General features: G+C 37.1%; 3 protein-coding genes and 1 non-coding gene across 7 annotated transcripts; 1 reads left to right on the top strand and 3 right to left on the bottom strand.

Moving 5' to 3' along the window:
• Positions 1-14,807: 14,807 nt before the first annotated feature.
• On the bottom strand, positions 14,808-21,286 carry LOC107765047 (putative ABC transporter C family member 15). 2 transcript variants are annotated; one of them, XM_016583640.2, is made up of 11 exons: positions 21,131-21,286; positions 20,144-20,990; positions 18,521-19,947; positions 18,345-18,431; positions 17,651-18,250; positions 17,371-17,535; positions 16,866-17,160; positions 16,124-16,644; positions 15,848-15,911; positions 15,488-15,727; positions 14,808-15,240 (listed from the first exon to the last, which is right to left on the bottom strand). In XM_016583640.2, the coding sequence occupies exons 2-11, from the start codon at positions 20,949-20,951 to the stop codon at positions 15,137-15,139; spliced, it is 4,311 nt and encodes a 1,436-aa protein (XP_016439126.2). In that variant the 5' UTR covers positions 20,952-20,990; positions 21,131-21,286; the 3' UTR covers positions 14,808-15,136. The 2 variants fall into 2 exon arrangements, with proteins under 2 accessions (XP_016439126.2, XP_075086992.1); XM_075230891.1 differs by lacking the exon at positions 21,131-21,286 and having other exon boundaries at positions 20,144-21,075.
• An 11,896-nt stretch (positions 21,287-33,182) lies between these two features.
• On the top strand, positions 33,183-35,698 carry LOC107764094 (mitotic spindle checkpoint protein MAD2). Of its 3 annotated transcripts, none has more exons than XM_016582619.2 (7): positions 33,183-33,457; positions 33,878-33,976; positions 34,524-34,654; positions 34,740-34,860; positions 35,133-35,236; positions 35,328-35,449; positions 35,530-35,698. In XM_016582619.2, exons 2-7 carry the CDS (start codon positions 33,888-33,890, stop codon positions 35,584-35,586), a joined length of 624 nt encoding a protein of 207 aa, XP_016438105.1. In that variant the 5' UTR covers positions 33,183-33,457; positions 33,878-33,887; the 3' UTR covers positions 35,587-35,698. The 3 variants fall into 3 exon arrangements, with proteins under 3 accessions (XP_016438105.1, XP_016438106.1, XP_075087937.1); XM_016582620.2 differs by lacking the exon at positions 33,183-33,457 and adding an exon at positions 33,730-33,791; XM_075231836.1 differs by lacking the exon at positions 33,183-33,457 and having other exon boundaries at positions 33,811-33,976.
• Positions 35,699-38,410: 2,712 nt separating this feature from the next.
• On the bottom strand, positions 38,411-38,482 carry TRNAW-CCA (transfer RNA tryptophan (anticodon CCA)). The gene has a single exon. It is a non-coding gene; the product is annotated as a tRNA-Trp (tRNA).
• An 876-nt stretch (positions 38,483-39,358) lies between these two features.
• LOC107764092 (trihelix transcription factor GT-4) lies at positions 39,359-48,083 on the bottom strand. The gene is made up of 5 exons (XM_075230892.1): positions 47,454-48,083; positions 46,521-46,559; positions 41,178-41,306; positions 40,540-40,764; positions 39,359-39,809 (listed from the first exon to the last, which is right to left on the bottom strand). The coding sequence occupies exons 1-5, from the start codon at positions 47,998-48,000 to the stop codon at positions 39,607-39,609; spliced, it is 1,143 nt and encodes a 380-aa protein (XP_075086993.1). The 5' UTR covers positions 48,001-48,083; the 3' UTR covers positions 39,359-39,606.
• Positions 48,084-144,179: the final 96,096 nt, after the last annotated feature.

The raw sequence follows: 144,179 nt of genomic DNA on the forward strand, positions 1-144,179 counted from the left end.
TTTTTATCATATTCCTTGCCTTGAAATAGGAAATAAATCTACCTCTCGGTGATGTCGTATTACCTTTCCATTCCAAAAACAGGCTCTCCTCAGAATTGAAATCGAACCATCTTTGATTTACACTCGATGTTAGCATAACAAAAATCCAACCAATCCATACCCATTATAACATTAAGCTCTACCCAACCGAGCGCCACGTACCTTATCCTTGTTTATTATCAAACCTATCACGGGCCATTACGGGCCACATCCATATATATAAGTAACAATATTAGGACTTAACTCACATAACTAATTCAGAAAAAGGTTTATATAGAAACATAGGGGCCGACAAGGCCATAGACATGTCATACCCAAAACTATACACGTGATACTGTTTGCAAAACCTCTAAGAAAACATATCTATAATATATATAAGTTGGGACAGGGATCCCTACATCCTCATAAAACAACCTAACATATTCAGAACCCTGACTTGGTAATACTCCAAGAAGAAGTGGAGCTCACCAAATAAAAGTTGACATCTGGAGGAAGTCTACAGTAGAGGGTCCTCGCCTCGTCCTATATGAGAGCCTCGATCAGACACACTTCGAAGCGGAATCTTCACATCCTTATCATCTACCTTCCTCCTCTTAGCCCGACTACTATCCTCTTCCTCTACATATCCCATAATATACACAGACGAACCTTGATTGACGAACTCCCAAGACTATGGACTATCTGGAACCTCAGAAGAATTGGTGTCTATAAATACCCTGACATAGTTTTGAGCCTGAGGGGAACCCGGTTGTGCCAATCCGTGCACCACTCCCCTTATACCCTGATCAACGGGCCCTGATAATGAAACTAAGGGCCTTGGTGAGGTCGGAACTCCTTTCACCACTATGGGTCTGACTCCATAGTGTAACTTACATCTCCTTCTAACACTTTCGTAGCCTTCTGACCCATGCTAGCGGTTTGCGCCTGTTGTCTAGTAGTAATAGGCATCACTAAAAACATAAATAAGGTAAAGATTAGGAGTGGATACTTACGACTTAGTTCTATCGCACAATATGGATTAGAAAGAAAAGTAACCATCCTAAATATACTGTAGCCTCCTGTTTATAAGTGTGGTGTACAACATACCCATAAACAAGATTCTACGAGACACGGTCTGTAGACAACCCTAGGACAGAACTGCTCTGATACTACTTTTATCACGACCCAAACTGATGGGCCATGACGAGTGCCCGAGTCTTACCTGTCGAACACCCTTAAGCATGCACTAAGATATAAACATGAATAACATCTGCTGAATCATGAGAATAACTTGCGTGATCTACTGAATTACGAGAATAACATGCGTGAGGGAAACCTGTCCAGAAGACATATATGCATATACGTGCGAAATGCGTAGGGCAAGCCGACAAGGTTTCCATAGAAAACTACATATCCAAATATACATACTGTCTACAGACCTCTAACAGAATATACAACTGTACAAGGATAGGACTGGGCCCCGTCATACCCATATATGTATACAAACATATTCTACCAAAATCAAAAGCAGATCCGGATCAAATGGAGTATACCAACTCTCGCTGATCAAGGATCCTAAGAAGGGGGCTGTCAGCTTGTCTACCTGCACATGTGGGCATGAAATGCAGGCCCCGGGAAATAGGGCGTCAGTACAAATAATGTACTGAGTATGTAAGGCATAAAAATCAGTACATAAAAGACATAGATGAAACATGGAATAAAGAATTCCGCCTGTAGTCTAAATAACTTTGTAAATCCTGCAACATTTATAATATCATGCACGTGCGTATAAATGTCGTGTCATGCATAAGTATAGGTGTACATAACATCATCAATCCTCTGAGGGCATCCCATCATATCATCTCGTCCACTATAGGCAAAATCATCAACATATACCAACTGATCAGGTGGTGGTGCGTATATAATGCCATAACCTTTTTTTCATATCCCATATACTTATAATATACGCGTATATAACTCCATCTGATCATGGGTCAATGTACATGTATAAATGCATGAAATGCATAAGAAGTGCGTTAATAAGATTTCTCGGAATGTCATAAAATCAATATGCCTTTCGGATAAACTTTATCAAATACGTATTTTTCTAAGACCCATGAATAGAAGATATAATAATAAGACACATTGGGAATCAAGAATATAGACACCCCTAGTACTTCTATGAATAGAGTCATTTATGAAAGTTGTGTGTTTGCTTGATTCGTTTGTATCGTATGAATCATGCCAAAAAGAAAGAAGGGATAGCCTTAACATACCTGGAGTAGGGAAAAATTCGTATGATATTGTTGAGAAAGATTGCACCGTACTCCCTTAGAATCGCAAAATCTCGTTGCTATTATAATATGGAGTTTCGTATGAATTTTCAAATTCCCTCACCTTCGTTCTTGGATTTGCCTTTATGTATAACTCCCTTACCAAATGAATTTGTTGAAGATGCTAAAATTCTCACATTACTAAGTTAGAGAGGCCTTCTAAGTAAGTTGAAATTGGAAGATCTTCACGTTACTTAGAATGTCTCTTAAGTTTCGATATGTCTTATATATAGATATGGGCCCCACTTTATGCGGTGGCTTAACCACATAATCTATAATGACTTAATCTTGCCACCTAATGTATAATGACTTAAGAGTTTGGGGTGCTGCCACTTTTTTTTTGGGGGGTTGGGGGGTTTAATCTTATCCCATAATTTCTTAGTTAATTAGATAATATTCAATTACCCAATAATTGATCAATTACTCACATAATTAAGAATTATCTCAACTTACTTAAAATACCACTCACTTTTAACATACCTTATACACCTTACTATCATGGTCATGTAGTACCTTGTATGGCCCTAATACATAAATACGGAGAATTATGGCTCGTACCGTATTTTATCCCAAACCAACAACCTTCAACGAAACTCATTTTTTTTGATTCGTTTACCCTTTATCTTTCACGGTACTTACTTATTGCTTGTTATAAATAGCATAAATGCTTATAATCTCAAGAAAATATCATCCCCGAGTCCACGTCAATTAACTGAAGATGAAACTTTAACGTACAAAAACGTGAGATGTAACACTCGCTCGCATGCTTGGAACATCAAAATTATTTATAAAACCATGAATCAAGTACCAAAATGCTTCATGCAAGCTATTAAACTCAAGAACTTCAATATTCACAACCAGACGTCTGATTCCTACCAAACCAACTAGGAATGACATCAAACTTTGCACACAAATTCTAAATGACAAAATGGATCTAATCCAAGTCCCAAAACAACAATCCTAACCCGATAGCCATAAATTCAACCCATGGCCACCTATGAAATATCTAAACCTTCAAATTACCAACTTTCGGCAAAAAGAGCCAAATCATCATAGGAACCTCTGAATTCAATTTCGGTCATACGCCCAAGTCCAAAATCATCATAAGAACCTATTGGAACAATCAAAATACCATTCTAAGTTTGTTTTTACAAAAGCGAAACCTTGGTCAACTCTCATAACTTAAGCTTCCAAACTAGGAACTAGGTGTTCTAGTTCAATCCAAAATCTTCCCGAAATAAAACCAACCATCCCCGCAAGTCAAATAACAACAAATACACATACAAAAAGCTTAAAAAGGTGAAACGGACTCAAATATACGAAATGGTCGGCCAGGTCGTTACAATGACTCCATTACGCCTCTGAGTCCATGCATGAATATGTTAATGGCAAGTACGACTCCCTTAGTCCTCTTATTCCAAGATCAACCATTTTGAACAATTATGACTCCTTCACAAGAAATTTGTATATCATAACTTTATATAGCTTTTGATAATAAACCTTATTTTCATAACATTAATGCAAGCAACTCACGTCTATCTTTATATGCCATATAGATTTTCAAACCACATCCATGTACGCATTCTCGGGGTATACCCCTACTACCCATGGAATTTAACATGTAGTTATACAATGAGAACCTTCATATTCTATAAGATATCCTTAGCTTCATTCCCAACAAAACACCCTAGGATGCATGGGACATCACTACATATGTTTGAACTACTTTAAATCCTTTGTCCTATGGAATATATCATTAGTATTGTCTAACTCTTTAGCCTTAAGTCATTCATGTAATATTAACAACCCATCAAAAGTATTAACTTAGCCTCGTACATCATCAAACACATTCAACCTCTTTATACATTTAATAAATCTACGCTCAACTGCTCTATTGGCACTCTTACTAGATCTCTAGGGCATATTCTCAAAACTCTATCCTTCACGAATATATTAACATTAAAATAAGATATACCTCAAATAGACAATTTTAATAGTGTCCTTCCATGACGGCTAGCCTTTCAAAATAATCCATATTACTCCTTTAACCTCCTAGGTTACGCCTTTTATACACTTTGTACTTTGGCATGTCTTCCATTTATCCATTTAGGCGTCTTTACACTGTTCACATGTATACTTGCACTCACCATTAATATTTTATGTCATACACATTTCCTTGATCATTCAAAAATGCACTTTGATACTCTACACTATCGTCTGCTAAATCATGTGACATGATAATGATTACAACATGTCATATCAAGTATTCATCATATTCTTATTATCATAATATACTTACGATCATGCCTTTACTATCCTAATCATGCATCCTTACTATGAGTCATATTAATTCTTGATATAGGATTTTATGACCATTAAGAATAATTATGACTCCTTCACAAGAAATTCATAGAATAATTCGTTGGAGCGCATCAAGGCTTGCCAGTTTGATGATACTCACTTGTTGGTGTTGAAAGACACGGTGCAACGGGGTAGTGCTAAGAAGATTGTGATTGGGGTTGGTGTTATGTGGCTTGAGGAGGCCCATAGCTCTCGGTATTCTATTCACCCAGGTGTCACAAAGATGCATCATGACTTGAAGCAGCATTATTGGTGGCGAAAGATGAAGAAAGACATTGTTGGACATGTCTTTTGGTGCTTATTGTTAGTAGGTGAAGTATAAATATCAGAAACCGAGTGGTTTGACTCAGAAGTTGGTGATACCAGAGTGCAAGTAGGAGTGCATTAATATGGACTTTGTGGCAGGCATACCACGAAATTTGAGGAAGTATGATGTTATTTGGGTCATTGTGGATCGACTGACCAAGTCTGCACATTTTATTCCGATAATGACTTCCTACACTACAAATCGGTTGGCTTGAATCTACTTCTGGGAGAATTATTCGAATGCACGGTGTGCCCATTTCTATCATTTCAGACTGTGGCACACAGTTCACTTCAAACTTTTAGAGAGTTGTGCAGTGTGAGTTGGGAATGCAGGTTGAGTTTAGTACTACATTTCACCCTCAGACGGACGAGCAGTACGAGTAGATCATTCAAATCTTGGAGGATACATTGAGAGCATGAACTATTAATTTCGGAGGCCTGTTGGACCAATTTTTATCTCTAGTAGAGTTTGCCTACAATAAAAACTACCAATTGAATATCCAAATGGCTCTATATGAGTCCTTATATGGGGGGCGGTGTCGTTCTTCAATTGGTTGGTTTGAGCCTGGTGAGGCTAATTGTTGGGCATAAATTTAGTTTGTGATGCTTTGGAGAAGGTGAAATTGATTTAGAAGTGGCTTCGTACAATATAGTCCAGGCAAAAGAGTTATGTTGATAGGAAGGTTCGTGATGTGGCTTACATGGAGGGTGAGAAGGTTCTTCTCCAAGTTTTGCCTATGAAGAGTGTGATGAGATTTGGGAAGAAGGCAAAGTTGAGCCCCAGGTTTATTGGACCATTCGAGTTGTTGAAAAGAGATGGGGAGGTTGCTTATAGGCTTGCGTTGCCACCCAGCTTAGCAGGGGTACCACTAGAAGGAGATAAGTATCGTGGTTAACCATAATTTGAAGGAATTAGGACATGATTGATCTATTTTCTACGTGATCTATGTGTGGGATGGAGCATATGCAAGGTGACGTGTGCATATGAGTTGTCATAGGTATAAGCATGCGGGGTGTTCTAGCTTACTTCATGCTTTAAATTATACCATGTCTTTTCCTATTATGTACTTTTCTTTATTATATACCTTACTTGATACATGTTTTACTTGACACATATATGTCTTCACTTGTTAACTGTATTTATTTGTTACATACTTCCATTTGCTTTATGCGTTAATTCAATATATGCATATACTTGTTACACATCTTTTCCTGTTATTAGATAGATACTTTTACCTACTTCATGTCCTTATTTGCCTTGTCGTCTTTACCTATTCCTTGTCTTACTCTACTGTGTTATGTTGTATTGTGTGACCTTGGATTGTTCTCATGTTACAACTTGTTTGTGTCATTATTGGCATATATTGTGAGGCTAGTTCTTTGATATTGAATTGTTTGATATTGAATTGTTTGACCTTCTTTGTTCGTGCTTGTACTTTCTTGATGAATTATGCATTTTAGCTCTCTTTAATATTATGTTATGAGACTTATCGTGTTTGGTTGATAGTGTGAATTATTAAATAAACTGATATAATAAGATCGGATTGTGTGCCGCAATGGTACTGTTATTGTTATTGGGATTAGGTTGTGCGCCGCAACGGTAAGGATTATTATTGGTATTGATAATGGGATCGAGTTGCATGCCGCAACGGAAAGGATGTCTTGCAGTGATTCTTGGTTGTTGTGCTCCACTACGGTGTTGTGCTATGAGGTTGTGATGTGATGATATTCTTAGGATCTTTGTTATCTATTATTTTATTCCGTTCATTTTGTTTTACTCGGTTCTCTATATTGTCATTATTTTTCTGCTTATTACCCGTACATGTTTACAATGAGTGTCTTGTCATAGCTTCATCACTACCTCGTCGAGGTTAGGCTCGATACTTACTGAGTGTATGCGATTGGTTGTACTCATACTACGCTTCTGCACTTCTTGTGCAGATCCAGGTACTGGTCCTAGCAACGTTTAGAAGTGATTTGCTCGGACCCTTTTTCCAGAAGACTTGAGGTAGTGTTGCTTGGCATTCACAGATCCTGGTGTCCCCTTCCTATCTCTATTTACTGTTTATTGTACCAGACAATATTATATTTCTTTAAAGATAATGTATTTAGTAAACTTTAGTAGTTCATGTAGTCGTGACTCCATATCTTGGGATGAAAAGTGTTGATCTTTAAACTTATTATGTGTGCTTTTGAGTTATTTTTATTCTATATTATTATTATGTTGTTAATTGTTAGTTTCTTTCCTTTTGTATTTAATGTTATGTGTTGACTTGCCTAACAAATGGTGTTAGGCACCATCACGATCCAGTAAGTTGGATTTTGGGTCGTGACATAATAATATTTTGATATCTCATCTGTTTAGTTGCACATGAATGCCTTGAAATATATTTGATGGATATAGTTACAGTACCTTTATTATTAACTTAACAATGAAATTTATATGAAGATCCTTGAAGGATTTAAAATGTCTGAAGCATATGGTTTAGAGTTTCAAGAAATATACTCGATCAGATTATAAAGATTTTTGTATGGTTTAAAATAATCAGGGTGCATATGGTATAATCGCCTCATTGAATTTTTGGTAAAGGAAGGTTATATAAATGATGTAATTTATACATGTATTTTTATTAAGAAAATAATATTAGAATTTATTATACTTGTTGTTTATGTAGATGACATAAATCTCATAGGAACTCTAGAAAAGCTCCAAAAAGTAATTGAATATCTTAAAAAAGAATTTAAGATGAAAGATCTTGGAAAGATAAAATTTTGTCTTGGTTTGGAAATTAAACATTTCGCATATGAGATTTTTATCATCAATATGCCTATATATGCTTTTACATGAACAAGCATACCCATTGAGTACCCCAATAGTTGTTCGATCACTTGAAGTAAATAAGGATCTATTCCGACCTCCAGAAGAGAATGAGGAACTCCTTGGTCCTGAAGTACCCTATCTAAGTGCAATTGGTGCACTTATGTATCTTGCTAATGCTACAAGGCCTAACATAGCATTCTCTGTTAATTTACTACTAAGATATAGTTCTTCTCCTATACGGAGACGTTGGAACAGAATTAAGAATATATTACAATATGTAAAGGGAACTCTTGATATGAGTTTGTTTTATGTTAACAATGGTGATGCAGGTTATTTATCTAACCCACATAAAGCTTGATCTCAAATAGATTATTTGTTTACATGCAGAGGTATTGCTATATCATGACAATCTATAAAATAGTTCATTGTTGCTATTTTTTCAAATTATGCCGAGATAATAGATATTCATGAAGCAAGTAGAAAATGTGTATAATTGAGATGTGGCATGAAATGTGATACCAAAATACCTACAGTCTTATATGAAGATAATGTTGCATGCATAGCCCAATTAAAGAGAGCATGCATAAAAGGAGATAGCCCCAAAAATATTTTACCAAAGTTATTCTTCATACATGATTTCCAGAAGAATGGTGATATTGATGTGCAGCAAATTCATTCAAGTGACAATCTTGCAGATTTGTTCACCAAATCTTCACCGACTTCAACATTTGAGAAAATGATAACAAGATTGGAATGCGAAGACTTAAATATCTGAAATAAGGTTTTTATCAGGGGGAGTAAAATATACACTGTACTTTTTTCTCTTATAAAGGTTTTTTTCTGTTGAGTTTTTCTAGTAGGATTTTTAATGAGGTAGCTAAAAATGCTTATTAGTAGATGTGTGTACTCTTTTTTCTTTCTTAAAAAAAATTTCCACTGGAGTTTTTGGCCTAGCAAAATTTTAACGAGGCATATTATCTATTAATTTCTAATGGAGGTGCTATGAATATCCTATATGGTGGATATCCACTATTACTCCTATAGCTTCCCGAAAAAGCTTGCAGTCAAACAAGTAGCTTGCAAGTAGCTCATGCAGACAACTTGCAAGTAGTTCATGCAGATAGCTTATAAGAAGCTCGAAAAGCCTTGCAGTAGCTTCCTGAAAAGTCTTGCAGCAGCTTCCTGAAGCAAGCAACTAGTGCAAGTAGCTCATGCAAGCAGCTTACAAGTAGCTTATAAGCAGTTCCAGAAAAGCCTTGCAGTAGCTTCCTGAAAGCCTCACAGCAGCTTCGCTTCTTTTATAAATAGGGAACAAAAATAATTTATTTGTACATTAATTTGAAGTTGAATAATATATTAGTTTCTTTATAAATTTCTCTGCTATTATTTACTTTATAATCTTTATTTATAATAATTATAAGTTTATATTGAAATTTAAATAGGCTGAATTGCACAAATATCCTGAATAATTTTTCCAACTATTTCTTGCTTGGCACTATGGAAGATTATTATTCTGATCTATGACGTTCTAATACTTAAGACTCGACTTTTACAAACCAAACTGGTTGACCTCTGACAATATGTTACCGTAAATTTCAGACATTGATTTCTGGAATTTATCATGCGATGAATGAGCTTTGTTCATATGTATTGTATGTGCTATTGAAGATCTAAGCATCGGACTTTTTCAAGTGGAGAGTAAGGACGGAAGATTTTGGAGGTATATCATCATTTTCTCCTCATTATCTTTCTTGTTATGATGTAAATCTAAGTTTAATCCCTCGAGCTAGACTTGTAGAATAATCTTAATCTTGATCTCGATGTAGAAATCTTACTGTAATTTTCATTTATATGTGATATTACACTTCACTAGCCCACTAACTTTAATTGACAAGTTTCGTCAAAAAGTAATTATATGTGTTAGTTGAAGAAAATTCACTCTACAAAAATAATACAAATTTCAAGTTTTGCTCCCCCACCCCCTCCAACCACTATCCCATAACCATCAAACCACCCATCCACACAAACCCACCTTTTTCCCACTCAAACCAGTATCCCTACCTCGCGACCACTATACTCTTACCCCTCCAAAAGTAGATTTATAAATTTTACTCCCTTGGAATCAGTTTAATTACCCACCACCACAGTGCTCTACCCCCACCAAAAAATATAGATTTTCGGGTTTTTTTAAAAAAAATGAAAGAATTTAAAGAGTGACCTTTTTTTTTTGATGCAACACGAGGACTTCCTGGGGGTCACCATCCTAGTACTACTCTCGTCCAAGCACGTTTAATCGCATCCTAAAGAGTGAATGTAAAAAGGTTATTTATGCAATTCAATCGCTTGCTATTGTTGTTTTCTTTGGACCCAGCTTCATTCCTGACCCATATTTTGAGCTTCTTCTATATATTTTTTTTCTCATTATTTTAGTTCACTTTTATTCAAAAGAAATATAAGATCAACTATATTTTGTCAACTTAGAGGAGACCTCCAAGTATAATTCACATACATGAGAAAACAAATCACTCTATATTAGATGGTATAAACTAATTTCTAATAATCTGCAAAAATTTATGAGAAGGATATTCATAGCTATTACACTATTGTTTTACACAAACATTTTGTAATTTCATTTTGTCTACTTAGTTGAGCATCACATTGCATTTGTACATTCAACTTTTCCAATTTCATTAATGAGTTTGGATTCTAGTTTTACAATTTGTTATCGTTCTAAAAAGAAGTAGAAGAAAAAAACCAGCATTTTAAACTAATCTGATAAATATACTAACCTGATTAATTTACTTGTTTTGAATTTTATGTTGATACTATCTGTAGAGTTGATTTCATTTAAGCATTTTGTATGTCAAGCTTAAAACTTGCACCAATACTTTTCTGATATGAAGCTTTGAGAAAGATCTGGTTCTGCTTCTAACAATACTGTTGAAGATTTATTTCATTTACTGTTAGCAGTTTTTTTAGTATAATAAGTAGCTTAGTTTTAGGATAAATCTACTTTTTAAAATTTAAATTTTCGTTAGATTTTTTTTTTGGTTTATTGAGATATTTTAGCTTTTTTGAATTGTTGTTATGCATATTTTCTGCATATTATACTTTCAAGTTGGCTATTTAAAGCCTCTATGTTTAATAAAAAATTAGAGACATTTTCAATCAATATTTTAAATCTTTTTGCTGCTCCATTATACCAAGAGCCTCACTGATCTTACGGGATCTGTGAGTTCTTCCAAAGAACCATTTTCAAATTATTTTAACCAATATCAATTTTTAAACCTATTTTAAAAATATGACAAGCACCAGTCTCTCTTTGAATGTCCCACAAACTTTTAGTGGTGAAAACTATCAGATTTGGTTATTAAAATTGAAATCATATCGTGAAGCCTATGATCTATGGGAAGTTGTAATGGAAGGTAGACCATTACAACTACTCCGGCAAATTCTACCCTTCTCCAAATTAAAAATCATTCAGAAGAGAAAACCAAAATATACAAATCCAAAACTATAATTCAAAATTCAGTTGTAGATTTCTTCTATTGTTAAATAGAATCAGGTTGCTTGGCGAGGATTTCAAAGATGACGATATAGTTGAAAAAGTTCTTGTGACATTTCCAGAGAGATTCGAGTCCAAAATTTCCTCTCTAGAAGATTCTAAAAATCTCTCTACCATCTCTGTTTCAGAATTAATAAGTGTTCTCCAAGCACAAGAACAAAGAAGAGCATTTAGATAAGAAATAGTTACTGAAGGTGTTTTTTATGCACAAAGCAAAAAAAGAGAAGGTCAATTATCCTCTTTGCAAATACTGCAAAAAGAAAATACACCTAGAAATATTTTGTTGGTGGAGACATGATGCAATATATGGTATTTGCAAACAAACAAGCCATGTTACAAAAGTGTACAAGTTCAATAACGCTTAACATAATCCTCAAGCACAAACAACATAAGCAGTAATTGAGGAGGAGCAATTATTTTAGAGCAACTAAAGCAAAGGAGGAGTGTTGAAGATTTGCTTCAGTTACTGTTGTAATTTTTTAGCATAATAAATTGCTTAGAGCCCGTTTGGATTAGCTGATTTGAAATAGCTAATAAGCATTAGGTGCTGAAAAGTATTTTTAAGTGCTGAAATTGATTTAATAAATAAGCAGTTACGTGTTTGGATACAAGTGCTGAAATTGATAATAAACTGATGTAGTATTTGATAAAAAAGTGTTGATAAGCTCTTTTTCTGTTAAAATGACTTGAATAACCTTAGAACTGTTTACACTTTTAACGGCGTAATTTTTTCATAATTTTAAATTCCAGATCGATTCAAATATAAAATATTCTATTTATCATTTTATTTTAAATACAACTGTAATTAAATAAGATAATTTTTATGATAAATATAATTTATTTTATGATAAGTATATAATCATAAGTTATAATGATTAATAAATTGACAAAAGTTTCTCAGTAAAAAAAAATAAACCTAAATAGGATAATATATTTGAAGAGAAACACTGTCTTCATCACCACAACGCTTTGAAACCAATACACCAAAAATTTGACATGTCCTCGTTTATTACATACAGTTCAAAGATTAATACAAAATCACATAGATACAAATATGCAAAGGAATAGAGAATTTGCTTACCTCAAATAGTCAATGAGAATTGCAGACTTGAAAAGACGTGGGTTTTAGATTGAAAAAATACGTGAGGCAATGAGTATCGATGTAAGAGTTTTGTTTTGAAAAGGAATATTTTACGGATAAAATAGTAAAATATCATTGTCAATATATTTTTCACCAACACTACATGGATGTTTCTTGATGTACATGTATGAAAGGTTGTGATGAGTGTGTGGGTACCTTGTACAAATTATTCAAAATATACTAACAATCAGCCAAAAACAGGACGTACCCGTATCTAGAGGTGAATTTAGCAGGTAACGTAGAGTTCACGCGAACCTAATAGCTAATAGCTTTTGTCAGATTCTTTATAAATATTAAGACTGTATGAGATACTTTGACACGTCTGTATGGGGATAATTCCATATATACAGCTTTTGAAATAGGGCATGAGCTAACTACATTTTTATTTTTTATGGCTTTCCCGTCCAGAATGTGTGTATCCTCTCATGCTAGCACTTGGCAGTGGTGGTTTTTGCCTCTTGATATATTTGTAAGGTATCTCTACAAGTCGGCCGGCCGGAGCCTAAGGCCACTAAGGCAATGGCCTTAGCCCCCAAAATATTTAGTGCCCCAAAATCTATAAATAATATTTATAATATTTAATAATTATGCACTATTGATAGAATTTTTAAATCATTTGGTTAAAATAGTTATAGCTAAAAGTTATACATATCTTAAATTGTAGTTACTTTGTTGTTTCATGTCTTTAATTCGTCCCAACTTAAATTGATCTTCTTACAATGTTAGTTTAGAAATTTTTTCTTAATTCTTTGAGTGCCTTTGTAAATATTTTTCAAGCTACTTTGATAAGCAACTATTAAAATTCATCCTTAACATTGAATGACTCTTGAAACATAGTAGTTACTATAATATTATTTGTTTCAACTTATATTTAGAATTAAAAGTGCTAAGAGAAATTATATAAGTAGAAGAATACTCTAATTGAAAACTCAATGAGGTAAAAAGTGTTAATTCAATTACCGTTAACAATTTCTATATCACTTACCTCGGTTGAAAATATTTTTCAAAACTAAATCAGTAAAGTTTAACATAATAACACAAGAGAGATTAAACAAATTGGTTAGACATTGACAATAATTGAAACTGATTATAGCGTCTTTAGATTTCGATAAATTATAAGAGCAAAAAAAAAAAATTAAGACCTCATTTTTTTATTTTCGCCTTAGGCCCATATTATCTCTGAGTCACCCCTCGTCCCGAGTTAGTGTGATTCTTCTTTAATTTGGTTCATTCCTAGAAACACCAATAGATGATAATCAAAATTGTGAAATACCAGCTGGACAGCTATGACCAATGACTAATGCTCATTCCTAGATGTTTGCCATTGTCTCACATTTTTGACATTTACCTTCTGCTTCTTTTTTTTTTTTTTTTTTTTGTGTGGGGGGGGGGGGAAGAAAAAAATAAAAGATCTGATGGGGTGCTAGATAATTGTGAGAAAGACTTATCACAACATATACTCTGCAAGCTTGCTAGCATGCTAGCAACATGTGTACTAAATGCAGAGGCGAAGCTAGAATTTGAAACTTATAGGTTCTGAACTTGGTATCGAATCCATAATTTATTTAGTTACTGATTTGCAATTAAATATTTATACATATTTAGTAGATTTTCTAAAACAAATACATGGTCTAAGCAAAAGTTACTAGGTTCATTCGAATCCGCACCTAATATTGTAGCTCCGCCTATAGTACTGAGATCATTCTTCAGGAGTATCCAATTTAAACTTGAAAGGTTCAACCTTTAAAGTTCTTAGTACTAATCCATTGTAATTTGAAAATTATTGTGTTGTTCAGAATTTAATATTTGTTGAAATTTTATTGTTTTTTTCTGGTTCAGTTGCACTCATAATATATAAGCTTCTTTGGTCTCTGTTGATCTTACCATCAACAAGTAAGATCTTACAAATGAAAGTTGAAATTTTATTTGTAAATTCATGATTTGATTGCCAAAGTGTAATAAAGTTGTTATTTTTTCAGAATAGCCCTTTTCTTTTCTCCTTCAAGTAGGTCCTTGCCATCTATGTTTCGTGTGTTTCTAACTGATGTTCCAAGTAAACCTATTCAAACTTCTAGAAATAATACTATTTGTATTAGCAATGTGATTGATGCTATGGGAATAGCAGGTTTTGGTTTATATTAATAGAGTGAAAATTAACAAGGAAATTGGCAATCAGAGACAAACAAGATACAAATAAGAATACAAATGCATATATATATAGAGAGGGGGGGGGGGGGACAATAACAAGAAAGAGAGTAGAGAGACAGCAACAAAATGCATGGATTTTCATTTTGGTAGTACAGCAACAAAATGAGGTAAGGATTAAGAATAACCACTGTAAATATCCTACAGATTTCATGTCACCTTTGGTTCAGTTATTAGAAACAGTATGTACTTGTAGAAGTGGCTGCTGTATAGTAATTGAATTAATCCAGTTATAGCTGCTCAACTTGCTCTATTTCTTGATTTCAGTTTGTGATTCTGTACTGTACAACGCCACATCAATATTGGCAGATTAAATCGGTCAGTCATTCCTTTAGAGGTTAGAAACTAGATGTACTATCAGAAGTGCCTTGTGCTATGCTTTTCAGTTACCCCTTGGATGATCTCCGCAAGAATTCTGTCACCAAATTTGAAAATGCAGAAGAACTGTTCCTCAATAACTGGTCAGGAGTATCAAACTCGAGAATTTTTCCTGCATCAAACAACATGGATTTTGTCAGCAATATATAATAGTACAACGTGTCTATTCTCAGCTGTTCTATGTCTTCATCTTTTTGAGTTCTTAGCCCGTTGGAGGTTAATGGTTACACTTATATTCTGCCACTACAATTGTGATGCAGTTAATCATTTCAACTGTTACAGTATTCTTAACGTGTACACCTAATTTAGTTGGTTATGCTGTTTTTCAGTGTTTGTGGTGCTGGGTTCTGTATCTTTACCTTCACCAAGAACTAGAACAAGATCATTATCGATGACTGTGGGTATCCGATGAGCCACTGTTATAACTGTGCATCCATATGTTTCTTCTCTTATAGTTTTCTGAATGACATTGTCTGTCTCTGTATCCACTGAAGCAGTAGCTTCATCAAGTACCAATATTCTCCTTTTTTGTAGCAACACCCTAGCTAGGCACACAATCTGCCTTTGACCCACGCTCAAGTTTTCTCCGTCTTCTGCAACTGCAGGATCAAATTCTTGATCTTAATTTGAGATAATTTGTTTCCATTTACGATTATCTATGTATTCTGAAGTTTTTTTTTTATAGGTTGCAAGATAAACGTGGAAACTAGTATTTGTACCTGGTGCATCAAGAAGCCGTGGATCCTGCTTCACTATCTCAGCTAAATGACATTTGTGCAAGACCTGAAATATGAATACCATTCTAACAGTAAGTTACCAAGTCATACCCTCTCAAATGAAATTAAGAAAAAGAATGTTTATTATTAGTTTGATAGTTTCAACACTTCTATAAAACACGTAACAACTATTCATAAAATTAGCTTCAACACTTCAAAGTGTTTTTCAGCTACTTGTAAAGAGCTAAGCCAAAACAGGTTCCAAGTGCAGAACATTACCTCCCAGATATCATGATCTGAATGTTGTTGTAACGGATCAAGATTAGTCCTAATTGTTCCTTGGAACAAAGTTGGATCTTGTGGTATTATACTCAACCTAGACCTTAGGTCTTCCAAACCAATCCTAGAAATGTCTATTCCATCGATAAGAATGCATCCCTCAGATGGTTCCACAACCCTGAACAGAGCTTGGATCAAAGTAGACTTTCCACTTCCTGTTCTTCCAACTACACCAATTTTTTTTCCCTCCGGAAAGGTGCACGTTATACCTTTCAGTACTCTTGGGAGATCAGGGCTGTATTGCACATGAAGATCCTTCATTTCGATTCTTCCTTTTAGCGGCCAATTGGGTTCCGGCCTGGACTTTTCAATTATCAGTGGGGCTTCACTAGGAACATTGCTAAACTGAAGTATTCTCTCCACTGAGATCATTTTGTTCTCAACATTGCAAAGGTTCCATATAACCCAAGCTTGGAGAACATTAAGATTTAAGCCATAGGTAGCTGCTAGTCCTGCTAAACCTGCAAAATAGATGAAACATGTGAAAGAAAGAAAAAAAAAAAATTCAGAGATTTTCAGGTGTATAATTTTGACTTCCTTGCTTCTCATTAGTTCCTATATCTAAGAGTAGTATTTATGTGTATTCATGCACCACCAGAGAAGCTGACATTTTTGGCCTAGTGGAAGCAGAATGTATTAAGTTGGATTCATGAAATAGAAATGGAGAAGAAAAAAAGCTTACTGGGGTCGATAGCCTTCCGTGGAAGGTTTGCCAGGATGACGAGCAGAAAGAAGAATATCAGATTGAAGAGAAAGTTGATTCGAACACAAAGCCATTCCATTGTAGCAGAGTTGTGAAAGGCAACACGAGAATAATTATCAATGAGCTTCAAGTTCTTATTCAAGAATCGGTCCTCCTGATTAAAACAACGAATTGTTGCTACACCGGTGAGAGATTCAGAGAAATGATGCAGGATTGGAGCTTTCTGAATGCCAATCATCCTTGCCAGTTCTCTAGCAGTGGTAATGTAATATGCCTGTAATAAGAATTGTATCATTAGCACTAAGACCATACTTCTGAGAATTAAATACTCATTGTTTGTATTATAATGTAGCAGTGATACAAAACATTTAGTTAAAAGAAATATGCTTCGTTCTCTTTCAGTCTGCACTCAGTAAAAAAGTGAATTTCTTGCAGTTAAAAGTGAATGGGGACAAAAGTAACTTCAGGTTGAGCTTCTGATTACCTGATACCACATGGAGATGGCAAGTATCAGAAGGAAGAGAAAGAAGATCTGCCAAGCAACATGGGACATAAGGACAACAATGCTCAATAATTGAATAAGTGCAAATGCTAGTCCAGCCAATCTATACGGAATATCTGTGTCCACAATGCTTTGGTCTGTAGAAGACTGACAAACAAGAAAATGATGAAGTTACGAATGGATGCAACCAGAAACTCATGTTTTTAAAACTGAATATAGATATATTTTAAGCCATATAGATCATTTCAGCTGCTACACTCACCCTATTCAGAATTCTGCTGGAAGGAGTGGAGTCGAAGAATGACAAGGGCGCTCGGAAGATTGATGTGATCATCCCAACGTAGAGCTTCTGAGCAGTCTCAATTGCAATAGTTGACAGCATAACTGCTCTTCCTAAGATGAAAAAAGAGCTTCCCCCTGACATCAGCACAAATATTCCAATTAATCGCTCTCTAGTAACCCTGCCTTCTTCTTCAGTTCCCCATGCAATCCAGTAGTTGCTTGCCATCTGCAATCCCTGGAAGAGAACTTGACATAGAAGGACCGGAAGTACAAGGGCCCCTTTGTATGCCGAAGTGACAAAAGTCGAGTAGACCTGCCATTTAACTCGACCAGATACTGCATCTTCCTGCTCAGTTCTTCCTAAGATCTTGTTGTCACAGGTCAGATCTTCAAAACTCTCTTCGACTTCAATTTGGTTATTCTGATGCTTACTCTTGGCCATGCAGCTGCATTTTTGGGAAGGGTTCACCTGATCTAACGATTTGCTGTGAGCCACCATATGTCTTAGGAGCTCACCATCAGGGTCTGTAATCAACTCATTATACTTTCCTGACTGAACAATTCTACCATCTTTCATTACCTAAGCATATCAGATAAGCAGCAAAACTAAGATATACTTGTCTAGTTTAAATCAAGCAACCAAAAACCAATAGCTGAAAACTGTTTCAACTTACCAGGATGAGGTCAGAAGCATCTAAAAATTCCAACTGGTGTGTGGCATAAATGATAGTTTTATTATGTAGATGTTGGATTAGGCATTTCTGCAATATGATGAAGGGTTGTAGCACATCAATAAGAGCAACTCGATTACTGGAAAAAAAAATCGATAAAAGTAGGATGTAGTACTTGCCTTGAACATATGAGCTCCAGTTTGTGCATCAACAGCACTGAAAGGGTCATCTAGTATATAGATGTCTGAATCACTATAAATAGCTCTTGCCAACTGAATTCTCTGTTTTTGTCCACCACTTAGGTTCATGCCTCTTTCTCCTACCGAATTTAGATCTCCATCAACCCACATCTCAATGTCACGTTTCAAAGCACATCGTTCCACGATATCATCATAACGAGCCTTATTCATTTCCTTGCCAAAAAGAACATTGTCTCTAACAGTGCCCGTCTGAATCCAGGCACTTTGTGGTACAAATGCCTTTGAACCATTAGTCTTAATACTAGATCCAGAAATCCTAGGAATCTCTCCCATAATACTACAGAGTAAGCTTGACTTTCCCGATCCCACTGAACCACAGATTGCCACTTTCCACCCTTTCATGATCCTGATTTTCTCGGTTATCTTAATCGTTGATTTCTTCGACTCATCTGTGCCCCAAGCATACTCTCCTGGCTCAAGTTCAATTGCCACTTCAGATGTATTATAAGGAGTAAGATAGCTTGTTAACTTCTTTTGATCTTCCTCTCTCATGAAGTCTTGAATCCTATCAACTGAAACCTTTGTCTGTGCAATCATGGAAATGAGTTCGGGCAAGTTGTAGATTGGTTCTTGTAGTATCCTGAAAGTTGCTAGTGCTGAGAGAACTGCTCCTGATGTTAATGGTGTTTTTAACATGATACAAACACCAAAGGTTGCAACTGAAACTAGTGTTGGTGAAGCCCAAAAGAGGAAAGCCACAGCAGAACATGTATAAAGGTATCTCTTAAGCCAACCTCTCTCATTTTCTCTAAGTTGAAGCAGCTTCTTGAAGAAAGTGGACTCCCATGAGTGCAGTTTCAACACTCTCATGCTTTTCAAGGTCTCTGAAGTGGATTTAATTCGCACGTCCTTCGCTTCCATTATCTTTGAGTGGAGCTGTTCTTGCATATTGGCAAGCGGTGTGTTGCTTACCATCACGAATATGGTCGAAAGAAAAGCAGCAGCAGAGGGAGCAGCACCCAAATTCTTGTACAAGATAACCAGGGCAAGTATAACCTGAACAGGAAGCAGCCAAACTCCGTGAATATACCAGCAGAAATCCCCAATTCTCTCAACATCAACATTGATGAAGTTTATGATCTTTCCATCTCTTGTACCGCCATACTTGATCGACAAAGTTCTTTTATATATCAATGCCATCAGAGCTGCTCTCACTCGAACACCAATCCGGTGAGCTCCAAAGTACCATTGCCTTTGGGACAGTGACTCAATTGTTTTGGCAAAGAAAAAGATGAAGGCTAAAGTCATTCCTTCTTGCCAATTGGAATCATCTTTCTTTTCAGACAAAAATTTTACAAAGCTTGTTATTAGGAAAGGACCAGTATAGGATGCAATTGTGTTGACTCCTGGCAAAACAAAAACAGAAGCATGTAGTTACAAGGCATTTGGGCATAACTTCACACCAAGTTACAAGGCATTTGTTCATAATTTCAACTTCAACTTGAAATAGTGGATTTTGAAGTCGGAGTATTTATTTCAAGTGAAATAATAGTTTTCGCTCACAAAAGAAAATATTGTCTGCTTAATTGGGTAATGAATTACCTGCAAAGAGTGCATTATAGGCAAGTGGTCTCCAAATCATGTGGAGTATGGCATCAGGGAGGGAGAAATCAGTAGTTTTCTTTGTCCGAAGCGCGTCTTCCAACAAAGAAGAAGCTTCAATGGAACTCTCAGAATTAGGAATTGAAGGTATGTGTTCTACTCTCAGCTTTTCCTCATGACCCTTGTTGAATAGTGGATTAAGCCACAAGAATGTGAGTTGGCTCCAAATGCCAGCATTAGAAAATGCATCATCATGCTTAGAAACATGTCTATTTACTTCTTTCTGAAGAAATGGCTGTTCAATTTCATTGTATTTCTTGGCTGAACAATTAGGCAGGGCATTGAAACATAGGAGAATTGACAGTGATAGGGAAGCAAAATCAATTATATTTGTCTTGGGCAGAAAAGGTGGGGCTTTTGTATAAATATTATAATGGTTGAGAAGATGAAGTGAGACTAATAATATATCAAAAATACTTGAAAAGGCCCACCATATAACGAGTAATAATGGCCACCTTTTCTCTCTGTTTAAGGAATAGATTGCAATTGCACTTGACAGACTCCATGTCATGACTGAAAAAACAGACTCTTCAAACACAAAAGTTTTCAACTTCCAGAATTCATGGAAACAGAATCCCAAGTAAGCAAGGGCTATTGACAAATTCAATAAAATTGTAATCTTGCTGAATAATGTTGGCTGCCTTTTTTCTGCACCTCTATTTTTCTTGAAAAGAAAAAGATGTACCAAAAACCATATGAGTAACAGCAAGAAAAATGCCACATTGATTAGCCTCAGAGTGATGTCCATCTTGGTTGAAACCACTGCGCAAGTCTTAGCCCTCAAAACCTATAAATAAATAAATAAATAAATAAGACAAAGTTATGTCAAAAAAGACCAAAGCATTAAAACGCAAACACCAAATATCCAAAGAGAATTGAATTGGTACTTATAAAAACAAAATACAATGCAAGTAGAGAAAAGCAGACCTATCAAAAGTACTATGAAGAGAAAGCACGTGCCCCTTTGAAAAGTTGGTGGAATGATGATGAATAGGGAATCAAACACAATGGTGAATGAAATTATGGATAGATAGAGTTGTGTTTTATTTTATTTATTTATTATTGCTTATACGTATGTAATATAATTAAAGATTACAGTAACAAGTGCAATCAATCCAATAGAAAAATTCTGTATTGAGGATTTGTCTATGAAATCTCTTCTGTGGAGTCTGCCAAATTTTCCGCTCACTTAAATTTTTTAGTATATGTGTAAATTACTATTAGCGTTTTGTCCTTTTTTTAAAAAAAAATATATCTCGTTAGTATATCTTGACATCAGTTTTTTGGAGAATACTACTTAAAATCATGTCATTAGTATCTTGACATCAGTTTCAAAGTTGGAATATATTTGGAATTTGAGCCATTTCACTCCCAGCCTATGCTAGTTTCAAAAGGACGCTTGAAATTAATTCTGCTAAAATTATCATTCCTTAAAATGCATATAAACATTAAATGCAAATTGTTATGATTACAGTGAAATAGAGCATTGGTTCGAGTTTTTTATCGAAAAAATGAGAGGAAATTTAATGAGAATAGTCAAATAATCCTATGGGAAAGGTAAGAAAATAATTGTCCAACCGGAAATACTATTGGTATAAGGTTTGCTACATTGTACTCCCTCATGACTGTAGTACCTATTTTTTTTTATAAAGTGTTTGCATACTGCTTAAGAAAGATATTTGATAACTTTAATAATAATAATAATATTTGTCAAAATTATCCTTTATTTTTTAAAGATCACTTAGTTACTACTCCATTAGTACGTCGGAATTGTAATGGTAAATTTTTTTTTTTTTTTGGGGGGGGGGGGGGGGGATAATACACGAGCGGAAGTAGTAATTGTCATCTCATTGAGCATTTTTCCTTTTCCTTTCATACGTCTCTCAAGAGGAAATTTCTCTTATGCTCAATTAGATTTTGAATAGAAAAACATAACTTTACAAAGTGATTTATTTATCTATCTTGTACGAAAAGAGTAATGTTTTGGTAGACATTTACGGTCGAAATTGATTTCGGCTTTCGTACGACTGATCGAGATGGGAACATAATGGACCGAAGAAAGTCTTCATAATATCGAGATGGGATCCGAAGAAGGCACAAACGAGCTTCGAGTTTTCAGGGACATGTCAAATACCGAGTTCGAAGTCATTCAATACTAGAAATCCGCTAAACACCGACCAAACAAACCGACCAAAGTTGGTCGGTTATGGCCAATTACTGACCAAAACGCGACCATTTATGTGTGGACGGTATTTTGACGGTCGGAAAGGCATACCGACCAAAGTTGGTCGGTTTTTTAATTATGTAATCAAAAGATTCACCATCTGTGAATCGAACCGGGGTCTGTACTGTGGCAGGATACTATTCTACCACTAGACCATTGGTGCATTTTGTTTTAAGACTGTCTTTTATTTGATTTATACTCTTTAATTGTATTTTCGCACGAAAATAACCGACCAAAGTTGGTCGGTTTTATTAAAAAATAAAATTACCGACCAAAGTTGGTCGATTTTTTAATATGACCAGACGAATTAACCGACCAATTTTGGTCGGTTTTTTTAATATTAATTTTTATTTATTTTAATTGAAAAACCGACCAAAGTTGGTCGGTTTCTTGAAAAATAAATTTCGCGGGACTCAAAAATAGTTTTTTGCATTTTTGCGCCAAAGAAAACCGACCAAAATTGGTCGGTTTCGTTAAAACAAATTAATAAATAAAATATTTTGAAAAACCGACCATCTTTGGTCAGTTTTTTGACCGACCAACCTTGGTCGATTTTTACCGAATTTCTAGTAGTGATTATCGAGCTCAGGTCCAAATCGAACTATGATGAGAAGTGGTGGAATCGAGCTTAAGGGCCAAAGGCCAACCAATACCGGCCTAATACTGGGCCCCGCGTCAAAATCGAGCTCAAACCCGCATCGAGCTCTAAAACTGAAAACCGACCAATACCGAGTCCGATCAAGATAGAGCTCGTAGGCAAGAGCCGTTGCAACCGCACTAAGGGAAAGAATCTAGTGGGAATTAAGGAAAAGCTGATTTATCGTGGGTTCCCAACTATGTATTTTTAATTATATCTAAAGTAGGATCCCTCCACTGTAAGAGGGATGGCTATATTTCTGTAAAGGATCAAGTTTTGGCATATATTGTAACTCAGATATCATACACTCCCATATTGAAGAATTATCATTTTTTAGCTTCATAAGAATTCATCGTGTTTAACCCATAAATCATCCTCTTTTCAACTTTGCTTATTTTTCATCCTTACAGTCAATATTCGATATTCTTATTTACTCTTACGATTTGTGTCAAGTTATACCGCATACCCTTAGAACTACGTACAAATTCAACTCTATCCATTTTTCGGATAAACAATTGTTATATTGTATTTACAGATCTTCTATATAAAGTCACATAACAATAAAAATATTTGTAATGGACAGTAAACCAAATCTCCTCAACCCCCATCGTCAAGAAAAGGAAAAGACTATGTATAACATTGCAATGTTTTAATTACAAATTTCTGGTGAAAGGAATCATATAACTAAAATAATATCTGCAATGGACTACAACTTGAGTCTACTCTCCTCATCCTGAACCCCCATCATATACAAGAAAAGGAAAATACTAGGTAGTAGGTACGATATTACAATTTAAGTGAACAAGACATTAAGGAGAGACCCCAATATCATGGAGAGGTAGGCTTGTGTCAAACTTGAGGGACCGAGGCTTTTGGCTCTAATAAAGCAGAAGAAGCACGTGGTGGGTAAATGAGGGCGTGTGGGCTGTAAAAGAAAAACACAGTTGATATATGCTTGTCTCATGCTCTTGCCTTTTTTCCATACACATGCAATGAGTGAATAAAGTTGTACACCACAAACTAAAGTTGCCCTATAGTCATGACTATTACTGACACACCAACCTTATCCTCCTCATGCCCTTTTTTTTCCTTTTGTTTATGCTTACTATAATAATTATTTGGCCAAATACATATATATGGCTCGTTCAATTTTACTCCATTTTTCATTTTAGTACTCTATCTCAATCTTGTTCAATTTTGGTCCTCCAATTCTATTTTTTATTTTTTATTTTAACGTGAAAGTTGACCAGTCACATAGTGTGAATTGGCTCACCTGGTAGGCGCGTGAAGCAGATTTTATTTGGCAAAATTCCTTCAATAGTAATAAAATAATTGTTGCCCCATTTTTAATCCCCAAACTTACTTCCCCTTATTTCATCTCCATTATTACCTTCCTCATTCACTATTGCCCCATCTTCATTCTCAAAGTTCCAAAGCTTTCATCTGTCAATTTCATACCTGGCCATCTAGAAAACTTCAAACTTTTGCAATTTTATTGTTCGTTTATTTATTCTGATTAATTTTTTGGTGTGGTTTTAATTCATATAATCTTGAATTTTGAAGTGAATCTATGTCTCAAAGAAAAGTATTATTTCATAATGGAATGGATTTGTTCTTGCAGATTTCAAGTTGAACTGAAAGTATCATGGACACCAAGAAATTCAGGTCGTCGCTTTTATGGGTGTAAATTTGACAATATACGTGAACAATTTTCAGATTTCATTTTCAATGTTGTCATTTTCTTGTGTAAATAAGAAGCGGACTTAATTTTACCCAAATACAGTGGTGTCGGGTATTTTAGTATTGACCCGTTTGACAAGGATGAAAAAATTAAGTGGCAACATTTAATTGGATATTTATTACACCTCAAATTTGTGTATACACACGCGCTATATTTTTTGTACTAGTTTTAGTTTTTGTGTTAAAGTAAAACATAAGAAATAGAGTTGGAGGGTCAAAATGGAACAAGGTTAAGATAGAGTGTCAAAATAAAAAATAAGACCAAGTTGAATGGGCTGTATGTGTATTTGGCCTAATTATCGTATACGGATGGTGTCTTTGCGACCTTATACGCATTTCAATTATTTTATTGATATATATTACCTTTCATTAATACAATACAGGTATCGAACAATTTTATATTCACCAAGTTAGATAGATGGACAGATCTTCGAGACTTTGATTTTACTTCATTAACCGCTAAATTAATTATATCTTCGAATGTGTTATAAAATAAAGACCGTAAAGTAAAGACAAGTATAAAGAGAAACTGATATATTATTCAATTTCAAACTGATGTACATAATGAACTGAAATCTCCTCTATTTATAGAAGAAAGGAACATGCTACTGTAAGATGCTGTGCAAGCTGCTTGTAAGCTGCTATTGTATCAGATATAGATAATCTTATACCGGGGGTAATATTTACCCATAATGGAGTACCGAAAGAATAAGCTCATTGTACCAGATATAGATAATCTTCTATCAGGGGTAATATTTATCCATAACGGAGTATCGAAAGAATAAGATTCTTCAGGATGTTTATTTTCAATAGAGTACTAAATAGATAAATATATTTACGGCGGAGTCCCATATGGATAAGTTTATTCAAGAAACTTATTTATAACGGAGTACTAAATGAACATCTATAATATAATATATTCATAACACTCCCCCTTGGATGTTCATTAAAAGATAATGTGTCGCATTAAAACCTTACTAGGAAAAATCCCGTGGAGAAAAACTCCTAGTGAAGGAAAAAGAGTACACATATTTAGTAATACACATAACTAGTTGTCTCATTAAAAACCTTATAAGGAAAATCATGTGGAAAAAACCTCAGTAAAGGAAAAAGAGTATAGCGGGTATTTTACTCCCCCTGATAAAAATCTTATTTCAAATATTTGAGTCTCTGCATTCCAATCTTGTATACCATCTTCTCAAAAGTTGAAGTTAGCAAAGATTTAGTGAATAAATCTGTCGGATTGTCACTTGAACAGATTTGTTGCACATCAATGTCACCATTTTTCTGAAAATCATGTGTATAGAATAATTTTGGTGAAATGTGCTTCGTTCTATCTCCTTTTATAAATCCTCTCTTTAATTGGGCTATGCATGCAGCATTATCTTCGTATAAAATTGTGGATCTTTTATCACATTCCAAACCACATTTTCCTTGAATAAAATGAATCAATGATCTCAACCATACGCATTCCCTACTTGCTTCACGAATAGTTATTATCTCGGCATGATTTGAAGAAGTAGCAATAATAGATTGCTTTGTGGAGCGCCATGATATGACAGTACCTCCATATGTAAACACGTACCCGATTTGAGATCGAGTTTTATGTGGATCAGATAAAAAATATGCATCTGCATAACCAAAAAGATCTGCACCACCTTTGTTAGAATAAAATAAACCCATATCAAGAGTTCCCTTTAAATATCGCAAAATATGCTTAATCTCATTCCAATATCTCTGTGTAGGAGAAGAGCTATGTCTTGCTAGTAAATTAACAGAAAATACTATGTCAGGCCTTGTAGCATTAGCAAGATACATAAGTGCACCAATTGCACTAAGATAGGGTGTTTCAGGACCAAGAATTTCCTCATCCTCTTTTGGAGGTCGGAACGGGTCCTTATTCACTTCAAGTGATCGAACAACCATTGTTGTACTCAATGGGGGGCGCTTTGTCCATGTAAAAGCATTTTAAGACCCTTTCTATATAGGCAGATTGATGTATAAAGATCTCGTCTACTAAATGTTCAATTTGCAGACCAAGACAAAGTTTTGTCTTTCCAATTCATCTCAAATTCTTTCTTAAGATATTCAATTGCCTTTTGGAGCTCTTCTGGAGTTCCAACAAGATTTATGTCATCAACATAAATAACAAGTATAACAAATTCTGATACCATTTTCTTTATAAAAATACATGGACAAATAACATCATTTATGTAACCTTCTTTCAACAAATATTCACTAAAGCGATTATACCACATGCGCCCAGATTGCTTTAAACTGTACAAACATCTTTGTAATCTGATTGAATGCATTTCTCGAGTTTTTGAATTTACTTCAGGCATTTTAAATCCTTTAAGGATTTTCATATAAATCTCATTATCAAGTGACCCGTACAGATAAGTTGTAACCACATCCATCAGATGTATTTCAAGCCTTTCATGTAAGACTAAACTGATGAAATATCGAAATGTTATGACATCCATAACGAGTGAATATGTTTCTTCATAATCGACTTCAGGTCGTTGTGAGAATTCTTGTGCGACAAGGCGAGCCTTGTATCTTTCAACTTCATTTTTGTCATTCCTTTTTCGCACAAAAACCATTTATGACCAATTGGGTATTATACCAGCAGGTGTTTGGACTATTGGTCCAAAGACCTCTCTTTTAACAAGTGTGTTCATTTCTGATTGAATTGCCCCTTGCCATTTTGTCCAATCAGATCTTTGTCGACATTCTTCGATAAATCGGGGTTCAAAATCTTCACTATCTTACATAATGTTAAGTGCAACATTATATGTAAAAATATTATCCACCACTATTTTAGATCGATTTAAATTAATCCCATCACCAGTAGAACTTATTAAAAGTTCCTCGCTCACTTAAGTCTCGGATTCATTGATTTCTTTAGGAATATTAGAATTAATCGGATCTTGGGTCTCTTCAAGAGATCCCTTTATAGTATCGTTTTGATCATTTGTCGATTTTCGTTTTCGAGGATTTCGATCCTTAGAACCCAAAGGCCTACCACGCTTCAGGCGTGCTTTAGATTCACTAGCTCTCATGCTAGTAGATGGTCCTACTGGGACATCAATTCGGATATGCATATTCTTTGCAGAGATATGTGACTTAGTTATCCTTTTTAAATCAGTAAATGTGTCTGGCATTTGATTTGCTATATTTTATAAATGGATGATCTTCTGGACCTCCTAATTACATATAGGGGTACGTGGATCAAAATGAGATAATGATGAAACTTTCCATACAATTTCTCTTTTGATTTCATTTTTCTCTCCCTCTAATTGTGGAAAATTTATTTCATCAAACCGACAATCTACAAATCGAGAAGTAAATAAATCTCCTGTCAATGGTTCAAGATAGCGAATAATAGAGGGTGATTCAAACCCAACATATATTCCTAACCTTCTCTGTAGGCTCATCTTACTGTGCTGTGGTAGTGCTACTGGCACATATACAACACATCCGAAAATTCGTAGATGGGCAATATTTGGTTCACGATCAAAAACTAATTGTGACGGAGAATATTTATTATAATGTGTTGTTATGAGACAGATAAGTGATGTTGCATGCAAGATAACACGACCCCAAACAGTAGTGGGCAATTTTGTTTTCATAAGTAGTGGCCTTACTATCAATTGCATGAGTTTAATAAATGACTCTGCAAGGCCATTTTTAGTATGAACATAAGTTACAGGATGTTCTACTTTTATCCGAGCTAATAGACAATAATCATCAAAAGCTTGGGATGAAAATTCTCCAGCATTATCAAGGCGAATAGCCTTTATAGGATAATCTGGGAATTGTGCCCTTAATCGAATTGGCAAACGCCAAGTTATGAGATGATAGTAGGCACACATGAGACCATCTTGAAGATGCATCTATTAGGACCATAAAATATCTAAACAACCCACTTGGTGGGTGAATATGTCCACATATATCCCAATGTATACGTTCTAAAAAGGCAGGGAATTCAATACCAACCTTCATTGGTTATGGTCTAGTGATCATTTTGTCTTGATAACAAGCATCACAAGAAAATTCATCATTTGGAAGAATTTTCAGGTTCTTTAATGGATGTCCACTTGAATTTTCAGTGATTCATCTCATCATTATTGATCCAGGATGGGCCAAACGGCCATGCCAAAGCACAAAAATATTTGAATCAGTAAACTTCTGGTTTAGATAGAGTGTGCTTCAACTGTACTAATCTTTGAATAGTATAAGCCAGAAGATAAAGTTTGTAACTTTTCTACAATGCACTTCTGGCCAGAAATATTCTTTGTAATACAAAGATATTCCACATTCATTTAATCTACCATCTCAACATGATACCTATTTTAGCGGATATCTATAAAACTCAACAAGTTTCTTCGGGACTTGGAGGAGAATAATGCATTGTCTATAATAAGTTTTGTTCCCTTAGACAGAAATATAGTGGCTCTTTCGGAGCCTTCAATTAAACTTATATTACCAGAAATTATTGAAACATTTGCTTTTTCCTTATGCAAATAAGAAAAGTATTTCTGATCTTTGAATATGGCATGAGTTGTTCCACTATCAATTACATAAATATCTTCATGATTGGTCTTTGATCCAAACATAATTTGAGGATTATGCATATTCTTCAAAATGACATAAACAAAATAAATATGATAGTAAACATTATTATCAAAGCATAACTTTTTATTTATGTACAACAATTACATAACCATACTATCTACTACAAACAACAAAAAATAAAATATTTACGTTTCTACAGATTCATCACCGATCACATGACTTGTTTCTCCTTCCGAGAGTGCAAAGTAATCAGCTACATCCAAATGCATGAAGTCTAAATTATCTTCAGAAATAATATTTGTTTCAATATTTTTCTATGTCTTCTTCAGGGAGGTTTGATAAAGCTCAACCAGGTGCTTTGGCGTACGACAAATACGTGACCAGTACCCTTTTTCTCCACATCTATAGCATGCATTTTTTGCCTTTGTTGTTTGCACCGCTTCATACTTTTGTTCCTTCCTTTTCCACTGCTGGTGGCGATGAGGGTTCTTTGATCCATTATTATTACCATGATTAGAGTTTCTTTCCCGACCACGGCTATGACCACGACTGGGGCCACGACCTCATCCACGCTTAGCTTGGTGGAAGTTCATCTCATTCACTTCAGGAAATGGACAAGAACCAGTAGGTCGACTTTCATGGTTTTTCGTTAATAGCCCATTATGTTGCTCGGCTACAAGAAGATGTGAGATAAGTTCAGAATACTTTTTGAATGCCATCTCTCCATATTGCTGCTGCGGGAGCATATTCGAGGCATAAAGAGTGGTGAAAGTTTTCTCTAACGTATCATGATCATTAATATTATCACCACATAATTTCAATTGGAAAATAATTCTAAACATAGTAGAATTATACTCACTGATAGATTTAAAATCTTGTAGCCTTAGATGAGTCCAATCATAGCATTTCTGTGAAAGAACAACTCTCTTCATGTGGTCATATCTATCTTTCAAATTATTCTACAGTATGACTGGATCTTTAACAGTAAGATATTCCATTTTCACGCCCTCATCAAGGTGATGGCGTAGCAATATCATTGCTTTGGCACGGTATTATTTTGATGCCTGATTTTTGTCCTTGATGGTGTTTGTCAGACCCATCGCATCAAGATGAATTTCAGCATTAAGTACACAAGACATGTGGCTTTTGCCCGATATATCCAGGGCTACAAATTCAAGTTTAGAAAGATTTGACATTATTTAGAAAAAGAAAGTTCGTACGTTTGATACTTTCAAAGTATTTGCTCGAGATGGCAGAGTCTCATGCTGATAACGTGTTATAAAATAAAGATTGTAAAGTAAAGACAAGTATAGAGAGAAACCGATATATTATTTAATTTCAAACTGATGTACATAATGAACTGAAATCTCCTCTATTTATAGAAGAAAGGAAGTTGATGTGTAAGCTACAACTGCAAGCTGCTCTATAAGCTGCTACTACAAGCTGCTATCGGAGGTAATATTCATCCCTAACGGAGTACCGAAAGGATAAGCACATTGTACGAGATATAGATAATCTTCTACTGGGGTAATATTTATCCATAACGGATTACCGAAAGGATAAACTTATTCATGAGGCTTATTTCCAATAGAGTACTAAATAGATAAACATATTTACGGCGGAGTCCCATCTGGATAAGTTTCTTGAGGAAGCTTATTTATAACAAAATTTCTTGAGGAAGTTTATTTATAACGAAATACTAAATGAATATCCATAATATAATATATTCATAACAGAATACTGCTTATTCATACTATTATATCTTTTCTCTAGACTTCAAGGAACAATTCAATTTTTTCTTTTCTTTTGAAAGGGGTAGGGGGGTAAGGTGTTTTGTTTTCATGGCCTTTAAGTGAGTGCAAATTTGGGCTAAACAGTATGTTTTCTTCATCTTCTTCTCTATTTACCGACAATGGTGAAACTAGGAATTTTTTCAAAGGTGTTTAAACTTGAAAGAAGTAAAAAAAATCCCTGAAAAAGAGCGTTCAATATATTCCAAGAGAGTTCAATATATATTAGTATAATTTATTGACGAAATACAGTCAATTAACCATCCTTAGAATAATCTCGCTTCGTCCCTGTGTGGAATAAGCTAGGTGATATGACATTGGCTTAATAATTAATATTGTCCCTTAAGGTGATATGAAAAAAGCTGATAATATTCACTTTTTAGTTAAATATCCATGATAGGATATCATAGTACCCTAAAATTAGGCACTTTTCTCTGTTCATGAAAGTTATTCATCACTAAAAGCTTTGGACACAAATTACTAATTTGATCCATCTACTTGACCTCGGCAATAATCCCTCTTAAACCATTTGCATCGATAAATTGTGTAAAGTTGAATAGGATACCATTATCCCTGAATACTGCATTGTTTCCAGTATTATATAACAACCACTGCAGCAACTATAGATAACTATGATGGAGAACCATTTGCTAATAATCAGACAAGAAGGTTATATAATTAAAAACCTGGAGCTTGATTTGGATTTAAACAAGACTTAAGAGTACTCTTTCATTTGAAGGAGACAAAGTTTAATATAAAGTAGCAGTTCTTTACCATGCTTCCCACTTGCAAAAGGTCAGCATCTCCTTTAACTTTTTGTACAAAATGGGGTTATTCTAATGGAGTACTCTCTTAGGGGCATCAAAATCTCTGCCAAGGTTGACTCTTCATTTCTCTTGCTCAAGTATTTGTTTGAAAAACTACTTGGGAATTAAGTATTTGTTTGAATATTGTTTTGTCCAAGGGTTTCACAATTTTTTCCTCATGGAAATGGAACTGTTAATTACCTAACTACATTTTTGTTAAATATATGCACAACTCTCAATTTGTTGATTTATGTGACTTTATCATTTAAAAATTCAAAACATTAACGAGCATTTACTTATAATTACTAAATGATGTCCTCGGGATATATGCACAAATCATATTAAAATTCTTTTTGAAATTGGTAGCGATGAGACTTAAACTTAGCTCTAGTACCATGCTAAAAGTGTAACCAATTAATCTAAAAGTTAAAAAAGACAGTTCGGTGCACTAAACTCCCGCTATGCGCGGGGTTCGGGGAAGAGTCGGACCACAAAAATTTATTATTCTGAGAGAATACACTTATCTTGATAAACATATATCTCAAGAAGAACTTTCGAGAAGATAAATCCTAGCCAACCTCAACTTACCCCATAAAAGATTTCTCACAAGAAAAGGTTTTGCGAGAGGATAACTCCAAGTCACTTAGCTTAGTGAAGGGATCGATTTTGATGGCTATGACTCGTGTTGAGAAAATTGACTAAATTATATTCCTAAACAACGTACCAGCCAACTCATCTACAACTTTTGCTACTATATAGTTTCCACCCAATGCCGCCATTTTGAATCTTCTTGATTTTCTTTCTTTAATTATATTATTATAGGTGGCTTATCAATGGGTAGGTGCTTGGAATTGGGTTCTAGAAAGATCTCAATTCATCACAATTTAGACGACCTAGTCCAAATGGTTTTATAGTTTATATTTTTATAATAGATAGTTATAAGTAACAGTCCATAAAAAATAAGATTAGTAACTTGAACAAAAGGGCAAACTATCTACTAGAACAAATAAATACACTAGCAGTCGATTTGGTTTTGATTTTGGCTTAAGCCAATAACTAAATTAAATTCACCTAGAATGTTAACACTATGAGGAAACAAATGAGCACATTGTGTCGACATTGGTACATATTGACTGACCCAAAAAAAAAACAAAAATGTATGTCTTCCTTGACAATTTCATTTTATGGCAGATTGTATAGGATTTCAATTTATTAGAGGACCACCTAGCTCTGGCCTCTTTCTTCTGCCATTGCCCTTTTTTGGACAACACCAAATTTTACGAGCTCCTTTATAATTGCTACTCTTTTACTCTGGTCTACTTATTGGCCATTGATAAATATATGGTACTCCTCACCTCATGACCCTAAGAGACAAAATATACAGTTTTCATAAATAGACAAATCCATCTCGTGAGCACTTACAATAATACCATTATATTAGGTGAATTTCTACTAATCAATCCCCTTTGTAATCTAGTGGTAAGTAGTCTAATTTTAATTCATAGCTGGTAATCTTGAGAAGAGCCTATATGTATGTAATCTTGCTTACATATTATTATTGTGATATATATATTTATTGACTATTTAATGCCAATATCTATAACTAGGGCTATTTTCTGTCAATTATATATTCCAAGTTACAAGTGGATCTTATTGGGCCAAATTTTGCGATAGCCCAACTAATTGGCCCAAAGATTTCTCCACTCCTTTTTGTAACGGTTAGTGTACAGTGGAAAATTGAAAAAGGAAAAAGAAAAAACATAAAAGAGCACTTGGACCGTCTTTTGCGTCAATTTCCAAGAACTAGCCGTTGGTCCCTTGTACTTTTTTCAATAAAACCCTAAATCCATTACTCTCACAACTCACCTAGAATTCAAATCTTAACCTTTTTTACTTCAGATTTTGAATAATGGCATCAAGAACAGCCACCAAGGACATAATCACGCTTCGCGGATCAGCAGCAATTGTCGGTGAATTTTTTGGCTATGCAGCAAATAGGTAAGATTTAAGAAACCCCATTTCGTCAAATCTTTGTCTATGTCTTTTTTCAGTTAATTAGAGACTTGCACGTTGTTAGTTTAAGTATATAAGTGCGAGAATTTAGATAAATTTTAACTATAGAAAACCCTTAATTTGCCTTGAAAAATTAATTATCAACCTGCATTTGAATGAAAATTGGCTTGAATAGAGTGCATCGGATATAGTATTCATATGGCAGAACCCAATTAGTTGATTGATTGAAAATGCTTCGTGTTCTTCATTTAGGTGTCTTTTTTCTTTTTCCGGAATGCTGATATCTTTGGGGGTTTTGATTTGGGGATGGGGGTTTAATAATCTTTAGTTTTAGAAAACCCTTAGTCTGACTTAAAAGATAAATTATTTAGTTGCTTTGGAAATTTAAAATGGATAGAGACAATTAATATGATGGATCCTAACTCGTTTTTCATTGGGCATTGTTGATTGATTGGTGTTTTTTTATTTATGATTTTGTTGGAATGTTGATTTTGTTTTTTTTTTTCCTTTGGACGGGGGGTTGTTTTTATAGCATTTTGTACAATAGAGGAGTATATCCTGAAGAAAGTTTTGCGAAGGTGAAGAAATATGGTCTGCAGATGTTACTTACTCAAGATGAAGGTGTCAAGACCTTCATTTCCAATTTGACTGCCCAACTCTCTGGTAAGTTATAGAATTTTGTCAAAGTTGTGGATTGGTATTTAGGGGTAGGGAAGTGATTCTTTTCTCTATGATTGTGTTCATGTAGAGTGGTTGGAAGCTGGAAAGCTACAAAGGATGGTTCTTGTAATCATGAGCAAGGCCTCTGGTGAGGTACTAGAGAGGTGGAATTTCAGTGTCGAAACCGACAGCGAGGTTGTTGAGAAAGGGTACGTTGATCTCATTTTCTGATCTCTGGTAAATTTTGTGGACTGGTAAAAGTGTATGTTGGAGGCTTCAATGGCGGTAGAAATATAGAGAGCTTCTAATGTTTTTTTTTTGTTTGAATTTTGTCTTATATAATATTGGACTTATATGAACTTAAATGGAGTGATACGGACAATGAAGATTCATATAGTCGACCCCAACTAGTTTGGAATTAAGACGTAGTTGGAGAAAGTGCATGTTGGATCCTTCATTAATTAACTTTTATTTGGATCAGTGTTTCAAGGGAGAAAAGTGACAAAGAAATAATGAGGGAAATTCAAGCAATTATGAGGCAAATTATTTCAAGCGTCACTTTTTTGCCTTGCCTTGAGGAACCATGTAAGCATCATTTGTGCTTAGAAATACAATGTCAATGTTTCTTTGGAACTTTCTGGATGACACAATCCTTGTTTCATTGTGTTTGCCATAGGTGTGTTTGATGTGTTAGCATACACTGATACAGATGTTGCAGTTCCATTCACTTGGATTGAGAGTGATCCTAAACTGATTGCAAATCCACATATGGTTAAACTGCATTCATTTGACACCAAGGTATAGGAGCAATCTGCTGCTTGATTTTGAAGCCTTGGATATTTTGGAACCCTAATTTGATTTTTGTTTTCTCTATGCAGATTCACAAGGTTGACACTTTGGTTTCATATAAAAATGATGAATGGGATGAGGCTTAAACCGTCCTCCTTTTTCTTTAATGAGTTGATGCTGTGAATCATTGATTCACATTTTATATGTTAGACTGTGTAAATCTTGAAGTTGTATCCAAGATCAATTTCTTTGTGTGAACTTGTTTTGTCTTGAAACATCTTTGATGCTAAAGTTCTGAGATTAACAGGGAAAACCAACACCGAGCTCCTCATCTATAAGGCATAGGGCCGTGCATAATTTGGTAAATACCGAATTACCGTACCGAAACTGAAAATTGAAAATTTTGGTATTCGATATTTTGGTATTCAGTATGGTATTTGGTTTAAGTTTTAAAAAAAATTGGTATTAGGTATGATATTTGGTATTTTAAAATGAAATACTGAAATACCGATTCCGTACCGAAATACATATTATATTACACAATACACATATAATTATATCATAAATATAAAAAAAAACTAAAATTTACTTTTCTTTATTCTCTAAATTCATCAATTAATTCTAAGCAGCACAAGATCAAATTTATTCCTTTATGTTCAGTTTTCTCTCTCTGTTGCTGGTTTTCGATATTTTGGTATTCGGTATGATATTTGGTTTAAGTTTTAAAAAAAATTGGTATTAGGTATGGTATTTTAAAATGAAATATCGAAATACCGATAACGTACTGAAAATATATATTATATTACGATACACATTATTAATTATATCATAAATATAAAAAAACTAAAATTTTACTTTTCTTTATTCTCTAAATTCATCAATTAATTCTAAGCAAGATCAAATTTATTCCTTTATGTTCAGTTTTCTTTCTCTGTTGCTGGTTTTGGACAAAACTTTTGTCAACATACGTTCTTAGTTTTGTACTTTTGAGTACTTTAATTAAGAATATATTACACAATACACATATTATTAATTATATCATAAATATAAAAAAACTAAAATTTTACTTTTCTTTATTCTCTAAGTTCATCAATTAATTCTAAGCAAGTATAAGATCAAATTTATTCCTTTATGTTCGGTTTTCTCTCTCTGTTGCTAGTTTTGGACAAAACTTTTGTCAACATACGTTCTTAGTTTTGTACTTTTGAGTACTTTAATTAAGAATATTACAATCTATGATTCTATGATTCAAATCGAATAAATAGAATTTATCGAACCGAATAAACCGAATCCAAAAGGAGAAAAACCGAACCATATCGAATTTAATTAGGTACGGTATGTATAACATTTTAAGAAACTGAATACCGAAAATACCGCACCGAAATGTCTAAATAACGTACCATACCAATCGACGAACACCTCTAATAAGGCATGTGTTTTTTTCCTCTCTAGTCTCTCGAAAAGAGGAGCGCATTTTAAGGAGTAAATTTCGTGTGTGGTCATTCATTACCCAAAAGTTAATTTTCTTTCTTTTGTTACACAAAAATTATTTTATGCTCTAAAAACTTAATATTAAACACAAAATCTTTGAATATTTTAAAAGTTTTTGATTAAACACAAATCCGTTACCCAAAAGTTAATTTTCTTTCTTTTGTTACACAAAAATTATTTTATGCTCTAAAAACTTAATATTAAACACAAAATCTTTGAATATTTTAAAAGTTTTTGATTAAACACAAATCCGTTTTTATTATTTAAGATAAATATTTTTTGTCACTTTTATATTTTAAAATATGTTCGTGTATGAATAGTGTCATGGGAAAATTAAAGTACGGATATATTATAAAAATATAATAGAATAATATAAAATAAAAATACTTAGGTAAAAATATGTATGTAGCATATACTATAGAAGGTATTTACATAAGTGAGAGGATTTATAATATAAGAGCATATTAGATTTTTCAGGTGAAAGTTTTATAAAATCTCGTCAAAGTGATTTTTGGGTAATGGACACGAAGTTGAATGTTAGATTTATTTTTTTCATAGGATGCTCTGATATTGTGGCTTCCCGTTATCTCTTTAATACACATTTAAAAGTACGTACTTTTTTTCAGTTCTTATTTGTGCCAGTCTGGGGTAGTGTTAAACATACGACTCTCTCTCAATTAATATTTTATTAAGTTGTATTTTTACAAAACAAAAGTATGAATCTGCAACTCTGTAAATTGGATATTGGGAAGTATAAACATCACAAAATAAAGGTGGCATGTCTCGCACTCACTCTTAATTATTTGTCCAGAGTGTGGATAGTAATCTCTATTTCTTGGTGTGAGTTATGATTCTGGTTAATTTGAGTTTATGGGTTAATTATTATTAGAATAATTGCATATTTCCGACAGATGTGCAGCTCAAAATTTGCAATTTGGGGTTGTTTTCTTAATTCAAAATATGCAAGGTTGACACTTCAACTTTTATGAAAATGTCCAATAAGGTTTTCAACCTTCTATTTTTATTATGGAATATCGACTATGGGATCTCGATAAGTACTATTTAAGTTGCATAAAGACGTTCTTGGTTTGGAAATTGAGGCAGTAGTACAATTTTTTATTGATCTCCTGTGAAAAGGATCATATAACTAAAATAACATTAACGACTTACAAAATCTAAACTTTTTGCAATTTTTGTGTTGCGTTATCATTTCTAGTGATAAGAAAAAAATAATTTTCTTTGACCAACTACAATTTTAATAAAAGAAAGGAATATTTAAAATGGACCATAATATTAATCTTTTTCCCTAACTGATGGTTCATTATTAACTTATTTCTAACCAATACTACTATAAGTAATTGAAAAACGCTTATTATCCAGATATTTCTTTCTCTCTTGCATGTCTAAAAGTTTTCTAATGATTAAAAAAAAAAAAAAAAAAGGAAAAAGATGGATAGATCCGAATGATTTCGGGGAATTTGAACCCGACGTGAATCGAACACGCAACCTTCTGATCTGGAGTCAGACGCGCTACCATTGCGCCACGGATCCTCACGTGTATTCTATTACACACTTATATTTATTCTTTTCTATTCACATTTGCTTTATTTTCTTTACTTGAATCATTTTTTCACAAAACTAACTCCCATTAAAAAGAGAAATTTTCTGACATATGATGTGGATGAAATACAGAGGGGGAAAAAGACAGAAAATAAGAGGATGAAGAAGTTTGCCATAATCTGTTGACTGATAATTTTGAATTTTACAAAATATAAAGAGACAGCACCACAATGAAATTTCTGGAGTTTGACATCAAGATTGGATGCTGATCACATTAAGAATCGTCTTTTATCTTTTGTCTGAGACTAGCAAACAAAGAACAAATAGACAATGACACTATTTTATAGTACTATTTAACTCTATACTTTATCAGGAGTGTATATTTAAATCTATAAGCAAAAATCAACCGTTTTATATTCTCTAATTTTCTTTATACAGAGAACGAGTATAAGAAAAAGAATCAAGTGTATTGCATGTATATCTGGAAAGAGTGGCATTGTTAAACTTAAACATTAATACATTAGAAGTATATTTTCGCCATGAATTTGATACTTAACATATAAAATATACTGTCCTTGTCAAGTACGTATAACTGACCGTTGAAGCACAACTATATACCAAACTTGGTATATTTTTGTCGAAAAGCATCTAGGATAGATTGTCTCACACCATTTTGTTTTCATTACACTTATTTTAGCATTTTAGATTTTGCTTTTCTACCCATAATGACTACTAAAACTCAACCCCTCCCCCCAACTATATATATATATATATATGGTTGCGACTATTCTTTCGGATTTCTGTTGTCCCATCAGCACAAATACTAGATAACTCTAGTCTCCGGGCATAGGCCAATGGGAGATGTAATGAAAATGAATTCCAGAACAAGATTTCACCATCCGGAACACTAATATGAACAAGGTTTCATGTTCATTGACTTGTACATTTAAATTGTTCAGTACTATATCACTATATCAGGTTACCACTGCACCATTTACACTTCCAGAACAGCATTATCAACACACTCTGATGGCACCGACATCATGTTACTTACAAAGATGGCAAATGCAGTCACCCCAACGAGCCGTGGATGGACAGGGTATCCCCTATTATCGTCAATTGACACCTCGGTAGACTGCACCAGGGCAAAGCTCATCCAACATATCTACATGCCGATACCCATTGTACTCTCTTAAACATGTCCAGCCTCTGTGGGACAAGAAGTCACGAAAATCATTCGCAGTGTAGAAAGTTTTATCCTCGGTGTGCACTGAGGAGTGATCTGCCTCCTCGTACATGCAAACTTTTATTGTCAGACCTGTAAGCAAGAATAAAATCAGGCTCTCTTTTTTTTCGTTTTTCTTTTGGCGGGAAAAGGGGCCACCTCATTGTGAAGCAATATCTAAATGCACTTGAGATTCGTAAACTGCTTAATCTACATTATGTAAGCGCTAACAGGGCAGATGAAGTAACTCTTACATAAATTTAGTGAGTTTAGACGGTATTATGCTGAATACCAAGGCCAACAGTTATATCTATCATACTTCTAAGCCTTAAGTATTTTGAGGAGACAATGGCCCTCTTTATCCCCTTTATCTTTTCGCGTCCAGTTCAACCTGCTTTTCAGGAGGTTGTAACAGACTTATAGATCAGGGAGCCCCTACCAAAGACAGAGTAGCTGATGAGGACAAGCCATCCACGCCTTGAGTATGTATAAAATATGTGTATGCATATTAAAGCATATATTCAGTCATACACATAATAAATCATAGAAACAGTTCACTATTGTTCTATGAAGCTATTTGGTGGCCAAGTCATTCATTACACATCACAATATTTACTCTACGTACACAACAACAATAGTAATAGGTCCCACCGACAAGGAGTAGAAATGAGGCACGGGCACAGGTATGGGTCCCTTGCCGGCTTGTCCTCTTGCCGTCCCTATCAATAGCATTTGTCTTATGTCTAGTCAACTTCCGAAATTGCCAGGTACAATATTAATGAAGGGCAATGCTAGTAATAAATTTGTAGTAGCATGATGTTACCTTCATCAACATGCAAGCTGTAGCTCCCTAGTGGCATATCCCTGTCAAGTGCTCGAACAATATTCTGTTCATCTTCTAACCAAAATGCACGCTCTGTCCTCAACCTAAAAGCAGATTTAATGGCTTGCTTGATGGCATCTGCAGTCCCATCGATACCAATTCTTTTTGTGTAATCACCCCACTTGACTGAAATGACCCTACCTTCAGCTGAGTTACTTTGCTCACCTGGAAAAGAATAGAATAATCAAAAAAGAGCTTGGGAATACAAAACCAACTTCTGAAAGTATAGGATTATCATCAAACGGTCACGATTGGAACTCTATGTTTCAAAAATATCAATTGAACAGTCATGGTACCACTTAACAAAAGCAAGCGGAAATGGTAGATGGTCAGTAGTCAGTACAAAAGTATTCAACATCAGGTCATGAACAGTAATACTCCGTCTGCTGCAAACCTGTACAATTGAAGAGAATGCAGGAATCCCACAAAAGGACAATTGGAGCATTGGATAATTGCACCTCTAAAATGGCATTTCAGTACCTAGTTTATTTGAAATTCTAAATTCAATCATTTATTTGGGAGGTGGAATGTTTTCTTCATTTTTGAAGCGGAAAAGGGATGTTTCCATGAAGACCAACCATTTCCAGGCGTCTCTCTCCAATTCCAAGGTGATCCACTTGCAGTGACCGCATCTGCAGCTGTTATAGCAAGAGGATGCCCATCATGATCCAGCTGGCGTTCTAAGTTAAGAGTTGGCCTCCCATTCTCTGTACATCAAGAATTTAAAAAGTTAATTCTGCTGCAGAGCTGCCATAATAAAGTGCAAATGAATAAATGAGCACGAAACAACAGGTTTTTTATTTTATTTTTGAAACGTATACAACGATTATGCATATGATATGTATATTATATGTATTATTTATACTTAATATACAAAACATATACCTTTGCCGGCTATAATTTTTTTGGGCGGCTAGAAAATGTAATTACCCCGAAAAAATTAAATGATAATAGACAGCGCACATCCTTCAAAAGAAATGAAATAGAAATATCCAGTAGATTCAGAGAATAAATAACGAAACAGCTCTTGTGATCACTGTCAATCCTAATTCCTACCGGGAAGTTCAAGACCAGGGGTAACCAAACTGGAGATTGACAGTTAAGGATTGGAGCTTATGATTCTGATAGATACACCATATTCATCCCACTCTTCTGATGATGCCATAAGTAAAACCTTTTTCTAGGTAGAGGATAGTTTTCTTTTGAAGACTCACTTTTATCCATGTAAAGGGAATTATTTCAGCTTTCGCACCTGGCTTCAAATTCAAAAGCGAAGAATTTTTTATCATCTTAGAAAAGGAATCAAGCAGGGGGTTATGTTTCATCGATTCATTTATGGGGTACCTATCGGTAGGGATACATGCAGATTTTTGCCAATTTAAGCATATTATGAAGAATCCACATAAAGTACCATACAAAAATAACACTCATTGCCAATAAGTTTCATGTTAACTCACTAAATAATACACTAACCTAAAAGTAATGGATAAAAATCTTAGAAAAAGAAGCTAGTCCACCAAAAGGCAGTGGTGAGTTACGTCAAAGTGATTGATTCAGGATTGGTAGGATAAAAGATTTTCATGATTCCTTTTTCTTTTTGGGGACAAAGAAAAGATTTTCATAATTCTGGTAAGCAGATACAAGGAGAGAATTCCTCATATATTGAAAAGCCCCACGGAATCCACTTCCAAAATCATAGGTTCTGCTAAAAGTTATAAAATCATGTAATCGGAACTTGAATAGAATTTGTCCAGTAAAGAGCATGCGATAAATAACATATCAAAGTAACTACTCCGTTATGACTTGTGTCATCTAAGATGATAATGCATATCAAAAGACAAATTAGTGGCAGCACATGTGCAACCTTTGATGCATTGCCCAATTATCCACTTCCAAAACCGTGGATAACAAATTACCAATCCATAACATTGTTGATGAGGGTGACTAACATTATTGACTGCAAAGAAATACGACGACTTTGATAATAGAGGAAAATGAGGAAGTATTTGAGCACCCAAGGGTGTGGCTTAGCGGTCGATGAATTTGAACGACTTTGATAATGGAGGACAATGAGGAAGTATTTGAGCACCCAAGGGTGTGGCTTAGCGGTCAATGAATTTGGTGAAAACCATGAAAGAAATGGGTTAAAATCTGAGCATAGACAAAAATTCCCATGCCTTGGTGCAACGAGTTACCCGATTCCTATACTGGCGGGAGGCAACGGGCAAGCTGGCCAGGACACTACTATTATTAAAAAAAAGGAGATTTTTTATGCTCATATATATCTGCTTATGGAGTTCACAAGTTGCAGAAAATCAAATGATGCTCCAAGGTGCAGAATGAAGTCACTTCCTATAGCCACTGTGCATCAGCTCCTGAGTTCCAACCCAGCAATCAAACAAGCAAATTTGGAACTATCGAGTGAAAACAAGAAACAATGGTGAATAGAATATCTTCCCAGGTATAGGGAATCCATATCTATATAATGCACTACCAACAAAAGTAGTTAGGAGGGGTAAAAAAGATTCTTATAGACAGCACGAAACTAAAAATAATAATTTTTGCATTAAATGTAAAAAGCATGAGAAAGCTCCAAAACTCAATGTCTTGTACATATCTAGAACTAGAACTATATGGCTTTTTTTATAAGGTAAGATTATCTGGAATTATACGGCTTCAGATCATCTATTCACGAACAACTGAATTAACTCTCATCAGATTAAGCCAATTCAAGCAATAATACAACCTAAGTTGCTCGGACTCTTCACTTTCAGTGCCGCACTCGTGTCGACACGACGTGGGTGTGGGATCCGTGTCGGATCTGGTCAACCGATTTTGGGTACTTTGACCAAAATCAACGGAGAAATTTGGGATAGATACAATGATTTTTGAAAACAAATCAAAAGCTAGGGTGATATGGAAGAAAATGGAATACCTTGTATATATAAATTTCTACGTCAGTCCTTTTCCTTTTATCTCCTTCTAAAATTCTACTCTTGTTCAATATTTTCTCCTTCTCGGAATACCTTGTAAGTTTTTCACATGTCTCATAATTTAGACATATTTTTATAACTCTATTTTTAAATAATTGAATTATGTTTAGCCGAATTCCCGCACCCGTATCCGTACCTGGATCCATACCCCCGAATCTTTAAACTTAGATCATGAAGGATCTGACCTCTAGATCGGTGCCCGTATCGGACACCCGCACCCGAGAACGAGCAACTTAGAATACGATTATTTTAAAGAGACCACCCATTCTGACCAATGAATGACACAATACAATAGTGTAACGTATAAAGCGCCTGGTGCATTTGATCACTAGCACTTTATAGCCAAGCAAACAACACATGTGCATGGAGCATGAACATCCTGTACCTTACCATCAGCAACAGTGGATCTCTCATATAGTAAATTAAATGCATGATATAGAGTATGATGTAGAGTCCAACTTTTTGATATGTACACTTCCCGTGTTCAAGAAATTACCTAACTTGGACATGGATATTTTTCCTTACCTCTTTGACCATTGATTTAATATAACTCAATTCATAAATGTTATCTCCCTAATATCCATTTCAGAATAACAGCTATTGCATAAGAGCTCATTAGATGCTCTAGTCGGGATCAAGATAACATAGTTTTCGTGATATATATCATTTATACTTTTTAAAATAATAGTGGTGTCCAGGCCAGCTTGCGCGCACATCGACTATTTCACCACGTACCTGCTGCTACCTCCCACCGGCATAGGTACCGAGTAACTCTGCCATGGCTTAGACAGATAAGATAATAACCTAGTGTTTTTTTGCCTCCGTTGGGATTTGAACTTGAGACCTCATAGTTCTTCTCCCACTTCATTGACCATTACTACATCTTTGGTTGCATATCATTTATACTATCTATAAGGAGAAATTAGAGTGATTCCAACTTTATCCTACTTTTCCTAAAATAAACAATTCCACGAGAAAAGTAGGATCAGATTTCTCTATTTTATCCTAAATAAGCACCAAGGTGAACTGAGGTAAGGTTTAATACAATCAAACAAAATGTTGATTATGCTTATATAGTAACTACATGTAGGGCGTGTTTGGTATGAAGGAAAATGTTTTCCTGGAAAATGAATGGTTTTATCACTTATTTTCCCTTGTTTGGTGGGTAAGTGAAAAACTTTCTCCGGAAAACATTTCTAGTGTTTGGTTGGAGAATAGAAAATATTTCTTAGAAAAATATATTTATGCTACTCTCCGCACCCCCTCCCCCCCAAAATTCCCATGTTTTCTGTGCTCTTTTCCATCCCTCCCCTCCCCCCCCCCCCCCCCAAAACCCCAAATACCCAATGTTTTCAGGACTCTATTTTCTTCAAGAATTTAATTATTTTTTTAAAAATTCACACAAGGAACTAATGTACTTTACTTTTTCACGCAAAAACAACGTTAAAATTTGTGCTCCTTAACTAAAAAGAAAATACTTTTTTTGGTTGAAAAAGAAAGTATTTTTTCTACAATATGGAAAGAAATTACCCATTCTACATCATGAAAAGAAAATACTCGTTTTGTTGAAATGAAAGAAAATATTTTTTACTACATCATTTTGTTGAAATGAAAGAAAATACTTTTTCTACATCATAAAAAGAAAGTACTTTTTTTGTTGAAATAAAAGAAAAATACTTTTTTTACATCATGAAAAGAAAAAACTCATTTTGTTGAAATGAAATAGAAAGTACTCTATTTACAACATGAAAAGAAAGTACTCTTAATAATATTTCTATTTAGGGTGGGGTGGGGGCTGGGAGTGTGGTGTGGTGGGGGTGGAGGCAGGGGCGGACCTAGAGCATTGACTATGGGTTCCCGGGAACCCAGTAACTTTTGCGTAGACACTGTATTTATATTAAGAAATTCACTAAATATTTGTAAATATCTAACTGTGAACTCAGATATTATTGCATATTAATTTGAAATTACGGTAGGAACCCATAAGTCTCAAATCCTGGATCCGCCTCTGGGTGGAGGGTAGGGATGGATGGGGTATGGGTGGGGTGGGTGGGGATGGGAAATAGGGTAGGGAAGGTTGAAAAAGAGTTTTGAAAAATATTTTCCCTTCTTGATAGGAATTGGAGGAAAATATTTTCCAAAACATTTAAGCCAACCAAACATGGGAAAATTGGAAAATATTTTTTGGAAAATGTTTTCCTTCATGCCAAACACACCCATAGTTTTAACATTTTTATACTTCTAGCTTTTTCTTTGAGCCAAACATCAAAAGTAATGTCCAACACCTTTACTTGAAATCTCCCCAAGGCTATTATTTTAATTATCATAAAAATGTAGCATGTCTATAACAAAACTTGCTCCTAGCTAATAACATTTTAAGTTAGTTAGCAAGAAATAGCAGAGTTTGGGGAATCAGAGCCCCATAACTGCTGGTTTTGAATTTAAAAACTACTTCTTGTAAGTCATAACAAGATTGCATACCCCATATACATCTACTTTCTGAGCTCCTTAATTCTTCTTGAATTAAAATTACCTCTTTTGATGCATAACTCACAGCTCCTATTCTCACATAGTGGCTCCAGTACTATATAGCAAAGTCCATTTTCATTCACACTCCATTTCTTAACAAACCAGAGCATTTAATGTATTAGGTGATGTTTAAGTATAGCCCTTCATGCATATCTCAATTACTCCAGCTATAATATCACATACAAAACATTGCCAACTTATAGAATCGATCTACAGAAGCAGGGGAGTAAGATGAACACTCATCCAAAAGTTCTGGAATCTTGTATCAGAAATCGACAAAGACCAACGATGGATGGACATAAATATCCACTGTCGGGAAGCCAGAGGTCATAAGTCAGCAAAATTGTCTGGTCAATAGTAAAGACGAGGAACATGCTAAAACCATCTTAATTAACATACCTTCGACAGGTCCAAATGTTATACTGGTATCGTCAAGACCTGCATTGACAATATCTAGAAGTCAACAGACCACGAAAAGAAATAGAGACAAATCATTTTAAGAATGTATCAGGGTTATTTACACCCCAAAAGGAAAAAATGCACTAAAAGAACAAAAAGCCATCAGTAGGAAAAGTAGATCCTAATGAAACAAGAACAATAACAGCAGTACATGCTGAAGAAAAAACTGCATGGTATAAGTAGAGCCAGTCAAAGGTACCATGTTCAGAGGATTCAAGAAACTAATTCATTTTCTTCTAACAAGGAGAAAAGCATAGTTCCATATCAATAAGGACAAGGATTAGAGGTTCAACATAGCCCCACCTAGCCGCCAATAGTTTCGCCAAAACAAAATTTTGCACAAAACATATCAAACATTTTCTGCTAAAATTTTGCTACTGACTAAAACAACCTTTTTTTTTGTACCAAAAGCAACTGCACTAGCTCAATTAAATTGAACATTCAGAAACTCAGCATAAAAAACAATAGCCAATGTAACTCATCTGAACAATCAAAGTAACACCAAAACCTTGGAAATCAGCCACCCCGCATATCACTGAAACAAAACAAGACCAGCATATCCAGATTGAAGACATTTGTTTCATATATAGTAGTTCCCTCACCTTCTAAAGCATAGAGATCACCATTTAAAGGACAGAATTAAAAAAGCAATCAAACTCAATCAAATATCAGCACATATAATGGTTTCAAGAATTCAAACTTCTATCTTCTAAAATTCCACAAAGCTTTGATAGATAAAAACAACAACTAAGCCTCAATAAAACATAAGGCGTTGGCTATATGACTCCTCAATTATCCATTCTGCTAAGTTTGGACCATTTCATTCCAACACTAGATAAAAACATTTGAAAATAAAGAACTAATAGGGCATACCCTTCTGAGAAAACTGCATAAAGGTATCGACTTTAAGCGTAGGGTTCTTATAATTTTTGTTTCTGGCCTTGAGAATCTCCTCAATCTCCTTATGATAAGACATCTTAGCAGACCCATTTGGTTCTTGATTGTGTTTAGCCTTTTTGAACTCCTTTAACAAGTTCCTCCATTTATCAGTACACATGGTAGGGGACCTATCAAACCCCTTTTCCCTCATCTTCAAGGAGATCTGGTCCCACAAGTGCTTGTTCGATTTTGAAGTGTTGAAGAGTGAGTCGAGTTCTCTGCGGAGGCTAATGAGCGCTCGTGTCTCTTCTTGAACCCATGTTTCTGCTCGCTTCTTGGGTGCTAATTTTACGTTGTTGTTGTTGTCCTCGCCACCGCTGCTGGTGGTGTCACCACCACTGATTCCGGGAAGGAGAATTTGCTGGGGTTGTTGAAGATGAGCATTAGGGGTGGCCACTTCGATGATCATGTGGTTACTGTGTTGATCCATTGATTCTTGCTCCTCGTACAAGTTGATAGATGTTGGAAGTTTATCAGACATGTAAGATAGAAATAGGTAATACTTGCTTGGACTTTGGCCTTCGGCCTTTGCAGTGACACTGACTCTGAAAGAAAGAGGCAAAAGGACCTCTCGAGTCTCAAATAAAAAGGTTCTTTTCCTATTATTTTTAGATTAGTAGCTTTACTTTTAAAAAATTATAACTTTATTTAAATTTTATATCAATAATTTTGAACTGAAAATTAAAGCGCGGAGGTCTTAAGTTCCACTCTCAACAAGATCATTCTATTTTTAAGTATTTCAATATTTTATTGTTACAGTAGGTTGTATCCTTTATATACACCTGAGTTGTATTCATTGTGCGAACGAATATAGTTGATATATGTTGTATTCGTTGTGCTGAATTGTACTCATTGTGCGAACGAATATAGTTGATATAGGTTGTATTCGTTGTGCGAACGAATGCAGTTGACACAAGTTATATTCGTTACGTATTTGAATACAAATGATACAAACTAGTAACAATTGGACAACAATGGTAATTAGGCAAACTTAATTAGTCTCTAACTTCAGTGCTTTAGAAAATTTATTCAAACAAATGATTAGGGACTGATTACGAGATGTGGGGGCAAATTTGAAATATTAAAAGTTGAGGATTAAAAATTAAATATCAATAAAAACTTCAAACCCCATATGATCTCCTCCTCCTCCTGCTCGAGTTTCTTCTTCTTCTTCAAATTTTGTAGATGATTCCAACTATGTTTAGATCAAATTTTGAGGTTATACCATTGTTTAACCAACTTTGAAGTTTTGAGATGAGTTTGAAATTTTGAACATGATTTTTATCTTGTTTTGAAGTGGTATTGTTTGAGATTGTCGGGAATAATATTTGGATGTTAAATACAAAATTTGAAATCATTTGGAATTGATTTGAATTGGATTTGGATCAAAACATTTACTGAAAATTTTCAAACATCTATATCTTGAGAGATGTTTAAACATCTATCAAGTTGTTTGAAACATCCCCTGAGCAAGGGTGGATTTAAGGGGGCGAGAGGGAGTCCACTCGAACCCCCTTCGTCGAAAAATTACATTATATATATAAAGCAAAATTTATTTTACGTCTCTATGTATTATACTTTGATTTTCTTGACTCAACCTCTATATATTTACCTTTTCTTTTTTGATCCCCATTAGTGGAAATCTTGGCTCCACCACTACCTGTGAGTTGTTTATACATATCTAACAATATCTTAAACATCTCAAGATGTTTCAAACATCTTCTTCGTTGAGCATCTACTTTTTCGTTTATTATCATCATCATCTTCTTCTTCTTCTTCCCTACTTCCTTTTTTTCCTAGTATTTTTGAAGTGTGAGAGAAAGAGAGAAAGAATAGTGATCATTTTGTGATGCCAGGTTCTGCACAAACAATCCAAGAAGACGTTTAAACATCTCTTTGAATGTATCAAACGTCTCAGACGTTTCAAACATCTGTGAAATATCTCTTCTAATGTTAATCTGTTTAGTGAAGTGTATATCAATAGAAATTGTAGAAAACCTTGTTTTGTGTTAGAGAACACCAAGTCACTAGATATTGGAATAAACTGGTTCCAAGTTGAGCAAAATAGATATTAAAAATTCATACAGCCGTTCACGACTAATTTGATTCAGGAATAATAGTAGCAATTATTGTCAACATACCATAATTATCCTCTTCTATCCGAACTTTAGATCAATTATACTTTACAAGTAGGGGTGGAGTTAACAAGTAACATCATACCAATGTTTTGTACAAAAAAAAGAAATGAAAAATCTGCATATTGTATGGATTCTTGAATTCTCACTTTTACGAAATAATCACTTCTTCCCTTATACTACTTTTAGCCAAAGGTAGATTACATATTTATTTTATTACTTGTCGCGACCAATCAGGCCAAAAGAAATGAAATAAGAATTTTATTTCGTTTAGTTAATAGCTTGCAATACCTCATTTTTCTTTTTTCATGTGAGCAAATGAAGCACTTTTACTTACTACGAGAGACCACGCTAACGTTATTTATGGTTTGGGGGTAACGCTTGGAACTTTAAGAAATGACGTAAAATCACTATCATTTTTCGTTCCCTCAAAACTTTAAACTCGGTAACAAATGAAAAGGGAGTAAACAGAGAATCACAAGAAGCTCCTTGTGATTTGAGACATGGCTTGATCATTAGAAAAGTTCTTATTATAGCTACTATGATTGTCAATATCATTTCGTTTCGGTAATCGGGCGGAATTCTAGTTTTATGGCCCTAAAACGCCAAAAAACGAGAAACGGTCATGACGAGACGGTGACTATTGTTCCTTTGGTCGTTTTTGATGATTCGGCAAAATTTTAGGCGGTTCGGGTCCGGTAGCCCGGATGCATGCAGATGGCGTGGACTATAGCACATGAAAATCTGAAAATCGGACGGAATTCTAGTTTTACGGTCCTAAAACGCTAAAAAACGAGGCCATGTCCATGTCCATAAGACTAACATATTGTCACATTCACAGAGCCGGCTCAAAGGCTTGACAAGTAAGGCATATGACTTAGGCCCCCGATTTCAAAGGGCCCCAGTTTTAAAAGGAATATGTTACGCGTTAATTTTTTCTTAAAAATGTTTAAGCTTTTTATATTAAAAATTTATCATTGTGAAGTTGATTTGACTATTGAGGGATAAATAAATCCTCTTGGGTAAAGTAAATATATCTTTATAATTTTCTTAATTTTGATGTAACCTTTATTTTGCATTTTTACATTCCAACCACTAAAACCTATAAGTATTATTTTAAGAAATTGAGATTGCTAAATGGTGAGAATTTGAAGGGAAAAAATATATTGTATTAACCTTTGATGATCCTTAAAGCACAATAGTACCACTAATATTGATGACTTAGACTTATATGTTGAGTTAGAGTTAAGGAAAATAGTACAAATAGAAGATAATACTTTAATCAATACGCTTAATTATATCAAAAGACTTGATTCTTTTTTAAATGCATAACAGTTGCCGCAACGAAAAAAAGTTTTTTAAAATAAAAATATATAAGATCAACAATGTCTCAAGAGTGATTAAATGTCACGACCCAAAAATCCAGCGCTACCGTTAGGCAAGCCAACTATAAATCAACATGCCAATGGTTAATCCAAAATGCATTTCGAAACAATTACAGAAATAAGGAGTAGAAATCTTTCATTTTTATAAAAAAAAAAATAGATGTTATTATTTTAAATGTTCGAATAAGGCCAAAATATAAACTAGGAAATGATAACGGAATACAATTAAGAGCAAAAATCTAAATCTCCAAAACCCGGTGTCACAAGTACATGAGCATCTACTAGAATATACAATACTACTATAACAACTGTCTAGAATAGAAATTAGACAGAATACCATAAATGGATAAGACGGAGACTCCGTGTGCTGCGGATCATAACATAAAGAGCAGCTCACCACAAAGTCTCCGCAGCAACTACGCTTACACGCCCAGATAACCACCAAATGTATTTGTCTCAGTACTTGCACAATTAGTGCAGAAGTATAGTATGAGTATGTAAATCAATGTGTACCCAATAATTATCCAGCCTAACCCCGAAAAAATAGTGACGAGGGGTCGACATCGACACTTAGTAGTGGTCCAATAAATCAAGTACAGTAAAAGTAGGCAAGTATGAAGCATGACAAGTAAAACAATAAAAATAGATATATGTACATAACACGATCCTCAACTAGAGAGTAGACACATGTCCTCAATAATCGGATACTACCTCGAATGGACTCATAGGTACACCGACTCTACCAAGGTGAACGACCCGATCCCATAAGAGTAATAGCACGATATCCTGTCGTGGCTTACAACCAGATCCCATAATACTAGTGTACAATGCCGAGGTTGTACGACCCAATCCATAGATGCATCTCATAATACTGTCGAGGCGAACGACCCGTTCCCATAATGGTACTGCTGAGGCGTTCAGTCTGATCCCATAGGAATAGTGAAACTTGACGGGTCACTGGACCCACTCACGAATATATGTGTGAGTTATGAAATTGAGGAGACTTTCAAAAAAATTCGTACAACACGGGAGAAATCTGTAAAAGGAAGTATAATTTCTACGACAAATCGAGTAGCTCGTCAAGTATCTAAATAGCAAGTCCAATACCTTGCTCAAGTCTAGTCTCCAGCTAAAGTACAAATTAAAGTATTTAAACAAGCAGAAATAACTCAAATAATACAATTTAAAGCATGGCAAAAGTCTAAGTCTACCTAGACATAATTAGGAATTCTAGCATACGCGCGGACACTCGTCACGTCATACGTGCGTAGCTCCAATAACATGTAGCACATATAACACTTACAGGGTAAATTCTCCCTCACAAGATTAGACAAAAGACTTACCTCGCTTTGAAATTTGATAATCGGCTCCAACGCCTCCCTAATACCTCCAACCAATGCCAAATAGCCCAAAATTAGTCAAAAAACGCGTAAACCAATCAAAATTTACTCAAGGACTCGTAGTTTAACAATTAGAAACAAATTCCCAATTCCACATGAAAAGTTAACAAAGTCAACCCCTGGGCCCACATGCCCGAATTTTGAATATTCTAGAAGCTAAATGTTACCCATAGCACCACAAACTCAAATATATAATTTATTCTCAATTCTATGTCCAATTTCGTGGTCAAAACTCAAAAATATCATGTCTAGGTTTTCTTTCAAAATTCCACAATTTATACTGATTTACATGTTAAAATCCATATATAATCCATGTATTTAACTCACAACAAGTGAGAATCACTTACCTCATGATAGATGATGAAAATGCCCTTTCAAAATCGCCTCAAAATTGACTCCAATGGAAGAAATGAGATACAAATGAGCCAAGTCCCAATTTGAAATCTTATACACTGCCGAGTCGTCCTTTTTCACGATTGCGAAAGTTTTCTCACGATAGCGAAGGCCAAATCAGCCTTGCCCAGAACTTTTTATTTGCGAACACGAGGTCCTCTCCAACAACCTGCCAAACCTACGCGAACACGAGCTCAGCTCCGTGAATGCAATAACTAATCTTCCAGCCTCAGCAATTTCCTCTTGCGCGATCGCAACATCCCTTTCGCATTCGCATAGAACAACTCTCCCAAAACCAGGACAACCTCACTAACCCATTGCGTGCCCGACTCCTCCCACGTGAACGTGTAGAACAACCTAACCACCCACTGCGATCACGACACCCTTTACGCGATCGCGAAGAACAAAGTCTTCACCAACTCCAAGAACCCTTCGTGATTGCGATGCCTCCTACGTGATCGCGAAGCACACGCTTGATACCAGAAACTAGCAACAGCCAAACAAAGAGAATTGATCTGAAACCACCCCGAAGCATACCCGAGGCCCTCGGGACCCCGTCTAATCATATCAACAAGTCCCCATGCCTTATACAAACTTATACAACAAGTCCCCATGCCTACGAATAACATCAAAACCAAGAATAGACAACCAAAAATCCTTTCTTAACTTTCAAGCCTTCAAACTTCGCTGAATGCGTCCGAATCACACTTAAACACTCTGGATCACGACCAAACTTCACCTATTAGTTTCAATCAACTAAATGAACCTATCCAAGGTCCCGGAACACCTCCCTAAGCCCTATAACACCACAATCCACTCTAAGTCAAACTTAGCAAATTCTAAGCCTTCAAAATACAAATTTTCGATATTAAGCGCTGAAATACTCCCGGACCATCCGATACTCAACCGGAATATATGCCCAACTCCGAAATCACCTTAAGAACCTATTGGAACCTTCAAATCCCAATTTTGAGGTCGTTTACTCAAAAGTCAAACCTTGGTCAACTCTTCCAATTTAAAGCTTCAAAATTGAGAATTATTCTTCAAAATCAACTCTGAACTTCTCGAAAATCAAAACCAATTACACGTGCAAGTCATAATACATAAAGTGAAGCTACTCAAGATCTCGAACCGCTGCGGTAGGCTAGAGTTCAAAATGACCGGTCGAGTCATTACATTCTCCCCCCACTTAAACATATGTTCGTCCTCGAACGTGCCAAGAACTGTTCCAAAGTTGCAAAAATCACCGAATAACTCCTCGTGCACCTACCCGTGCCACCACAATTTGTATGAGCACATTAGCTCAACCCAAACTGAAGATCCTTCCTGCTACCTTAGCCTACAAGCCTTAGAACCAAATTCCAACATTTGAAAATTCCCATAAGGTCTGATTCTCGTATACATACATTGTAGCAATCTCTACAAGTTGTACCAATACATACATATACACCCAAGTTGTAACCACACGATGTACCACATCGCCCATATGCCCATAGTAATATCATCCAACCATATTAGCTACAAGTTCCGTACCCGGTACATGTAATATACCTCATGACACATAAAAATTATGTTCCAAATCTCATAATACTACAATAATGAAAGAGAGGTGCAGACTCTCATAACCACCCATCAAATCAACAAATCACGGGGTTCTTCCGTTCGACAAGAACCATTGCCGAATTTTGAACTGATTAGCGGTATTCTCCCTCCACACATATATTATACAAATCTGTTTATGCTGATTCTAAGTCCAAGCTGCTTGAGAAATAAGCCACATCAAACACTGTCTAAAATATCATACAACGCCATCCATGTGCCAACGAGCCACAACTCGAATATGACCAATGAGGAATGGAAACCCACATACTAGAATTATCCAGCATGCGTAACAGATATAACAGCCAAACAAATGCTATGAGCCTATCTCACATATGGGAAAACACACACAAAATAAGTGTTGATACCCAATTTTTCCCTCATATTTTTAAAAATATATATATACTTTCAAAATAGCATATTTGCATCATCATTTAGTTTATAAACCTACACAAGCATGTTTTCATAATTTTCCATAATGTTTAGAGCTTTAAATTAATTTTCTTATATTTTTATTATATAAATATCTAGTATATATCCTTTAAATTATTTTGTAATGACTTAATTACCCAAAATTATTATTTGCATCCATAATACACGTTTCAAACATTTCTATTCAATTTTTTATAATTACATTAGCATTTTAAGCTATTTATCTAATTTTGCAATAATGGCTTATATTCTATAAATAATTGCGTTTATAATATTATTTATGCCGAAGTATCATTTTTATGTTTTTATAATATTGAGTTATTATTTTTAGTCATTTTATTGCACAAGTAGAATTTTATTATCTATTAGTTATTTTATAAATTATTTTTAAAATAATTGTTGTGTATTTAATAGTTTGCCCAAAACATGCCAATTTTCGGACCTAAAAATACCCAGACCTTAGCCCAATTACCCCAAACCTTAGCCCAATTAACCCAAGCCTAACACTAATAACCCACTAACCCTAACCCGGTCGGTACCCGCTTTACACGACCCGCCCCAGCTTTCTTTTAATCCTGGCCGTTGATCTCTCAAGATCAACGACCCACAATTAACCTCCCCCCCTAACTAACCTAACTCCTAACCCTAAGCCCCCATTAACCCTTTACCCGCCGCCTCTGTATCCTCCCATATCCCTTCTCCCTTCTTCAGAAACCCTAGCCGCCTCCCCCATCTTCTCCAAATCCGAGTAAATCATGGACTCCCTCTGTGATTTACTTACCTTTTATGTGTTACCTCGTTATTGTCTGCAAGATTATGATGTTATATGGTACTTGACCCAATTTTGGCAAGTACCAGTACCCAAACGGGATTCCACCGCCTTCAATCTATGAGATTTAGAGGATATTTCGTCTATATGCACTCTATATGGTCCGATTCAGCGAGATCTTCGACTATCTATGCTTCCTTTCGAACTAGGGTTTGAATTTTTCCCTTGTTCCTTAATAATTCTTTACTGATACTTTTTCTTTTCCGTGTTTGATAATTCTTTTCCTTATTTCTATTTAATCTGCCATGTGTCCCTATTTTCTACTTTATTTTGCCCTAAATCTGACTCTAACTGATTTTTGGTATGATATTTTCCTTATTCTCTATTTAATCTTCTGCATTCCTTTATTTTTAGTATTATTTGTGTGATAATTTTTATTCCCTGTTGATTTACTGAACCCCTTTGTTCACGCCCTAAAAAACTGATTCTAATTGATTATAGTATATCTTTCCTTATTTGTGTTTGAATAATTTATTTTCCATGTTTACTTAGTTGATTTCTACATTATATAAACCCCTCTCATGAAACCCCTTAGGGGAGAGATTTCTGAACCCTAATTTCGGCTACTGTTTTTCACTACTCTCTCACTCACTCATTGTTACCCTAAAACACACTGAAATTATTGAATAACTTCCTCTGGTGCAAGCATTGCTCGAAGCTTATTTTCGAGGCTCTTGTGAACTCTGAAGCATCAGAGATTTTGGATTTTTGCTATTACACTCGACACTCTTTTAATTCGGCTACCGGTTAGTGTTTAAACCATCATAATGTTTGCTTTCTTCCCTTCTTTCTGCACATGTATCCGAATTTAGGTTCAACTATGATAGTGTTCAACTTGATGTCATTCTGTATTAATTGACGCATGAGAGTAGTGTACTGTTCATGTCATAACTCACTACGATTTGCACTCTGCAATTCCCTATCTCCTAAGATTAGTTCTGCACCCTGTAACATCTTTACATTTTAATTTTGAACTTCAATAATGTGGTTGTATATTATTTCTGCCTATTGTATTTAGATAATGCCCTAACTTTTACTTGAATGAACTTTTACTAAGTCTTGTGTATGTTGGAGTGCTTTTTGTAATACTGCCCAAAAATCTATTTTAAACTTGTGTCTTGCTACCCTGATTTTCTAAAGGCAAACATTCTATTTCAACTAACTAGGATATCCTAGGTTAACATGCTTTTTCAGTATGCCTTGGTTCACTTGCTACTTTCTCCTTTCTCCTTTCTGTGATGATCAATATATGTATACCTCCATTATGTCTAAGTATTGATATGGCCTTAGGCTGGACTTGACTTAATTTAGGCCCTTAAATGTCAACTAGTGCAATCTAGGTATGTTTGCAAACTTGTTTTCTTTTTCCTATGATGTTTGTCTATGTGATGCTTTGCTACTGAACTTTGCTGAATTTTGCTGGTCTACCTGACCAGTTATGTTGTATGATTACTCTGGGAATTTCTGTCCATTCTCTTTACTTGTTGCTTTGGTATTCTGAATTCATATTCTTAGCCAGATGGAAGCCAAGGCTACCTAGGTTCTCTGTTGGCCTCCATAGTGCGAGCACTGCTCAGGGTCCAATTGAGGCTCTTGTGAACTATGACGCACTAGGGGCTTGGCCTTAGTCACTCCTCTTAACCTTTAAACTATCCCTAATGCTCTACTTCCCTATCATGTACTGTATTCTATATCAGTTGCTCCAAGTGATGCAATATTTGGTGTTATAGCTCATTGAAAGGGGTATGAACTCCCCTATAAGCCTGTGATCGTGTGGTTCTTTGTTGAAGGTCTAAGTCTGCTATGCCAGAAGTTTTGAAGTCCCAGTAAGGCTAGGTATTTAGTTATTCTATTTAGGCCTGCTATAGTCCTATCTATTGCCATGTAATATTACTACTTTATTATTAATTTGGGTCTGTAATAATAATCTTTGTATAAACAATTGGGGTGTTAGTAAAAGAGGATGAGGTAGATTCTAATATTAACGTATGATGGGTAGAAAACATGTCTATAGCATTGAATGATACTTTGCCTTATGTTGGTCATTCTCTATGTACACTGTGGAAAGCATGCCATTAGGGAAACACACACACTTGCACTACTTGTTTATTAGTAAAGCCTGAACTCAAATGTCTCAATATCTTTGTAGCTATATGTTGATTAGAGAACTTGCCCGTAGGAAATATTATTGAATTTCCTGTTAATTTGCATTACTAGAGATCATGCCTATAGGACTCTAATCATATCATTTGTTATGGTATTGCATATTTCACCTAGAGAAATCTGCCTATAAGGTCTAACAATAAAATCAGACTCCTCAATTGTTAATCGTTAGAAATCCTGTCTATAGGACGCAACTGCTCGCCTTAATAACTGGTAATGACGCCCTTCAAACACTGTTCATCACTCACTTAGGCCATTATCAAGTGTACGAGTAACTCTGAATTTCCACTCCCTCTATCGCATAACTCACATAGGCGCAACAATTATAGGGCTAGTAATTGAGGAATTTGCCTTCTCAATAACCAGTGTGTAATAACCTATGCAATCATGTCTATGAATCTCGCTGGTTCCTGAATATGCTTGGGTGCCTTGATGCCTATCACCTAGAAATCATGCCTATAGGAGTTAAGTTCCTTAATTCTGAATTGCCTAACATGAAAAACCTGTTTCGCGTGCATTTATTGTTTAAGTGTGGAGGCAAACTTGAGCCTTAAATTGCCATATTTGAAGTCCAATGTGTTTTTGTATGTCGCTTAGTTTTAACATTTTTGAGCTGCCTAAGTGAGGTCTAGAACCACCCAAAATAGAGGTCCAGTACCTCCTGGACCATAGGTATGGGACGGGTAGTGCACACATCAGGTACGACTTATAATTGAATTAGTATGCTTTAGGTAACAGCTTTAACATAGTAATCGGGTAGCAGGAAATGATGGTCTGTGCCCGCTGAATAATATGAGTAACACCCCATCTTGAAGGAGTTACGAAGTATTATTTATGTTACACGGGGTGATCCTTTAGGCTAAAAAACTTAGGATCCCCTTTTTTTCTCTTTATATGTTGTTATTAGATCTAAATAGTTGTATCCCCATGTTCACACTAAGTTCTGTATTAATCATGTTGTAATAAAGTTCTGTGACTTCTAAACTCCCTTTGTTTATTTGATCACCTAGCTTAACCATAATCCACATAATCTTAAGTTCGGCCAGGACCCACAGTTGTGGACCTCGAGGAGTGCCTAACACCTTCTCTTTGAGGTAACTTGAGCCCTTACCCGATCTTTGGTGGCGTTGACTAGTCAAACAGAGTTATTTGCGTAATAGGTACCCTAACGCACCTTAAAAAATCGTTAAGTGGCGACTCTTATCCTTTAGCACCCTATCTCCCATTCTAAAAAGGAGTTGTCATAACGTCGAAGCCCGCTTTCGCGAGAAAACGGGGCACGGCAATAAGTATAAGGAATTGTCCCCAACATCTCACCGTTGTGGTGTGCAAACTCGATCCACACATAATACCGTTGCGGCGCGCAACCCGATTCTAACATCATACCTGTGGCAGCGTGCCACCCGATTCACACATAATCAATCTGCGTGTGAATACCCATCGACCCAAGACTGCTCATACTCACTAGACACCCGTATAATAACCACAAGCACGCCAAGTGCATAAATATAACCCTGGAGAGACGGATAGCATCATGCGCTACAAAGGACCAAGCACGACTAAGGGACAATAAACAAATCAGCATCAAGAAAGCCATCTCGCTCATATAACACCACAATACTACAGAGGATCACAACACACATGTGAATAACCAAGCCGCCTCATAACTCACATTGCGTAAAAAGTAACACATGAAATAGACGACAATAGAAATAACATCCACCAGGCCTACCCATAGACCTCAAAACCAATTCAGATCATTCCAAAATAGGTCAATAACCATTCAAAGATCCACAATGACCCTATCCATGACACATACGATCAACTGTCAAATTTGGTACAACTTCCACAGTCCACAACTAAAGGAATGATGCATCTCTCAGCCATAAGCTCTTCAATCTGCGACAACACCAGAATCTCCATATCTGATTCCAATCCCTACCACTTAAATGACTAACACGTCACACCTACACAATCATCCCGTGGGAGATACTCCCACAACCTTCCGCACCAGGTAACACAATCCGCACATCCATGGTTACCAACCATGCTATTTCTGTAGTGCCAATCAAGAATCCGTAAGTTAATACACAATGCCTCTTCCATAAAACACCATTCTCAGACGACACTCAAACAGTGTCAGTATACGCTAAACATCTAAAATCTTCCCTCGTTCCTCCGAGCTCATGACATCTCTGCCATAACTGAATCGCAACCTTGATCCTTCATTCCCATTCAACACTGCTCGCTACACCTATCAGACTATTACGCGAGAGTACAAGAATTTTGCCATAACTCTTGAACCATCAGTAGAATAAACACTCCATCGGCTAGAAACCTTTCACTTAACTCATTTTAGAAGAAAAATCACAACACGCAACCAACTTCCCATAACCGCAAAAGACACAAACCTCAAGTTGTGGCCTTAACCGCTATAACTCTTTTCGGATCCATTTGCACATAACCAAACCATCTAAATTGAATCCCTTCAAACCAACCAAATTACGGAAACCGCAAAGCCTGCAATTGTAGTCACGAAACACCTGTATAGCCTTATCGTACCGAAGGAACCGATCACTTCCTTTACCATGCCGATCCGAACCACTACTAAATTGACTCAACTCCTCAATTTTCTCTTGACTTACCTTCAAATTGATACTTCTCTTTTCTAGCACACAATTGATCTCAATCTACACTCATCCTGAGTGACCCCAAATTGCAAGACCACGTTGTCTCCATACCCATAAGCTGTTTTATACCCTCTCATGCACTCAATAGTACCTCTAACTGCTACACCCGTTCCGAAAAGATCTTCTACGAATCCAAAGTTGTTTCTTACATCTTTCTAACACCGCACCACAGACCTTGTGATGTTCATAAAAACACTCCAAGTCCCTTTTACAACTCGCTTCAATACTCAATCCTTAGCCACACAACGTACCCGAAAATCCTTAGGCACCACACTTTAAATCTTGAACCGACTATAACTATTATTGAGATCGCCCATATTAAGTTGGTCACAAATATAAAACCAAATAACTAGTGCTCTGTTAGCACACGAATACTCCAAGGAAGCAACCGAATGAATTCTTTTCCTTGCACATCACATTCACAAAGGAATGTCCAATCTTAGTTATTCCATAACCTTCATACATCAATAAGGTGAAACATAGCATACATCCATCAAATTCCTTGCTCGAATTACCCCTGATGTTCTCTTCCTTAGTCATAACTAACCCACCAACGTACCACTAACCAGAAATTGCAAAGGCATATAACCCTGTGACCCAATCATTGATGGTAAGCTCCCCCACTTGGCTTTAAGCCACGATCACATAACCCAAGAACCCACAATGACTTCTTCTCCTCAGCTGCTATGAACTCGCATTGTTACTCATCTGAACTCTCATAAGCCCGTGTTGCACTAAGTATAACACATCCCAAATTATCAAGCCCAAAATAAACAATCAACTTCATTACAGTCGCACCATCTTCCTCGGGCGATCCAGACCCACATTGCAGTACATGACTCATGTTGGATAGAAAGTAGAACTTCTTCATAGGAACCTCATCAGAGATCATGCAACCCCTAACTTCCTCACAGGAGATAGCCCACCTGCGTAACCCTATGTTGACATCTCTAGAATGACACTGCCATGGTTATAACTACCGGGAAATAAGTTAATCTTCCTAAGTCCGCACACGCCCACCAGCTGTAGAGTCTGTTTATTCCATTAACATCAACCGAAGGTCCAACAATATGTTCAAACTCGAAGTCGTACTACACCCCAAAATGATAATCAAGCATTCACGTTCCTCTACATTTCAAGAAAACTCTTTCATCACATTCGAATTTCCTAAGCACAGAAGCCACTAAAACACAGACTTTGTCATATGTCCACCATGACCCAAATCGCTCTAAGCTTTCTCAAAGCATGTGGCTACCCTACCACAAAATCGATACGATATGCTATCACTCCCACTCTAGTTAAACCACCTTCCTAATCAAACTGCTCGATCTCTACTGCTCGTACTTGAACTGCTAACAATTTAACCAGCGCGAGACATATCCCACCATATGCTTTCTCACCATCCGCCACCAATTATGCCACCCCAAATCACGATCCATCTCCGTAGCGCCCGAACAATTAGATTGCCATCAACTCTAAACCTCCTTAAGGACCATCTCCCTCAAGCCATCAACACTAGAAATACCGATCTGACCCTGAAGTCACAATGCACCGTCATCTCTTATAACTATTTCTTAGGTACCACTTCGCAACACTATTCCGCAAAGGCAAACAAATGGAGGCCGTCATACTGACCAGCCTTAATGCGTTCAAACAAGGACGACGAACCACAACATAAACTAGAATTCCACCAATTTTGGAGATATCAAGTCTAGCTACTCCGTCAACCAAATCCTGAACATCTATAGCCCAATTGCTACTCCTGCGCTGGAATTAATACTGAATTTCCAATCACGAACCGAATAATCCTTTTCCTGAAGCATTCACTATCGTAATACATAAGCAAACACCCACCGTTCACACCAACATTGCACGATAACAAAGGGAGAAACACCACAATGCACTATGTATAATCCCGAAAACATGGGCAACACCAACATTAGCTGAAATGATTGAACACCCTTCCACGAGGCAATGATAGTAGTATACCCTCATAATGCAGGGAAAAACATCGTGCACCACACCTGTAACACCACCATAACTCCTTGATGCCCAACTGATATCAAGTGCTCAACATCGTGTTTGAATGAGTAGGAAGGAACTAAAGACATATCTTTAACAAAATCAAATCGCATGATAGGGAATCAAGAAAGAGAAGTTCTCCTAATAACCCTGTAGCCTCTCAAAGATAAGTACAGACATCTCTGTACCAATACGCAAGACTCTACTAGACTTGCTCATAACTCGTGAGACCTAAATGAACCTAGTGCTCTGATGCCAAGGTGTCATAACCAAAACCTACTGTAGGCTGTGATGACACCCAACGCTACCATTAGGCAAGCCAAATATAAATCAACACATCAATGGTTAATCCAAATGTATTTCAAAACAAGTAAAGAAATACGAAGTGAAAATTGTTCGTTCTTATAGAAAATATAGATGTTATTATTTTAAATGTTCGGATAAGGACAAAATATAAACCAGCAAATCATAGCGGAATACAATCAAGAGAAAAAAATCTAAATCTCCAAAACTGGGAGTCACAAGTGCATGAGCATCTACTAGAATATACAATACTGCTACAACGACTGTTTGGAATAGAAATTAGAAAGAATATTGTTGCGGCCAAACGCACACGCAAGTATACGCAATCGTCAAGTAATAAAGTGACTAAAAGTCGGATGTCGAACCCACGAGGACTTGTGATTAACTATTAACTAAATTAGACTATCCTAATTATCTAAACAAGAATAAAACCCAAAGGTAGTGATGCAAAAGTAATTAAACTAAAAGAAAATAAGTAATGAACTTTAAATAGAGGAAGATCAGATTTTTATATTATCAATGTGATGAAAACGATCTAGGGTTATGGGCTATCTAACATTCCTATTGTATTCTTAAATTGAATTGACTAACTAATTTATCTAGTTTATTGGTTAACATGGTTAATATTGCTCATAAGAATCTGTCGAGTTCTTACTCGCCTATTCAAGCTAACCTAACGCCTATGTGTCTATGGAATTAGAACTAACAAGAACGCATTTATAATTCCGGTAAATCAACCAAGCAAGGCAATTAGGTATATGTCTATCCTAACCGCAAATCCGTTTCCCGATGCCCAGGTTCAAGAACTTGCTCTACTCAATCCTATATGCAATCTAGAATTCCCACTTTTGAGTTCAATTCTAGATTCGTAGATAGTATTCAATTGGTGATCAAGCAATCAAATAATTAAGTGCAGGATTGAATAAATAAACTAATACAATAAACTAATAAATTAAACTCAATATTCGAATAACATTAGTCATGAAAGAACGACAACCCTAGAACGTGAAGTTTAGCTCCACATAGACATGGTAGCAAAACAACAAATCATACAAAGAAACATAAAAATTACTAAGTTTGGTGGAAGAAAAGATGAAACCCGGCCTCCACGGTAGCTTTGTGCTCTCCCTTGGTCAAAAGTTATGTAAAAATTATGTTTAATAACTATTTATAGATATAGGAATAGGCCCAGGCGAAATAACCAAGTCCAAGACCAAAAAAGAGATAAAATTGCCTCAAATCCCGAACACCGTGCGTCACCACATGGAACGTGCGAAGAAGCCCACGCTGGACCTCGCGTCGCGAGGCCTAACACGAGGAATTTCTCTCGCGCCGCCTGACTCTTTCTGCTTCCACTATTTACTGCCTAACTTCTTCGATTTTATTTTCCAATTGATGCTTCATATATTTTTGCAAACTTTCAGCCAATTTACTTAATAAATGCTCATGCTTTCAACTTCCTCCATCATAATGTCATAATGTTCCCATCATTAGGTACTCAAGAGCTACTAATTGTAGTGTATAAAATACACTTAAAAATATTCATCTTGCTCCCAAATTCCATTTTCAAAGTACATACACATAAATTAAACTCAATTAAGTACAAATATAGTATAATTTAACATTATTGCCCCAAAATGTAAGGTATGTAATGAACTAAAAATATATAATTATAGCCAAATATCAAATACCATAAATGGATAAGGCGGAGACTCCGTGTGCTGCGGATAATAATATAGAGCATCCAGATGACCACCAAATGTACTTGTCTCGATACCTGCACAATTAGTGCAAAAATGTAGTATAAGTACGTCAATTAACGTGTACCCAGTAAGTATCTAGCCTAATCTCGAAGAAATAGCGATGAGGGATCGACATCGATACTTACTAGTAGTCCAATATATCAAGTATAGTAAAAGTAGGTAGGTATGAAGCATGGAAAGCAAAATAGTAAAAACAGATATATGTACATAACACGATCCTCAACTGAAGAGTAGACACAAGTCCCCAATAACCAGATACTGCCTTGAATGGAATACATATTGGTCAACACCAGATAAAATGTCACATCTCAAGTAAGGTAGACTCATAGTTAAACTGACTCCTCATCAATTATTATGCACGATTCTGCTGAGTCGAACAACCCGATCCCATAAGAGTAATGGCACGATATCCTGCCATGGTGTACGATCCGATCCCAAAACAATAGTGTACATTACCGATATCGTATGGCCTGATCCATAGATGCATCTCATAATACTGCCGAGGCGAACGACCCGATCCTATAATCACACTGCTGAGGCGTTCAGCCGATCCCGTAAGAATAGTGAAACTTGACGATTCACTGTCCCCACTCACGAATATATGTGAGTTATGAAATTTAGGAGACTTTCGGAAAAATTCGTACAACACGGGAGAAATCCGTAAAAGGAAGTATAATTTCCACGACAATTGAGCAACCCGTTGTAACGACCCGACCGGTCATTTTGTGTAATTGCGCCCTATTTCCCCTTTTGATTTTTCACACATATGTGTTTATAGTTTTATGACTTACGACGTTGATTAGTTTCATTCCGGGAAGATTTCGGGTTGATTTGGACCTTTTGATTCTTGGCTTAGAAGCCTAAGTTGTTTATGTTGACCAATGATTGACTTTTTAAAAACCCAACCCAGAACGGTATTTTAATGGCTCCGATAGTTTCGTATTGTAATTTTGGACTTGGGTGTATGCCCGGAATCGAATTCAGAACTCCATAGGTTAATTTGTATTGTTTAACCAAAATTTGGTCATTTGAAGTTTAAAAGTTTGACCGTAGGTTGACGTTTGGCTATCAGGATCGTAATTTGGTTTTTGGACATGGAATAGGTCCGTTATGATATTTAAAACTTGTCTGCAATATTTGGTATCATTTGGACTTGAATTGATAGGATTTAGATGTTGAGTTGTAATTTTAGAAGTTTTTGAAAATTACTTTGAAATTTATGTGTTTTGGTATCCGATTCATAGTTCTAGATGTTATTTTTGTATTTTGATCGCATGAGCGAGATTTTGTATGATATTTTTAGACTTGTGTGGATGTTTGGTTTGGAGACCTGGGGGCTCGGATGAGTTTCGGACATGATTCAGAATGGTTTGAATTGAAAATAGAATTGTTGGTGTGCTAGTGCTGAGTTATCGCAATTGCGAAGGTGACAGGGGGGTGGTGGTCAGATGTTTCAAATGCGACTTCCCCTTCGCATTTACAAAGTCAGTAGGACTGAAGGTTGGTTCACAATTGCGATCATTTTGTCGCATTTGCGATAGTGGCCAGCTTCGCAATTGCAAAGCCTTTTTCGCAATTGCGACTTTTGTTGAGGCTGTCAAGGTTCGCAAATGCGACCCCTGATTCGCAAATGCAAATCCTGTATTGTAAATGCGACATCTGCAGCTGGTCATAAGGGCTAAAAAGTCGGGATTTCACCTCATTTCTCACATTTTAGTATCCTAGACTCGGTAGGATGCGATTTGGAGAAGAGATCTACAAACATTGGGTAAGTGATTCTAATCAATTTCCAAATATATTTCATCATATATCTTAGATTTAACATCAAAATCATGTGAATCAAAGAGGAAAAATTGGGAAATTTTGTCAAGTTTTTGAAAAATGAGAAATCGAGTTTTAGGAGTCGATTTGGACCCGAATTCTGAAACAAATCATATCTATGGACTCGTGGGATTATGGGTAGTCAGAATCTATCCTTGGACTCGAGTTTTGATCGGGCGGGCCCCGAGTTAACGTTTGTTGACTTTTTGAGAAAAGTGTAAATATCATAGCTTTATCTATTGTAATTGTTTTTCCTTGCATTGTTTGATAATATTTAGTCAATTTTGATTAGATTTGAGCCGCGTGGAGGCGCATTTTAGGGGAAAAGCGATTTCTGAAGGTTGAGTTGGCCTTGTTGAGGTAAGTATCTTGCCTAACTTTGTGTGGGGAAACTACCCCTTAGGAATTGGTTCGTTTGTGCTATTTGTGTTATGTGAAAGCTGTATACGCAAGGTGATGAGTAGGTACATGGGCTATATTTGGTATTTGACTGATTTAAGCTATTTAGACTGTTATCATGCTTTTAGTTGAATTGTCTTAACATGTTATATCTTTCATTGTTAATCCATCCTTTCATGTGCTAATCTGCCCTTACACGATTTATTTGACATTGTTAACACATTGTTTCACCTCTTACTTGCTAATTTGCTCTTTTATGCTTTAGTTGAAGTTATTGCCTTCCTTGTGTTTTGTTACATCTTTAAATTGTTGAATTACTTGTAATTGAAGTTGTTATTTGGTGAAATATCTTATTATTGAGTTATTGATGTTGAAGTTGAGAAAGTCGTTATCCCTTTTAGGCGAAGTTGTTAATTGTTGAGATATCTTTCTTGTTGAGATATTCACTCTTATTTTGTTATTGTTGAGATTTTTGTACACTTTGTAGTTGAGCCTTGGGCTATTTGTTATGGAAACATTGATATTGTTGATTCTTTTTGTAAGTTGTGGCATATGGTCACTTATGGTGCGAATTGTGATTATGTTGTGATATTGATACACATGCGATAGTATAAGGCTTGGGGCTGATACGCATGCGGTGAGATAAGGTTGGCTTGATATGTGTGTTGCTAGTAGGGGAACTTCTTGAAGCCACGCGGTGCGATAAGATGGGCTAAAACGTGGGTAGCTATTTCGGATAAAATAATTTTTAAAATTAAATGTAAGGCTCCAGCAGCGATATAAGAAAAGATTGTGATAGAAATTGAAAAATGGTAATACGAGGCGGTACCTCGGTTATGATTCTTGTTGTATACGATGCGGTACCTCGGTTGTGGTTCTTGTTGTGCATCTCATGTTGAAAAAGAGTTATTGGTGGAACACTTTTTGTTGTTTTTATTCTTCTTGTCTTATCAGTTTTGTTCGTATCTGGCTAATGAGGTTCCCTTTAATTGCTTCCTTTATGTTATCTCTTTGCTTACAATTTTGTCATTAGTCTATGTTATTAACTTGTTTCGTATCATTTATTTCTCTGCCTTCCATTACTTCTTTTTATTATGTTTTCATTCCATTTATTATGTCCTAGTAGGTGTCTTGATCTGGCCTCGTCACTACTCTACCAAGGTTAGGCTTGATATTTTCTAGGTACTGTTGTGGTGTACTTATACTATGCTTCTGCATATCGTTTTGTGCAGATCCAGGTACGTCTACTCGTGTTGAATGTTAGTGATTGATTGTTAGCTATTTTTCGGAAATATCAAGGTATACCTGCTCGGCGTCTGCATGCCTCGGAGTCACCTTCCATATCATTTTATTTTGTTGTTTCTTATTGAGACAGTTTTGTAGTAGCCATTCTAGATTATTTTGTAGAGCTTATGACTCGGTTCCACTAGTTTTGGGAGAAATGTTGCTGAGATCTTATTTTGGGAGTTTATATGAGTTTATCAGTCTTGCTTTAGTATTCCTATTGATTATTACTGTTAAGTTATTATTAAATGTTAGGCTTACCTAGCCATAGAGACTAGGTGCCATCACGCCGTCCTAAGGTGGGAAAATGGGATCGTGAAAAGTTGGTATCAGAGCTCTAGTTCATAGGTGTTACGAGTCATAAACAGGTTTAGTAGAGTCTTGTGGATCAGCATGGATACGTCTGTACTTATCTTCGAGAGGCTAGGAAAGTATTAGGAAACTTCACTTCTTTGATTCCTTATTGTGCAAATTTGTTGACTTCGAAATTCTGAATCTTTGTCTTTCTATTTTCTCAGAGATGGTGAGGACATGCACCGCTGGATCCGACGATCAAAGACCCGCGCCCTCTACTAGATTCATGAGAGGCCAGGGCAGAGGCCGAGGAGGGGAACGTGGTGCATCTAGAGCACCTGCCCGAGCTGCGATAGAGGAGCCACCAGTATCTCTAGTTGGGGACAGGCACCCGAGGAGCCTGTTGCCACCCCTGCACTTCAAGAGACCCTCACATAGTTCTTAAGCATGTTCGGTACCTTAGTTCAGGCGGGGTTGATTCCACTTGCACCAGCCACATCTCAGGCTGGGGGAAGAGCTCCGACTCGCGCGGCCCGTACTCTAGAGCAGCGGGTCCATGTTGATCAGGTCCCAAAGATTATGCCAGCGTAGCCTATTATTCTGGTTCAGACTGAGGTTAGAACAGTGGCATCTGAGGAGGAGAAACTTAGACTTGAGAGGTTCAAGAAGTATCATCCTCCTACTTTCAGTGTCTTAGCTTCAAAGGATGCACAAGATTTTCTAGAGAAGTGCCACCGTATTCTCCATACCATAGGTGTTGTGGAGATGAGCGGAGTTGATTTTACTACATTCCAACTGTCAAGATCAGCGTATCAGTGGTGGCGGGTTTACGAGGAAGTTAGCCCAGCCGATGCAACTTCACTTACAGGGACTCAATTTTCAGAGATGTTCTTGAGAGAGTTTGTTCCCCAGACACTTTGGGATGCATGGCGCGTGGATTTTGAGCAGCTGTGCTAGGGTACTATGGCAGTGTCAGAGTATGTTGTCCGATTCAACGATTTGTCCAGACATGCAGCTGCCTTGGTTCCCACAGTCAAAGAGCGAGTTCGTCGATTCATCGAGGGGCTCAACTATGGTATTAGATTTTGCATGGCTCGAGAGTTGGAGATAAATATTCCGTATTAGGAAGTGGTTGAGATTGCACGGAGATTGGAGGGTATGCGGGGCCGTGAGAGAGAGGACCGGGAGTCTAAGAGGCCTCACGATTCTAGCGAATATAGTGGTGTCGGTGCCCCGATTTCATCCCGTCATGGTAGAGGCTATGTGAGCCGTCCCGTTCATTCAACACTTCCAGCTTCTAGTGGTGCTCCGGTTATTTCGAGGTCTCAGGTTGCACACTTTGCTCAGCCACTTTCTAGTGCACCTCCTGCACGGGGTGCCTTCAGCAGTCAGTCAAGCCGACTAGGCCCGAGCTGGTCCCTGTAGCCACGCCCATTGAGAGCTTGCTTTGAGTGTGGTGATACCCGTCATATGGTGAGGGAATACCCCAGACTTAGGAGGGGTGCACCTCCGCAAACTACTCAGGCTCCATGGATACAGTTAGGTCCACATACTTCATAGGCCATGGTTGTTTCTCTAGTTGCTGCTCCATCTGCACAACCAGCTATGGGTGGAGGTCAGGCGGGTAGGGGTCGCCCTAGAGGGGGAGGCCATGCCAAATTCTATGCTTTTCCGAGTAGGACGTAGGCGGTTGCAGCAGACGCAGTTATCATGGGTACTGTTCCGGTTTGTCATAAAGATGCATCAGCCTTATTTGATCCAGGCTCCACTTATTTGTATGTGTCATTTTACTTTGCTCCATATTTGGACATATTTCTTTATTCTTTGAGTTATCCTGTAAATGTGTCCACGCTTGTGTGAGATTCTATTATTGTGGACCGTGTGTATCAGTCATGTTTAGTTGTTATTGGTGGTTTTAATACCAAAGTTGATCTATTATTGCTTAGTATGGTAGATTTTGATTTTATCTTGGGCATGTACTGATTGTCGCCCTATCATGCTATTCTGGATTGTCACGCAAAGACTGTGACACTAGCTATGCCAGGTTTTCCATGGTTAGAGTGGAGAGGTTCATTGCATTATATTCCTAGCACAGTGGTGTCCTTCCTTAAGGCACAACAGTTGGTTGAGAAGGGGTGTGACACATATCTAGTCTTTGTGTGAGATGTTAGTGTTGATACTTCTATCGTTGAGTCAGTTCCGGTAGTGAGAGATTTTCCAAATATATTTCCAGAAGATCTTCCAGTCATGCCGCCCGATAGGGATATCAATTTTGGCATTGACTTATTGTCGGACACTCAGCCCATTTCTATCCCACTATATCGTATAGCCCCAACAGAGTTGAAGAAGTTAAATGAGCAGTTGCAAGAGTTGCTTGATAAGAGTTTCATTCGGCCTAGTGTGTCACCTTGGGATGCACCGGTTTTGTTTGTAAAGAAGAAGAATGGTTCTATGCACATGTGTATTGATTATTGGCATTTGAACAAGGTTACAGTGAAGAACATGTATCAATTGCCGCTCATTGATGACTTATTTGAGCAACTAAAGGGTGCCAGAGTGTTCTCGAAGATTGATTTAAGGCTAGGGTATCATCAGCTGAAGATTCGGGATCCGGATATTCTGAAGACTGCCTTTAGGACTCGGTATGGTCACTACGAGTTCCTTGTGATGTCATTTGGGGTGACCAATGCCCCAGCAACATTTATGCACCCGGTGAACAGTGTATTCCAGCCATACCTCGATTCATTCGTCATTGTGTTTATTGACGACATCTTGGTGTACTCCCACAATCGGGAAGATCATTAGTAACATCTGAGGACCGTGCTCCAGACCTTGAGAGAGAAGAAGTTATATGCAAAATTCTTAAAGTGTGAGTTTTGGCTTGATTCAGTGGCATTTCTGGGTCATGTGGTGTCGAGTGAGGGGATCAAGGTAGATCCAAAAATATCAGAGCGATTCAGAATTGGCCCAGACCATCTTCAGGTATTGAGATTCGAAGTTTCCTTGGTTTAGTCGTGTATTATTGCCGTTTCGTGGAGGGTTTCTACTGTATTGCTGCACCTATGACCAGATTGACCCAGAAAGGTGCTCCTTTCAGATGGTCCGAGGAGTGTGAAGCGGGCTTTCAAAAGCTCAAGACTTCTTTGACTATAGCCCCAATGTTGGTTTTGCCTATAGGTTCGGGGTCTTACACTATGTATTGTGATGCGTCACGTGTTGGCCTTGGGGCGGTGTTGATGCAAGACACTAGGGTGATTGCCTACACATCTCGGCAGCTGAAGACCCATGAGTAGAATTATCCGGTCCACAACTTGGTATTGGCAGCTATTGTTCATGTATTGAGGATTTTGTGGCACTATTTATACGGTATCCCTTGTGAGTTCTATATTGACCGCTGGAGTTTACAACATCTATTCAAATAGAAATATCTTAATTTGCGACAACGGAGATGGTTAGAGTTTCTTAAAGACTATGATATCACTATTCTATATCATCCTGGGAAGGCCAATGTGGTGGTCGATGCCTTGAGTCGAAAGGCGGAGATCTTAGGCAGTTTACCATATCTACCGGCAGCAGAGACGCCACTAGCCCTAGATATTCAGGCCTTGGCCAACCAGTTTTTTAGATTGTATGTTTCGGAGCCCATTCGAGTTCTTGCTTGCATGGTTTCTCGATCTTCTTTATATGATCGCATCAGATAGAGTCAGTATGACGACCCCCATTTGCTTGTCCTTAAGGACACGGTACAATACGACAATGCAAGGAGGTTTCTATTAGAGATGACTGTGTGTTGCGGATGCAAGGACGATTATGTGTGCCCAATATGGATGGGTTACGTGAGATGATCCTTGAGCAGGCCCGCAGTTCACGATACTCTATTCATCCGGGTGCCGCTAAGATGTCTCAGGATTTGAGACAACACTATTGGTGAAGGAGAATGAAGAAAGACATAGTGAAGTATGTAGCTATGTGCCTAAATTGTCTACAAGTGAAGTATGAGCATTAGAGGCTAGGCGGTTTGCTTCAGAGACTTAAGATTCCAGAGTGGAAATGGGAGCGTGTTACCATGGACTTCGTTGTTGGGCTCCCACGGGCTCCGAAGAAATTTGATGCATTATAGGTAATTGTGGATAGGTTGACCAAGTTGGCTCATTTCATTCCGGTGGTGACTACCTATTCTTTAGAGTAACTGGCTCAGATCTATATCCGCGAGATTGTCTGACTTCATAGCGTGTGATATCCATCATCTCTGACCGGGGCACGTAGTTTACATCATATTTTCGGAGAGCCGTGCATCATGAATTAGGCACACAAGTTGAGTTGAGTACAATATTTCAACCCCAGACGGATGGACAGTCCGAGCGCACCATTCAGATATTAGAGGATATGCTTTGTGCCTGTGTTATGGATTTTGGGTGTTCTTTCCGCTTGCGGAGTTTCCTATAATAACAACTATCAATCGAGTATTCAGATGGCTCCTTATGAGGCCCTATATGGGAGACAATGTCATTCTCTAGTTGGTTGGTTTGAGCCGGGAGAGGCCAAGGTATTGGGCACGGATTTGGTTCTAGATGCCTTGGAGAAGGTCAAGTTGATTCAGGATCAGCTTCGTACAACCCAGTCTAGACATAAGCATTATGCCGATTGAAAGGTTCGTGATGTAGCATTTATGGTTGGAGAGCAAGGTTTGCTCTGTGTTTCACCCATGAAGGGTGTGATAAGGTTCGAGAAAAATAACAAGTTGAGCCCTAGGTATATCAGACCTTTTGAGATCCTTGAGAGGATTGGTGAGGTGGCCTACAAGCTTGTGTTGCCACCTAGCTTATCTGCAGTTCATCCACTGTTCCATGTTTCTATACTCTGGAAGTATTATGGTGATCTGTCTCATGTTTTAGACTTCAACTTGGTCCAATGGGACAAGGATTTGACTTATTTTGAGGAGCCGGTGGCTATCTTGGACAGACATGTCTGGAAGTTAAGATCAAATATCATTTCTTCAGTAAAGGTTCAAAGGAGGGTATATCCGATCGAGGAAGTGACCTGAGAGACCGAGCACGAAATGCGAAGTCGTTATCCTCATCTATTCATCACTTCAGGTATGTCCTTATACACGTTCGAGGACGGACGTCTGTTTTAAGAAGGGGAGAATGTAATGACCCGACCGGTCATTTTTTATAATTTTGCTCGTTTTCCCTTTTGATGCTTCACACATGTGTGTTTATAGTTTTATGACTTACGAGGTTGATTAGTTTCATTCCGGGAAGATTTCGGGTTGATTAGTTTTATGACTTACGAGGTTGACGTGTAAAAGTTTGACCGTAGGTTGACTTTTGGCTATCGGGATTGTAATTTTGTTTTTGGACATGGAATAAGTCCATTATGCTATTTATAACTTGTCTGCAATATTTGGTATCATTTGGAGTTGAATTGATAGGATTCAGATGCTTTGTTGTAATTCTAGAAGTTCTTAAAAATTACTTTGAAATTTATGCGTTTTGGTGTCCGATTCATAGTTCTAGATGTTATTTTGTGTTTTGATCGCGCAAGAGAGTTCATATGATATTTTTAGACTTATGTGGATGTTTGGTTTGGAGCCTTGGGTGCTTGAATGAGTTTTAGACATGATTCAAAATGGTTTGAACTGAAAATGGAATTGCTGGTGTGCTGGTGCTTAGTTATCACAATTGTGAAGGTGACAAGGGGTGGTCAGATGTCGCTAACGCGACATCCCCTTTGCATTAGCAAAGTCAGCAGGCCTGAGGGCTGGTTCGCAGTTGCGATCATTTGGTCGCATTTGCGATAGTGGCCAACTTAGCAATTGTGAAGCCTTTGTCTCAATTGCGACTTTTGTTGAGGCTATTAGGGTTCGCAAATGCTACCCCTGATGTGCAATTGCGAACCCTGTGTTGCAAATGCGATATCGGCAGCTAGTCATAAGGGCTGGAAAGTCGGGATTTCACCTTATTTCTCATATTTTAGAACCCTAGACTCGGTAAGAGGCGATTTGGAGAGGGGAGTTTCATTTACAAATATTGGGTAAGTGATTCTAATCAATGTTCAACTATATTTCATCAATATATCTTAGATTTAACATCAAAATCTGTGAATCAAAGAGGAAAAATTAAGGAAATTTTGTCAAGTTTTTGAGAAATGAGAAATCGAGTTTTGAGAGTCAATTTGGATTTGTATTTTGAAACAAATCATATATATGGACTCGTGGGGTTATGGGTAGTTGGAATCTACCCCTGGACCTAAGTTTTGACCGGGCGGGCCCCGAGTTGACTTTTGTTTTCTTTTTAGGAAAAGTATAAAAATCATAACTTTATCTATTGTAATTGTTTTCCCTTGCATTGTTTGATGATATTTAGTCAATTTTGGTTAGATTTGAGCCGTGTGGAGTAGAATTTTAGGGGAAAAGCGATTTCTGAGGGTTGAGTTGGCCTAATTGAGGTAAATATCTTGCCTAACTTTGTGTGGGAGAACTATCCCTTAGGAATTAGTTTGTTTGTGCTAATTGTGATTTGTGAAAGCCGTGTACACAAGGTGACGAGTGGGTACATGGGCTATATTTGGTATTTAACCGATATAGGCTATTTAGACTCTTATCATGCTTTTAATTGAATTATCTTAACATGTTATATCTTTCATTATTAATCCACCCTTTCATGTTTTAATCTACCCCTACATGCTTTATTTGACATTGTTAAGACATTGTTTCACCTCTTACTTGGTAATTTGCTCTTTTATGCTTTAGTTGAAGTTATTGTCTTCCTTGTGTTTTGTTACATCTTTAAACTGTTGAATTACTTGTAATTAGGGTTGTTATTTCGTGAAATATCTTATTGTTGAGTCATTGGTGTTGAAGTTGATAAAGTCATTATCCCTTTGAGGCGAAGTTGTTAATTGTTGAGATATCTTTCTTGTTGATCTATTCACTCTTATTTTGTTATTGTTGAGATTATTGTACATATTATGGTTTAGCCTTGCGCTATTTGTGGTGGAAACATTGACATTTGTTGATTCTTTTGACAAGTTGTGGCATATGGGTACTTGTGGTGAGAGTTGTGATTATGTTGTGATATTGATACACATGCGGTGGTATAAGGCTTGGGGTTGATACGCATGCAGTGAGATAAGGTGGGCTTGATACACGTGTTGCTAGTAGGGGAACTACTTGAAGCCATGCAGTGTGATAAGGGGGGGCTAAAACACGGGTTGCTATTTCGGGAAAAATAATTTTTAAAACAAAATGTAAGACTCTTGTTGTGATATAAGGAAAGACTGTGATGGAAATTGAGAAATGTGAATACGAGGCGGTACCTCGGTTGTGATTCTTATTGTATACGAGGCGGTACGTCGGTTGTGATTCTTGTTGTGCATCTCATGTTGAAAAAGAGTTGTTGGTGGAGCACTTCTTGTTGTTTTTATTCTTCTTGTCTTATCAATTTTGCTCGTGTTTAGCTAATGAGGTTCTCTTTAATTTCTTTATTTATGTTATCTCTATGCTTACAATTATGTCATTAGTCTATGTTATTAACTTGTTTCGTATCATTTATATCTCCGCCTTCCATTACTTCTCGTTCTAACGTTTTCATTCTATTTATTATATCATAGTAGGTGTCTTGACCTGGTCTCATCACTACTTTATCGAGGTTAGGCTTGATACTTACTGGGTACCGTTGTGGTGTACTCATACTATGCTTCTGCACATCGTTTTATGCTGATCCAGGTACGTCTACTCGTGCTGGACATTAGTGATTGACTGTTAGCTACTTTTTGGAGACTTCAAAGTATACCTGCTCGGCGTCTGCAGGCCTCAGAGTCACCTTCCATATCATTTCTTTTCGTTGTTTCTTATTCAGACAATGTTGTAGTAGACATTATAGATTATTCTATAGAGCTTATGACTCAGTTCCACCAGTTTTGGGAGAAATGTTGTTGAGATATTATTTTGGGAGTTTATATGAGTTTACTAGTCTTGCTTTAGTATTCGTGTTGATTATTTCTATTAAGTTATTATTAAATGTTAGGCTTACCTAGTCTTAGAGACTAAGTGCCATCACGACGTCCTAAGGTGGGAAGTCGTGACACTCATCAAGTATCTAAGATAGCAAGTCCAATACCTTACCCAAGTCTAGTCTCCGGCTAAAGTATAAATTAAAACATTTAAATAAGTAGGAATAACTCAAATATTACAATTTAAAGCATGGCGTGAGTCTAAGTCTACCCGGACATAATAAAAAATTCTAGCATATGCACAGACACTTGTCGCCTCATACGTGCGTAGCTCCAATAACACGTAGCGATCGCGGAAGTTTCCTCACGATCGCGAAGGCCAAACCAGCCTTGCCTAGAACTCCTTCTTCACGAACGCGCAATTTCCACTTCCACAATCGCGTAGAACAACTCTCCCAAAACCAGGCCAGCGTCACTAACCCATCGCGTTTGCGACTCCTCCCATGCGAATGTGTAGAAAAACTTGACCACCCACTGCGATTTCGACACCCTTTACGCGATTGCGAAGAACAAAGACTTCACTAGCTCCAACAACCCTTCACGATCGCGATGCCTCCTGTGTGATCGTGAAGCACACACCTGACACAAAAAACCAACAACAACCAAACAAAGAGAATTTGTCCGAAACTATCCCAAAACATACCTGAGCCCCCGGGACACCGTCCAATCATACTAACAAGTCCCCATACCTTATCCAAACTTATACAAGGGCTCAAAACCCTACGAATAACATCAAAACCAAGAATCGATGACCAAAAATCCTTTCTTAACTTTGAAGCCTTTAAACTTTATCGAACGCGTTCGAATCACACTTAGACACTCCGGATCACGACCAAACTTCACCCACCAGTTCCAATCAACTAAGTGAACCTATCCAAGGTCCTAGAACACCGCCTGAAGCCCTATAACACCATAGTCCACTCTAAGTCAAACTTAGCAAATTCAAAACCTTCAAAATGCAAACTTGCGATATTAAGTGCCGAAATGCTCTCGAACCATCCGATACTCAACCCGAACATACGCCCAAGTCCGAAATCACCTTACAAACCTATAGGAACCTTCAAATTTCAATTCCAAGGTCGTTCACTCAAAAGTCAAACCTTCGTCAACTCTTCCAATTTAAAGCTTCCGAATTGAGAATTATTTTTCCAAATCAACGCCGAACTTCTCGAAAATAAAAACCAACTACACGTGCAAGTCATAATACATAAAGTGAATCTACTCAATATATCCAGCCACCGAACAACATGATAGAGCTCAAAATGATCGGCCGGGTCATTTTATTAAATCGGTTAGCTATATTATCAATTGAAAAATAATTATTAAAAAAATCGATTATACAAAATTTGGGCCTCTAATTCTAGTTACGCTTTAGGCCCCCAATTATGTCGAGTTATCCCTACACATTCACTTCAGGTGCATTATGTGAACATAGTAATTCAGGAATTACAAATATTTGACACTTCATTCTATTAGATATTTAGTTAGATAGACAAATAGTACAAGAAATATTTTTATACTATCAATATAACTTAATGTATACGTAATAGTATGTTGTTACAATTTTTACAAGATTACAAATTAATATGTCACGACCCAAGTCCCATAATAGGTAGTGATGGTGCCCAACAATGTTGTTAGGCAACCCAACGGGTGTACCTCCAACTAAATTACCCTTTTAACTTTTAAAATCAGAAATTTCATTAATTAATTAGAACTAAATCCAGAACTCATGGAAACATACGTATTTCTTCACCAAAATACCGAGTATGAATAGTATATAAAATAAAGTGATAATAATAATAAGTACAACCGTGAACTTCCACTTGAAACCCCAAAATCCAGTGTCACAAGTGCATGAAAAATCTAGTAGAATATACAAAGTCGCTACAGCTACTGTCTGAAATAGAATAGACAGAAAATATGATAGAGGGAGACTCTGGGTGCTGCAGATCGGAGCATGAAATGCAGCTCACCACTAAGTCTCCGTGTAATGTGTCTACGCGCCCGTGTGATCACTGGAAGAACCTATCTCAGTACCTGCAAAATTAGTGCATAAGAATAGTATGAGTACCTAAATCAACGCGTACTCAGTAAATATCTACTCTAACCTCGAAGAAGTAATGACGAAGGGTCGACTTGACGCTTACTAGTGGTCAAACTAATGAAGTACATAAAGTAGATATGTATAAAACTCAACAAGTAGCAATGATGCATGTAAATAGCAATAATAAAACTTCCAAACCAGAATTATTACGTAATCACCACATACCACAACTTGCCTTGAAGGCACAAGGTAAACTGATACCAATGCCAAATCAACTCTCAAGTATTACGCATGAGTCTGCCAAGGCGAGCAACTTGATTCCATAAGAATAGTGTTACACAATACCATCGAGGTGAACGAACCGATCTGATAAGAATAACTCACAATACTACCGAGGCGAACGACCCGATCACATAAGAGTAATTTGTAATCTTGCCGAGGCGAACAACCAGATCCCATAAGAGTAAAGAAACTCTCTCACTCGCGAAAATACATGCGAGTTGAGAAGATACAGAACTACCGTTCATCAAATATTTCACAATTTCCAAAGTAAGAGACTCAACCAATATTTTTATTCTAGTCTCAATCTCATTCATAAATTGAAGGAATTAAATAAAACAAGATAAATTAAAATAGCACATTTAAAGCATGATGTGTATCTAAGTCTACCAGGACATAAACATGAATCTAGCTATGTACGGACTCTCGTCTCCTCGTGCGTACTTGGCACCCACTACAAGTAGAACACAACAATTAGCACACTTACGGGGATAATTCCCTCTTATAAGATTAGGCAAGACACTTACCTCGCTTCCAAGCTCACTACTCGGCTCTTAAACCTCACTAGTAGCCTCTAATCGATATCTCGCAATTCGAAACTAGTCATAGGTCGTACACACTGATCAATATATGCTCAAAAGATCATAATTTAACTATTAAAGTAATTTTCCAACCTAACTCGGAAAGTCAACAAAAGTCAACCCCGGGCCCACGTGCCTCGATTTCAAAATGTTCGAAGATAAACGTTACTCATGACATTACGAACTCAAATATATAATTTATTCCCAATTCCTTAGTCAATTTTGTGGTCAAATCCCATTTTTACTAAACCCTAGATTTTCCAACAAAATCCTATAATTTCACTAATTTCTTTGTTAAAATCTACCCATAATCCATGTATTTAACTCAAAAATGGGTAAAATTCACTTACCTTATGATGCTTGATGAAAATCCCCTCAAAAAAGCTCCCAAAGATCGACCAAGCCAAGAGAGAAATAAGTGAAATGAGCTTAAGTCTCGAATTAAAAGTCACATTCTGCCCAACGATTTTCCCATATGCAGAACCTTTTCCACTTCTGTGACTCCACATCTGTGGAACCAACCTCGCAGACGCGACTTCCACTAAGGTGCCGATATTTCGCTTCTGCGGACTCCTCATCACCGCTTCTGCGAAAAATGGCCGCATCTGTGGTCTTCCCATACTAGGCCCAACTTCCCATCTACACTCATCTTCCGCACCTACGAAACCGCAGAAGCGATAAATTCCTAACATCTGCGCACTAGCCAACCCCAGCCAAAACTCGCAGCACTGGCCTCTTCTGCGGCTTCACATCTGCGGCCCCTTTTTTGCATATGCGAAAACACCAGACCTCTTAAAACCAACAATCCCAACATCAACCAAAATGATTCGAAATCTATCCGAAATACACCTGAGGCCCCTGGGACCCCATCCAAACACACTGACTAGTCATAAAACACGATACGATCTCCCTCGAGACTTCAAACCACACAAAATAGCTTTAAGACTACGAATCACAACTCAAGATCAACTCTTAAGTCCATAAACTTCAAACTTCAAACCTCAAACCAAGCGTCCGATTTTAGCCTAATCTAATCTGGAATGAAGCCAAATTTTGCACACAAGTCACAATTCACTATATAAACCTATTCCAAGGCTCAGAATCCCAATGGAGATCGATAGTACCAAAGTCCACTTCAAATAAAACTTAAAAAAACTCTAAAACCTTCAAGATGCTAACTTTCAACAATAAGCACCGAAACGCTCCCGGTCCACCCGAAACTCGATGCGAACATACACCCAAGTCCAAATCATCATATGAATCTATTAGAACCTTCAAATACCAATTACGAGGTCGTTTACTCAAAGTGTTGGCTCAAGTCAAACTTGACCACCTTCAGCCACTATTATGGAACTAAGTGTTTCGAATTCAATCCGACCATTTCCTAAACCGAACCAATTGTCCCCGCAAGTCATAAAATAGTAAAAGCACATACATGAAGTATTAAGTATGGGAACGAGGATCTAGAAAGCAAAACGACCATTCGGGTCGTTATATTCTCCACCTCTTAAACAAATATTCGTTCTCAAACGGGTTTAGAATCATATCTGGAGTAACGAATAAGTGTGGATATCTGCTTCGCATGTCTTCCTCGGTCTCCCAAGTCACCTCCTCGACTGGTTGACCCCTCCAATGGACCTTCACTGCTAAAATTTTCTTAAACCTCAACTTTCGAATATGCCTATCAACAATGGCAACTGGCTCCTCCTGATAACCCAAGCTCTCATCTTGCAAAACTGTACTATAATACCACACATGTGACCTATCGGCATGGTAACTTTAGAGCATAGACATGTGGAATAACGGATGAACTCCCGATAGGCTAGGAGGCAAAGCAAGCCTGTATACAACCTCTCCAACTCGCTCCAACACCTTGAATGGACCGATGAACCTCAGACTCAACTTGCCCCTATTTCTGAATCTCATGATACCCTTCATCGGTGAGACGTTCAAGAGAACCTTATCGCCCATCATGAGTGACAAATTACGCGCCTTCTGATCCGCGTAACTCTTCTGCCTGGATGCTAAGTCGCTCCTGAATCAACTTTACCTTATCCAAGTCATCCTTTACCAAATCAGTACCATATAACCTAGCCTCACTAGGCTCAAACCAACCGATGAGGGAATGACATCGCCGACCATACAAGGTCTCAAATGGATCTATCTCGATGCTGGACTGATAACTATTGTTATAAGCAAACTCGGCCAAAGGTAAGAATTGATCCTACTGCCCTCCGAAGTCAATCATACATGCTTTGAGCATATCCTCCAGAATCTAAACTATCTGCTCCGACTGCCCGTCGGTCTGCGGATGAAAGGCCATGCTGAGCTCTACCCGGGTACCCAGCTCACTCTGTACATCTCTCCGGAAGTGTGAAGTAAACTGAGTGCCTCTATCTAAAATGATGAAAATAGGCATGCCATGCAACTAGATGATCTCATGAATATAAATCTGGGCCGACCTCTCTGAAGTGTATGTAGTCATCATCGGAATAAAGTGTGCAGACTTGGTCAGTCTATCAAAAATGACCCAAACGGCATCAAATTTCCTCAACGTTCGCGTCAAACCAACCACGGAATCCATAGTGATCCACTCCCACTTCCACTCTGGTATAACCATCTATTGAAGTGCGCCACTTGGCCTCTAGTGCTGGTACTTAACCTGCTAGAAATTCAGACATCGTACCATATACTCAACTATGTCCTTCTTCATCCACCGCCACCAGTATTGCTACCTCGGGACACGATACATCTTCGTGGCACCTGGATGTATAAAATACTGTGAATTGTGTACCTCCTCTAGAATTGTCTCCCTCATGCTGTCAACTTTAGGAACATATAAGCGACCTTGGAGTTGGAGAACACCACAATAACCAATAGTAACCTCCTTGGCATCACCCCCTAACATCGTTTCTCTAAGGACCAACAAGTGCGGATCATCATACTAAAGAGCCTTGATCTGCTCGAATAAAGAAGATTGAGCCACAACATATGTAAGAACCCTACTGGACTCTGAAATATCCAACCTTACAAGTTGGTTAGATAAGGACTGGATGTCCAAATCGAATGGCCTCTCCTACACTGAAATGAATGCCAAACTACCCATACTCTCGGCCTTTATGCTCAAGGTATCCGCGACCATATTCGCCTTGCCCGGATGATAGAGGATGGTAATATCATAATTCTTCAGTAACTCAAGCCACCTGTGCTACCTCAGATTAAGATCCCTCTCCTTCAACAAATACTGCAAACTGAGGTGATCGTTGTAGACCTCGCACGACACTCCACAAAGATAATGCCTCCAGATCTTGAGAGCATGAACTATCGCAGCCAACTCTAAATCGTGCACAAGGTAATTTGTTTCGTGGGGCTTCAATTGATGTGAAGCATATGCAATGACTCGCCCCTCCTGCATTAATACACAACCCAAACCAACGTGTGAAGTGCCACAATACACTGTATACATCCCTGAACCGAATGGAAAAATCAATATTGTTGTTGTTGTCAATCCGGTCTTGAGCTTCTGAAAGCTCACCTTGCAATCATCAGATCACCTGAACTGAGCACCCTTTTGGGTCAATCTAGTCAAATGAGCTGCAATAGACGAGAAGCCCTCCACAAACCGACGATAATAACCTGGTAGCTCCAAAAAATTCCTGATCTCCGTCATTGTGGTAGGACGAGGCCAACTCTGAACTGCCTCAATCTTTCTGGGATCTACCTTAATACCCTTACCTAAACAAAATGCCCCAAGAAAGCCACAAAATCTAACCAGAACTTGCTCTTGGAGAGCTTAGCATATAGCTTTTGTTCTCGCAAGGTCTGAAGCACTATCCTAAAATATTGCTCGTGCTCATCCATACTACGCGATTAGATCAATATCTCATCAATGAAGACAATGACAAATGAGTCAAGATATGGCATGAACACCTGATTCATCAAATCTATAAACATCGTCGGGGCATTAGTCAAGTCAAAAGACATCACTAGAAACTCATAATGCCCATATCTAGTTCGAAAAGTCGTCTTCGCTATATCCGAAGCACGAATCCGTAGCTGATGATACCCAAATCTCAAGTATATCTTAGAGAACACTCTAGCACCCTGTAGCTGATCAAATTAATCATCAATGTGCGACAACGAGTACTTATTCTTGATGGTGACTTTGTTCAACTGGCGATAATCAATGCACATCCGCATACTCCCATCCTTCTTCTACACAAGTAATATTGGTTCACCTTAAGGCGACGCACTCAGCCTAATGAATCCCCTCACAAGAAACTCCTGAAGCTGCTCCTTCAAATCTCTCAACTCCATTGGAGCCATGCGATAAGGTAGAATAGAGATAGGTTGGGTGCTTGGAGACAAATCGATGCTGAAATCGATGTCACGATCCATTGTCATACCTGGTAGATCAGCAGAAAATACATCAGAAAACTCCCGCACTACAAGTGTTGCACCCTATATTGCACTAGTCAAGACATGATTCAATTTGTGGTTTCTCTGTTGTTGATGAAAGAGAGTCGCCACATAATATTTAAAGGTATACTAGAGTACCTATTTAATTACTAAGTCATGTTCTTTATTAGTCTACTAACCGATGAGATTATGGGTAAGGGTTCTTGTTCTTCTAAAGGGAAGGTGTTAGGAACCCCTTAAATCTACCTAAGGTAGCTCCATTGGATTTAGACTAAGATTGAGATCAATTATTTTATAAAATGCTTTGACTAGTGATAAGGAATGCTACTTACTGTATACCTAAGTATGCTATTGATAGAAAGAATGCGAGGTCCTAAAGGGATATGAGTTTATGAAGAGGTTTATAAGAGATATTAAAAGAGTCTTGAAATTGGTACATAAATGGTCTGGATTTTATAAGTTTATAAAAAGATTGAGATATGAAAATACTTTGATTTGGGGGATGGTTAGTTACATAACTCTAAATGATGTCTTGCAAGAAAGTGAGCCTAAAATTACCTCAGATTCAGAGGGTTTTCAAAGAAGAGGTCGTTTGCTGAAAATTCCTTAAAGGCGGCAATTCTTGAAGTTCTGATTTTCTTTCTTTTGAAAATGAAGCTGAAATCTGATTTTTCCTTTTTGAGATAGAGCTGTTGTTTTGCTAAGTTCTAGATTTTGAAAATCTTTCAAGTAAAGGAGGGTGAGTGAAACACAATAATAATTTGCGGGCTTATTATAATTAGTGAGTAAGGATCTACTTCTAACTAATTTCCCTTTCAAAATCCTATGTTGTTTAAGGCTTGCCTAAGTTCATATGATACTAAAGCATGAAAGAAAAGCAAGTGTTCTAATATATGAGTATTATATACATGAGTGATAGAACAACAATAAAGACATAACAAATACAACTAACATTAAACTAATAGAAGCAGTAAACTAAATTAACGAGACAGTAATAATGATAAAGGAGTTGAGGGAAAGAGGATTGGACTCTGTGATTGGGCCTCAATAAGGTAGGACCAACATTAAAGAAATGCGAACATGGTTGACTTTGGACTCCTGGACGAGATGCAATAAGGCTGGAATTGGGCCTGAGTTCATCAAGAACTTAGAGGCCCAAACAGATGTACATGTCAAAAAAAAGTCATTAGACATATATCCAATATATATTTAGCATATTCTATCTACAGATCATACTTTGATGTTCATGACAAATACACAAACAAATAACTGAAGCAAGAAAAAGATTAATATGGTAGAGGAAATTATATATTAATGTGATGGATTTACTTAGCAAATAATTCACATTGGAAATCTTTCGTTGTCATTGAACACTAAACCCTTAAAGAACTTAATGTGTCAATGAATTAAGAGCTAAATAGGGAGCCCCACTCGAGGTCGATGCTCCCTTTAGATCCCCCGACACTTCAAAATTTCCAAGGGACTCAAGGCCCAAGGAAGTGCTTGTGACGGGGAGGGCAACCCAACCTAGAGTCGAACTATGCTCCCAAATACCCTTAATCACTAACGACATGTTTTCCTTACGGGTTTAAGTGCCAATGAGGCCCTTCCAATGCAAACTAAGTACTAAAGCATTACTCACCACAAAATATATATACTTTCCTCTTAATGAAAATAACACTAGAGAATACAAATTTGCTTTTAATACACATATCAAGGAAACCTAAAGGGGGGCGGAGTTTCAGAATACACATAGATAAAAAAGAGGTTTCATAATCACACCATTGCATGAATGAATCATTAAGGCATAACATATTAAAACAGGTATTGATAATGTTAATTGGCACCTTAAAGACATCGAGGCATATTCAAACCAACAGTGATAATTAACCATTGTTACAGAGAGGTTATCAAAGTCATAGGATTAAACTCTCATCATGAGTACCAATTCACAGGTTCAAACATGGCACCCTTAAGGTCTAAAAAAGGGTCATTCTTCTAACAGTATTAATAAATCAATATGTTCAGATAATATCAACAAATAAACTTCATAAGGTTTGAGAGTCAAGTTCAACTTCAAGTTAACAATGAAGAGGAGGACTAAGCATCACTCAAAGCAGAACATGGGGTTACAGAGTTAAGCAAAAAGGATAGCACCATTCAGTCAACTGTTCATAGGCAAAATAAATGAGGTAGTGATCTCATACAGGTAAAGGAACTTTACACATTACAGAACCAAATTGATCATGCAAATGAAGAAAGGAAATGGAAAACATTGCATCAAAACAAGTTCAAATTCAAACATAAATCTAGTTCAACATATAGGTATGAAGTGATCATGCTTCAACTCCTAAAAGGGTCACTTGATTATAACCTAGTTCTAAGTCCTTTCTTCATGGAAGATAAGTTAAATATACATGCATGAAAGCTTTGCAAAAATCAACAGGGGCTCAAAATATTAAGGACATGGATGTATTGCACATGTGTGTGAAGATCTCAACTGATTATGGAACAAACAAATTTAGTTATGCAACAATTACTAGCTGACTTTATCCAAACAAAATCATGACTTACACTAAGAAGAGGAAAATAGTTTAACCTTAACAGAATATATATGTACGTCAAATAATCATGAGAAGAAGACAACTTGATGCAAATAAGATAGTTTCCTAGGCATACAACAATTGAGCATGATCATGAGAAAGTTATAGTGATAGCCTAGAAATTACTCTCAGAGTTAACAGGTGCAGATGCAGAGAAGAAAGCATCTAAACACTCATATTCTTTCAACTTAGTTAAGTGACATGGACATATTGAATTTTCAAGTGTACATCAGTTAAGATTACCAAATAATAAACTTGATCATAAACAAATAAGATGCAGGGAATAATATGCAGAAGTGAACATTATAACAGTATCACTGGTGAAAGGAAAACATGAACATGATTGGTTTACCAATGATAATAATCAAGCAAAGTAAGGACCATAATGGTAACTCCGAGGCATTTTAACAAACACAGGCAAACAAGAAAGTATTTAGAAATTGTAAGTTCAAACTTAAGGCTAAGAAGCAGGGATATAAGTCTTGAACAAGTTCAGGTTTCATTTTAGCAATAACTATGAGGTAGTAAACCTAGCTTCCAAAACACACAAAATTACAGAAGTGCAATAAAATAGAGATGAGTTTGTAAGTCACTGAGAAATATTAGTTTAATTTGAACATAATCATATAAGAATTTACGCATGGAGACTATAGGAAAACTCAGAACAAAGATCAATAATTATCATTTACTTAATCGATTATTACTTTAGAGAATCATAACAGAACAAGTTGATCATAAAAGATTGTCAAACTAACAAAACATAAATATCAAACATGTCAAACACATGCAACATGATTATAATCTACAGAACTTAACATTGACATATCTAAATCATTTAGAGAGATGAACGAAAGAAAAGGGAGAGAAAGATGCTGACCTTCTTAAGGGTAGCAGACGAAATGAATTCTTTTTGTAGCTCAAAGATCCCAAAAACCTTCAAGCTTGAACCAACAAAGAACTCGGCAAAAAAGAGGAAGACAGTAAGAGACCTAAGACTAGAACCCTAGTTTTCTTAGTGTTTTTGTGCTTAGTATGTTTGTGACTGTATGTGTGTTCAGTGTTAGGTTATTCTTAGGTGAGAGCATTGAAGACCCCTTTTTATAGTGGCATTCAATGCCTATAGGGTTCAACAAGATTCAAAATGATAGTGGAAGATGACGCATGGTAGATGATGATAGCAAATCGAGTGAAAAACAGAAGACAAAGGGGGGAAATTCAGTAGTGATTTTACCTGAGTACTAGAGGGGAGTGAGTCGGCCGTTGATGGCGACGACCCATCAGACAGAGCTACAAAAGCCAGAGGTCAATGCGTTTGACCTCTGGGTAAAGAATCTTCATAATGAATTCTAAAGAGGCTCCTCATATGCTTCGATTTGAAAGAACATAAGAGATCTCAGACGATTTGAGGTTTCACCCTTTGGTCTAAGGTTTCAGAATTAGGGCCTTTGAATTTCATCAATGGAAATGGAAAGAAAATAGCAGAATTCACAGTACGGGGACAAGATAGATGGCCATGCATGCTTGATTTGAAAGAACGAAGAAGAAATCAGACCCTTGCCTCTTTAAGCCTAGGGTTTCATAATTGGGATTTTGAATCTAGTGATGATAATGGAAAGATAGCAGTAGGATTCGTGGATGTTGGGAGGCAAATCGAGTGTTTGTAGTTTGATTTGTGACCTTGCACAAATTTGTGCAACGTCTGTGATTGATTTGGTGTTGGTGAGTTGAGAGAATAGATAGATGAAAGGGAAAGAGGGACGACGATTCAAAGAGAGAAATGATTAGGGTTAGGGGGATACAGGACCATTCTCTAAGTGTTAAAAACGGATAATGTGATATGGGCCGTTGGATCTTTAGATCAACGACCTTAAGAATTTCGGGTTTAAACAATTAAAACGAGAAAATATGATAGTCGTTGGATCTTTGGATTTGGAAGGCTGAGATTGAGACTGGTGAGATACAAAAATTAAAGAAAAATTGGGGATAAAACGTGGGCCGTTGATCTGATATATCAACGGTCCAGATTGATTGTGCTTTCTTTGTGAGTGAGAGATGCGAGTGATGTGGCGGGTTGTGATTGGTCTAATAGGAGTGGCATGGATTGCCAAAGTGGAGAAGGAGATGGATGTTTGGACTGGGTCAGGTCCGAATTGGGCCTTGTATTTGGGCTAAAAATCATTTAGAAAGTAGCCATTTTGTATTTAATGAGGGAATTGCAATTGTAGCCTTTTAGTTTTTAACCCTTTTAAAATCAATTTAACTAAACTTAACAATTTTAATAAAAAATGTGGTAAAATTATAATTACTATATGTTGCTAATTATTTTAATTAATTATCTATAAATGACACATATTTCAGATTATAGCACTTATTCCGAAATATTAACTTAGTAACCTAATTCACTGGAAATTAAGGAGTTATTTTGTCAAATTATAAAACCTATGTAATGTATATACAAAAGTTATTTTATGATAGTGAATACATTTGTAATTACACAATATCTGTACTACATAATTAATTTTGAAACTAATACTTGATTAATTTATAAAAGTAGATATTCATTAATAGAAAAATACTTTTAAAGTATTTATTGTAAATTGTTAAGCGTGAATAAATTAATTTTAAAAGAGAGGGTCAAAATTGGCCGTCAACAACAGGCACTAAATCTATCGTGGGAGTCTACACCGTGGTGTCATGAACAGAGGCTAGATAGGCAAAACAACCCTTCTCGACCATATGTCGAGCCTTTAAGAAAGAAATAACCCGACTGGAAGTACCAATAGATAAGCCTCTCCACTCCAACATTGGCAACTCTAGAATCGCCAAGGTAACAGTCTTGGCATGTCAATAAAAATGGCATGGTACAGAGACAACTAGTCCATGCCTAGGATAACCTCAAAATCAATCATACCGAGTAATAGGAGATCCGCTCTGGTCTCATAACCATAGAAAGTCACTACACAGGACCGGTAAACCCGATCCACAACAACAGAATCACTTATGGGCGTGGACACATATACAAGAACATCGAAGGACTCATGAGATACATCCAGATAAGTAGACCCTGAATAAAATAATACCGAAGCATCCCTACGACAGACATAAATAGTACATGTGATCACTACATCGGAAGTGACTGCCTTTCATCTGGCTGGGAAGGCGTAGAATCTAGCCGGAGTGCCACCTGATTGGACTCCACCTCTAGGGCGACCCCTACCCATATGACCTCCGCCTTTGGCTGGCCAGACCGACGGTGCGACAGCTAGTTCGATAATCATAGGCCGATAGTCCTGCCGCACTGCCTTTCACCGAAGTCTAGGACAAAACCTCTTCACGTGGCCCAACTCCTTGCACTCAAAACAACGTCTCTGAGTGGGGAATTGTTGACTCTGAGTCTTACCTTGATATCCTGAATACCCACCGGAGGAACCATGAATGGCTGGTGGAAGGTAAGTACACTCTGGAATAGCGCTGAAGTACGGTCGCGCTGGAGCACCCTGAGTAGGCTGTGGTGCTGCATGCATGGGCCTACTAGGATGGCCCCTCATAAACTGCCCCCTGCCCCATATGGGGTGCTACTGAATCCACAAAAATGATGAGGCCTCTTATCCATCTACACAAACTCTCTCCTCTGGTTGCGTATACGCTCGATCATCGAGCTATCTCCACAACCTGTAAGAATGGAGTCCCCATCTCTACCTCTCGGGCCATAGAAATCTAGATCTCAGTGTGTAACCCTGCAATAAACCTCCACACCCTCTCTACATTTGTGGGGAGTATGAGAGTTGCATGATGAGACAAGTTAGTGAATCTCGTCTCATAGTCGGTCATAGATATCTGACCCCGTCGGAGCCGCTCAAACTGACCTTGTAGCTCCTCTCAATGTGAAGGTGGAATATACTTCTTCAAAAAGAGATGTGTGAACTGATACCAAGTCAAGAGAGGTGAACCTGCTTTCCTGCTTTGGAGATAAGACTACCACCATCTACGGGGCCTTGCCCTCTAGCTGAAATATGGTGAAGTCCATGTTGTGCAGCCTCTCTCTGCAACGATCAATGAAATCATGTGGGTCCTCTGACTGCTCACCGTTCAAGGCAAGAGGATGAAGCCCAGTCCATATGTCCAACCGATTCTCCTCCTCAACGTTCACAACCGATCTAGCCTCTACTCTAATCATTGCAACCGGTTGAACCCTGCCCACATGTAGTGCGCTTGGGGTCTGATACACAATAACAACGTGCCCTGGCTCCCGCCTGAGATGTGGCTGGATCTTCTGGAAATAGCCTAGCCTGTGTTATAGAATCCATGAACCACAACATACAGCCCATGACCTCCTGAAAGCCTGGTGCGGTCATAAAATTAACTAGGGCTGGCTCAGCTGGAGGTGCCTCATCTTGCTCCTCAATAACAGGATCCTCCACCGGATCCACTAGTGGTACTATAGAAGCAACTCTAGGACGTCCTCATACTCTAGCAGGAGTTGTGGCCCTCCCTATGCCTCTGCCTCTAACAACCGGGGGAGCAGCCCCTCTATTGCCGGGTACAACAGCCACACGCATTCTCACCATCTGTGAGATAATAAAAGAAAGATACTTATCACAACATCAACTACATGATATGAGATAAAGAAAGAGAAGTTTCCTAACACCCTATAGCCTCTCGAAGATAAGTACGAACATCTCCGCATAGATCCACAAGACTCTACTAGGTCTGATCATGACTAGTGAAACCGATGTGAACCCAGTGCTCTGATACTAAACTATCATGACCCAAATCTATAATAGGTCGTGATGGCATCCAACAAGGCTGTTAGGCAAGCCAACAGATGTACCTCCAAATTTAATAACCCCTTTTAGCTTTTAAAATCAGAAATTTCATTAAATAATTAGAATTAAATCCAAAATTCATGGGAATATACGTATTTCTTTACCAAACTAACGAGTATGAATAGTACATAAAACGAAGTGATAGTAATAATAAGTATAACTATGAAAATCCTCTAGAAACCCCCAAAACTCGGTGTCACAAGTGCCTGAGCAATTCAGTAGAATATACAAAGCTACTACAACTACTGTCTGAAATAGAATAGACAGAAATAATAAATATGTTAGAGGGAGACTCCGGGTGCTGCAGATTGAAACATGGAAGGCATCTCACCAATAAGTCTCTGTGTAATGCGTCTACGCCCTTATGTGACCATCGAAATTACTTATCTCAGTACTGCATAATCAGTTCAGAAGTGTAGTATGATTACGTAAATCAACGTGTACCTAGTAAGTAAGCCTAATATCGAAGAAGTAGTGACGAGGGGTCAACAAGTAGCAACAATGCATGTAAATAAAAATAATAAAACTTCCATACAAGAGTTATTATGAAATCACCAAATACCACAACTTGCCTTGAAGACACAAGGTCAAATGATACCAATACCAAGTCAAATCTCAAGTTTACGCACGACTCTGCCGAGGCGAACAACCCGATCCTATAAGAATAACTCAGAATACTGTCGAGGCAAACAAACCGATCACATAAGAGTAATTTATAATCATGTTGAGGCGAACGGAATGATCCCATAAGAGTAAAGAATCTATCTCACTCGTGAAAATACATGAGAGTTGAGAAGACACGAGACTACCGTTCATTGAATATTTCACAATTTCCAAGTAAGAGACACAACCAATACTTTTATTCTAGTCTCAATCTAAGTCATAAATTGAAGGAATCAAACAAATAAGATAAATTCAAATAGCACATTTAAAGCATGATGTGTATCTAAGTCTACCCGGACATAAATATGAATCTAGTTACATACGGACTCTCGTCACCTCGTGTGTACGCAGCTCCCACTACAAGTAGAATACACCAATTATCACACCTACGGGGATAATCCCTCTTACAAGATTAGGCAAGAAACTTACCTTGCTTCCAAGCTCACTACTCCGCTCTTAAACCTCAATAGCCTCAAATTGACGCCGCGCAATCTGAAACTAGTTGAAGGTCGTACAAACTAATTAATATATGCTCAAAAGTTCATAATTTAACTATTAGAGTAATTTTCCAACCCAACTCATAATTTAAAGTTTATCCATGACATTACAAACTCAAATATATAATTTATTCCCAATTCTATAGTCAATTTCATGATCAAATCCCATATGTGAAGACGATGTATATGCAAAGTGACGAGTGTATATGCGCTGTCATGGGTTTAGGCATGCAGGGTGGGCTATTAATTATGTATTTTAATTATATCATGCCTTTTTTTTTTCTGTGTTACTATTTATGTCATGCCTTCCCTGTTACATGTCTTTACTTGCTAAATACATGCCTTCATTGCTACATGCCTCTATTTGCTATATACTCCCGGTATCCATTTTTTTATTTATCGTCCGTTTTTGCTTATTATATGCCCCACATCTTTCTAGGTAGAAGCTAATACTTGTTCTATGCCTTTGATTGTCTATTTGCCTTCACTTGCTATCTATATCACTTCGTATTGTCATATTGGTTTGCCTTAGAGTATTTATATGTTTTGGTTCCTTTTACGCACGTTGTGAGATACCTCGCAGTTGTTTATGGTATTACTAATATATTTTTGATCGAGTTACATGCCGCAATGGTATTGGTATGATGTTTGGGATTGGGTTGCATGTTGCAACGGATATTGATATTATATATGGGATCTGGTTGCATGTCGCAACGGTATTAGTATATATATGTATGGATCAGGTTGCGCGTCCCAACGGAGAAGTTATATTATGATTGTTAAAGTAATTACCCGAGTAGCTAATGTTGGCTTGCCTAGCAAACAGACGTTAGACGTCATCATGGACCCGTGGTTAGGATTTCGAATCGTGACAAAATGATTGGTTGTAATATTGAGGAACCTGATCGATATTTCTTTTAGTTAATCATTTTACTATTTCTCGTATGTATTCTTGTTATCTACATTGTTATTTTCAATTGTTGTCTCTACTGCAATTTAACTACACATGTTATATTAGTTAGTATATTTTGACTTAAGAACCTTGTCATTACTTCACCGAGGTTAGTCAGGATACTTACTGAGTACATGAGGTCGGTTATACTCATACTACACTTCTGCACCTTGCGTGAAGATATTTGGAGTTGAGCGGCTGCGGAATTCGCGGGCCTAGCAGTGAAGACGTACCAGCACTCCAGATACAGGCTACCATTTGTTCGTGATAGTTTAGAATCTATAATTCACTTTATGTAACTTTCAAACAAATGATGTATTTTTCCTTAAACTGGAACTGTACTCTTATTCATAGTCGCTCGTGCCTTGTATTACCAGTCCTTGGGATAGATGTATTAAACTCTTTTAGCTACTTCATTTATTATCTCTATTGGTTTCTTATTATAGTAGTCATTTATATTGTTGGGCTTACCTAACAGATTGGGTTAAGTGTCATCACGACTTAGTGAGATTTTGGGTCGTGACATGATGGAGAGTGACAATGGCATGTGCATAGAATGGGAAGATGAGAGGCCGGAGGTGAGAAAGAACCACTTTTGCCTTTTTCATTCATTTTTATTTATTTTATTTCAGTCTTTCTTTTTAAACAAATTCATTGACTCACGCTTCTAATATGCGGGTAGGCTACGCAATTTGCCAACTCAGCCATTTAATTTTCACATCAGCTTAGTCAACAATCGGAGGGGTTTAAAATACGTGTTTTTACTTTTGATCGAGTTCAGGTGTCTGGTTGAACAGTTGTAGATTATAAGGACTGGGATAATAAATAGGGACAAATATAAGTGTCTATCAGGCTATTCTATCTAATATCCAAGACTTTAAAATCAATTAATTTTTACCTTATTTAAATAAGGTAATTTAATTTTGAAGTTTTATATTAAAGGGAATAAATTGGACCCCTCCCTATTAGTTTTTTTGGAGGCGGATTCCTCCCTTGAGACCTACCCCGATACAAGAGTTCAAGATTAAGAGGACTTTAAACCATACTTATGGTGGAGTTACGGAGTTAGGCAGTGCAATGATAGTATTTTGTATCTGAGTATTTTATTTTTATACTTGTAAGATATGATTGAAAATTATCTCTTTGTTAATAGTAGTTTTTTGTATCTGAGTATTTTATTTTTATACTTGTAAGATATGATGGAAAATTATTTTCTTGCAAATAATTGTTTGACGAGGCTTAATGGAATCTATGGATAAAATAACGTATGTATTTACCTGCTTAGAATGCTTTTCTTGTTTTAATTAGTTTCTTTGATTTCTTTATTTTACTCGTAGTTCAATTCTATGCATATCAGAAATAAATCTTTTACCTTCGCAAAAATTGTAAGATAATTTTTATGTTCTTTCATTAGAAAGCAGCTAGACCTTACAAGGAAGGAGGATGAGATTATAACAAGTTTACAACAAGGATCCAACATATATAAGTTTCCTTTTAGTTCTTATATATTTACTAATTCAATTGTTTTGATTCTGGACATTAATATTGTAACGACCCAACCGGTTGTTTTGAATATTTGCATTCTATTCAGCTGTTTAAAGTCTTGAGTAGCTTCATATGATGTATTGTGATTTGCGTGAATCGCCGGTTTTGGTTTTCAGGTGATTCAGAATTGATTTGGAAGAATGAATCTCATGTTAGGAGATTTAAGTTGGAAGAGTTGACCGAGTTTGACTTTAGTGTATTTGACCCCGGATCGGAGCTTTGAGGGTTCCGTTAGGTCCGGATGGTGATCTTGGACTAGGGCGTATGCCCGGATTTACATTTGGATGTTCCTAGAAGGTTTCGGCACTATTTGGCGAAAGTTGGCAATTTGAAGCTTTGAAAAATTCATAGGTTTGACCGGGAGTTGACTTTGATAATATCGGGTTCGGATTGTGATTCCGGGAATTGGAATAGTATCACGACCCAAAATTCACTAGTCGTGATGGCACCTAACCCGACCCGTTAGGTTAGCCAATTAATAGTTGACACAATTCTAATAAAAATAAATGTTATCAACAAATGATATGACTGGATTCCATACAATATCCCAAGGACTGGTAGTAAAAGACATGAGCTACTAAGACTAGATTGTTATAAAAACGGATATGAAATAAATATAACTTCTGTTTGAAATGTACTTGAACATAATTCAACTCTAGAACTACTCAGGGACAAGTGGTAGCCACATCCGGAAGGCACGAACATCTTCAAAGTCAGCCCCCGTCATCACCCGCAGCTCCACTCCAAAATCTGCATGCAAGGTGCAGAAGTGTAGTATGAGTACAACCGACCCCATATACTCAATAAATATCTTGACTAACCTCGGTGAAGTAGTGACGAGGTATTTTAGTTAAAAGATAATCACTGACATAACCTGTGCAAAAGATTAGCAATAGAACAATACTAGAATATAACAGAATATAGTACAAGGAAATAAATATGTGAAGCAGTAAATAATTTCTAGAAGAACCCCGATTAATATTCCTCAATATCACGACCAATCCTTTTCTTAGAGCGATAACCAAAAAATCACGGTAATAAAACCATAACTTTTATAGTGTGAGAAATATACTCAAGACATCAAATCAAATAGTACGGGGATATCCTTCGTGCATTTATCTCATCCTCACCAAATATACGTATAACAGTACCAACCAGGTGAAAGAAATACCGATAACAGTAATGACATGGTAGGAAATACACAAGTAGCAATGATGAACAAGGCAGTACATATGGACAACCGTAATAGACTAGGTAGGAGGCATATGAGTGATGACATCAATTAGGAGAAAATAACATAATTTCACCTAACTAGTATGATAGAAGGCATAGATGTAGATATAACAAATAAGAGGAGAAAACATGATCTTTATAATCTAATAAGTAGAGGCATGAATGGCTAACATGGTAGAAGGCCTATACTAACGTGCAACAAAATAGATACGACATGGATGTAGATATAACAAAAGGAAGGAAGGTATGATCTTTGCAAGTTAAATATATAGAAGGCATGGACAACACAACAACAATCGAGATAGAGGACAAAGACAGAACAACAACGACAAGTCACGTAGATAACATAGGTGCAACAGTAACAATTCTAGGTAACGGTATAAATGTATACACAAGGAAAATATATCACAACATAATGCATGTCCCTCGTCCTCACCTGCACGGAAACACCTTTCATGCCATGAACTCATGATAACATAAAAGCATGGTAATATAAATGAAATGGCACGACATCACCTTTCGTGCTTTACACTCTCCCTCACATAATAATATAAATGAGATCAGGATAATATAAATGAAATGGCACGGCATCACCCTTTGTGCTTTACACTCTCCTTCACATGATAAAATATATGAAATGGCACGGCATTACCTTTCGTGCTTTACACTCTTCTTCACCAAGCATATGTATCTCAATGACAAACAAGGTAGGAAGCATAAATTATGTCAATGAGAGTGGTTAAATGAATATTCCAAATAAACCCCAATCACAACTTTCAAGCCAACAATAGTTCAATAAACCCTCAAGAACCTTATTGTTCAAGTATTTCAATAAATCTCAAGAATGATCTACAACGCGAGTATAAAATCTAATATCTCAAGAATAACATCAGTAGCAATGTATTAGTGATTAAGCATAATGATGACTGAATTAGACACATCAATGTTTCTCAAAATTTCGTCAAATTTTAATCAAGTTATAATAAACTAATTCTTGGTTTCTAACATTTAATTCCATATCCTTAGTGATCTATAAGTCAAGTAAGACATGAAGCAAGAAGGTCACGTAATTTTACAAGGCGCAACTTATAGTATAATTTACCCCCGAGCATGATTAACCCTGGCACATGCATATATGTTCGTCACCTCATATATGTTTCACCCCCGCATGTAGCAAATAACGTCAATTAGTTGGAAAAATTCCATCAATAAAGTTAGGCAAGACACTTACCTCAAACAAGACAAATCGATACCCTAGAAGCACCATCCCGCTCAAATCATCCTCTGAATGGCTCGAAACTAGCCAAAAGTAACTCAAAGGCATCAAATAATACCTAAGAAAACAATTCCAAATGATAAAGGTCAAATCTCTGATCAAAATCCCGAAGTCAACTAAAAATTCAAACTCGAGCCCGCACCTCGGAACCCGACAAAACTCACAAAATCCGATAACCCATACAATTACGAGTCCAACCATACTAATTTTACTCAAATCCGACTCCGAATCGATGTTGAAATCTCCAAAATTCACTTTAGAAAAGTTTAGACAAAAACCACCAATTTCTCTTTTGAAACCCTCGATCAAATGCCAAAAACGAAGACAGATTCATGATATAAAATGAAAAATGAGTAGAGAACACTCATCCCAATCCACATGGTGAAAATTACTTCAAGAATCACCTTAACCCGAACTCCGTAGCTCCAAATATATAAAAATTGCCGAAACCCCCGAAATAAAGTACTTTATAATCACTGGACGAACCAATGAATCGCGATCGCGGAAATACCTTCGCGATCGCGAAAAAGAAAATGCACTGCCCCCAAAAATATACTACGCGATCGCGAACAAACCTCAGCTATCACGATAGACAACAACCACTGCCTCCACATATACCCTATGCGATTGCGTAACTACCTATGCAAATGCGAAGAAGAACAGCCTCTGCCCAGCTCAGTCCAAACCACTACGCGAATGCGTGCACCCTTGTGCGAACGCGATGAAGACCAGCCCCCTCCCTATGCGAACACATGTATACTCTTGCGAATACAGAGAGAAAATTTTCACAGCAGACCAAACACCTTACGCGATCGTGGCCAAGACTTCGCGATTGCGAAGAACGCCAGAAGCAACAGGTAACAACAAAATCCAGCAAATGAAAAACCATTCAAAATGATCCGAACTACGTCCGAAACTCACCCGGGCTACCCGGGACCCCGTCTGAATATACCAAGAAGTCCCATAACATATTACAGACCTACTCGAGGCCTCAAATCACACATAATAATATCGAAACGATGAATCGCACCGCCAATCAAAATTAATGAACTTTGAACTTTCAACTTCCAAAATTCGCGCCGAAATATATCAAATCAACTCGGAATATCCTCAAATTTTGTGCACAAGTTCTAGATGACATAATGAAGCTACTCCAACTCCTGGAAGTAAAATCCAAATTCGATATCCTTAAGGTCAACTTTCGGTCAAACTTATGAACTTTCCAAACCTTCAAATTTCTAACTTTTGCCAATTAGTGCCGAATCCTTCTAGAAATATCCAAATGCCAATTCGGGCATACGACTGAGTCCAAAATAACCATCCGAACCTAACGGAACCATCAAAACTCCAATCCGAGGTCAAATGCTAAAAAGTCAAACTTGGTCAACTGTTCCAACTTAAAGCTTCAATCATGAAGTTCATTCTTCCAAATTGATTCTGAATAACCTGAAAACCAAAACCGACAATTCACACAAGTCATAATATATTATGCGGAGATACTCATGCTCTCAAACTACCAAGCGAGGTGCCAATGCTCAAAATAACCGGTCGAGTCATTATATTCTCCCCCACTTAAACATACATTCGTTCTCGAATGTGTCGAGAGTCGTCCCAACGCCATCAAACCACCGTGCAACCTTACCATGCACATACTCAGAGGTGATCCCATGTCACCCTAATCCATATAAGCTTGACGATACAGCATAACTGATGATCCTTAATTCAACCTTAGCCCGTAAGCCTTAGAACCCAAATTTCTAACATCCGGAATTCCTTACAAGGCCCGAATCACGCATCTACATACTGTATAAGTATGAACAAGATGTATTAAGTCATAACTGTAAGGCCCCATAAAATTTTACCTAAAACCCAGGGTTCCGTGGTGTCAAAGTAGACTTATGTGTTGACGATTGTAGGGATTCTTCTCAGCGAGCTTTTTCGCCAAGGTACGGACTTTTTGGGTTGAATAGTACATTAGGACTGGATTGTAGGGACTTTTTGGGGCGAACTATAGTGTTCGGACTCTTAGCCGGTAATATACGGGTAGTTTGGCTCATTTGGAGGCATATCAAAGGCCGTTGGCCCAGGAAGTTCATCGGGTGGCTAGTTTTGGAGTTCGTCTTGCGGACTCTAGTGAAGGAGGGGTGATTGTGCAAAATAGGGCTGAATCGTCGCTTGTGGTGGAAGTCAAGGAGAAGCAATACAATGATACATTTTTGGTACAATTGAAGGAGGGAATTCATAAACATAAGACCATGACCTTTTCTCTTGTCATGAATAATGGCACACTAAGGTACCAAGGGCGATTATGTGTTCAAAATGTGGATGGTCTCCCGGAAAGAATCATGACCGAGGCTCACACTTTTAGGTATTTCGTGCACCCGGTCTCTACAAAGATATACCATGATCTTAAGGAAGTCTACTGGTGGAATGATATGAAGAGAAATGTAGCGGACTTTGTGGCAAGATGTCCAAATTGTCAGCAAGTGAAGGCCGAACACCAAAGGCCCGGTGGGTTGGCACAGAACATAGAAATTCTGATGTGGAAATGGGAGATGATCAATATGGACTTTGTAATAGGACTACCTCGCACTCCTCGCAAGTTTGACTCGATTTGGGTGATTGTGGACCGACTCACGAAATCATCTCACTTCTTACCTGTTAAGGCTACTGACACAGTGGAACAATATGCTTAATTGTATATCAAAAGAATCATAAGGTTGCATGGCACTCCGGTTTCTATTATCTCAGATCGAGGGGCACATTTCGCGGCTAATTTTGGAAAATGTTTCAGCAAGGTTTGGGTACTCAAGTGAATCTTAGTATAATCTTTCACCCGCAGACTGATGGGCAGGCCGAGCGGACTATTTAGACGCTTGAGGATATGTTGCCCGCTTGTGTTCTTGACTTTAAATGTATCTGGGATGATTATTTGCCGCTCATAGAGTTTGCCTACAACAACAGTTATCATGCTAGCATTCAGATAGCACCGTTCGAGGCTTTATATGGTAGGAGATGTAGATCTCCCATTGGGTGGTTCGAGATTGAGAAAGCGGAGTTGATAGGGCCAGACCTCGTGCATCAGGCTATCGAGAAGGTTAAGATTATTACAAAAAGGTTGAAAACTACCCAGAGTTGTCAGAAGTCCTATTCGGATATACGTCGTAGGGATTTGGAGTTCAAAGAAGATGATTGGTATTCTTGAATATTTCCCCTATGAAGGGTATAATGCGGTTTGGTAAGAAAGGAATATTGATTCTGAGGTATGTCGGACCGTACAGAATCATTCAGAGGATTGGCCAAGTGGCTTACAGGATAGAACTACCTCCAGAGATGTCTTTGGCGCACCCGGTATTTCACGTATCTATGTTGAAGAAGGTGGTTGAAGATCCATCGCTTATTGTTCCAGTTGAGACTATCGAGGTTAATGAAGAATTGACTTATGAAATAATTCCAGTTGCCATTCTTGATAGGCAAGTTCAAAAGTTGAGGAATAAAGAGATTGCCTCCGTGAAAGTGTTATGATGAAACCAACAAGTCGAAGAGGCCACATGGGAGGCCGAGGAAGAAATAAAGAAGCAATACCCTCATTTATTTGAATAGTCATGTATTTATAAATTTGTGTTCTATGAAAGTGTTAAGAGTTTACCTTCTATGAATTACATATCATTTATACAGTTGATGTTAAGGGTGTTCCTTTTTGTGTTATACTGCTCGTGAGGCCACGGTTGCCGTCGTTTTTATGTTATGTTACGTCATTGGTTCATGTACATGTTGTTAGGATTGGTTTCTGGGATTCTCTGACAGGTGGATAGGCCCAGTTATAGGGGAAACTCTAGGGTAAATTTTGGAAATTTGGGGAGTTAGTCAAAAATTGAAACTGCTGGTGTGTGTTATAGAAGCTGAATCACATTGGGTGCTAATGGTGAATTTTTACCCTCATTCGCGGACAAATGATCCTAAGTGGGAGAGGATGTAAGGCCCTGTAAAATTTTACCTAAAATCCGGGGTTTTGTGGTGCCGAAGTAGACTTATGTGTTGACGATTGTAGGGATTTTTCGGTTGAACAATGCGTTGGGGATTTGAAGAAAACTTTTGGAAGTGCAGGGCATTTTCTGCGGCCCATTCTGCGGTCGCAGAATTGATCTGCGGACTGCAAATCTGCCGCAGACTAAGGTAGAAATCTGGGCAGTGATTTTTGGACCATTATGCGGTCTATTATGCGGCCGATCATTTTGCGGGCTGCATAACCCATCGCAGACCCAGCACAAAATTTTCTGAAGGGTAGTTCTGCGGCACATTATGTGACCGCAGAATAGGTCTGCGGCGCATTATGCGACCGCAGAATAGGTTTGCAGACCGCAGACCGGTCACAGAGTGAGTCAGGGATGCCCAATTATTGTGGGCCATTATGCGGCCCATTTTGCGGACCGCAAAAGTGTTATGCGGCCCATTTTGCGGACCGTAAAAGTGTTATGCGGTCGCATATGCGACCCCAGATCTGTGTCAGGGCTTCATTTTTCTAATTTTTTTTACCCGACCCTATTTTGATTAAAAGCCCTTGGGGCTCATTTTGAAAGAGAAATCTGATATTTTAGAGAGAAGGGAGAGTGTTCTAGAGAGAGAGAGAGAGGAAGAAACCCTAGGCTAATTGTTCATCAATTCTTGCTCAAGACTTGGAGAATTCACAAGGAAAACTCACAAGGTCTTCATCCAAGAGGTAAGGTTCTAACCCTAGTCTTCAATTTTGAGTTTAGATAGAAGATGGGTAATTGGGAGTATGATTCTTGGGCATGAGAGTTATTATTTATGCATGCATGTAGCTATGAGGATGGTGGGGAGGTAATTGGACTAGTATGAGTAAAGTTTTGGTATTGAATTAGTTATGGAGTGAAGGAAATCTTGTGGAAGAACCCTGTAATCGAATTCGCATGCCTAGTGTTTGATTAAATGCTCAAATGAGCTGAAACTATGAATATCTTCCTAATTTGTGTTCAATTTTTCCATATCTCTAAATAGATCGAGGTTGCTAGGATTTTTGGAACTGTGTAGTGAATTAGGGAAAGCTCAAAGAGAGGTATGAAGGCTAAACTCTTCTTCTAGTATCGAAATTCCCGAATCCTTGTAAAATTCTATCATGTGTAGTCAAACTTGAAACGCTATTGATGTGGGATATTCAAACTAGTAAAATTGATTCCCGATTGGCATAACATGTTAGAACCCTCGTGTGTTAATGATTCTCTATTTTTGACTTAATTATGTTATACCCCTTTTGGGAAGAAGATCTTGTATGAAATCAATGTGATAAAACATTTATTTCTCAAATGATGATACCTTGTGAACTTACACTTGCTAAGGCCAAAGGTGCCAAATGGTTGATTTAAAAGGGAACTCTCTTGTACAAACTATTATCATTTTGGGAATCTGAAGTATGGTATTGTGAATACACCTCCACCCGCATTCATTGGGGTGAGGCGGCAGGGCCACTTTGTGTAGATTTGTGGTTTGTGAATAAATCTCCACCCGCATACATCGGGGTAAGGCAACATGGCTGCTTTGTGTAGAGTTTGTGGCATGGTGAATGCACCTCCACCCGCATACATTGGGGTGAGGCGGCAGGGCCGGTTTGTGTAGAGTTTCTAGTATTGTGATTGCGCCTCCACCCACATACGTTAGGGTGAGGCGGCATGGCCGCTTTGTGTAAAGGTAGTTGTAGAGGATCCCCGACTTATGAATTTAAAAATGTTATTGAAAGCTCTTAATAAATTTGCTATGGCTTTAACGTCTAACTAAGCCTTTTATTGTTACCATGATTCATCATATTCATGTTGTATTTCCAAGTCCTTGCATAGATGTTTGGTTTTCGTACTAGTACTACTCGACATGTACTAACGTCCCTTTTGCCGGGGGCGCTGCATCTTTAATGGATGCAGGTGGTTCCATAGAAGGTGATATTGATCACTGATAGCAGCACCCCCTCTCCTCAGCTGACTTAGTGAGCCCCACTTCATTCCTGGGTCCTGTATCTCTTGTTCCATATACATAGTGTTTTGAGGTATAGTCGGGGCCTTGTTGCCGGCACCGTCGTAGTACTCTTTTGTTTCTGTTAGAGGCTCCGTAGACATAGTGTGGGTTGTATATATTTTTGGGAAGGTTAAACTAAAAATGTCGTAATTGTATCATTTGTTCTACTTTAACTATGATTGTACAATGTACTGTTTTGGAGACTTGTTAATGACGTAACTAATGAAAATGAACTGGTGATATTCTCATGACCTCTTACTGTCTAATTGATGAAAGGTATTCTCCTCTTTATTCTTGGGTGAGTTGGGTAGAAGGTATTGTAAAGGCTTGCTTGACCGGGGTATCTCGGTTGAGTGCCGGTCGCGCTTCCCGAGGTTGGGGTGTGACAATAACCATAACCCAAGATGTAATCACATGATATACCCCATCACTCAGATACTCACAGTAGTAACTGCTTACCACCATGGCTGTCCAAAAACAAATTCGGTACCGGTAGTAAACCTCATATCAATTAAAACCTCATTCAAAACCTTCATACACCGTCGATGATGAAAGAAACACGCAGAATCTCTTAACCACTCATCTGATCAATAAGCCAAGAAGTTCACTCGTCCGACCAGGGCCATTGCCCAAATCCTCAGCAGAAATATAGTATCATTCTTCCAAAGATTCCTTATCCCAATACGATAGTGCAAATCTCAGGTCTAGAAACCTCATCTCAGCCAATACAAGCAGCCCAACCGACAAGTCTCAACAAAAACCATATGGAGCCCTACACAACACAGTTCCGTACATTCAACAAGTAGTAATTCAGACATGATAGATAATGGTAGGAAAGTTAAATAAGAAGACTACTAAGCCAGTTAAGCAGCCAGGGTAATTTTAACATTTTCCTATGAACTATTTTCCACAAGGTGAAAGCAAAATACACGAAATAAGTATTAGGAGTTACATTTCATCACAATACCATTGCGGCACCCAACCTAATCCCATCATATCAATCCAGATAGGGTACCCATCGAGCCATAATACTCGGGCTCACTGATCACATGTGCGTCAACATCAAACATGATAGAGTTCACCAATATAACTATGGGAAGATGATTAAGCACAACAATACTAAGAAAGACAAGCACAACTATGGTGCAATAAGCAAGTCAACATCACAAGGGTCATCTCACCCATAACGCCATAAGACCTAAACTGAATTACAATATATGTGCGAAGAATCATGTAACCCTCACAACCCGTCATAACACAAGAGATAAACACATAACATAGACCAAGGCTCGAATAACATCGATTTCGCCCGATGATATACCTGTGGTAATAGCTACGCAGGAGCAAGAAAATCTGATCCGATACAAAATACACATTCTTATTAGGCTCACAAATACTCCCCAAACCAAATTCCGATCATTCCCGAACACGTAAATAACCTTCCAAAAGTACATAGCAACCTTTCCATAACACACACCATCAATCACTCAATCCTCAACATTTCTTCACAATTCGCAATCAAGGAATAGTCTGCCAACGAGAACATCTAGTCTCCGAACCTCATGTATACCAGAATTTCCATATCCAATCTCAACACCGCTACTCAAATGGTTGATATGTCACTCATACTCCATCATCTTACAGAAAAATACCCACAAGTCAAAATACAATACACCTGCAAACAGGCGAACTCTCCTCCGGCGAAAACAAATAGTGCCAGCATAATCTTAAACACCCTCCGTGTCATCAAGAACTCATATCTTTCCGTCCAAAACTAAATCGCAACCTTGTACATGCAACTTTTCAACCCCACACGGTGCATCGCCTCTAACATGCTAACTCGTGACACTACAAAAATTTCATAATCAACTCTGAACCATGAGCAAATTGTACATCTCATCAACCGCAATCCTTTTATTTAACTCAATCTAGGAGAACATCACCACACACAATATAGCTTCTATACCTGTAGCAAACACCAACTACGTCTGTGGTCATAACCATGATGAATTCTTTGGAACTCATTAAAACATAATCAAGTCATCATAACCGATCGCCTCTAACTCAACCGAGTCACACAGACTGCCAACCCGAAAGTAACTCAATCCGATATGCTCTCTCTGAAGGAACCTTCTGTGAATCCGGAGCCGTTTCTTGCATCTCTCCAATATTGCCATGTAGATTCATTCTTGACATATAACTACCGTAGATCCGATCACCATTCGCTACCGATCTCAACCTTACCCGTACACAAATTTAGAAGTCCTTAAATGCTATATAAGACGTGGAACTCGTCAGAACCTTCTGGATAACCACTCACCTTACTCTGATCTTCAATAAATAGATAAAACGCACCGAGCAACCCGCGCTTCACCAGCATATGACTATTCGAAGAAACAACCAAGCAATCCCATGGCCCGGAAACTGATACAACGCATGATCCTATAATTCAATTATCGTTAGCAAACTCCCCCACTTAGCCCGAATCCATAGAACACATCATTGGCAATCTAAAGTACCATATCTTCATAGATGCCCCGATTCCGCACGGCTATTTAGCTGAATAAACTCATGCAATACTAGTCATAGAACACTCCGAAGACTCTGCTAAGCGCTGACCCATCTTTGCAATAGTCAAGAAATTTTTTCCAAATGCTCTGAAATGATCATATATGCATTCCACCGAATGGAAACCTCATACAAAACACACGATCCAAACTTATCACGTTGGAGATGGCCCACCGACTGTACTCAAATCGACACTTTACCATGAACCCACCTTAATCATAGCAGCTAGGCCACCAGCCAGTCTTCCCAAGTTTGTGCTTACCAACCAGATATAAGAACCCACCTCGTACCATAAATGAATGACTGGAAGATTTAACACTACATCTGATCCCGAGACTAGACAACGATGATAATCAAGCATCTATATCCCTTCGTAATCCATTCTCAACATCACAGATCATCGATGCACAACGAATACTGAGCGCGCCACATCATATATAAACAAATAGAAAGAATCAAAATCATAGATTTCAAGCTAAAACGAGGCCGCACGATAAGAAAAGAAGAAAGGGAAATTTTCCTAAATGCCCTGTAGCCTCTCGAATATAGGTATGGACGTCATCATACCGATCCGCAAGACTCTACTAGACACTTGCTCATGACTCATAGAACCTACGAACCTAGTGCTCTGATACCAACTTGTCATGACCCAAAGTTCACTAGTCATGATGGCACCTAACCTGACCCGTTAGGTCAGCCAATTAACAATTGACACAATTTTAATAAAATAAATGTGATCAACAAATGATATGACTGGATTCGATACAACATCCCAAGGACAAGTAGTACAAGACATGAGCTACTAAGACTAGATTGTTGCAAAAATGGATATGAAATAAATACAACTTCTGTTTGAAATGTACTTAAACATAATTCAACTCTAGAAATACCCAGGGACAAGTGGTAGCCACATCTGGAAGGCACAAACATCTTCAGAGTCAGCCCTCTTCATCACCCGCAGCTCCGCTCCAAAATCTGCACGCAAGGTGGAGAAGTGTAGTATGAGTACAACCGACCCCATCTACTCAGTAAGTATCTTGACTAACCTTGGTGAAGTAGTAATAAGGCTTTTTAGTTAAAAGATACTCACTGATATAACATGTGAAGAAGACTAGCAATAGAACAATACTAGAACATAATAGGATAAAGTACAAGGATACAAATATGCGAAGCAGTAAATGATTTCTAGAAGAACCCTGATTAATATTCCTCAATATCACGACCAATCCTTTTCTTAGAGCGATAACCAACAAATCATGGTAATAAATCCATAACTTTCATAGTGTGAGAAATATACTCAAGACATCAAATCAAATGGCACTGCAACACCCTTCATACATTTATCTCATCCTCACCAAATATACGTATAACAGTACCAACCAGGTGAAAGAAATATTGATAACAGTAATGACTAGGTATAAAGTACACAAGTAGCAATGATGAACAAGGCATTACATATGGACAACAGTAATAGACTATGTAGGAAGCATATGTGTGATGACATCAATTAGGAAAGAAGAACATAATTTCACCTAACTAGCATAGTAGAAGGCATAGATGTAGATATAACAAATAAGAGGGAAAAACATGATCTTTACAATCTAACAAGTAGAGGCATGAATGGCTAACATGGTTGAAGGCTTATACTGACGTTCAACAAAATAAAAATGACATGGATGCAGATATAACGACAGGAAGGAATGTATGATCTTTGAAAGTTAAACATATAGAAGGCATGGACAACACAACAACAATCGAGATAGGGGACAAAGACAGAACTGTCACACCTCATTTTTCCCGGGGATAGGGAATTTTTTCAATTAAAGTGACATTATTCGAAATGGGATTCTTTATTTATTCATAGTCGCCACTTGGAATAATTTATGGTGTCCCAAGTCACCAATTTATTTTAGAATCCCAAATTGAGGAAAATTGAATCTTAGTTATGGTCTGCGAATACAGAAGACCGAGTAAGGAATTCTGTTAATCTGAGAGAAGCTGTGAGGTACTCCCGAGTTCCGTGGTTTTAGCACGGTCGCCCAACTATTAATAATTGGCCTAGTTATCTGATTTAATACATGTTTTAAACCAATATGTGCATTTTTATTCCTTTTACCGCTTTTATTATATTACTGCATTTTAAACTTTTATGGAATTAATATGAGACGAGTAACGTTGTCATACACTCGTTGTTTATACACATCGCAAATCGCATTACGTGAAATACACCCGCAATCTACAACGTGTTTAATTTTATTTATTATTGTTTGAAATTGTGGTCAAGTCGCGTGAAACGCGCACTCAAAATGGGATTTACGTATCGTGACCATGCCACGGGAACCGTACCCATGGCCACGATAATTTATTAATCGCACCTAAAGCAAGCTACGAAGTTTATGAATTATTTGTCTTAAACTAATTTGAGATTTGTAAAGCCATAAGAGTATGTCATTGTAGAAAAGCATGAAATATATTAAATTAATTATTCAAGAACTATAAAAAGAGGTCATTGTATGAGATTAATGGGCCTAGCAGATTTCAAGTTTTGGCCCAAAAATAAAATAACTTTCTTCATTAGCTTATAGTAACCTCACAACTCCACTTCCTTCAACAACCCATATGTCTAGGTCCAAACATTAGATCTTCACCAGTGACATAATTCTAGTTAAACTTGTTTAACAACTTAACTCTATACTTTAGACAATTGACTGCTTAATTTAAAATAAAGATGGAACTACTAAAGCTCATTTATTAACACATGAAGGACTAAATAACCAAATAGAGACATAACATTACTTGAGCTTCCATTTCAATAAGAAATTATTTTATTTTATGAACAATCACAACTCACTTATCAATTAGCAAATTTCATTAAATCATTCATGGATGAACCCTTTTTTAAGAGAACATGCTAATGAACTAAAATAAATATACAAAGAGCAAGCTAAAAAATTGGCATATTTAACAGAGAATAATTTCATTCATTCAAGATATAAATGAATACCAAAGAACACCAAAAGAAAAATAAGCAACTCATATCATTAATCAAAACATAATAAGAAGTGGACATCAAAAGTTGAATCTGAAACTTTACAGTTTTACAGCTTTGAATCTTAAACTCATTCAGACCGCACGCAAGACCTCAAACGGAGCATCGAAACTCGTTGACGACCTCAACTAAAAACCTCACTGTTTCGACTGGGTTTAGATGGTAGTTTATGGTATTAAAAGGATTGTTCTATGGAGGTTTAAAGGTTGTTTTGGGTGGTGAAGCTGCTGGTTTTTTCGAAAGAAAGACGAAGAAAGAATGACACAAGTAGAAATTCACTTATACTAAAAGAAGAAAATAAATTTCTCTCAATTCCCTCCTCCCTCTTTTTTTCTTCTCTCCCTCCCCCCTTTTTTTCCTCACATTTCTCTTCTATTTATAGAAAAATAATTTCGGAATTTTCAAATTTTTTTAGTTTATTTTTTATTTTTAATTAAAAAGAATTCCACTTCCCATTTTTTATTTTTTTATTTTAAAAATAATTCCCCACTTTCCTTTAATTTTATTTTTTAATTTCTTACTTTTTTTACTTTTATTATATTTAAATTCCCAATTTTATACTTTTCTTTTTTTATTTCCCACTTATTTTACTTTTTTTTTAAAAAAAATTCCACCTACTTTTACTTTTATTAAAAAAAATAAGATACCCTTACTTTTATTTTTTAATTCCAAATTTAGTTTACTTTTCATTTTTTTTATTTTCCACATTCTTTTACTTTTATTTTTTTAATTTTTCACTTTTTTTTTAATTAAACAATCTCTACCTACTTTTACTTTTACTTTTTAATTTTGTATTTCTACTTTTACTATTTTTTTAATTCCCATCCGCAATTTATAAAAAAATAATAATAATAACAATTAATATTTATTTATTTTCGGTTTTTAATTCATTTTATTTAAAAATAAAGATAAAAATAATACTAATATTAATAATTGAACTTTTAAATTATTATTAATTTTCACCCTATATAAAAAATGTAACAAAACTAAAAAAATATATATTAAATTTCTGAAAATATCTACATAGTAGAAGGTGATAAAAATTCAAATATAGTCAAAAATTAGGTGCTCACAACTGCCCCTCTTTGTTTGGAAACATGAAGAGTTTTTAGGCAAAGACTAGGTGAGCGATGTGACTAATTGTTAACCAAACCATTATTCAAAAGGAAAAGAAATAAAAGATAGGGTGCAACCGAGTCCTGATTTTGGATAGCCCACATATCCCGGGTTATAGGGGAATCAGGTCGCGTGTAGTTCAAGGAGAATGGTATAATGATGAGTTGGGGAGTCGAGTGAGGTTTCGTCGAGGCTCCGGTCCGCGGTCCTGCTATTATATCAAAATAAAAAAAGAAACTAAACAAGCCTATCAGTTATGAGTTACAAGATTCCTATCTATAAGTCTTCAGAAACTTGATCTTGAGTCTTGACTGGTTCTTCATGCAGACTCTGATCTAAACCTTGATGCTCTCTAGATGTAGGTTCTAGTTCATTGTCCTATAGCTTCTTCTAATCAAAACGGGACTCCAATGCTCGTGGCTTCAGTCATGTCTTGAACATTCCACATCATTTCAATTGCTTTTGCATTTTGGATTCACTTATTTTTCTTTTCTTTTATTCTGAATTGAGACTTCTTCTTTTGGTCATCTCGAACCCTGTGCCTCGAGGTAAAACATACTCAGACACTAAAACAAACAAACGAACGCAATTTTTCTGCCCCTGTTTGCACTAGGAAAATTTCGTGAGTAATTGTAACAAAATTCTAAACTAGGGACTAAGACCCTATGTTGGAAAAGAGACTAGGGAGTAGAGACCCTATGTCTAAAATAAAATCAACTAAGGAGTGGAGACCATATGTTGGAAAAGAGACAAGGGAGTGGAGACCCTATGTCTAAAATAAAATCAACTAGGGAGTGGAGACCCTATGTTGGGAAAGAGACTAGGGAGTGGAGACCCTATGTCCAAAATAACTTCAATTATGGAGTGGAGACCCTATGTTGGAAAAACGACTAGGGAGTAGAGACCCTATATCTAAAAACATAAACTAGGGAGTGGCGACCCTATGTTGGAAAAGGGACTAGGGAGTGGAGACCCTATGTATAAAAACATCAACTAGGGAGTGGAGACCCTATGTCTAAAACATCAACTAGGGAGTGGAGACCCTATGTCTAAAACATCAACTAGGGAGTGGAGACCCTATGTTGGAAAAGAGACTAGGGAGTAGAGACCCTATGTCCAAAATAACATCAACTAGGGAGTAGAGACCCTATGTTGGAAAAGAGACTAGGGAGTGGAGACCCTATGTCTAAAATAAAATCAACTAGGGAGTGGAGACCCTATGTTGGAAAGGGTGACTAGGGAATGGAGACCCTATGTCTAAAATATAATCAACTAGGGAGTGAAGACCCTATGTTGGAAAAGATACTAGGGAGTGGAGATCATATGTCTCAAATAAAATCAACTAAGGAGTGGAGACATTATGTTGGAAAAGAGACAAGGGAGTGGAGACCCTATGTCTAAAATAAAATCAACTAGGGAGTGGAGACTCTATGTTGGGAAAGAGATTAGGGAGTGGAGACCCTATGTCCAAAATAACTTCAACTAGGGAGTGGAGACCCTATGTTGGAAAAAAGACTAGGGAGTGGAGACCCTATATCTAAAAACATCAACTAGGGAGTGGCGACCCTATGTTGGAAAAGGGACTAAGGAGTGGAGACCCTATGTTGGAAAAGTGACTAGGGAGTGGAGACCCTATGTCTAAAACATCAACTAGGGAGTGGAGACCCTATGTCTAAAACATCAACTAGGGAGTGGAGACTCTATGTTGGAAAAGAGACTAGGGAGTAGAGACCCTATGTCCAAAATAACATCAACTAGGGAGTAGAGACCCTATGTTGGTAAAGAGACTAGGGAGTGGAGACCCTATGGCTAAATTAACATCAACTAGGGAATGGTGACCCTATGTTGGAAAATCATCAACTAGGGAGTGGAGACCCTATGTTGGAAAAGAGACTAGGGAGTGGAGACCCTATATCTAAATAAAATCAACTAGGGAGTGGAGACCCTATGTTGGAAAAATGCAGCTAGGGATTGGAGACCTTATACTAGCATGATTTTGAACTTTTTTGTTTTCATCATTTTTGTTTTTTTTATTTCAGAGAATGAGTAAATGCGAGAAAGAAGTTTTGGAGAAGACTTCCCTTTTGGAGTAGTTGCCGCAAAACTGTTTCTAGCCTTTGCGCAATTTCATTTTTGTTGCACCTACTTCTTGCAAGGTTTCTTTTGGATTCCATCTCTTTCCTGTGGTTCAAACAAAGAACAATTTTTCAGTTTGAAATGGTGGTTGGTTTTGCGGCCTTGAGTGTTTCAGTCACTTGATCTTGGCCGACTTATTTGATGGTACTTTCAACTACAACTGGTTGTTCCCTGAACACCGATTTCATTTCTGGCCCCGGAGAACCCTTGGCTTTTCCGAAACTTTACCATGACGGTTAGTCGCGTGGGACTTAACCTTTTTCAGCTTCATTTTGCCTTTGTAGGCTTTTCACTTCTTTCCTCTAAATTTAACTTCAGAGCATTGGAGAACCTTTGGCTTTTCAAACTATGCCAAGACGGTTAGCCACATGGGACTTAATCTTTTCAACTTCATTTTGCCTTTGTAGGCACTTCAATTTTATTTTCTCCTTCTAAGATCTTTTGATTTTGGAGCATCGGCCGCCATGGCCAGTCGGGGTTGACTTGATACCCCTGCTGAGGCTGTGGGTGCCTTTTTTGCATATTAGCTTGTATCAAATGAGAGCCCTGTAAATTAGTCTTACCATCATTTCTTTGTCTTAATTTTGGAATAGAGTTAGACCGAAAGGGATTCAAAGAAAAACAAACAGTAGAATAGAGAATGAATTTAGACAAGAAGTGTCCTTTCGGGGAAAGGAAAGAAGAACTTATCTGGAGTGCCTGCGGACTTCAATGAACATGACATGCCTTTTGGACTGGATGCATCATATGTGTAAACTGTCCGACTCTCAAAAATTCATCACAACTTTTGCCTTGAAACTGAGAAACCTTGCCTAGGACTGTGTCAATGCCAAAGGCTGTGAAGATCCTATTTTCAATCAGTGGCGCCCTTTGTGGGTTTTCACCAACTGACCTCTCTCATTTCTCTTCTCACCATCACCTTATAGTGCTCTTTGCGAGTTTTCACTAACAAGACTCTCATTCTAATTTCTTTACTTCCCATCGCCTTACGGTGCCTGTGAGGGTTTTCACCAACAAGACTCTCTCATTTTATTTCTCTCATTTTGGTTGCATCAGATTCTTTGACTGTATCCTCCAATTCTTGAACATTCTCATCGATTGATCGGAAGGACTTTGAAAAAGGTTTGGGTGAAAAGGATTTGGACTGACTTACAACTTTGGAACCCTTCGGGCAAAACCATCGCCGAACCATTATAATTTCTGCCCCAGTTTCAACTTTTGGGGAATGTGGATTTTTATTTTGGTGTGACTGAACCCCAGAGAGAGGCTGCCTACGTATCCTTTCGGAATCAAGTCAAATGTAGTTCAAGGACGAGAACTTTGTTTTTGATTCTCTTTTGTTTTGGTTTTCTTTTCTGTTTTGGTTTCTTCTCTTTCTTTTTCCTTTCCTTTATTCTCTTTTTTTTTTTTCATTTTTCATTTCATTTTCTTTGTCTTTTCTTCCTTTTTTTTGTATATTTCTTTTTCTTCTCTTTTCATTTTTTTTTCATTTTTCATTCAATAATGACTTCCGGGTTCCAATGAGGGTAATCAAAGAATAGGAGCCGGCTCAAAAGGGTTTGCAAAGGGTTAAATATTTGGATAGTGAGAAAAAAAGCCTTCTTCATCCCAACCGAAGAATATTAATGCTATATAGAGGATCCAACATAGTACCTTTTGACTGCACCTGCGTTGACAGTTGTTTCAGGAACATTTTCTTCGATGTATCCCAAGTACAACGCTCTCTTTTGGCAATACTCTTGTTCAATGTATGGACCTTTCCAACCTGAAGCCAATTTTCCTTTAGTTGTTCCGATTCTTTATTTTATTTCTTAAAGCTATCTTCATTGCATTCTGATTCTTGATTCATTATTTCGAAGTCTAACAGCGTTTTAGAATCGGGGCATGAAGTTCGCAAGCATGCCATGTTATTAAAATCTGCATTTAACAGAACTGAAAAAAGAATAAGAGAAGTGACAAAATTAAGAAAAGAGACATTCCTTGACAATGAAATATTAATTTCATTTGATTTTTTTTTTTGATTTCGATTGATTTTTTTTTTTGAATTTTAAAGATAGAAGGGTTTACACCGGAAAGTAAGACAATAAAATAAAACATCCGGATCACACCCTGAGATAATCCGGACGCAGAAAGGATAGCAAGACTGGCTACTAAGACTCCCGTCTGATAGGGAACTTTCAGGCTTGGCGACCATTTTTGGCTTTTCCTCTGTCTCGGCAAGGGTTGTAAGGGCCTTCAGTGCCGTATCAAATTCCTCATCTCTCCAATTTCTGTTCATCAAACCCTCCGAACCACTCTGAACGACCTGTGATGTGGCCTTAAAGGCAACATGACTCAAGATTTGGCCCGTTTTAAAACCATTTTTGACCATCTCCCCAATTTTGATTGCCTCGACGAATGAATTACCCATAGCAGACATCATGTTCTGGAAGTAGTTCGCCTCTTGGGCCTGTAGAAATACCGTAACTATTTTTGTTTCGTCCATTGGAGGCTTTCCCCTTGCGGCTTGCTCGCGCCATATGACAGCATATTCACAAAAATATTTCGCGATTTTCTTTGTCAATCTGGACACAGAGTTCTCTTTTTGGATTTTTCACTCTTGCTTTTTTTCTTTTTTTTTTATTTTTTTTTTTCGCTCTTTTTTTTGTTATTTTTGTCACTCTTTTTTTTTTCCACTCAATTTATTTGATGTCAATGATCGAATCCGATGGGGATTGCATACATATCATGACGCCGCATGAATCAGATCTTGCGTAGTTCAGAAATATTAGGAATAAAGTAAATAAACTAACTCTTTTTTTTCTTTTTTTTTTCTGAATTTTGATTTTTTTTTCTTTTTTGTTTTAATTTTCGAAAGACTTATAAAGAAGAAAGAATTTTTTTTTTGATTTCAATTTCTTTGTTTTTTTTTTGAGAATTTTTGAAAAGAAAGAAAATATTTTTTTGGATGTTTTTAATTTTTTTGGGAGAAAGACTTCTAAAGAAAAGGTAGAAAATATTTTTGGATTTTGATTTGATTTGTTTCTTTTTTCAAATGAAAGACTTCTATAAAGAAATAATTTTTTTTTTGGTTTTAAAATTTTTTTTATTTGGAATTTTCTAAGGAAAAACTTCTAAAGAATGAATTAAAGAAAAATATTTTTGGATTTTGACTTCTTTTTTTTTTTTCAATTTCCAAAAGAAAAACTTCTATAAAAGAAGGCAAAATTTTGGATTTTATGTGTCAAAGAAAAACTTATAAAGAAGGAATTAAAGGAAAATATTTTTGAATTTTTGAAAATTGGGCCCGAAACCGATGAGGTTTGCCTACGTATCTCACATCCGGTGAGAATCAGACCCGTGTAGTTCAGTCAGTTTTGACGGAACAGGGGAAAAAGCATGACTTTTTCAAATACCTACCTTTCACTCTTGTTTTGTTTTTTTAATTTTCTTTCCCTATTCTATAAACCGGTCAACATGCAAGCCGAAACAAACATATGCACAAGTAGCACGTAAAAATACATCAGGATGGTCTTTTATATTGGGTACACCTATCCTAGACGGACCCAACCCTTGTGTTGACCCCCAAAGTCAAATACACGTGATGCAAACAAACGTTCCTACTAGGGATCCAACATGAGGCTATGTTATTTTAGGTTTAAATCCTGGGTATGTTGTTCTAGACCTGGCTTACCCGAGCAGACAACTCGAGCCGGGGGGACCATCGTACCGGGAATACAGAAGCTTCACCGGCTTTGTAACTTGTCCGATCCTCGCTCTAAAATTAGGGGGTATGACTCTAACAGAAAAGAAGCTACGCGAAGCGCACGCTTCCCAGAAGATTTAGAAGACTCAAAGAGAAGAGGGTTTCGTAACAGTTTATATACAGTTCAAGCAATATAAAAGCGGTAAAAAGCGACATTTAGCACATTAGGCTCAAACACGTAAAAATCAGATAATAAATAAAAGCCAAGTATAACAGCTATTCTAAGCTCGAATTCTGAACCATGAACCAGAGATTCTGGGTTCTTTTCCCAGTAGAGTCGCCAGAGCTGTCACACCTCATTTTTTCCGGGGGATAGGGGATAGGGAGTTTTTTCAATTAAAGTGACATTATTCGAAATGGGATTCTTTATTTATTCAAAGTCGCCACTTGGAATAATTTATAGTGTCCCAAGTCACCGATTTATTTTAGAATGCCAAATCGAGAAAAATTGACTCTTATTTATGGTCTGCGAACACTAAAGACCGGGTAAGGAATTCTGTTAACCCGAGAGAAGGTGTGAGGCACTCCCGAGTTCCGTGATTTTAGCACGGTCGCTCAACTATTAATAATTGGCCTAGTTATCTGATTTAATACATGTTTTAAACCTATATGTGCATTTTTATTCCTTTTACCGCTTTTATTACATTACTGTATTTTAAACTTTTATGGAATTAATATGAGACGAGTTACATTGTCGTACACTCATTGTTTATACACATCGCAAATCGCGTCATGTGAAACGCACTCGTAATCTACAACGTGTTTAATTTTATTTATTTTTGTTTGAAGTTGTTGTCAAGTCACGTGAAAGGCGAACTCGAATTGGAATTTAAGTATCGTGACCATGCCACGGAAACCGTACCTATGGCCACGATAATTTATTAATCGCGCCTAAAGCAAGCCACGAAGTTTATGAATTATTTGTCTTAAACTAATTTGATATTTGTAAAGCCATAAGAGTATATCATTGTAGAAAAGCATGAAATAGATTAAATTAATTATTCAAGAACTACAAAAAGGGGTCATTGTATGAGATTAATGGGCCTAGCAGATTTCAAGTTTTGGCCCAAAAATAAAATAACTTTCTTCTTTAGCTTATAGTAATCTCACAACTCCACTTCCTTCAACAACCCATGTGTCTAGGCCCAAATATTAGATCTTCACCAGTGACATAATTCTAGTTAAGCTTTTTTAACAACTTAACTCTATACTTTAGACAATTGACTGTTTAATTTAAAATAAAGATGGAACAACTAAAGCTCATTTATTAACATATGAAGGACTAAATAACCAAATAGAGACATAATATTGCTTGAGCTTCCATTTCAATAAGAATTTTTTTTATATTTTATTTTATGAACAATCACAACTCACTTATCAATTAGCAAATTTCATTAAATCATTCATGGATGAACCCTTTTTTAAGAGAACATGCTAATGAACTAAAATAAATATACAAAGAGGAAGCTCAAAAATTGGCATATTTAACAGAGAATAATTTCATTCATTCAAGATATAAATGAACACCAAAGAACACCAAAAGAAAAAGAAGCAACTTATATCATTAATCAAAACATAATAAGAAGTGGACCTCAAAAGTTGATTCTGAAACTTTACGGTTTTACAGCTTTGAATCTTAAACTCATTCAGACCGCACGCAAGACCTCAAATGGAGCATCGAAACTCGCCGACGACCTCAACTAAAAACCTCACTGTTTCGAATGGGTTTGGGTGGTAGTTTATGGTATTAAAAGGGTTGTTCTATGGAGGTTTAAAGGTTGTTTTTGGGTGGTGAAGTTGCTGGGTTTTTCGAAAGAATGACACAAGTAGAAATTCCCTTATCCTAAAAGAAGAAAATGAATTTCTCTCAATTCCCTTCTCCCTCTTTTTTTCTTCTCTCCCTCCCCCCTTTTTTCCCCTCACATTTCTCTTCTATTTATAGAAAAATAATTTCAGAATTTTCAGATTTTTTTTTGTTTATTTTTTATTTTTAATTAAAAAGAATTTTCACTTCCCATTTTTTATTTTTTTAAAAAAATAATTCCCCACTTTCATTTACTTTTATTTTTTAATTTCTTACTTTTTTTTACTTTTATTATATTTAAATTCCCACTTTTATACTTTTCTTTTTTTATTTCCCACTTATTTTACTTTTCTTTTTTTTTTTTTAAATTTCCACCTACTTTTACTTTTATTAAAGAAAATCAGATACCCTTACTTTTATTTTTTAATTCCAACTTTATTTTACTTTTTATTTTTTTAATTTTCCACATTCTTTTACTTTTATTCTTTTAATTTTCCACTTTTTTTTATTAAACAATTTCTACCTACTTTTATTTTTACTTTTTAATTTTATATTTCTACTTTTACTATTTTTTTAATTCCCATCCGCAATTTATAAATAATAATAATAATAATAATAATAATAATAATTAAAATTTATTTATTTTCGGGTTTTTTAAATTCATTTTATTTAAAAATAAAGAAAAATAATAAAAATAAAAATAATACTAATATTAATAATTGACCTTTTAAATTATTATTAATTTTTACCCTATATAAAAAATGTAACAAAGCTAAAAATATATATTAAATTTTTGAAAATATTTGCATAGTAGAAGGTGATAAAAATTCAAATATAGTAAAAAATTAGGTGCTCACAAGAACAACGACGACAAGTCACGTAGATAACATGGGTGCAACAGTAACAATTACAGGTAACGACATGAATGTATACATAAGGACAAGATATCACAACATAATGCACGTCCCTCGTCCTCGCCTGCACGGAAACACCCTTCGTGCCATGAACTCATGATAACATAAAAGCATGGTAATATAAATGAAATGGCACGACATCACCCTTCGTGCTTTACACTCTCCCTCACATGATAATATAAATGAGATCAGGATAATATAAATGAAATGGCACGGCATCACTTTTCGTGCTTTTACTCTCAAATGAAATGGCACGGCATCACCCTTCGTGCTTTACACTCTCCCTCACATGATAAAATATATGAAATGGCACGGCATCACCCTTCGTACTTTACACTCTTCCTCACCAAGCATATGTATTTTAATGACAAATGAGGTAGGAAGCATAAATAACGTCAAGGAGAGTGGTTAAACGAATATTCCAAATGAACGCCAATCACAACTTTCATGCCAACAATAGTTTAATAAACCCTCAAGAACCTTATTGTTCAAGTATTTCAACAAATATCAAGAATGATCTACAACACGAGTATAGAATCTAATATCTCAAGAATAACGGCCGTAGCAATGTATTAGTGATTAAGCTTAATGATGACCGAATTAGACACATCAATGTTTCTCAAAATTCCGTCAAATTTTAATCAAGTTATAATAAACTAAATCTTGGTTTCTAACATTTAATTTCATATCCTTAGTGATCTAGAAGTCAAGTAAGACATAAAGGAAGAAGGTCACGTAATTCTACAAGGCGCAATTTATAGTATAATTTACCCCCGAGCATGATTAACCCTGGCAATTGCATATATGCTCGTCACCTAATATATGTATCACCCTCGCATGTACCAAATAATGACAATTAGTTGGAAAACTTCCCTCAACAAAGTCAGGTAAGACACTTACCTCAAACGAGCCAAATCAATACCCTAGAAGCGCCATCCCACTCAAATCATCCTCTGAACGGCTCGAAACTAGCCAAAAGTAACTCAAAGGCATCAAATAATACCTAAGGAAACAATTCCAAATGATAAAGGTCGAATCTCTTATCAAAATCCCGAAGTCAACTAAAAAGACAAACCGGGGCCCACACCTCGGAACCCGATAAAACTCACAAAATCTGACAACCCATTAAATTACAATTCCAACCATACTAATTTTACTCACATCAAACTCTGAATCGATGTTCAAAACTCAAAAATTCACTTTAGGAAAGCTTAGACAAAAACTCCCAATTTCACTTTTGAAACCCTGGATCAAATGCCAAAAACGAAGATAGATTCATGATATAAAATAAAAAATGAGTAGAAAACACTCACCCTAATCCACATGGTGAAAACTGCTTCAAGAATCGCCTTAATCCGAGATCCATAGCTCTAAATATGTAAAAATGGCCGAAACCCATGAAATAGAGTACTTTATAATCACTGGACGAATCAATGAATCGTGATCGCGGACAAACCTCAACGATCTTGCTAGATAACCAACACTGCCTCCACATATACCCTACACGATCGCGTAACTACCTATGCGAACGCGAAGAAGAACAATCTTTGCCCAGCTCAGTCCAAACCACTATGCGAACACGTGCACCCTTGCGCGAACGCGATGAAGGCCAGTCCCCTCCCTATGCGAATGCGTGCATACTCTTGAGAACGCGGAGAGAAAAGTTTCACAGCAGACCAAACACCTTACGCGATCGCGGCCAAGCCTTCGGGATTGTGAAGAATGCCAGAAGCAATAGGTAACAGCAGAAACCAGCAAATGAAAACCATCTGAACTATGTCCGAAACTCATCAGGGCCTCCCGAGACCCCGTCCGAATATACCAACAAGTCCCATAACATAATACAGACCTACTCGAGGCCTCAAATCACACATAACAATATCGAAACGATGAATCGCACCTCCAATCAAAATTAATGAACTTTCAACTTTCAAAACTCGTGCCGAAACATATCAAATCAACTCGGAATATCCTCAAATTTTGCGCACAAGTTCCAGATGACATAAAGAAGCTACTACAATTCCCGGAACTAAAATCTGAATTCGATATCCTCAAAATCAAGATCCGGTCAAACTTATGAACTTTCCAAACCTTCAAATTTTTAAATTTGGCCAATTAGTGCCGAATCTTTCTAGAAATATCCAAATGCAAATTCGGGCATACGCTCGAGTCCAAAATCACCATCCGGACCTAATGGAACCATCAAAACTCCAATCCTAAGTCAAATGCTTAAAAGTCAAATTTGGTCAATTCTTCCAACTTAAAGCTTCTATCATGAAGTTCATTCTTCCAAATCGATTCTGAATAACCTGAAAACCAAAACCGCTAATTAACACAAGTCATAATATATTATGCGGAGATACTCGTTCCCTCAAACTATTGAACGAAGTGCTAATTCTCAAAATTATCGGCCGGGTCATTACAAATAGCTTCGTTATGTCATTATGGACTTGTGTGCAAAATTTAAGGTCATTCCGGGTTGGTTTGATATAGTTTGGCACGGAATTTGGAAGTTGAAAGTTTAAAATTTCATTAAGTTCGATTCGAGGTGTGATTCATGATTTTGATGTTATTATGTGTGATTTGAGGCCTTGAGTAGGTCTGTATTATGTTTTGAGACTTGTTGGTATGTTCGGACGGGGTCCCGAGGGGCTCGAGTGTGTTGCGGACGTGTTTCAGATCATCTTTCATTCATGTGTGATGGTTATCTTTGCTGGATCTGGTGTGCTCAAACCTCCGGGTTATGGGCATAGGTGCGGTGGCCGCAGATGCGGTCACATGGGCACAGAAGTGAGGCAAGGCTGGATGAGGGAAGGCCACAGAAGCGGAAAGCCGGGTGCATCTGTGTGTCTGCAGGAGCGGGAATCTAATCGTATAAGCGGATGGTAGCTTGGTTGTGACTTTGCGCATAAACGGGCTTTAGCCTCGCACCTACGATTGCGCAGTAGAGAACCAGTATCCGCAGGTGTGAGAGCTCGACTGTTTAGTGGAGTATGCATAAGCAGAACTTATGTCGCAGAAGCAACGCCGCAGAACTAATACTTCAAACAAATTAAATATAAATAAATGGGTAAATGAAAGTTGGGAACAGGTTGGGGGAGGAATATTGTTTCGCAAATGCGAAAAGTGCTGGGCGAAAGTTACAACTCGAGGTTTTTGTTCATTTTGACACATTTTGAGTTAGGGAGCTCAGATTTGGGTAATTTTGGAGGTGATTTCCACCACATAGATTGGGGTAAGTGTTTACTAGGTTTTGATTACATTTCATGAATCTATCTTCGATTTTGGCAGTTGTCTTACGAATTTTAAGGAGAAATTGAGTGAAATTAATATGGTTAGACTCATAATTGAATGGGTTGTCGGAATACGTGAGTTTGTCGGGTTTCGAGGTGTGGGCCCGGGTTTGACTTTTTGATTAACTTTGAGAATTTGAGTAAAGATTCGACCTTTATCATCTAGGATTATTTTTTAGGCATTATTTGATGTTCTGAAGTTGCTTTTGGCTAGTTTCGAGTCGTTCAGAGGTTGATACGCGCGAGATGGCATTTTTAAGGTATGGCTTGGCTTGTTCGGTATTGGATTTGGCTTATTTGAGGTAAGTAACATAACTAAACTTGGATTTGAGGGTATTTAACCCTGAGAACTATGTTATAAGAGATGTATTGGGGTGACACACATGCTAGGTGGCGAGCGTATGGGTATGCACCGGGGTTATCATGATTCAAGTTGACGATTAGACTATGACCGGACTTATTTTGCTGTTGTATCTTATTCTATCCGTGAAATTTCTACTTGCTAGAGTAATTGAGCTGTGATTCATGTTATAAATTATGTTTAGGCTACGTGCTTATTCGAGTGAGACCTAATGAGGCTATTTCTATTGTTTTGAGTTATCTGCTCTAGCTGTAATTATATACTCAGTCTTTATTTACACATCATATCTCAGTCTTTGTTCATCATTTATTGTTACATCACATGTTACCATTGTTTGGGCTGAGTAGTACGAGATTGTGAGCCCTTGAGACTTGAGAGATTGATGATTGAGGTGGGCTTGAGAGCCGTATTGTGAGTGTTATTGTGGATCGGGCTGCACGTCAAAGCAGACCATATGAGAGCCATGTTGTGAGTATTATTGTGGATCGGGCTGCACGCCGCAGCAGGCCTTAATGGCTTATTTATTATTGTGGATCGGGTTGCACGCTGCAGCAGGCCTATAGGCTTTTGATTAGCGCTTGGGCAGGATCCGCCCCTTCAAAGTCTGACATACCAGTAGTGAGCGCAGGCACGGTGATATATATATACACGTGCTTTGGTGAGGGGCTTATGAGCCATATATATATATATATATATATATATATATATATATACACACACACATAAGGGGCTTATGAGCCAGGCACCCATACAGTGCTGAGTGATTGTGTGCGTGTGATGAAGTGGGCAAATGAGACAGACAGCTTGAGTATGTTGAGGGCGAGAGTAGTTGGGAATATCACTGTGAAATCATTCATGATTTGACATGTATATTGATATGTAGGCATTGAGATGTATATTCCTCATGCTAGACGGTATATTATAATTGATGACTTGACATGCATATAAACATGTAGGCATAGAGATGTACTTTCCTCATGCTATGTGATAATGAAATATCTTATCTGTTTTTGAAAGTTTGGGAAAGATCATAGTTTTCAGATATATTCATATTTTGGTAATTTCGGTGAAAGATTTGGGTTTTACTGTAATACCTGAAAAATATGTCTATTTTTTCGTAACTGTGAACGAGTTGAGCATACGATCTTTTGAGTTATTATTTGTACTGCTTTCATTATATTGTTACGAGTTATTTTTTGCTATTGGTGTTGGACTCTGACCGTTTTCCGAGCTCGTCACTGCTTTCAACCTAAGGTTGAGTTTGTTACTTACTAAGTACATGTGTTCGGTTGTACTCATACTACACTTCTGCACCTTGCGTGCATATTTTGGAGCTGATTGGGAAATATGGGAAAGTCATTCATTAATATCGCTGAAACATGAATGTAACAACCTAATGAGCCTGCATCATCCTCACCAGATAATTGTCTTTTAGAGAATCATTACAGATTTCTCGGTGGATGAATAAAAGTTTATGAAGATTCTGAAAGTCAAATAATTGAGAAACAACATGTATTTTGAGTTTTGGTCTTGAGATTTGTATTATTCTCTTTTTATTTTTATTTTTCTTTTCACATTTTTACGTTATATATTTTAGTACATTTCGTAGAAACATCTCTATTCGTATCTTTTTGAATGAATTTAAGGATATATAAACTCTTAAATTTGCAAAGGACATGTGTTCATATTGAAACTTAAAAGAAGCATGATAATTTGTGAAATTAAAGTATGAAACTGTAAAGCTGGAATAAATTTTATATTGAATAAATTAGCTGAGATATAGAGGACTTTTATGGAGTTGTTTCTCACTTTATTAAACTGGCTGATTATATGGGATCAATATTTTTTATTTTTAAGAGCTTACACTTTTTCGTTAACTTCTATACATAATTTTAAATGTAATATTTATGCTATTTTCAAAATTTTGAGCACACTAAAATGTGGTTCACGCGCACAATATGTATTCTAAAGCTAGTATACTTAAAAATACGATTCGTGGCTAGGAGTATATTTAGACAAGAAAGATGTAAACCATATATATGTACCTTGTATTCAAAGGAGACTAAAACTCAATGATTCACAAGTATCACTATTTTCATTGAATAACAAACCAACTAATTAGAAACCAATCCCTTCAAAAAGAATCAAAAGTAACCATTGAATTTTTCCCCCACAAATAAGTCTTCTTTGTCTCTTTTGAGTCTTTGGAAATGCAAAAGAGGTAAAATAGGGAAGAAATAGAAGAAAAAAATGGAAGTTTTTCGATCCGAGGGGCTCTCTTGGGCTGATCAATGGGATCCAGAATCTCCTCCTCCTCCCAATGAAGATGAAAAGAAGAAACGCAGAGATGCTTCCAAAAACAAATTTCTCAAATGGGTCAAGAGCCTTGGCAAGAAATCTAATACTGGTAAAAAATAGAGAAGCCAGCAATATTAATATTAGTAAGAACTTAATTGCATTGAGTGTTTACACCAAGCAAAATGGATATAAGATATATATCTTAAATATACAGTTTTTAATATTCGATGCGGATAAGTATTTACCAATAATATTTATTCCACTTACTTCTTGAAGGTTCGAGAAATATATATATATATATTGAAATAATTGTAAGGATACCAAATATGTATATATATATATCGAATATATATTTGTGAGGCTACCAAACATGTACCTCATTTCCCTAAGTTATATATGTACTTTCTTTAATCTGTACTTGTGCTTGGATTCATAAAAGGATCTGTTAAATCTTCTTTTTCTTGTGAAAAGTGCACATGATTCTGATGTTCTGTTATTGAAATAAATTGAGTCATACATAATTAGTAATTTGTGTTACAAAGTCTGAGTGTATCTTTTGATCAAAATTTAATATTTCGAATTTTTTTAATTTTTATATATGTGTATATGTATTTATTTTGCGTCGAAAATAATGGTTCAGTTAAACCGATAAAACAAAAACTCTATTCACCTCTGAATTTGGTCAATTGATGTAAAAGGTACATGCCTTATTTACTATAGTCTGGATATATTGTCGTAAATTAAATTACGAGTACATTTCTTAAAATTGGATGAACCATGATTAAGTACTTTGTCTCATCGCCATGTGAGTGAGATAAGGGTGATTTAGGCTGCAAGTTTTCTCTGTAGAACTTGGTTATTCCTCTTGTCTTCCCCACAACTTCAATAGCACTTTATACCTATTTTTTTTTTTTTTGGAATATTGATATATTAAAGTTATTCAAAAATATATTCTACGTGAGTATAAGATTCTTCAATGAAGATTGTATATTTGAACATTATTCTTATTGAGTAAATTGCTCCTTCTCATCTAAGAGATGCAATAAGATTAGTTTCATTAACGTGTTATATCCAAATAGCGAGCATGAAGTTTGAAAATGCACTTGATACAATTGATCGTGTTATATAGTATGTTTTTTTTATTATTATGTGCAGGGAAAGCAATCTCAGTATCGAAATCACTTGTATTCTAAATAACTAGCACATACGGGGTTTTACAGATTATCTATTCAAGCGTGAATAAAGCTCGTCAATCACATTGTAGGCATGTAAAATTTATTGAATTTAAATTCAATAAATAATTTGGACTATAGTTTAAATATACTAGTCCAAATAAATATTATGAGCTAATATTATTGAATTAATTATATAAGTTCAATATAATTGAGCTAGCCCATTTAATTGGGCCACAAATGATGAGCCCACTTCATTAGGCCCAAGATGTCATCTTTCTAGAGGCCCCGTTTGGTGCCACGCGTGAAATGACGTGGCACGCCAAGTCAAACAAAAAAACCAATGGGATCATGCCACGTGTCAAAATGACAAGGCATGCCAAGTCACATTAAAAGGCCAATGAAATCGTGCCACATGTACAAGTGACATGTTCTGGCCAATCAAATGTGGCCTTGTCACACTTCAATTTGATTGGTCGGAAAGAGTTTGTTCTCATCATAACTCTTCCCTCCCACAACTATAAATAGGGGTCTTCATAACCCAGAAAAGAGACCAGAAGTTATAACAAGAAGCAAGAAAGAGCTCGTGGATCAAACGCCGTAAATTTCTCTACAAGTTTCAAGCTTCAAGCAATCAAGTTCAAGTTCAAGAAATCAAGTTCAAGCTCAAGAACGAAGAACTTCAAGCTCAAGAACGAAGAACAAGTCAAGATTCAAGGAGTACGAGTTCAAATCATAGTTCGTGCTAGTTGAATTTAAGATCATCATTCGTGGAAACAAATATAGATTCAAGATCAAGCTCAAAGGCCCTTGAATTTATTTACTATTGGAAAGAAGAATCACAGGATTCCTAGAGATGTACACTCAAATATTTGAAATCAAATACTTTGATTGTTGTAATATTTTTCAGTCTCGATTTTATTTTCTCGACGTAATTTATTGTCTACAAATTCTGGCACGCCTAGTGGGACCATCTCTACCTCTCATCTCAACTTTTCAATCACCAAAGTTTAAGAACATCAAAATGGTTGAAAAGAAAATCAACCCCGAATCAACTTCCACCAAGGCTGCTAGCTCCAGATTTTATGCTGAGGTGCAAAGCATCCTCGATGTTACCTTGGGAAGCCTTGGACCAGTTATGAGGAGCAAAGTAAGCTCTTTAGGACAACAAGCACTCCAAGTGTCGTCCGCATCAACCCCTGTTTTCGGATCTTCATCCTCAAAAGGAGCAAGATCTTCCACAAACGCACCCGAAGGAGGAAGCGATGTTGCTGAAAAGATCAAGAAAACTCATGCTCTGCTTGACCTCTCTGGATCTAAGAACTCTGCTGTGAAGGAAGATGATGATGCTTTAAGTGACGGATCCTCCCCACTTACACCGCATAGTGTGAGTCATTCGAGAATCAATCTGTGTGACAATCCATGCTATTTCCCATCATCTACAACAATCATACAAGCCATGGTGACAAACACTTCATCTGTGGAAGAGAAATAAGCAAACTTCACGGAAGCAATCAATGGCTTGACCAAGTGCATGCAAAATCAAGATGCTAGAATCGACAAGCTAACAGATAGGGTGGGAATCTTGATGGAAGAAGAATCCACCCACGCACCTGGCAAGCTCCCAAAAGTTTCAGAGAGTGATTCTCCCCCAAGACAAATAGCATCCGCTAAGGCTATCCCTATCTCATCTGAAGGGATGATTCCAATCGATCAACTGAAGGAGTTTATTGAAGGAACCATTAAGAACAAGTATGAAGTTGCTGCCAAGTCCACCCTTACATACGCAAAGCCGTACACTGCAATGATCGATATGTTGAAAATGCCTGCTGGCTATCAACCTCCAAAGTTTCAACAGTTTGATGGTAAAGGAAATTCAAAGCAACATGTGGCGCACTTCGTTGAGACATGCAACAACGCTGGGACTTATGGAGATTACCTTGTCAAATAGTTTTTCCGCTCGCTAAAAGTAAATGCTTTTGATTGGTATATAGACCTCGAGGCGGGATCTATTGATAGCTGGGATCAACTAGAGCAAGAGTTCCCCAATCGCTTTTATAGCACAAGGCGCACTATGAGCATGGTGGAACTCACAAATACTCGCCAACGGAAGGGTGAACCAGTCATTGACTTTATCAATCGTTGGAGGAATGCAAGCCTCAACTGTAAAGACAGGCTTAGTGAAGCTTTTGGCATAGAGATGTGCATCCAAGGCATGCATTGGGTATTGCGCTACATCTTGCAAGGTATCAAGCCTAGAATATTTGAAGAACTTGCAACTCGTGCCCATGACATGGAATTGAGCATGGCCTCTGTTGGAAATGAAAGGCTGCCCATCTATGAGCCTCGCAAATGGAATGACAAGCAAGAAGTCAGGAAGTGGGGAAAGTTCGTACCCAAGCCTGAAAGCAAAGAAGCTATGAATGTCAACACATCACCTGTAAAGTTCACGACGAAAGTGAGCCAGAAGCAGAGTATGAAATCCACTTCTTTTCAAGATAAGCCAAGTGGAAAGTTGACTCTAAAAGAAATGCAAGAGAAAGAGTACCCATTTCTGGATTCTGATGTACTAGCTATTTTTGAATAACTCCTCGAGTTAAATCTCATTGAGCTTCCAGAGATGAAGCGACCAAATGAAGCGACCAAATGAAGCTGGGAAAACAAATGACTCGAATTACTGCAAATACCATTGACTTGTGAGTCACCCTCTGGAGAAGTGCTTTGTCTTCAAGGACAAAGTTATGAACTTGGATCGCGAAAAGAAGATCCTGCTTGAAGATGAGAAAGCAAGCGCAAACCAAGTCTCTATCACCTTTGGCTCATTCAGTCCGGATGAATTGTGTGGTTTTAAATAAAGTAAAGATGAAGAATTACTGGAGAACGACAAAGCTGAAGTCAATCAATCTGATGATGATGAAGGTGGGACATTGGTAACTCATTGTAGGCACCACAAAAGGAGCCCACGAAAAGAATCAATAGAACAACCAAAAAGGAAAATAATGGTGAAAAGACCCAGGAGATGGAATCCAGTTAAGCATTTGAAGAAAGCAAAAGTGGAGGTGCACCATCCTCAAAAGCCACGACATCCAGTGACCTTGGAGGATTTCTTGCCATTTTGGTTTCGTATGAAGATTTCCCGTGATAGTATTGAGGCCTCTTGTTGCAATGCTGATAAAGGGGAAGAAAAGAGTGATGACCTACCGTTGGCACCATCTTCGTAAAAGCTCATTGAGTCCACTCCTCAAGAAGTTAATGATTGTGAGAAAAAAGTTACATTCACAAATGACGACCTTCTACTAGGTGACACTCTTCATAACCGCCCGGTGTACCTGGTTGGCTATATGTGTGATGAAAGGGTAAATCGAATTTTGGTTGATGGAGGATCCTCAGTGAACATCTTGCCAATTCGCACTGTGAAAGAACTTGGTATTCCCATGAACGAACTCTCAGAAAGTTGTGTGATGATCCAAGGATTCAACCAAGGGGGGCAAAGAGCCATTGGTGCAATCAGGTTGGGAATCACCATTGAAGATATGCAATCAAGTGCATGGCTGCATTTGATCGATGCAAAGACTTCATACAACGTCTTGCTCGGAAGGCCTTGGATACATGAGAATAAAGTGGTTCCATCTACCTACCATCAATATTTGAAGTACTACGAGGGTGAAGTCGAGAAGAAGATAGTTGCTGATGATGAGCCATTCACCGATGCTGAGTCACACTTCACCGATGCAAAGTTCTACTTGAAGAACCGCATTGTGAAGGAGCTAAAAGCTGATGATGGCATGAAAAGCAAGAATGACGAGCCCACAACTAAAAGAGATGAGGTGATTGCTGGTAGAGCCAAAGCTATTATTGAGGAGGTACAACCCAATGTGAATAAATCTCATAGAGGGGATATTGCGTCTTATGGCAAGAAAGTAAGTCATGCACTCCAATATGTCCCTAAAAGAAAGAAAGATGAAGGTGAATCATCTAATCTCCAAACTAACATGCTAAAGGAGTTAACTCTTCCGGTAAAATGAATTGAGGCAGTAAAGTTGTCCTCAAAGCCACTTGTAGGGTTTGTAGCCCAAAATCGTTTGCAGAATGTGGCACTCCCTACAAAGCAAACAGATGAAGGTTTTAATCCTAATGCTTACAGGCTATTTGCAAAAACTGGATACAATCCCAATGAGCCGTCAAAGTTAGGGAAGCTTCCATCAGAAGATGCGACGAGGAAACCGCGTGAAGGTTTGGGATACAAGCAACCATCACCAGTGTGCATCTCCATAAGAAGGGCGAGCAACAATTATATCACTGTAGAAGACGAATCTGCCGCTTCTAATAGGCCTTTTGTCTTTGATCGACTTGGAAAATCAACTGTGAGAACTCTGTATTTGAGAGATTGGGTCCATTAAAGAAGGGGAATAAGTTCCAGAGAAATTATTGAAATATAAAAACAGCCGCTTTGCCCAAAATTCAGAAGATCTCTAAAGATTTCCAAAGTTTGGTTCCTTCTAGAGTGAAGCGACAAACAAAATTCATGGTTTCGTGTGATGAGGTACTGAAGGTGAAGCCATACACTGTGGTCTACACTTAAGAACGTGATGAAGATGAAAAAAGTGTGGGTTCTTCGTATCATGTTACTACACAAGGCAAGCATGGTGTTTTATCTCTAATGGAGGATGACGAGAAATTGGACGATGTTTCACCGTGTTATCACATATCCTTCAACGATGGGGACCCTCAAGAAAATGAAGATGCGAAAGATGCTCCACCTGAACTTGAAGAAGGAGTGAAGACTACAGTTGATGCCTTAAAAGAAGTTAACCTTGGCACCGATGAAGAACCAAGACCTACCTACCTATGTGCTTTACTAGGAGTGGATGAAGAAAGCACTTATATTGAGTTACTCAAGGAGTTCAGGGATGTCTTTGCTTGGAGCTACAAAGAGATGTCTGGCTTGGACCCGAAAGTAGCAGTCCATCATCTTGTCGTCAAGAATGGTGCTCGCCCTGTTAAACAAGCCCAAAGGCGCTTTAGGCCGGACTTGGTTCCCTTAATTGAAACCGAAGTTAACAAACTCATCGAAGCTGGCTTTATTCGTGAAGTTAAATACCCAACATGGGTTTTAAGTATTGTCCCTGTAAGGAAGAAGAATGGCCATATTCGAGTGTGCGTCGACTTCAGGGATCTCAACAATGCGTGTCCCAAAGATGAATTCCCGCTTCCTATTCCAGAGCTGACGATTGATGCTACTACTGGGTATGAGGTAATGTCGTTTATGGATGGTTCGTCAGGCTATAACAAAATTTGCATGGCACCAAAAGATGAAGAGCTTACTGCATTCCACATCCCCAATGGTATTTATTGCTATAGGGTAATGCCTTTTGGCTTAAAGAACGCTGGTGCTACTTATTAAAGGGCTATGCAGAATATTTTTGATGACCTTCTACACAAAAATATTGAATGCTATGTGGACGACTTGGTGGTAAAATCAAGAAAGATGGGCGACCACTTGAAAAACTTGAGAATGGTGTTTGAGTTGCTCCAGAGGTACCAACTTAGGATGAATCCATTGAAATACGCCTTTGGAGTTACTTCCGAAAAGTTCCTTGGTTTCATTGTCCGACATCGAGGGATGGAAATTGATCAAGCCAAAGTAGATGCAATCTTGAAAATGCCTGAATCTCGGGATATTCACGAATTGAAAAGTCTGCAAAGAAAGTTAGCGTACCTTAAGAGATTCATCTCAAACCTAGCTGAGAGGTACCAACCATTTAGTCTCTTTATGAAGAAAGGTGTCCCTTTCAAATGGGACCAAGCGTGTAGCAATGCCTTTGAGAGCATTAAATCCTACTTGATGAAGCCTCCGGTTTTAGCAGCCCCTATACTTGGAAAGCCGTTAACACTATATATTTCAGCACAAGAAAGGTCTGTTGGAGCGCTGTTGGCCCAAGAAAATAGTTAGGGGAAAGAAAACTCTCTTTACTACTTGAACAGGATGATGACACCACACGAGCTGAATTATTCGCCAATTAAAAAGTTGTGTTTGGCGCTAGTCTTCTCAATTCAAAAGTTGAAGCACTACTTTTAAGCTCATGTTGTTCGTCTGGTTTCTAGAGCAAATCTCATCAAGTTCGTGATGTCAAAACCTGCCCTTAGTGATCAACTAGCGAGATAGTATCTCCAATTTTAAAAAATTGAGATTTTGTACATCCCTCAAAAGGCTATAAAAGGACAAGCATTAGCAGACTTCTTGGCAGATCACCCTATACCTGATGATTGGGAGCTAACTGATGAACTGCCTGATGAGGACACAATGGTCATTGAAGTTCAACCTCCATGGAAGATGTACTTTAATGGTGCTTCACAACGCGGAGGAGCTGGCGCTAGTGTAGTATTTGTCACTTCTCAAGGTGAAGTTTTGCCCTACTCTTTTACGTTGACGCAACTCTGCTCTAACAACGTTGCTGAGTATCAAGCACTAATACTTGGGCTTGAAATGGCTGTCAAAATAAATCGGTTGCAATTGCAAGTCTTTGGTAACTCTCAGTTGGTGATCAACCAGTTTTTAGGTAGTTACGGGGTCAAGAAACCTGAACTACGCCCATATCATGATTATGCTAAAACATTAATAGGATGGGTCGGTGACGTGTCTATTCAACATGTGCCAAGGAAAGAAAATAAGAAGGTTGATGCTTTAGCTACCCTAGCTTCATTGTTAACCTTGTCTGATCAAGCGTAAGTTATTATCTGCCAAAAATGGGTAGTACAGCCGCCAAATGAGGTTGAAGGTGAAGGAAATGAACTTAAGCATCTTGTCACTATTTCTGAAGCTGAGAAAAGAATGGTGACAACCCATTATCAACTACTTAAGCTATGGGATACTTTCAGAAAATCCGAGGAGAAGGACTGAAATCCGCCGTCGTGCACCTCGCTTCCTTTACTACAAAGATACTCTATACAAAAGGTCATTCGAGGGAGTACTCTTGCGATGCTTAGGGGAAGAAAGAGCACTCCAAGCTTTGCAAGAGGCACATTCTGGGATATGTGGATCACATCAGTCTGGACCAAAGCTCCACTTCCATATAAAAAGGCTGGGATATTATTGGCCAACGATGGTAAAAGATTACTTGGACTACGCTCGAAGATGTAAGGCTTGTCAATTCCATGTAAATTTTATTCATCAACCTCCTGAAGTGCTGCACGCGACTGTGGCATCCTGGCCGTCTGACGCTTGGGGATTGGATGTTGTTGGACCACTGCCAAAGTCCTTTGGTGTGCACCTATACATCTTGACTGCAACTGACTACTTCTCAAAATGGGCTGAAATTGTTGCTCTTAAGGAGGTAAAGAAGTAAAATGTTGCAAGTTTCATCTAAGTAAACATAATCTATCGCTTTGGCATTCCTCGTTACATAATAACGGATAATAGAAAGTTATTCGATAATAGGTTGATGAACAAGATTTGTGATCTATTTGGCTTCAAGCAACATAACTCTTCGATGTACAATGCTGCCGCCAATGGTCTAGCTGAGGCACTCAAAAAAACTCTATGCAACTTGTTAAAGAAAGTCATCTCCAAATCCAAACGAGATTGGAATGACCGTATGGAAGAAGCTCTATGGGCATATAGGATGACTCACCACACGCCAACACAAGCGACTCCTTATTCGCTCGTTTATGGAGTCAAAGCTATCTTGCCACTCGAGTGTCAAATACCTACATTATGACTGGCTATTCAAGAAGGGATCATTGATGAAGAAAATGCTCGACTTCGATTAGTAGAGTTTGAGGCTCTTGATGAGAAGAGGTTGGAAGCTCAACAGAGTCTTGAATGTTATCAAGATCGATTGTCTCGTGCCTTCAATAAAAGAGTTCGCCCGAGATCCTTTCAAGTAGGAGATCAAGTCCTTGCCGTACAAAGACCCATAATTACTTCCCATAAACCTATAAGGAAGTTCACTTCAAAATGGGATGGGCCATATGTCGTACAAGAAGCTTATTCAAGTGGGGCTTACAAGCTAGTTGATGCAGATGGCAAGTTTTTGAAGAAGTATTATCCTTGAAGTTGCAACGCTCCTTGACACATGAGCCTAAACTGCATGTTCCTACACTCCTAGCCCGTATGAGTCTAAACTGTGTACGACCCACCCAAAAAACAAAATTGTCCGCTAGGTTGAAAACCTTGAAAGGGGAGGCCTAGGCAAAAGTTAGGACATAAAAAAATAAATAAATAAAGAAAATAAAAAAAAAATCACCCATTCTGAACTACGGTATGACTTGATCCTCTTCACCGAGGTACGTAGGTAGCTTAGAGTTTCATTCTGAGTTCAGCCGCATAAGTTCAAAAGATAAATATTTTCCTAGTCGTTGTCCAAATGAAGTATGATATAAGTAATTTATTCAAACAACACTTGAAAATCAGGCTGAAATTTCATTCTTCTTTTGAACTTTGGATCTCATATGACTTAGAAGGGGCAAGTCTTCTTGATAAACCAGTGTCTTCAATAGGGCGATTATAGTCTTTTAGTAGGCTACCAAGTATTTACACTAAAGTTCAGGGATTTACTATGTCTTCATGTTCACCAAATCTTTAAGTCCTCTGGTCTTCAAATTTGCTACTCTCTAAGTTGAAATGTTTAAACCCTCCAAGTCTCCAAGTTGAAGTCTTCAAGTCGTCGGTCTTCAAGTTGAAGTCTCCAAGTTGAAATCCTCAAGTCTGTCGGTCTTCAAGTTGAAGTCTGCAAAGTCCACCAAATCTTCAAAGTTTCCAAATATTCACGTCAATGTCGTCAAGTCCACACAGTCTTCGAGTTGAAGCTTTATAATTTTTCAATCTTAAGGTGGACATATGAGTCCCTTTGCACCTTAAGTTGGCCTCTTCGTGGGTTTGTCCTTAAAAGGAAACTATATTTTCCAATCTTAAGGTTGACATGTAAGTCTCTTGAGAGTAATCTCTCCGATAGTCGGGGCACATTGAGAGTAATCTCTCCGATAGTCGGGGCACATTGAGAGTAATCTCTCCGATAGTCGGGGCACATTGAGAGTAATCTCTCCAATAGTCGGGGCACATTGAGAGTAATCTCTCCGATAGTCGGGTCATTTTGAGAGTAATCTCTCCGATAGTCGAGGTACATTGAGAGTAATCTCTCCGATAGTCGGGGCACATTGAGAGTAATCTCTCCAATAGTCGGGTCGTTTTGAGAGTAATCTCTCCGATAGTCGAACCACATTGAGAGTAATCTCTCCGATAGTCGGCTCACATTGAGAGAAATCTCTCTGATAGTCGGGGTACATTGAGGGTAATTTCTCCGATAGTCGGGGCACATTGAGAGTAATCTATCCGATAGTCGGGGCACATTGAGAGTAATCTCTCCGTTAGTCGGGTCGTTTTGAGAGTAATCTCTCTGATAGTCGAGCCACATTGAGAGTAATCTCTCCGATAGTCGGGGCACATTGAGAGTAATCTCTCCGATAATCGAGCCGTTTTGAGAGTAATCTCTCCGATAGTCGAGCCACATTGAGAGTAATCTCTCAAATAGTCGGGTCGTTTTGAGAGTAATTTCTCCGATAGTCAAGCCACATTGAGAGTAATCTCTGTGATAGTCGGGTCACGATGAGAGTAATCTCTCCGATAGTCGGGCCACCTTGAGTGTAATCTCTCCGATATTCGGACAGGGATGAGTATCCATCCCCTCACACCCTAAGATTATCTTTTTCATGCATGGATCATCTCGTTAAACAAGAACAAATTCTTTTCGTTCGACCTACAAAAAATAATAAAGACAGAAAACACAGAAAAATTAAAGCGAAAAACAAATTACCTTTGCGCAGGCTTCCTAAACGTTAGAAGTCGAAGTAAGATGGACTTTGAGAATGTCGCGGGTTTATGCGAAATAAACATGAGCACATGACTTTATATAGGTGCTGAAAAGTGGCGTTGAAGTTCGTTTTGCCGATATGGGACCAGTACTAAGGCGGCAGCGACAATTTGTCTCCTAAAGGGATTTAGTCAATGGCTACTTCAAGTTCAAGTGGGATTTGGAGACTATCAAACACTTCTTATATGCTTGGTAATGTGCGGACGACGACATTCCTATATGAATAGGAGTCCTCCGACCATGGATGGCCACGAAAAGAATTGTTATGTCAGATGAAACTTTTCTTTAATGCAAAGAATGGAATTTAAAGTGGAAAAAAGTTTCATGAATACTTTGTCTTACGAGATGACTGATGTTTGGTCATTATGCATATTTATACATGCCATTAGTAACATGGAAATTCTTTTCATAACTCGAGGAAAGTAAAGATTCAATTCGGGAAAAAATTTAAGAGGACAAATATGTCTATTATGTGTACTTCAAGCCTAATCTTTGAGTCTTAATTAATCTACGCTCATGATAAGTTTTGAAGTAGGGGGCATTTGTAGGCATGTAAAATTTATTGAATTTAAATTCAATAAATAATTTGGACTATAGTTTAAATATACTAGTCCAAATAAATATTATGAGCTAATATTATTGGATTAATTCTATAAGTTCAATATAATTGAGCTAGCCCATTTAATTGGGCTATAAATGATGAGCCCACTTCATTAGGTCCAAGATGTCATCTTCCAAGAGGCCCAGTTTGGTGTCACGCGTGAAATGACGTGGCACGCCAAGTCAAACAAAAGAACCAATGGGATCATGCCACGTGTCAAAATGACAAGGCATGCCAAGTCACATTAAAAGGCCAATGAAATCGCGCTACATGTGCAAGTGACATGTTCTGGCCAATCAAATGCGGTCTTGTCACACTTCAATTTGATTGGTCGGAAAGAATTTGTTGTTACTATAACTCTTCCCTCCCACAACTATAAATAGGGGTCTTCATAACCCAGAAAAGAGACCAGAAGTTATAACAAGAAGCAAGAAAGAGCTCGTGGATCAAACGCCGCAAATTTCTCTACAAGTTTCAAGCTTCAAACAATCAAGTTCAAATTAAAGAAATCAAGTTCAAGCTCAAGAACGAAGAACAAGTCAAGATTCAAGGAGTACGAGTTCAAATCAAAGTTCGTGCTAGTTGAATTTAAGATCATCGTTGGTGGAAACAAATATAGATTCAAGATCAAGCTCAAAGGCCCTTGAATTTATTTACTATTGGAAAGAAGAATCAGAGGATTCATAGAGATTGTACACTCAAATATTTGAAATCAAATACTACGATTGTTGCAATATTTTTTAGTCTCGATTTTATTTTTTCGACGCAATTTATTGTCTACACACATGACCATATAGTTCCATAACAAATCACGGAATCACCAACACCAGCTCGATCACGATTTCCAAATATTCCAAGATCTACTACCGTGTTACCCGAATAATAACAGAAATTTACAAAATTTATGAATTTTTCAAAACCTGTTGAGTTTTTTTTTAATCAAGAATTTTTTTCTTTTAATTCCTAACTATTCATGCACAGTAGGGACCCCATAATTTAATTAAGAAATCTTACTATTATTAAATTAATTTAAAATTTTGAAATTAATATTTACCATAATCAATTATAAATTATTTCAGTAAAAATTCATAATTGCACTCTTTAATTAAATTTTGAGATTCTTTCATTATACTTTATTTAGCTCTACGTCTTAAGATTCAAATACTAATCGATTAAATTAAATTACTGATAATTTAATTTATTGATTATTTTATTTAGATTTTTTCTCACCTTATTTCATGTGTCGGATACAAAAGTTATCGGCCGGGTTTACACATGAAACTTGTAAGCTTTCATAAAAGTGTATCATCAATATCAAGACTAACACATAGATTTTATCAACTAATTATTATTTTAGCAATGTATATTATTATTATTGTTCAATTTACCAGGCATGTTGACCCACAAAAGAATCTCGCCTTTTAGTAAATCAAAATAATAAATAACATAAACAGCTATTGATAATTATATCAAGATTAAGAGTATAAATTTATTTAACGGGATAGAGAATTATTTTACTAAGTCAGTATAAAATACTTATCTCTACTTGGTCTATTCAATATATGCAAAATACACTAGCACAAGAAGTCAAAAATTTAACCATATCTCACAATCAAGATGAATTATATTTAATCTTATGCTACAATCATTCCGATAGTTTGTCCAACTCCATCATTAGATTGTGAACATAAACTGTATGATTTATAAGAACCGATGATAATCTTTTGTGTATAAGTTAAAACTCTATACACTAAATTATCTACTATATAAGCAAATGAAACACAAATAAATACCTGATCTATTTAAACAAGACTTTATTAAATTAAATAAATAAATAAATAATTAGTTATTCCATGAAAAGTACTATAACAAAATACATGGTTTATAGTATATCTTAACAATCTTCTGCTTAGACTCTGAACATGCGTCTACAACCTTAACACCCATTCCCTAAATCTTCTATAGAAAGATCTTAATAACTGGGTCTGTCAAGTTTCTTTCTGATGCAATCTTGGCGACTGCCATATCACCTCTCTGCACTATGCCTAAAAATTAAATGATTTAAGCTCAATGTGCTTAGCCCTTTCATGGCTTCGTGATTCCTTCAAATTTGCAATCGCACCACTATTATCATAATAACGTGTAATTGGTGCTTGAATTTTGAGAACTACAACCAAATCTCTTAGAAAGTTTCAAGCCAAACCGCCTTTTTGGCCGCCTTAGAGGCTATCACATATTTGGTTTCTATAGCAAAATTGTCATGACCCAAATCCTAAACATTGGCCACGATGGCGCCTAACATCCGCTTACTTGGCAGACCAACATTAGCACAATAACTAAAGCAGTTTAACAACTAAGATACTTTAAATAGTAAAAGAGTGAAATAAAATAAAGGTATAATAGGAGTACCACCAACATTGTCTAAGTCTATCCCTAGAATCTGGTGTCACAAGTACATGAGCCACTAATAATGCTAAATACAGATTTGAAATAAAAATACAATACTATCTGGAATAATAAACGGTAGATAAAGGTAGGAAGGGGACTCCAGGGTCTGCAATAGCCAAGCAATGCTACCTCAAGCCTCCTGGATGAAAAGGGTCTGAGCAATCACCTCTGGACACTACTGGGATCAACACAGGGATCTGCACAAGAAGTGTAGAATTGTAGTATGAGTACAACCGACCCATGTACTTAGTAAGTATCGAGCATAACATCGACGAAGTAGTGACGAGGCTATGACAAGACACTAACTATAAACTTGTACAAGTAATAAGTAGAGAAGCAATAACGAGATGGAGAAATGACTAACTACATTATAACGAGCCGATCGGTTGTTTTTCTTTATAGATCCCCGTTCCCTTATTTAAGACTTCGTGTATGTACTTTTACAATTTTATAACTTTCGGGGATGGTTAATTTGGTTTTAGAAGGGTTCGGGTTGAATTCGGAACACTTAGTTCCTTAATAGTGGCCTAAGGTAGCCAAGTTTGACTTGAGTCAACATTTTGAGTAAACGGCCTCGGAACCAGGATTTGATAGTTCCAATAGGTTTGTATGATGGTTTTGGACTTAGACGTGTGTTCGGATCGAGTTTCGGATGATCCGGGAGCGTTTCAACGCTTAATGTTGAAAGTTGGCGCCTTGAAGGTTTTAGAGTTTCTTAAATTTGGTTTGAAGTAGACTTTGGTATTATCGATATCCGTTTGGGGTTCCGATCCTGAAAATATGTTTGTATGGTGATTTTTGACTTGTGCGTAAAATTTGACGTCATTCTGAGTTGTCTAAACATGATTCGTCGCGTTCAGAACTAGTTGAAGAAGTTTGAAGTTCGTAAGTTGATTAATTTTGTTTCAAGGTGCGATTCTTGGTTTCAATATTGTTTTACATGTTCTGAGACTTTGAGTAGGTTTTTATTATGTTTATGGACTTGTTGATGCATTTGGATAGGGTCCCGAGTGGCTCAGGTGTGTTTCGGACAACTAGGAGTTAAGTCCAAAATAGCAGATTTTCTGCTAACTGGTTTCCTTCTTCGCCAACGCGGAGGAAGCCTCACGTTCGCGATGAAAGAATTGGGCTGGCGAGATTTTTTTCTATGCATTCGGGAAAAGAGGGTCGCGATCAAAGCTTTGGGGTCACAAGCCTTCGTATTTGCGATCACAGGGTCACATTCGCGTAGAAAGGGGCTAGGTCTGGCGGCTCAGCAAGTCGTTGCCCTTCGCATTTTCAAAAGGCAGGTCGCGTTCGCGATGATGGACGGGGCTAGCCTTCGTGATTGCGGGGGTCCTGATCATGATCACGAAGAGGCTTTTTATGGCCTTGGCAATTTTTGCCTTCGCGATCGCGAAGAAGGGATCACTTGGCAAAAACTTTTAAAAGTCAGGATTAAGCTCATTTTTCTCATTCTTACACTTTGCTTGGCCGATATTGGTGCTTGTTGGAGAGGGATTTTCACCTTTCATCTTGAGGTAAGTAATTTCTTCATAGATTATTGATAGATTTTAACATAGAAATTGTAGAAATTATGTGATTGTGCTGAAAAACCTAGGGTTTAGTAAAAATAGAATTAGGCCACAAAAATGATTATGAAATTGAGTAGAAATTGTATATTGAGTTCGTAAGGTCATGGGTAATATTTATCTACAAAATTTCCGGAATCCGGGCACGTGGGCCCGTGGGGTGACTTTTAAGGACTTTCTAATTTGGGTTGGGTAATTACTCTAATAGATAAATTATGAACTTTTGAGCATATAGTGAGTTGTTTGTATGACCTTTGGCTAGTTTTGGATTGCTCGACATCGATTTGGGGCAATTAGTAAGGTTGAAAGGCCGAGTAGTGGACTTGGAAGCGAAGTAAGTCTCTTGCCTAACCTTGTAAGAGGGAACCCGTAGGTGTTTAAATTGTTATTTTCTAATAATTGTGGGTGCTACATATGCACGAAGTGACGAGAGTCCGTACGTAGCTAAAAGTTCATGTTTATGTCCGGGTAGACTTAGGACTTTACCATGCAATATTTGTACTATTTGAACCTAACTTGTTAGTTTAATTACGTGAAATTATAATTAAAATTTGATTAGGGATTATGTTAGACCGAGCTTCGTTACTTTGAGTTTTGGCGGAATATTCGATTATTGACAGAAAATTTGCTCCTTTATGTGCCTATCTTGGTGTTGTAAACGTATGTTCCGTAGTCCGAAGAGTTTCCCTATTCTTGTGGATCGGGCCGAACGTCTCGGCATAATATATATATATATATATATATATATATATATATATATATATATATATATATATATATATATATATATATATATATATATATATATATATATATATATCGGGCCGTACGACCTCGGCATAACTCGTGCGTAATATCGCTAGGAGTCCGATTATACTTGATATTTCCTTCATGACTTGAGAATTGATAATTAATTGATGGTTCTTATTTGTTAAAATTGGCATGTGATATTTGAGTATTTTAAATTGATATTTTGTTAAAGACTCACTTATTTATTGCTCCTTATTCTATGGTTACTGTTGTATTTCATGCCTATTTATAATTCTTGCACTTTATCTGTTGACTACTAGTAAGTGTCGATGTCGATCCCTCGTCACTACTTCTTCAAGGTTAGACTAGATACTTACTGGGTACGCATTGATTTACGTACTCACGCTACACTTCTGCACTAATTGTGCATGTTCTGAGGCAGGTACATATGGTGGCCATTCAGGCGCGCATCCCCGTTATTCGCAGACCTAGTAATGAGTTGCTTCCCATGCTCTCATCTGCAGCTCCTAGAGTCTTCTCCTTGTTGTATTTACTATTTCTGTCTTTTTTATTTCAGACAATAGTTATAGGAATTTTGTATATTCTACTAGATTGCTCGTGCACTTGTGACACCGGGTTCTGGGAATTACTATTAGATTTTTGTGGTTTTGCCTACATTGTTACCATTTCATTTTTATGTCTTATTTATGCATTATACCACTATGATCTTTTATACTTATTTTATTTATTAATAAAAAATTCATGATTTCAAAAGCAATAAAATGAGTAATTAATCTGATAGTTCACCGTTGGATTGCCCAAAATATCATCACATCACAGTCTCACAACTCAACACGGTAGCGGAATATAACAATCAAGAATAATCACAATTCATCTTTTCCATTACGGCACACACACACACACACACACACACACACACACACACACACACACACACACACACACACACACACACACACACACACACACACACACACACACACACACACATATATATATATATATATATATATATATATATATATATATATATATATATATATATATATATATATATATATATATATATATATATATATATATATATATATATATATATATATATATATATATATATATATATATATATATATATATATATATATATATATATATATATATATATATATATATATATATATATATATATATATATATGCAGCATACAACGCGATCCAATATATCAATAACAACCAAATACGACAAATCTCACAACATAACATAAAAGGGGAACTAAGTAGCATAATTCTTCAAGGCGATCCGATGTATCATAGTAGAGTGAAATAGGAAACAATTTAAGGCAATAAGGTGTAATGACCCAACCGGTCATTTTGAGAATTTGCACTTCGCTCGGTAGTTTACGGGCATGAGTAGCTCCGTATAATGTATTATGACTTATGTGAATCGTCAATTTTGATTTTCAGGTTATTCGGAATCGAATTGGAAGAATGGATTTCATTGTTGAAGCTTTAAATTGGGGGAGTTGATTAAGTTTGACTTTTTGTGAATTTGAACCTGGAATGGAGCTTTGAGGGTTCCGTTAGCTCCGTTGGGTGATTTTGATCTTAGGAGTGCGTCCGGATTGTGATTCGGAGGTCCGTAGTAAAATTTGACTTGAAATGGCAAAATAGGAGTTTTTTTGAAAAGTTTGACCGGGAGTGGACTGTTTGATATTGAATTCAGATTTGTGATTCCGGGAATTAGAATAGCTTTGTTATGTTATTTGGGACTTGTGCGCAAAATTTGAAGTCATTCCGGATTGATTTGCTAAGTTTCGGCACGAGTTATTGAATTTGAAAGTTTGAAGTTCATAGATTTTGATTTGAGGTGTGATTCATCATTTTTGTGTTGTTATGTGTGTTTTGAGGCCTCGAGTAGGTCCGTATTGCATTATTAAACTTGTTGGTATATTCGGACGGGGTCCCGAGTAGCTCGGATGAGTTTTGGACAAGGTTCAGATCATTTTCACTTCATGTTGCATTGTTGAAGGCTGCTGGTTTTGGTATGATCGCACTTGCGGTTGATTTGCGTAGGTACGATGGCCGCGGAAGCGACAAAGGCGTCGCAGATGTGAGATGAGAGCTGGATGAGGAGGCCCGCAGAAGCGGAGAAAAGGGCGCAGGTGTGGATGCGCAGGTGCATCGAGTGGAAGCGCAGGTGCGAGTGTCTTCGCAGATGGGGAGTTTGATACCGCAGGTGCGGGGGTTGCTGGGCAAGGCCATTTTTTGCAGATGCAATGTTTTTCTGCAAAAGCGGTGGTCGCAGGTGCGACAAATTGTCCGCAAATGCGGAAATCACTGGGCAGAACCTATAATTCGAGGTCTTTGGTTTCTATCTTCATTTTCGGATATTAGAGCTCGGATTGGGCGACTTTGGAGAGGAGATTTTCCACACAACTTGGGGTAAGTGTTCTCTACTCATTTGTTATCTTATATCACGAATCAACCTTCGTTTTTGGTAATTGTATTGTGAATTTTGTAGAGAAAATTGGGGGTTTTGGCCTAAAGTTTCATAATATGAATTTTTGAGTTTTGAACATCGAATTGGATTCGGATTTGAGTGAAACTAGTATGGTTGGACTCATAATTGAATGAGTTGTTGGATTTTGTAAATTTTGTCGGGTTTCAAGGTGCGGGGTCGGGTTGGGCTTTTGGTCGGTTTTGGGCTTTTGATTCAAGATTTGATCTTTTTCGATCGGTATTGGTTCCTTTAGCATTGTTTGATGTACTTGAGTTGTTTTTGGTTAGTTTAGAGCCGTATGGAGGCCGGAACACGCGGGATGGAATTTTGGAGCATCACTTGGCTTGCTCGGTGTTGTAATTGGCTTGTTCGAGGTAAGTAACTCTTCTAATCTTAGTGTTGAGGGTATGAAACCCCGTAATACGTGTTATGTGATTGGTATTGAGGTGATGCACATGCTAGGTGACGGGCGTGTGGGCATGTACCATGTGAATTGGGACTCCGTCGTTTCCATGGCACTATATAGTGGCCCTATTTTATTGATATCCGTATTTTCACCATGTGATAAAGTA

The sequence above is a fragment of the Nicotiana tabacum genome, chromosome 15 (genome assembly GCF_000715075.1).
Source record: "Nicotiana tabacum cultivar K326 chromosome 15, ASM71507v2, whole genome shotgun sequence".
Classification (NCBI taxonomy): domain Eukaryota; kingdom Viridiplantae; phylum Streptophyta; class Magnoliopsida; order Solanales; family Solanaceae; genus Nicotiana; species Nicotiana tabacum.

Excerpts from the sequence above, each read along its gene's own strand:
- LOC107765047 (XM_016583640.2), bottom strand. The coding sequence starts at position 20,951 with ATGGACATCACTCTGAGGCTAATCAATGTGGCATTTTTCTTGCTGTTA. Across the intron at positions 19,948-20,143 it reads CTATAATGCACTCTTTGCAG|GAGTCAACACAATTGCATCC; the intron begins GTAATTCATTAC and ends TTGTTTTGCCAG. Across the intron at positions 15,728-15,847 it reads ACGGCTTCTTGATGCACCAG|TTGCAGAAGACGGAGAAAAC; the intron begins GTACAAATACTA and ends TTGATCCTGCAG.
- LOC107764092 (XM_075230892.1), bottom strand. The coding sequence starts at position 48,000 with ATGTCTGATAAACTTCCAACATCTATCAACTTGTACGAGGAGCAAGAA. Across the intron at positions 46,560-47,453 it reads TATGCAGTTTTCTCAGAAGG|GTCTTGACGATACCAGTATA; the intron begins GTATGCCCTATT and ends TTGTCAATGCAG. Across the intron at positions 40,765-41,177 it reads GAGAGAGACGCCTGGAAATG|GTGAGCAAAGTAACTCAGCT; the intron begins GTTGGTCTTCAT and ends ATTCTTTTCCAG.
- LOC107764094 (XM_016582619.2), top strand. The coding sequence starts at position 33,888 with ATGGCATCAAGAACAGCCACCAAGGACATAATCACGCTTCGCGGATCA. Across the intron at positions 34,861-35,132 it reads AGCGAGGTTGTTGAGAAAGG|TGTTTCAAGGGAGAAAAGTG; the intron begins GTACGTTGATCT and ends TATTTGGATCAG. Across the intron at positions 35,237-35,327 it reads GCCTTGCCTTGAGGAACCAT|GTGTGTTTGATGTGTTAGCA; the intron begins GTAAGCATCATT and ends TGTTTGCCATAG.